General features: G+C 52.8%; 8 protein-coding genes and 1 long non-coding RNA gene across 16 annotated transcripts; 3 read left to right on the forward strand and 6 right to left on the reverse strand.

Annotated features, from left to right (window-relative positions):
* Window positions 1-1,759: 1,759 nt before the first annotated feature.
* On the reverse strand, window positions 1,760-20,139 carry MED25 (mediator complex subunit 25). Of its 3 annotated transcripts, none has more exons than XM_060000813.1 (18): window positions 19,964-20,139; window positions 19,823-19,868; window positions 19,473-19,597; window positions 12,715-12,813; window positions 12,176-12,296; window positions 11,758-11,920; window positions 11,498-11,628; window positions 11,171-11,258; window positions 10,882-11,075; window positions 10,318-10,446; window positions 9,818-9,903; window positions 9,683-9,740; window positions 9,472-9,579; window positions 7,064-7,252; window positions 6,663-6,734; window positions 6,317-6,535; window positions 5,880-6,063; window positions 1,760-3,556 (listed from the first exon to the last, which is right to left on the reverse strand). In XM_060000813.1, exons 1-18 carry the CDS (start codon window positions 20,095-20,097, stop codon window positions 3,312-3,314), a joined length of 2,391 nt encoding a protein of 796 aa, XP_059856796.1. In that variant the 5' UTR covers window positions 20,098-20,139; the 3' UTR covers window positions 1,760-3,311. The 3 variants fall into 3 exon arrangements, with proteins under 3 accessions (XP_059856796.1, XP_059856798.1, XP_059856797.1); XM_060000814.1 differs by lacking the exon at window positions 1,760-3,556 and adding an exon at window positions 5,228-5,427; XM_060000815.1 differs by lacking the exon at window positions 19,473-19,597 and having other exon boundaries at window positions 19,964-20,091.
* A 5,957-nt stretch (window positions 20,140-26,096) lies between these two features.
* FUZ (fuzzy planar cell polarity protein) lies at window positions 26,097-31,217 on the forward strand. The gene is made up of 11 exons (XM_060000029.1): window positions 26,097-26,396; window positions 26,656-26,777; window positions 27,056-27,140; window positions 27,362-27,430; window positions 27,653-27,757; window positions 28,582-28,779; window positions 28,926-29,021; window positions 29,346-29,452; window positions 29,544-29,608; window positions 29,690-29,764; window positions 30,879-31,217. Exons 1-11 carry the CDS (start codon window positions 26,286-26,288, stop codon window positions 31,103-31,105), a joined length of 1,260 nt encoding a protein of 419 aa, XP_059856012.1. The 5' UTR covers window positions 26,097-26,285; the 3' UTR covers window positions 31,106-31,217.
* AP2A1 (adaptor related protein complex 2 subunit alpha 1) lies at window positions 31,116-67,278 on the reverse strand. Of its 3 annotated transcripts, XM_060000026.2 has the most exons (24): window positions 67,067-67,273; window positions 54,464-54,532; window positions 54,191-54,333; window positions 53,594-53,787; window positions 43,057-43,186; window positions 42,431-42,532; window positions 40,929-41,037; window positions 37,792-37,942; window positions 37,317-37,485; window positions 37,027-37,164; window positions 36,706-36,888; window positions 36,149-36,246; window positions 35,747-35,978; window positions 35,465-35,632; window positions 35,219-35,382; window positions 34,836-34,901; window positions 34,436-34,492; window positions 34,248-34,330; window positions 34,045-34,145; window positions 32,731-32,852; window positions 32,526-32,642; window positions 32,363-32,432; window positions 31,999-32,133; window positions 31,116-31,606 (listed from the first exon to the last, which is right to left on the reverse strand). In XM_060000026.2, exons 1-24 carry the CDS (start codon window positions 67,131-67,133, stop codon window positions 31,529-31,531), a joined length of 2,946 nt encoding a protein of 981 aa, XP_059856009.1. In that variant the 5' UTR covers window positions 67,134-67,273; the 3' UTR covers window positions 31,116-31,528. The 3 variants fall into 3 exon arrangements, with proteins under 3 accessions (XP_059856009.1, XP_059856010.1, XP_059856008.1); XM_060000027.2 differs by lacking the exon at window positions 34,836-34,901 and having other exon boundaries at window positions 31,117-31,606; XM_060000025.1 differs by lacking the exons at window positions 31,116-31,606; window positions 31,999-32,133; window positions 32,363-32,432; ... (1 more) ...; window positions 32,731-32,852; window positions 34,836-34,901 and having other exon boundaries at window positions 33,810-34,145; window positions 67,067-67,278.
* A 5,907-nt stretch (window positions 67,279-73,185) lies between these two features.
* On the reverse strand, window positions 73,186-85,087 carry LOC132416605 (uncharacterized). The gene is made up of 3 exons (XR_009517659.1): window positions 84,949-85,087; window positions 84,482-84,627; window positions 73,186-74,209 (listed from the first exon to the last, which is right to left on the reverse strand). It is a non-coding gene; the product is annotated as an uncharacterized lncRNA (long non-coding RNA).
* TSKS (testis specific serine kinase substrate) lies at window positions 74,513-88,723 on the forward strand. The gene is made up of 11 exons (XM_060000028.1): window positions 74,513-74,786; window positions 75,032-75,245; window positions 82,841-82,936; window positions 83,142-83,225; window positions 83,558-83,641; window positions 84,215-84,495; window positions 84,963-85,157; window positions 86,014-86,187; window positions 86,864-86,999; window positions 88,116-88,240; window positions 88,372-88,723. Exons 1-11 carry the CDS (start codon window positions 74,617-74,619, stop codon window positions 88,526-88,528), a joined length of 1,716 nt encoding a protein of 571 aa, XP_059856011.1. The 5' UTR covers window positions 74,513-74,616; the 3' UTR covers window positions 88,529-88,723.
* A 10,318-nt stretch (window positions 88,724-99,041) lies between these two features.
* On the forward strand, window positions 99,042-99,759 carry LOC132417016 (ferritin light chain-like). The gene is made up of 3 exons (XM_069540157.1): window positions 99,042-99,143; window positions 99,309-99,467; window positions 99,502-99,759. Exons 1-3 carry the CDS (start codon window positions 99,042-99,044, stop codon window positions 99,757-99,759), a joined length of 519 nt encoding a protein of 172 aa, XP_069396258.1.
* A 2,806-nt stretch (window positions 99,760-102,565) lies between these two features.
* Window positions 102,566-122,420, reverse strand: CPT1C (carnitine palmitoyltransferase 1C). The gene is made up of 20 exons (XM_060000011.1): window positions 122,355-122,420; window positions 121,767-121,829; window positions 121,519-121,673; window positions 116,356-116,495; window positions 114,943-115,114; window positions 114,710-114,811; window positions 114,490-114,627; window positions 110,032-110,109; window positions 109,690-109,797; window positions 109,501-109,585; window positions 108,872-109,067; window positions 108,575-108,757; window positions 107,769-107,874; window positions 105,972-106,088; window positions 105,056-105,220; window positions 104,679-104,813; window positions 103,888-104,040; window positions 103,310-103,423; window positions 103,097-103,189; window positions 102,566-102,872 (listed from the first exon to the last, which is right to left on the reverse strand). The coding sequence occupies exons 3-20, from the start codon at window positions 121,657-121,659 to the stop codon at window positions 102,693-102,695; spliced, it is 2,406 nt and encodes an 801-aa protein (XP_059855994.1). The 5' UTR covers window positions 121,660-121,673; window positions 121,767-121,829; window positions 122,355-122,420; the 3' UTR covers window positions 102,566-102,692.
* Window positions 122,421-122,786: 366 nt separating this feature from the next.
* On the reverse strand, window positions 122,787-125,584 carry ADM5 (adrenomedullin 5 (putative)). The gene is made up of 2 exons (XM_060000016.1): window positions 123,786-125,584; window positions 122,787-123,581 (listed from the first exon to the last, which is right to left on the reverse strand). Exons 1-2 carry the CDS (start codon window positions 123,854-123,856, stop codon window positions 123,326-123,328), a joined length of 327 nt encoding a protein of 108 aa, XP_059855999.1. The 5' UTR covers window positions 123,857-125,584; the 3' UTR covers window positions 122,787-123,325.
* Window positions 125,585-125,773: 189 nt separating this feature from the next.
* On the reverse strand, window positions 125,774-136,466 carry PRMT1 (protein arginine methyltransferase 1). Of its 4 annotated transcripts, XM_060000012.1 has the most exons (11): window positions 136,293-136,466; window positions 134,003-134,056; window positions 133,340-133,441; window positions 132,419-132,574; window positions 132,212-132,275; window positions 130,036-130,178; window positions 129,029-129,116; window positions 128,828-128,943; window positions 127,789-127,939; window positions 127,360-127,481; window positions 125,774-126,011 (listed from the first exon to the last, which is right to left on the reverse strand). In XM_060000012.1, exons 1-11 carry the CDS (start codon window positions 136,326-136,328, stop codon window positions 125,928-125,930), a joined length of 1,116 nt encoding a protein of 371 aa, XP_059855995.1. In that variant the 5' UTR covers window positions 136,329-136,466; the 3' UTR covers window positions 125,774-125,927. The 4 variants fall into 4 exon arrangements, with proteins under 4 accessions (XP_059855995.1, XP_059855996.1, XP_059855998.1 ...); XM_060000013.1 differs by lacking the exon at window positions 134,003-134,056; XM_060000015.1 differs by lacking the exons at window positions 134,003-134,056; window positions 136,293-136,466 and adding an exon at window positions 135,716-135,766.
* Between the last annotated feature and the right edge of the window lie 488 nt (window positions 136,467-136,954).

Consider the following 136,954-nt stretch of genomic DNA (forward strand, 5'->3'; position numbering starts at 1 on the left):
TAGATTTTTAAGGTTAATTTTTTAAAAACCCAAGATGGTGGGAAAATATATATTAGTGAGTATTGTGTACCTTGAAACAAATATACCTTTTTTAGAAGGTGTCGTTTCTCTCACAAATTTTCTTTATAGAGGTAGTAGGGGGGCATGCTCTCACCCAAGACAGGTTTCTAACCGTTAATGTGTCGGTGTTTTTTTGTTTTTTGTTTTTTTTTCAGTTATGTTCTGCCACTTTTGCCAGATCTGTTCCTGTGGAAGAATTCTCAGTTCCCAGTCTTGCTTCCAGCTCTAAATGCATGGTCCAAAAGCAAATTGGTCAAAAATGAAATGTTTCCAACCAGTCACTCATCCAATTACAGCCTTCATGGACGCCCTGGTGGTACTGACAAACGGGCATGCATTTTTAGAAGCAGTTTTGCCCTCTAAGAGCGCGTTCTGGCCAGTGATAACAACCATGGCTAATAGCAGCTCTCCTGAGAGGAGGGCTGTGCTGAGCCCGCCAGGTACTCAATCCTACGAGGAAGTCACTACTTGCCATGTGGGGAGACTGAGGCTCACAGAGGCGTGGGGACCTGCCCAAAGCCACACAGCTCATTGGTTCAGGACCTGGAGTCTCAACACTGAGGTGCTAAGGTTTGCACCATTTCTGCTACACTGCAGCAGCTTTGTAACCGTACCTCGTGCTCAGAGAAAAAGGTTCCAGAAAGATTTGCTCTATTCGTTTTGGCCGGTTCTCGGGGGTACTTTAAAGGCTGTTGTCTACACCCCGGCTGTGAAGTGTGGAGGTGAGTCCTCCGTGTCTAGACCTCCACTCTCCGGGCCCACCCGTAACCAAGGGCTTTCTTCTGCCTCACCCTGTGTATGATATGCACCCGTGATGACACTGTGACAGTCCCTTTGGTTCCTCTAATTGGGTGCTGAGGTCAAGAGGGCCTCATAGGCCCACAACGGCCAAACCAGTGACTGGAAACATTTCTTTGTCTGATCAATTTGTCCCAGATGGACTCGAGCCTGTGTTTCCCTGCAGGGCAACGTCCACCCTGGTGGGAACGGCACGGGCTGCTCCCCGCTAGTCTTCTTTCCTTTTAGCGGCTTTGGACACAGTCGATCCCTCTCTCCTCAGAAACTCGGCTTCCAGAACACACGTGCCTGCCTGCTCCTCCTGTCTCCCGGCCCCCACCCAACTCGCACACGTGGGTCCTTCTCTGGCCTCTGTCCTTTGTCCTCGCGTCTTCTTCTTCCAGAGGTCACAAAATGGCGGCCCGGCGGCCTCGTGAGACCCACCAGCGGATTTTGTTTGGTCCTCACAGTGTTTTTTGGTTTTAATTTGAATGCAGTTAGGCGGGGCAAGCACTCCCCAAGTTCGCCACAGTCCCCATCAATCCTTGTCGTCTTACACCCGTCCGCGTCACACATTTCCATCACCTGCCTGGTCCCTGGAGCCATCTGAGTTTTCAGAAACCCCTGCTACGCACGCTGCCTGGGAAACCTCACCCGCTTTTCCCTCCTTCGACCGCCACTGGGATCTCCTGCTCCATCTCTCATCTGCGTCAGAATCGCCGAGGGAGCTTGTTCCAAATGCCGACGCCCAGCCTCCCTCCCGCCCCCGGATGGATTTGCTTCGACAGTTCTAGATGGTTCTAGATGGTTCTAGGGCAGGGATCGTAAACTCAAATGCCGGCAGGAGCCAGGTGGGCCACATAAATGAGTGCACTTGCCAGGTATAAGAAAAGTCGACGGCCAGAAATATAATCAAATGGAATCTTTACTGAACTCTGGTGAATGCATGGAACATAATACAAACATGTGTCATACTGGAGTTTATATTTCAAATCCAAAATTGAAAAAATACAAATTGAAAAATAGAAATATTTAATTACTAAAATTTTTTTTCTCTGTCGTAACTCTTCTGCTCCCTGACTTGAAGCCGGGAGGCCGACATCATCCCTGCCGCCCCCAGATGTCAACGTCAGGCCTTGGATGTCATGGTGGGATGGGTGGTTGAGAATTCAACCTGGACTCCTGAAGCTGGGAGCGATATTGAACTTGATTCAGTTTTGTAACGGAAAACGGCTGTTCACAAGCGTGGCCGCTTCCAAACGCAGAGATGCAGGACAACTACTGGAGAGTGGTGTAGGACTGTCATCTTCCGGTGGAACCCACTTAGGAACCAGCAGCTTATTGCCCTGTAGTTCGTTCAATAACTACTATTTGCGGTCTGCATTCACACGATCGACATTAACCAACAAAGGCAAAGTGGACAGTGTTAGTTTTCATCAAGTCTGGATGTGGAGAGCCCTTGGGGGAATTTGGTCTTTAACACCACGAGTTGGGTGAATGTGGTCTGGGCCATGTCTTTCGTTTCTGGAAACCAACTGCAGCAACGAAAGGGAGTCAGAATATTCCCTGCCAACGACTTCCCCATTTTTGCCAGGACTGGGTGAACACAATCATACATTCAAGTAGCTGTTTGTGTATGTCCTTGCGGAGAAAAGAGAGTGTTCAGAAGGGTTGGAACCTCGATCAAAAGTCTCTGACTGACCTTCTCAGGGGAACCAAGGTGTGGCTTCTGCCTCATCTGAAATGAACCAAGTGGATGGACTGCAACGGTTCAGACTGCTTCCACACGTCCTGTGACAACCAGGTCACAGAGCTTCTATAAAACACATTGGGTCAAGTTCATCACCAGCCTGCCCGTGGTTAAGGTACACGAGCCTGTCACGGACGTCGTGTCCTGTGTTCCGTTGACTTTCTTAGTAAGGTCAGTGCCTGGTATGATGCAACGATCTGAGTCCTCGGATCAAGGCGTCCCCTGTCGGTCCCGTGTGACACTGATCGTTTGATCACTACCACGGTCTGTAGCTGTGCTCAGGCATTTTGACCAGTCTCCATGAAACTGTGCATTTCTCTCAACACACAGGAAACAGGTCACTTCCCGGTGTCGGGCCTGCCTTGGCACGGTGTCACAGATTTCTTCGGTCATATCGAGATTCTCCACACCACAAATAAATAAAGCTAACTGGGTGGTAACAGTTCATGAGCAGCGATAGAAAAGGCCACTATTGATTTGACTCATTCAAGCAACGGACTTGTCAGTCTTCGGATTTCTCTTCACCTCCCCATGGGATGCAGACGCCTGCTAGACTTAAAGGATGGTCCAGACAGACATGAGTTTCTGTTCGGGAGGCGTCATTTCTGCTCCCTTATAAACTCGCTGTCGGTAGGCTGGAATGCCCAGGTGACTCTTTTCACATGATTCCGGAACCGTGCGTGGCAGCCGTGCCACTGCTCCCGTCCGCTTCCCAAAACCAGCCCTACTGACACTTGAGGCCCTTTTTCAGTTCATTGAGTATTGCGTCTCGCGTCTGCTCTGTGTACTGGTCGAAGCTCTTACTGTGCTTGGATTCATAGTGACGCCTCAGGTTGTATTCTTTCAACACAGACACGATTTTTTTGCATATTAAGCACGTAGGCATGCTCTTCACCTCCACAAAGAAATAGGCTCGCTCCCATTTCTCTCGAAACACGTGGCCCTCTCGTTCTCTCTTTCGTTTTGCCACTTTTGGTAGAGACATGGGTACAAGAAAGATTTCACTGTCTCCGAACGCTACCACAGGAACAACAACAGTGCAAGCCCCGTGCCAAAGGCAACAGCCTCCTGCCTCGTGGTAGGGGAGTCAAGAGGGAGTGGTGGGGACTGTGGCGAACCAGAGAGCACACGCCCCATGGAAAGGGGCAGCTCCAGCCCGTTGTTTGCTAGGCAGAAGGGCGGGCCCAGGGGTGCCAGATCTTCTGACTTGTCAAGAGAAGCCAAGACTGCAGATTTTGTGTGTGTGTGTGTTTGTGTGTGTGTGCGTGTGTGTGAATTATCCTGATTTTTACAACTAACTTGTTAGGAAAAAAAATGCCACATATGCTAACACAGGGAAGGCCAAACAAAACTCATCTGTAGAGTGGCCCACGGGCCACCAGTTTGCAACCTCTCTCCTGGGACAGGGCCCGGGAATCTGATGTTAACCGGCATCTCAAACAATGCGGATGCTGGTGGTCCAGCCGTGGACCACGCTCTGAGCAACACTGCTCTAGGGTCTGACAATGGACAACTAATTTTCTGCCCCCAGGCCAGAGCACCCCTGTGCTCCAGCCACGTGTCTGTATCCAGCCGTCCCCTGGACGTCTCTCTAAGGACGACCTGAGGCCCCTTGCCTCATTACATCCCAAACCTGTACATCCTCCTTACATTCCTGCTGGGTTTCCCATCAGCAGGATGGCTCCACTGTCCACCCTGTCCAAAGCCCTGGAAGGTAGGTCTCTGCCTGGGACCTGGATGGAGCCTGCCCTCTCCACATGAGACCTCATCCATTCTGGTGTCTTCAACCACCAAACACATACTGTCGCTAAGGACACACATCCTGAGCTCCCAACACGGCCTTGGTCACTTGGATGTCCCTGGACCATCACACTCACTACTGGCTCCTTCTCCCAGCTCCCTGCCTCAGGGAGGCCCACTGTCTACCACACACCCAGGCCAGGCCCTGGGCACCGCCCTCAACCCCGCCCGTACACCCCCAGCTTTCTTCGCACAGCACACTAGTCTCTAGCCTCACCCCTCCTGCCCCCCGACTCGGCCCAGCCCCTCCTCTGGCCTCTCCTCTCCCCAGGGAAACTGCCCCAGACCCCTACCTGCCTTCCGTCCTGCCCCATCACATCCCATAGCCCAGAGGGGGCTTTCTGAGAGCCAGCCGACCCAGGCCTGGCCCCTGCTGGTGGCCTCCCGCAGCTCTTCTGCATCCCCTGGACAAGCCTCCAGCTGCTTGGTTTGGAACCTGAGCCCCGTCCCCGCCTGGTGCTTGCCCACCTCTCTAGGCCCCCCTCCCTTATGCTCGTGCTCCAGAAGGATGGACTCGCTCCTCTGACCACCCCAAGCTTCCTCCTGCCCCCACACGTTCATTTCTGTGGTCTCCGCACCTAGACCGCCAGCGCCTGCCTTCCCAGCCTCCCTGACTCCTGCTTCTCACAGATGCTGCCAAGCCCAGCTGGCTCAGAGGCCTCAGAGCCCGGGCCCACCTGGTACCCTCTCTAGCTCCACGAGTGCACGTGGTCCTGGGGGCCCTGCCTGCTGCCTCCACATCTCCCTGGAGCCAGGCTGCACCAGACCGCCTGACTCGCCGCCAAGGCCCTGGCCTCACCAGCCCGGGGCCTCAGGGACGTCTGTTGAAGCGAGAACAAGGACAGAGGTGTCTCCCCCCGTCTCCTCCTGCCCAGTCCTGGGGGATGTCAGTGACGGGAGCCGGGGCGTGTGTTAAAAGGAACTTTATTGGGTGTCGGGGGTTCAGATGAGGTCCATGAGGATGTCGTCCTCCATGACGCTGGGCTGCAGGCCCGGCTGGGGGACCGGGCCCCGGGGACCCCCGCTGAGCAGCATCTGACCTGGGGGGCAGTGGGGAAGGGACTGCATCTCCCAGTAGTCCCTGGGGCCCTGGAGGGCCCTGGACCTGCTTCCTCCCTCCTCCTCTGGGAGCCCAAGGCACTGAGTGGTCTAGGAAGACCTGGGGGGACCCACAGAGTCGCCTTCTGACGCCATGTGACCACAGATAGTCTGTTTCCCGTTAAGCCTTTGGGAGCCCATCCCCCAACATACCTCTCTGGCCCTAAGACTACATTTCCCAGCAACCCCAGGAAGACACGCAGGAGGGGAATGGTGGGGAGAGCTCCTGCCTCCTTGGTCCCCCAGGAGCCCTTAGAGCCCCAAGAGCCATGGGGGACCCGCTATTCTTCAATCCCAGAACTTTACTTCCCAGAAGTCACTGGTCTTGGGGCTCCAGTCCAGGGGCTGTTGGGATACTCAGTCCAGGACCCTGGCCTCCCCCGAACCCCCTTACCTGGCAGTGGAGCCCTGGGGGGAAGCTGTGCAGGCCAAGACTGGGCCGGCGGCGGCGGGTGCAGGAGCGGGGGCCCCAGCTGGGGCTGCCCCAGGCCCTGGTGCGGTGGGGGCAGCAGTGCAGGGGCCCCTGGTGGCTGGAGGTGGTGGAGGGAGGCCTGAGGCGGGGGCACCCCAGTCTGGGGCTGGGAGAACAAGGAAAGCAGCTCAGAGGGCCCTGGTGGGGAGCCCCCACCTCCCCCAGCCCCTCGGGTAGCTTCTGGTCTTTCTTCCAAGGAATCTTATCAGAAGCCCACGTAAGACACATGGGGAGGAGCCAGGCGGGCCGCCAGTCACACCCTCCAATCAAACCAACCTCCCACCTCCAAGATGAGAGGAATCAAACTGTCAAGGCCCAGGACCCACAGCTCCCATCTGCCCCCCGCCCCCAAAGCTCACCGGTGGTGGGTTGAGGAGGAGGCTCCGCAGTTGGGGGTTGGCCCCGGGGTTCTGGGGCCGAAGGATGGGTCCGGGAGGGGGCGGGCCGGGGGCCGCTCCGGGAGGGCCTTGTGGGGCGCCCGGGGGCGCCTGGGCAGCACCCTGGGGCTGCGGCTGCCCCGTGGCCGTAGAGGCCCCCACGGTACCCTGCGGCTGGGGCTGTGGCGGGCGGAGCTGGAGCTGACGGGAAGAGATGGGGGTGAGGGCAGAGCCCCCAGACACCTTGACCTCTGTGGTGGGGTCAGAATCACAGCCTCCTCTGGGGCCGCCCCCGCCCGGGCCCTGACCCCACTGGCCCTGTCCTCACCAGGTTCTGCGAGGGCCTTGCCTGGTCCTCCAGAATGGGGCCCAGCCCCGGGGGTGCCTGCTGTGCCCCCATCTGTGTGAGGAGAGAGGGAGCAGATCAGTGGCTGGCGGGGTGTCCCCATGTCGGGGAGGGTCTGCGCCCTGAGAGGGAACCTGTCAGGAGCTGGGGACCTTTTCTGCAGCGGGTGGGCAGGTCTGGGAGGTAAACCTTACGTTCCCAGGTCCCCAAGAGGGGGCTGTGTCTTGGAGATCCGACACGAACACTAAAAAAGGAGAGCAATGGTGCATGGCAACATGGGGACGGGGCTGAACTTGGCAGGAGTAAGTGCCCAGCGCTGGAGTCCCAGGAGGGCCCTGCGGGGTCTGGCCGTGAGCTCTGGGGCCGGGAGCCGCGGCGCTCACCCCGCGCTGCTGCTCCAGCTTCTGCTGCTGGACCTGCTTGTGGTTGGTGATGACCTGCCGGATGCCGTTGACAAAGCCGCTCTGGTCGTAGGGGATGAGGCCCATGAAGATCTTCTTCTTGGACGAGTACAGGAGCATGAGCACGCGCACCTCGCAGGGGGCCGTGTGCGGGAAGTGCACGCAGCCCGCCTGTGGGAGAGGATCGCAACTGGTCACACCCTGGAGAAGGAGGCCTCCCACCCCTCCGGGTTTCAGATGGTTCTAGAGGCCCCACAGGCCGGGAGTGGCAAGCTTCCTGCTCTGAAAGGTGGAGGAGACTCAAGGCTTGGCTTGAGGCTGCTCCAGAGACCTGGGTGCCCAAAGGAACAGGGCGAGGCTGGGCACCTGTTCACTTGGGCACTTGCTGACCACCGGGCAGGAGAGCAGAGAGGAAGTCCCCCCAACTTGGCCACACCGCGGGAGGCTGGGAGGGCTCACGGCTGAGAGGGAGGGGCTTCAACAGAGAGCTGACACTGGAATCATGTGATCAAAGGTGGTGGCGGATACGTGACTGACTGGGAATCCAAGAGGCCCTTGGGGGTGCCACACCCTCCCAGCCTCAGTACCCGCAGTCAGAACCGCGGGTAGCAGCGCTAACACCACAGGGGATGTGACTCCGGGATGTGCCAACACACGTCAGGCAGCCTGCCCATGGCTGGACGCACGGAAGTACCCAGGAAACATTAGCGAATGTCAGGTAAGCCCGTAATACGCAGGGTATTCAGGAGGTGGGCTCTTGGGGGAGGAGGGGCTGATAAGACTGAGGTCCCCCCTGTAGAACCTTGGCCAAGTAAGCTTTGCTTTCTCACGTGAGGCAGACCCTGCTAGCTGTCTACCATCTGCCCTTCTCCCCTGGGTAGAGAACCCCGATTCCGTTTGGGTAGCAACATGTCTGGGTCCCAGTGCACTCATGGGTGCCTGTTCCCCGATGCTCTCCTATGCAGCCAGGGGTGGCCCAGTGGCCTGGGTCTGGCCCAGGACGTGAAGGGAAGCCTGCCCACGAGTGTGGGAAAGTGCTTTCCTAAAGAAAGGGAAATACACGGCTGATGCCACGCCTCCTTCTTGCCTTCCTACATCAAGTCAAACGAGTTCTCGAGCTTCGAAAGCCATCTTACAACCACTAGAGAGAAGCCAGGAGAACCCCAGAGATCCTGGCCCTGACGTCATGGGGCTACATAAGTAACCCCGAGAGCTGCTCACCTCTGGATGTCCTGTTACGTGTCACAAATGAATGTCTGCTTGTACAGTGCTCGCTTTGGGGACATCCCTCTCAGAACCCAGCTGCCATGCTTTGAAGAAGCCCAAGCCAAATGGGGAGGCCACATGTGGGCACCCGGATGGCCAGGCCCAGCTGAACCCCACTGACCGCACCATGTGAGTGGGCCATCTTGCACCTCCAGCCCAGGTGAGCTTTCAGATGACCACAGTCTTAGCCACCACCTGACAGTAACCCCCACAAGAGTCCCCAAGCAAGACTAGCCCAGCTGAGCCCAGCTGACACACACGGGACTAGGAGAAAGCGTGAACTGTTGTAAGCCTCCACCCCAATCATCTATCTGCTCTAAAAACTCTGCTGGTTGGGTGTATTGCTATCTGCAGTTGCAGGTATTCCCAACTCTCAGGATCACCTTCTTTGTAGAATTTTCCTGAGGATTCCATGAGGTAATCCGCCTAAAGTCCCCTCTCCTAGAAAAGTGCCAGGTCCACAGGATGTACTCGTTAACCGGTTCTGCTCTATTTAGAGAGCCTCCCTCAGTGTTATGAGTTGAACTGTATCCTCTGAAAACACATGCTGAAGTGCCAAACCCCAGCACCCGTCAACGTGACCTTATTTGGAAATACGGTGTTTGCAGATGTAACAAGTTAGGATGAGATCATTAAAGAAGACCCCAGTCCAAATGACTGGTGTCCTCATAAGACGACAGAGACACACACACAGGGAAGAAACACACAGAGGGAAGGCAGCCATGTGACAACGGAAACAGAGACTGGAGTTTTGCTGCCTAAAGCCAACCCCGCCAGGGGCTACCAGCTGTAGGAGGCAAGGAAGGGTCTTCCCCTAGAGGCTTCAGAGAGCACGGCCCTGCTGACACCCTGATTTCATTCAGACTCCTCTTTTCCAGAAGTGCGAGAGAATACATTTCTGTCTTTCTTGGCCCCAGGAAGCCAACCCAGCAAACCCCCGTCAGAGCCAAGGGTTTTAACACGGAACGGACCTCAACCTGGTGCTTGTTGTAATTATAAAAAAAAAAAAGCTAAGGCTGAGAAACCCGAGGTCACAAAGGCAGCCCCACCATCAAAAGTGGCTCCCTGGGGCCCACGAGGATGGGGAGTGGCCACCTGCCCCCCCACCCGCCCACCCCACTCACAAAGCCGTTGCCCATGATGCGGTAGAGGCCTTTGAGGGAGTCCAGGTCCTTGTTGGTGAAGTGGAACTGGACCATCCTTGAGTTCCGGAACAGAGGGCCCAGGGTGGTCTGTGGGAGACACTGACGTGAGCCAGCGGGCGGAGCAGGCGCGTGAGGACAGAGGCGGGGGGGGGGGGGGGGGGTGGTGGGCGGCTGTCCCCTCCCCACTCACCAGCAGCTGCTGCGGGATGAGCTGCATGATCAGCTTCTGGGGCCACTGCTCTGCTTTCCTGGGGCAACAACGGGAGGGGCGTCAGGAAACGCACACCCCAGCTTCCCGCCCGCCCCACCCCCAGCAGGCACCTACAGGTTCTCGCCGTGATTCACATAGACCTGACAGGGCAGTGACCGAGTCAGCTTGGTGTTGGCGTCCACGGAGGCAGGTTTGGGCTTCTGAGGGGAAGAAGGGCATGTCACAGTGAGAAAGGCCCTGAGCCTCCATCCCCTTGGCCTCTCCTGCCCTACCCTGGGAGCCCCGAAACTCGGGACCCCCACCCCAGTTTAAGTCCCACGAGCCCTGGGCCCCTCCGCCAGACCATCAATCCCACAATCCTCTAGCTTTCAAATTCCACAAACACTGGGGCTCCTCCTCTTGCCCCCGAATCCCACAGCCCTCTGTCCCCTAGATGCCACCATCCCCCGGATCTTCCCTGGACCGAGTATCCAAGACCTCTCTTAATCCTGAATTCCGGGCTATAAATCCCACGTGTCCTTGGAACCATCCTCAGGACCACAAGTCCCACAACCCCATGGGGGCCCCGGCCTAACCCTGCACCCCACCAGGCCTGGCCCCATGGATCCACTCACCTCCTGCCACTCGAGGACCCCGCTCCAGGCCAGGAGTTTGTTGGAGACTGACTGCTGCCCGCCGAGGGCCGGGGCCCCGAGCTGGGCCGGAGAAGGGCCACTCACCCCTCCTGGGGCCACGGTGCCCGCCTGACAGAGGGGAGGAAGGAGGGCCATGGGGCAGGGTCAGACCATCTTCTGGGGGGAAGTGTCCTGAGAGAGGGACAAACCAACAAGCAGAACGGGACGGAGGTCCCTTCCTCTGCACCCCCAGGCCCAGAACACCACTGGGCCATGCCTGGGACCATAAATGCTCTGACCCTGTAGGATTCAAAGACTCTCAAGGCCCTGATGTCTTGCACTCCCAGGAGCCCTCGGGCTCCTGAGAACAGTCTTCACCCACACGGAACCACAAACCCCATGATTCTGCCCCCGGACCCTGCAGTCTCAGTGTTGCCTATAGCACAAGCTCCACGAGCCCCCGAGGACGCCGAACACCACCACCCACGTGCCCTTGGGCCCTCCTCAGAAAGGCCAACTGCTCCTCCCCTGCACTGTGCTGGCAGCCAGAAGGCAGGTACCTACCATGGACGGTGCCCCTGGCTGTGCAGGGGGGGCCAGGCCCGGGCCAGGGGCCACAGTGGAGACCAGGCTGGGCTGGGAAGCAGGAGGTGGCTTGGGGGCGCCGGGGGGCCCTGGGGGCAGCGGGGGGGCCTGGGCCTGGCTGTAGGGGGGACCGGCTCCCGCAGCGGCTTGCTGAAGGGGGCTGATGGGCGGGACTGCGGGAGACACCAAGGGAAGCGGTGGGGGCAGGTGTGTGGCGAGCGGCCCGGCTGCCCCCACCCGCCCTGCCACATCCCCGCCCAGGACTCACAGCGAGGGCCCAGCCCAGCCTTCTGGTTCTTGGCGGCCTCCACTGCATTCTGGGCAGCGACCTGGGCTGCACTCAGGTTCCCAGGGACCTGGCGGTAGAGGGGAGGGGCTGGTGAGGACCACCCTCCCCAGCCCCAATATCGCAGGAGCTCGTGACTCCCATCACCCCACAGGGACATGATTCCCCACCCTAAAAGTTCTACTCTCCAGGTGTCTCAAGGGAGACACCCATCACCCCCAAGGCCCAACATCCAGCTAGGTCTCTCCCAAGGGGCCAGGGCTCCCTCAAGGCCCCAGGAGCGTGTCCCTTCCCCGGTGATGTTCGCACCTGGTACTGCTGGGGGACAGGGGGCAGAGGCTGCTGGGGGGCTGCTGAGAGCGTGGCCCCCGAGGGTGGTGCTGGAGGCAGGGGCACAGGCTGCTTCGGCTGCAGGGGGCCGGGGGCCGAGCCACCTCCGACTGAGAGCCAAGGATGGATATCGAGCCCCACGAGAAGGGGATTGAGAGACGGGAAGAAAATCCAAGTCAGAAGAAGCCCGGGAGGACGCCCCTCCCACCCCCGTCCCCCCAGCAGCACCCGGGCCTCACCTGGCAGCACAAGCCCCCGCACGAGCACCATGTGCCGCGGGTCCTGGCTCACATCTGCTGGCGGCTGCAGCGGCTCCAGCATGGCCGGGGGAGCTGCCTTCTCGAACAGAAGCCGCAAGGCAGGCAGCTTCCGGGGAGACACGATGGAGAAGTAGATTCCTCGCTACAGGAGAGGGGACAAGCAGTCAGGACAAAGGCACCAGGCCAAGCCCTGGCTGTCACACCTGCTGGGCCCTAAAACCAAATCCCATCGGGCTTTGGGACAGGAGACCCCAAGACCTGTATTAGCTGCCCCAGAGAATTCTGGGTTATAGTTCTTCCCACAGGAGCCAGCTGAGCTGGCCACGGGGTCTGTGGCGATCCTGTGGCCCAAGGCAGCAGGCCCCAGCCCTCCTCCCTCAGACCCAGGAGCCCTCACCTCCCCAATCTTCTGCACGAGGGTCTCCGTCGTGCACCCAGAGTACGTGGTGCTCTCGACAGCAGGCAGCAGGTACGGGGGCGAGTTACAGATAAGGAGGCAGACTCGGTGTGTCTGGCCGCTGCCGAGGACAAGGAAAGATGTGGAGCGCGTGGCAACAGGGGCCCTGAGAAAAGACCCAGAGCCGGCACCAGCAGAGGTGCAAGTCCTCCGGCCCACAGGAAGTCAGGAGTCAGGCCCCTATTTCACAGCTGAGAGCACTGAGGCCCGGAAGAGCCTCCTGACTCACTCTAAGATGCCCGGCAAGCAGGGCAGGCAGGAAGCAGACCCAGAGCTGGCTCCCCTTTGATGAGGACACCGAGACTGGGCACAGGCCAGGTGATCTCATCAGAACACCGTCTGGACACCGCCTGCTTCCCAGCCCCGTGTCCAGCATGCAGAGCCCACCCACCTCCCCACAGTGAGGCCGGGGGTGGAGCCCCACGACAGGCAAAGCAGGCTACGTGCCCGGCGGACAGAGACCGGCGTGGGCCACTCACATCTGCTCCCGCATCTTCCTGAAGTCATCGAACAGCTGCAGGGCTGTGCTGAGGCCTTCCGCGATGAGGCTGCAGCTCTCGCCACCCCCGCCCATGAACCTGCAGGGGGCCAGGCGGTCAGCCCCTGGGGGGCCCTGCGGCTCCAGCCCCCAGCCCCTGGGCCACCCTGGAAGGGCCCGAACCTGCGCCATCCCTCCTCATAGACTGTGCACCTTGGGACGGGGACACTGCCGAGTTTCCTGCTCTATCCCCAGTGCTGGCACGAGGACAGGGGACATTTGTCATCTCCTGCAAGGCAGTCCCTCTGGCAAGAGGCCCCATCAGAGGATGGAACAGAGAAAGGGCCCAGGACTCTAAGCCCAGGATCCTGTGCTGTGTCCCAGTCCCTGTGCACCTTGCCCTCTCTGGGCCATCTGCCCTGGCCTCACCCCAGCTTCCCAGCCTGGTGCAGGGGCCTCCTCTGTCTTCCCACAGTGTTATGGGTTGAACTGGGTCCCCCAAAACGGGTATGCTTAAGTCCTAGCCCTCCACCACACCTTAGGATGTGATCTGATTTGGAAACAGAGTCTTTACAGAGGTAAACAGGCTACAATGAGGTCCTTAGGGTGGCCTTAATCCAATATGACCGGTGTCCTTATAAGAAGGGGGACTCGGGACACAGAGACAGACACACTCAGAGGAAAGGCAATGTGGATGTGACGAGACACAGGGAGAATGCCACGTGGAGATCAGAATGTCACTGCCACAGAGCAAGGAATGTCTGGGGCGACCAGAAGCTGGAAGAGGCAAGGAAGGCACCCTCCCCTAAAGTTCCAGAGGGAGCACGGCCCTGCCCACCCCCTTCTCAGACTCCTGGACCCAGAACTGCGAGACAATAACTTTCTGTTGCTGTAAGCCACCTTGTTTCTAGTACTGTTACAGCAGCCCCAGAAAACGACTACACACAGATCTGGGCTTCTCCCCCAGCTGATCTACAGAGGGGTCCCCAGTGTCTGTCCCCGTGTGGCCTGTGGCAGGCCTCTCCTAGACTGCAGTTGTTGTCACCATGATTCTTCGGGTCACGTGGTCACAAGGCTGAACCTTTGCCGCAGGGGACATCTGTGCAGACTGGGCCCCGCTCTGGGAGCCCTAAGGGCCCTGTTGCTCTGAACCGTGGCCCCTGTGTCTGTGTCGGCACCTGTCTCCCCGACAAGGCAGGGACGGGGGTCTCTGACCTCCCTTGTCGCCAGCCTCACCGACCCCACCCCACCAAGCCTGGCACAAGGGAGGCCTTGGGAACTGTGTGTTACATAAACAAATGGCTTCAAATCCAACCCTGGCCATCAAGGCCAGAATAGAGCCAAGCCCTCAGCTGGGCATCTGGGGCCCTGTCTACCTTCCACTCCATCCTCTCTGGGTGCAAGTCCTCCAGAGCTTCTTGGGTGTCCCTGGACTCCGTGATCAGCCACGCGCCCAGGCCTCTGCCTGTGCTGTCCACCCCAAGACCATGTACCACTGCCCCTTCTGGCACAGGTAGAAACCCTGCTTGCCTAACCAGACACCCAGCCCAGTGTCATCCTCCTCCAGGAAGCCTTCCTCACCTGCCACCTGATCTCAGGGCCCACCCTCAATCACATCACGTGTCCCCCAATACTGCGAATGTCAAGCTTCCTTCCACAGCCCACCTCCCCTCCAGACGGTGCAGCCCTCAGTGAGGGAGAGCCAGTGGTCTGAGCCAGGTCTAAAAGTACACACAGAGTCCCGGGAAATGCCTGCTGAGCAAGTGAGCCACCGAAGCATGCCCCCTCTGTGCCCACCTGAACGCTTTCCCGGTGTAGACTCCTGCCCTCTGCGCCCACGCTCAGGGTGCTCAGGCCACACCACTGTTCCTCCCCACGACCCACTCCCCAGCCCTCCTCTTCCTCACCACCGAGACTCCAGTTTGCACAGGAATTTGAATGGCGCAGAGTTGGGGGAGACCCCGATAAGTGAACCAACTCTGGATCCACCCTACTGCCAGCTTCCTGTGCTGGAAGAAATCAAGCCATCTTCATGGCTGGGGCTAAGGAGACAGGGGTGAGGGGGCAGGGGGAGAGACAGGAAGCAACTGCTTCAGGAATTCGGGGTCTCCTTTTAGGGTGATGAAAATGTTCCAGAACTAAATAGAGAAGGTGGCTGCACAACATTTTGAATGTACTAAACGTCACTGAATTGTTCACTTTAAAATAACTGCGTGTTGGACTTCCCTGGTGGCGCAGTGGTTAAGCATCCGCCTGCCAATGCAGGGGACATGGGTTCGAGCCCTGGTCCAGGAAGATCCCACAGGCCGCGAAGCAACTAAGCCTGTGCACCACAAATACTGAGCCTGCGCTCTAGAGCCCGCGAGCCCCAACTACTGAAGCCCGCGCGCCTAGAGCCCGTGCTCCACAACAAGAGAAGCCACTGCAGTGAGAATCCCGCACACCGCAACGGAGAGTAGCCCCCGCTCGCTGCAACTAAAGAAAGTTGGCGCGCAGCAATGAAGACCCAACGCAGCAAAAAATAAATCAATATTTAAAAATAAATAAAATAAAATGACTGTGTGTTATGTGAATTTCACCTCAATTTCTAAAAAAAATAATTTATGAGGGAAAGTGCGATTGACCACTTTGAGATCCCAAAGCTGGCTTTTTTTCTTATTGAGCAGTAAGCATAAGCCATCTTTTACCAACTCAGGGACAGACACATAACAAATATTTTGTCCAAGAAATGAGAAAACCTTAAAAATGGGCAGTGGGAGAGGGAATTCCCTGGCGGTCCAGTGGTTAGGACCCCACGCTCTCACTGCCGAGGGCCCAGGTTCCATCCCTGGTCGGGGAACTAAGGTCCCACAAGCTGGGTGGCACGGCCAAAAAAAAAAAAAAAATGGGGAATGGGAGAAAGCATGACCAGTTGCAAAACATGTTTTAAATATCATAAAGTTTCAAATAAACCCCTCAAGTAATAAACATAAAGTAAAAATAAAATGATTCCTCATTCTCATGCCTCTGCCCCCAACTGTTCTGCCCGATGTCACACCACTGAGTCCTCACCACCCACTTTCATGGGCCAACAGGCCCCGGGAGCCCCCCAGAGGGACTGAAGGAACATGAACAGCAGCCAGCTCTGACCAGGGACTTCCTACTGCCAGACCCCTGCCCAGCCCATCACCCCAGGGGAACACTGGCTCCAAGAAGCGAGAACTTTGCCTGCCTCATACCCCCGACTCCTCGGTGCCTGGAACAATTTGCCCCACAAACATCTGTTGAATGAATGAAGGCACAGATAAATGAATGAATGCACAAACGCACTGTCACAACGCTATGGGGAAGACACTTGGGCTATTTTCCTTCTACCCTATCCTTTCTTTTTTTAATCTTTTTTTATTATTATTATTTATTGGCTGCAATCGGTCTTCGTTGCTGCGTGCAGGCTTTCTCTAGTTGCGGCAAGTGGGGGCTACTCTTTGTTGCGGTGCGCGGGCTTCTCGTTGCAGTGGCTTCTCTTGTGGAGCACAGGCTCTAGGCACACAGGCTTCAGTAGTTGTGGCGCACGGGCTTAGCTGCTCCGCGCCATGTGGGATCTTCCTGGACCAGGGCTTGAACCCATGTCCCCTGCAAGCCACCAAGGAAGTCCCTACCCTAGCTTTTCTGATGCTGGGTCACTAGCTGTAGGGGGGAGGGGGAACCGCCCCTCTTGTCAGAAAGGAAAATGTAACATCAGAAATGAACCTCTCCAAAGCAAGGACATTTCAAAAATCACACTGCCGGGCTTCCCTGGTGGCGCAGCGGTTGAGAGTCTGCCTGCCGATGCAGGGGACACGGGTTCGTGTCCCTGTCCAGGAAGATCCCCCATGCCGCGGAGCGGCTGGGCCCGTGAGCCATGGCCACTGAGCCTGCGCGTCTGGAGCCTGTGCTCTGCAACGGGAGAGGCCACAACAGTGAGAGGCCCGCGTACCGCAAAAAAGAAAAAAGAAAAAAAAAAAATCACACTGCCTGCTTTGTTCCATAAGTGATGGATGTTCCAGGAAAAGATAAGATTTCTCCAAGCGTGAACAAAACTTGCTGACTTTCTTCGTGATCTCTGTTACAGAAGGGCCCTGAATGCCACAGAAACTGAATTTAGATAGTTACATAGGACTTGATAAAACAGTGACGACTGTGAATATTAAATAATGGCTTAAAATGTTTATCAGCTGATTGGGAGGATTCCGGTGAGCATACAGCACACAAAGCTTTTTTATTTGGTTATAGGTACAGTGTATTCTAGGTCGGTTAAAGGGGAGGGTGAATATGGGATGAAACTATTCAGAAAGCGTTTCCCTCTTATCTTCCCAGTGCCCTTGACATTTTTAAATAAGGGGGTTTAACTGCTTTTCCTGACACCCACCAGAAGGTTTGGTTTCCTGGTAATTATCTTCCCCACAGCTTTCACTCGTTCATTTATTCAGCAAAGGTCTCCTAAGGCCTCTTGGGTCCCAGGCCCCAGCTGGAAGCAAACAGCAGGAGAAACACCCAAGTCCTGGACATTCACAGTCCAGAGGTGTGAAGCTGTGACAGGGAAACACCTGGGAGCAATGGGGTCAGAGGAGAGAGCAACTGGCTGCTTGCCAGAATCAGGGAAAGGACATTTGAGTCAGGTCTTGATGTTCATATAGGAGTTTACCGGGGGGGGAACCAGATTATGAAGTGCATTCTGGGCATTCATTCATTTACTCACTGGTTCAACAAAGTTTTCCTTAGGCCTCCTTTGTGCCAGGCCCTGTGCTGGGTGCTAGAGACTTGAGGAACATCAGACTTGGACTTGGGCCTCAAGGAGCCCCCCATTCAACATTATTCAAGTCTTACCACAATCTAGTCCAAAGGTTCTTAAATGGGGTGGATTCTGCCCCCAAGGAGATACCTGACAACGTCTGGAGACACCTTTGTTTGTTAGACTGGGGGAGGGAAGTAGCCACTGGCATCTGGGGGGTAGGGGCCGGAGATGCTACTGAACACCTTACAATGCATAGTACGGCCCCCCAATAACGAAGAGTCATTTGGCCCAAAGGGTCAACAGTGCTGACGCTGAGAAACTCTGCTCTACCTTGACCATGAATTCTAAAGACCATGAGGGGGAAACTTAAGAGTCAACTTTGCAGTGAACATGCAGCACCCAGTCCAGCGCATACAGCCTGGAACAAAGCAGGTGTTCAACAAACATTTGCTGCAGGGACATACAAAGGTAACAGTGACCTGGTGTTATTTAATGAACTCTGACCAGACCCTGAGCTGAACACAGTATGAAAATCAGGTCCTGTGATCCTCCCAAGAGTGCTGAGACATGGACTACCATCACCCATCTGCAATCCAAGAAACCAAAACACAAAACAACAGCAAAAGCTTAGGTAGCACTTAATACGTGTCAGGCACTGATTTTTGTTTTTTTGTTTGTTTTTTTTTTGCGGTACGCAAGCATGTGGGATCTTCCCGGACCGGGGCACGAACCCGTGTCCCTGCATCGGCAGGCGGACTCTCAATCACTGCGCCACCAGGAAAGCCCTCAGGCACTGTTTTAAAGAGGCATCAACTCGTTTAATTCACAAAGTATCCCTACAAAGTCACGGTAACCATGTCTCCAATGATCCTCGTCTCCTAGTATTCACGCCCCCTCAAACACTGGACAGGACTGACTTGTGTACTAAACAGAATGGGATAGAAGTGATGGTGTATGACTTCCAAGGTTTGATCATAAAAAGCTCTGTGGTTTCCTCTTTGCTCTTTCTGTTGGATTGCTCAGGCAGAGGAAAGCCAGCTGTTGGAGGACACTCAAGCAGCCCCACGGCTAACATCTGGCACGGAATCGAGGCCTCTAGCCAATAGCCATAGGGTGAGCCACCCTGTAAATGGATCCTCCGGTCGCAATCAAACTGTTGGATGACTGCAGCCCAAAGTCATGGCAACTGCAATCCCACAAGAGACCCTGAGCTAGAGCAACCCATCGAAGCCACCCCTGAACTCCTTACTTACAGAAACCACATGAGATAATAAATGTCTGTTGTCTTAGGCCGGTTAAGTCGTTTGTTTTTTTTTTTTTTGGCCGCGCCTCCAGGCATGTGGGATCTTAGTTCCCAACCGGATATCAACCTGTGCCCCTGCAGGGGCAGTGTGGAGTCCCAACCACTGGGCCGCCAGGGAAGTCCCAAGCTGCTAAGTTTTGATCTGTTACCCAATAGTGAATAAGTAACACGATACCTATAAGTACTACTAACCTTCCCGTTTTAGAGACAAATTATATTAGACACAGGGGACAGGGAGTTCTGTTGTGGTGGAGCCACGCTGTGGCCCCAGTCTGTCTGCACCTGCAAGAGCCTGCAACGTGAACTATCACAATTCACTCCAAAGCACAGAGGCCTAGCTTATCTTGGCCTAGCCCCACCCCTCTTGCACTCAGGCTTCAATGCCTCCACCTGAAAATGGAGAACCAGAGTAGAAATGAGAAGCAACAGGCAGAAAAGGGAGGAATCACACGTGGGTGCTGGAGTTCCACAGGCCTCCTTGACTGGGAAGCTCTTTCTACTGCCGAGCCAGACAGCAACATCAGCTAAGCACACAGAACCGACCACAGAAGTGACTTAGGGATAAAACCACAATCCCCATCACAGTCCTTTTCAGCCAACTAATGGGAGGGGATGGATCCTGCAGCTCAAATCCAAGCCACCATTCCTCCGCGGTCCGTCACAGGGTCCCCCAACCCTTCCCAAAGCCCAGAAAAGAGCTCACTTAATGCCATCGAGCCAGGTGACAAACTCATAGGCGCTGCTGGTGGGAGCGTGACATTGTACGTAGGACTCTGGGGCGCAGTCCACCGTGTTGAACACCACGAGGCTGTACTGGGTCCCCCCATACTGGAAGGGGAGGACAGAGAAATTTTTTATCTGGAACCCCAGCTCCCTTTTCCCTCAGGGGAGTTGGGGTTCCCAGCTCCCCGTCCCTTAGACCCAGGAGTCCAGACCCCAGCTCCTCCCACCTCAGACCCAGGAGTCCAGGTCCCCGCCCCCTCCTCTCTCAGACCCAGGAGTCCGGATTCCCAGCTTCCCGCTTCCCTCAAACTCAGGAGTCCCAAGACTCACGTCTCCCCCGAAGTCCGTCTCGGCAGGAGGACCACCATTAAAATACCTGTGAAGGTCGGAGATGAAAGGTCGGGGTGAGGCAAGAGACTGTGGAAAACTAAAGTCGGAGGGCGGGGTTGGACTCGCGGAAACGGCACTCACTCGATGGCCGGGAGCAGGTAGTGCTTGCGGAGCCCCTCGAAGTAGGGCCCCAGGTTGGCCGTGCCCTCAATTACAAACACCACGTCAGCTACGAGGCCCCCGGCGCGGGCCGGGCCCTCCGACCCGGGTACCATGCCCCGCGCCGCAACCGTCACCGCCGCCGTAGCCACTGCGGGATGAGCGGAAATGCGCTTGCGCTGCGCGCGCAGCCGCGCCGGACGGCCTTGCGTCGCTGTTGACGCTCTAGCGGCCATGTTTGTGCGGGGCACCCAGGGCTGGTGGGTTTATCTCCATCCTCCTTCGCACCCAGTGTGTGCAAGACTCAAAAAGGACCTAGCGAACCCCTTCGGGGGCCTGATGTGGAAGACTGAATTATTGGTAGAACTGTCGAGAGCGAAATATATTGAAAGCTGTGCGTCAGCCGCCATTTTTGAGCGGGGCGACGATTCCGACACTAGTTTCAATGGGAGGGTCTGGAGACCTGGTTGCTATGCAACGCGTACGCTGCCCTTGTTTTCTAAAAGAGAGATTAGGTTTCTAGTTAAGTTCTTTCTGGCTTGGGGGGATGGGGGGGTCGTGTGAAGGGTCCAATCACAGCATCCGAAACGGCGTTACTAGGCAACGCTTTAAGGTTGCAATCAACTCTGAAGGGAGTGCAGCTGTTTTTCCCACCCTGAAAAGAAGCCGATCTCCAACCCAAGTGGAGGTTGCTAAGCAACACCTGCTAGTTGTTTTCTGGGAGAAGAGCCAGAAACTGGCCTAGAACATAAATACGTTCCAGGTGGATTAAAAATGTAAATGTAACAAATGAAAGCATAACCCTGTATAATCCTGAAGACTGGAAAAAGATTTTCTTATCATTACAGCAAAGCCGGAGAACGTAAAATATTGAACTGTTTGCATAAGACTCCATGAACCAAGTTGAAAACGATACTGTAAACTGGGAAAGTCATTGTAACTACATAAATACATGTTACTAATCAATAAAAACTAAGGAAAATAGAAATACTTGATTTTTTTAATGGGGAAGAAAACTAAGCAGGCTTTTCTCACACGCAAAAAATATTAAAAATAGCAAATATCTGAAAGCCGCTCATCTTCACCAATTAAAAAGTGCTAACAGAGAGTCCAATGACATAGCATTTTACCTTTGTAATGTTAATTAAAGTTGGAAATAATAAGTCCATTGGGGTGGGAGGGTTTGGGTGAAATGAGCCGGCTCAGAGGTGATCTAGTGGGGGTGGAAACCAAAACGACTTGCTCCAATGCAGTTTGTCAATATATTTCAAGGTAAAAGAGTGCATTGCTTTGCACTCAGCAGTGTCACCATTTTGTCACATGTACTTTATCGATCCCTTTTTTCTTTTTTCTTTGATGAACCCTTTTAAAGCAAATCCCAACATATCATTTTACTTCTACATTCTTGACAGGCATCTCTAAAAAGATGGAAATTTTTGCACATAACCACTATGCCATTAACACCCCTAACAAAATTGTGTTATTTCTTGGTATCATTGAACATTTAAATCCATAATCAAATTTTCCCAATTCTCTCAAAATGCCTTTTTACAATTGTTTTATTTGTATCAAGATCCAAACAATGACCAAACACGTATTTAGATGGCTTAAATTTCTTTTAATCTAAAGCAGCTCCTTTCTTTTTTATGCTAGTGTAATTAAATTTTAAAAAATTATAAGGAAGATAAAAGTAAGTTGGAGAAAGGCAAAATGATAAATAGGTAAGGAGATTAAAATGGTACCTAAAATTCTCTCCTAACCATAAGGAAACTTTTCTTTAGATAAGCTGAATGCGTGATTGGCTCCATTAACTGATTTTTAACCATTTCCATTAATGTATTACAAACGATAAGTTAAACAATGAGATATTTTAGCCTGGACTTCAGCTTCTGGCATTATGATACATTAGGTGATATGACATTGTTTTTGTGACATTGGTGGTTTCATAAGAGGTATGGGTAGTCTTCAAGTATCTTCCCTTCCCCACAGAGGAAACAAATTTTAAAAAAGATGCAGTTGGAATCGAACTTCCTGCCCCAGATAGGACTGCACTGGCATTACCAAGAGCCTGAAGCCAGCTGTCATTTGTAAAACTTCAGTGTAGTTCCCCAGCTAAGCAAGAGCCGTCCAGGGCAGCTGGTCTAGTTCCAGGGTACTAACACTCCTGACAACCTGCAGAAGTAGAAGTGAATCCTCCCTAGAGGACTCTAATCAATATCACAAAGACCACCAGCACAGAAGTAAAGACTGAAATTAGAGTCCACAGAAACAACAGTTAACAGATGAAGGTCCCCCACCTCCAGGTACTGGAATTGTCAGGTTCATAATGAACCACAATATGCAAAATAATAGGATAAATAAAGGACATTAAGTTGTCTCCTGCTGTGTAACAAATTACCCCAAAATTTAGTGGATTGAAACAACAACATTGTTACTTCGCAGTTTCTGTAGATCAGGAATCCAGGCATGGCTTAGCTGGGTCCCCTGCTTCAGAGACTATAATCAAAGTGTCAGCCAGGGCTGTAATCACCTCGAGGCACAACTAGAAAGGATCTTCTCCCATACTCATTCTTGTCATCGTTACCAGGGTTCAGTTCTTCACAGGCTATTGGCCAGAGGTTCCATGTGTCACCCACCAGGGTCCTTGGACTCTTTTTTTTTTAATAATTTTTAAAACTTTATTTTATTTTTAGCTGCATTGGGTCTTCATTGCTGTGCGCTGGCTTTCTCTAGTTGCGGCGAGCAGGGGCTACTCTTCGTTTCGGTGCGCGGGCTTCTCATTGCGGTGGCTTCTCTTGTTGTGGAGCACAGGATCTCGGCGTGTGGTCTTCAGTAATTGTAGCACATGGGCTTAGTAGTTGTGGCTCATGGGTTCTAGAGTGCAGGCTCAGTAGTTGTGGCACACGGGCTTAGTTGCTCCGCGGCATGTGGGATCTTCCCGGACCAGGGTTCGAACCCATGTCCCCTGCACTGGCAGGCAGAGTCTTAACCACTGCGCCACCAGGGAAGCCTCCTTTGACTCTTTAATCAATAAAAATTGATAAAAGGCCAGACAAGAAATTCAGGCAAGCCTTTTTTGGGACTCTTGCTGCAGCAGGAGGGAGCAAAAACAAGAAAGAGGTGCCCTTGTTTGCTCCGTGAGGGGGAGCAAGCCGGTTCCTTAAATGGGGTGAGGGCAGAAACAGTTTTTCGGTAGGAAGTACTTCAGGCAGTAGGAAAATTTTAAATTAACCTGGAAAGATTATCTGAGAGACAAGAAGGAAGAGGGAGAGCAACATGAGTCATAAACATTTACGTAATTACAAATAAATATTGCCTGCATAAAATAAGAGATATATTCAACGAGGGCATAAAAAAAGTAAAACTAAAATGCTGACAACACTAGTTGGTTAGTCTGGGAGGGAGCTTAACGGAGTTAAGGTGTTATATTCTCTTTGTATTATTTGAGAGAGGGTTTAAGATCTTTAACTTTTTGCTGAATTAGATGTGTAAGGTAAAGTTTCAAGAATAACCAATAAAAATAAAAGAGAATTCTTGTATAACTTTGAAACCAGAAGAAAGAGAAAATAATGAACTGAGGAAACAAACAAACAAAAAATCCAGTAAAAGATAAGAATGGAGGAAAAAAGCGTTGAAAAGGCAGAACAAGAAATATAAAAATAAAACAATAGAAATAAATCTAAATATATCAGTAGAAAATAAATATAAGTGGACTAAAGAAAAAATTCATAGAACTACAGGGAGAAATTGATATTTTAGTTCATTTGTTATTTTATGCAGTTTTTCACCTAGTTTAATGTAATTTAATGTGCAGGGTAAATGTCTTAATATTTCTTATCAACTATTAGAAATCAAATCCAGAGTGCAGACAAAACATGTTTAAAAGAAACAAATGTGGGCTTCCCTGGTGGCACAGTGGTTAAGAATCTGCCTGCCAATGCAGCGGACACAGGTTCCATTCCTGGTTCGGGAAGATGCCACATGCCGCGGAGTAGCTAAGCCCATGCACCACAACTACTGAGCCTTAGCTCTAGAGCCTGCCAGCCACAATTACTGAGCCCACGTGCCACAACTACTGAAGCCTGCGTGCCTAGAGCCCGTGCTCCGCAACAGAGAAGCCACAACAATGAGAAGCCTGCACACTGCAACGAGGAGTAGACCCCGCTCACCGCAACTAGAGAAAGCCCACGCACAGCAACGAAGATCCAACACAGCCAAAAATAAATAAATAAATTTTTAAAAATAAATTAAAAAAACAAATGTTTTTTAATATTGCTATATATTTTGTAAATATATTTGGATAAATGACGGCAACTGTTCTCACAAAAGAGAAAAGATCTAGAAAACCATAATTCAAAAAGTCATGTGCCGCAATGTTCATTGCAGCACTATTTACAATAGACAGAACATGTAAGCAACCTAAGTGTCCATCGACAGATGAATGGATAAAGAAGATGTGGCACATATATACAATGGAATATTACTCAGCCATAAAAAGAAACGAAATTGAGTTATTTTTAGTGAGGTGGATGGACTGTCATACAGAGTGAAGTCAGAAAGAGAAAAACAAATACGGTATGCTAACACATACATATGGAATCTAAATGGTTCTGTTGAACCATTAGGGCAGGACAGGAATAAAGACACAGGCGTAGAGAATGGATTTGAGGTCGCGGGGAGGGGGAAGGGTAAGCTGGGACAAAGTGACAGAGTAACATTGACATATATACACTACCAAATGTAAAATAGCTAGTGGGAAGCAGCTGCATAGTACAGGGAGATCAGCTCGGTGCTTTGCGACCACCTAGAGGGGTGGGATAAGGAGGGTGGGAGGGAGGCGCAAGAGAGAGGGGATATGGGGATGTAGCTATGCATGTAGCTGATTCACTTCGTTATACAGCAGAAACTAACACAACATTGTAAAGCAATTATACTCCAATAAAGATGTTAAAAAAAAAAGAGAGAAAATCTAGCTGACTAAATTGATAACTTAATGAAGATTTACTTCATCACTTTAAACACACAGAGGTGAGAACCTAACGCATATCAGCATAGGCTAGGCTAAATCTATTTTGTTACATCTATAATATAGGTTAGAATAGGACATTCAAAAGAGACGAAGTGGGGTTTCCCTGGTGGCGCAGTGGTTGAGAGTCCGCCTGCCGATGCAGGGGACACGGGTTCGTACTCCGGTCCGGGAAGATCCCACATGCCGCGGAGCGGCTGGGCCTGTGAGCCATGGCCGCTGAGCCTACGCGTCCGGAGCCTGTGCTCCGCAACGGGAGAGGCCACAACAGTGAGAGGCCCGAGTACCGCAAAAAAAAAAAAAAAAAAAAGACGAATTGCATTTATACGGTTTCATGAGAAAAAGAAAGTTTGAAAACAACATTAACACAGTAACCATATTTGTGAAAACGTCAGTATTCTGTGTTAAACTGTAAAGATTTTATTTTAGGGAAAGGATTTTGGGAGGAGTATTTTCACATTCTGCACAATACACTATCATGTATAAATTCATTACAAATAATATTATTTTCCGATTCTGGAAAATAAAGGATTTCATCTTTCTTTTTCTAACAGCAAAAACAACCATGCCATTTGTGGGTTACTAGGCAACGCTCGCCGGACCAAACCATCCTCGAGGGTGAGGGGGGAGATTTTGCTCTAAGGAAGTGCTCGGGATTCGTCATGCGGCCATCTTTGAGAGGGGCACAGCTGTTTCTAGCCTTGGAAGAGAACAAGGACTGAGTGGTGGTTGCTAGGCAACGCCTAGGCACTGTCGCCATCGTTGAGTATGGCATAGCGCTGCCACTACAAAACGGAAAGCTAAGCCAAAGCGGTTGCTAGGCAACGCCTCGGCACCGTCGCCATCTTTGAGTGTGGCACGGCTCTTTTGTCAATTTAGAACGTGAAACGTATTAGTTTACGTGATGGTTACTAGGCAACGCCTTGGCGCAGTCCCTACCTTCGAGTCGGGCTCTTCATTCTCTTAAATAGAGTCGAACCGCTCCAAGGAGCGACTAGGAAGCTTAGCAAATAAAATTAGCCGCCATCTTTGTTAGGGGTATTGTGACTTCCGGCTGGGGCGGAAGAGAGCGTAACGGGGCGTGGGGGAGGTGCTGGAATAGGAGTTGATGGGGGTTTGAGTTGGATGAAGAAGGCGGGAATCCAGTCCTCTTCCAGTTAGCTCCCCATCTCGCCCTCTGTCGGCTTCGGACCGCAGCCTGACTTCGTGTGACTACCGGCATGCTCCAAGGCGGGCATTGACTGTCCCCACGGAGGGACTGGGAAGCGGGGGTTCCAAATGGGAGAGGAGGGGACCGAAGGCACCGTACATCTGCTGTGCCTCGCGGCATCCAGCGGGGTCCCTCTGTTTTGCAGGAGCAGCCGCGGCGGCGCCCCCGCCCGCCAACAGGTGGGCCCCCGGGCGCCTGGATCTCCAAAATGGAAGGGGTTTAGATGCTTGGACTCTGGGTCTTCAAGGGAGTAGGGGCTGGGGAAGTTTCAGAATTGAGTTTGGAGGGTCGAGGGTGCAATTGACCAGTGATCCTGGTTCCCCGAAGAGGAGGGGCCAGGAGATCTAGAGAGAGGAGGGGGTTGGGGACCTGAGTCATTGGTTCCAATAGAAGACGGGATTTGGGGGCTCCTGTCTAAAATCCCCAATCTTTCCCCAGCTCCCATTCTCTGTCATCGGCTCCCTCAATGGAGTCCATATGTTTGGGCAGAATCTCGAGGTGCAGCTGAGCTCTGCGAAGACGGAGGACACAACCGTGGTGTGGAAGAGCTTCCATGACAGGTCTCCAAGGGTAGCTTGGGGGCAGGGCCAGGGTGATAGCTCCTGTTGAAGACAACCCTGAGGCCATCCAGCTCTCTAACGCCAGCTGTTTACCTGGCTGTGGGATCTTTGACAAGTCAGTTACCCTTTCTGATCCCTGAGTTTCTCTGAATGAAAAGCAGGTTATGCTCGGGCATGGATGTAGCTGGCATCCAGGATCAAGGGCAGACCCTACTCTCCTCGCTGCCTTGTTTCCTTGGCCTGGACTCATTCTTCCTTCTCACCTTCCTTTCTCACAGCATCACCCTCATTGTTCTGTCATCTGAGGAGGGCACCTCGGAGCTGAGGCTGGAGAGACTACTCCAGATGGTGTTTGGGGCCATGGTGAGACTCCCCAGCCCTCTTTTCCAGTCCCAGGAATCTGAACTCTCAGCATCCCTCTCCCTCAGGACCCAGGAATCCTAGAACTCAGTCCCTCCTGCCTCGGACTAAGGAGTCCAGATCCCCAGTTTCCTCCTCCTGCAGACACAGGAGTCTGAGTCCCAGCCCCTCCTGTCTTATAACCAGTAATCCAGGTCGCCTGCTCTCCTATATGTTTCTTCTAGGTTCTTCTTGTGGGACTTGAAGAGCTGACCAATATCCGCAATGTAGAGAGACTGAAGAAGGAGCTGAGGGTGAGGCTGCAGGACGTGAGGATGGGAAGTTAGGATACCTGGTTACTGATATTTGGGAACTACAGTTCCCAGAAGCCCCCGGGGCAGCCTGACCCAGTGGGTTCAGGGGGCAGCTTGGTTGTCTGACACCCCTCAGCAAGGCCCAGTAGGGCCAGTTTTCTGAGGAGGAGGCAGCAGATCTGGGTACCACCTGGGTCCTAGGCTTCATTTTCCCTCTGCTAGGCCAGTTACCGCCTCATCGACAGCTTCCTTGGGGACTCAGAGCTCATCGGGGACCTGACCCAGTGTGTGGACTGTGTGGTTCCTCCAGAGGGGTCCCTGCTGCAGGTATTGGGAATGCCTTGTAAAGTCGTAAAACTGTCCCTCTGGCCCTGGCTCAGTCCCCATCCTCTTACCCTTGGACCATTGCCTCAACCTCTTCCTAATCCTTTTGGCTTCTAGTCCAATCCCCGCCTTGACCCCGGAAGGATCTTTCTACACCGAGAGCTGCCCCTGCCCCTCCCCTGGTCACAGCCCGCCCGTGGCTTTCCATCACCCCCAGGACAAGGTCTCAGCCCCTCAGCCTGGTGTTGAGGACCTGAGGAATCTGACGCCCGCCAGCCTGCTCGCCCTAATCTCTACTAACTCCGCAGTCCACCCTCTCCCAGCTGCCTCATGAGTCTCACAAATCCCCACAGCTTCCCAGCTTCCCTGCCCTGGCACATCCTGTTCCTTCTACCTAGGAGATCTCTATCTCCCCTTCCTTAAATATTGCTCTGGATTCATCTGGCATGACTTGCCTCCCAGCATTGTGACTCTCGGCAGGTGACTTGACCTCTCTGAGCTTCAGTTGGTTGTAGATTGCGCCTACCTGGCCTATAATACAACGCGATAAACCGTAGCTGCTGCTGTTACAAGTATTAGCTTCTGTAGGACGTGTCAGGCTATTTAGCAATCACCCTACCTGTTTAATTTCGCACTGTGACTTGGGATGGCACCTGCATGTGAAGGTGAAGGAACTCAGGCCCAGGGAGGGTGGGACACATGAGCATGGCCACCAGGCAAGCTTTGAATTGTATGGCCGTCTCTTCCCACTCCTTACGCACCTGGGAAGTCACTGTCGGCCCTGCTCAGGTCTCCTGACCTGCAGCCGGCCTGCCTCCCTTACCCAGGAAGCCCTTTCTGGGTTCGCCGAGGCTGCGGGCACGGCCTTCGTCAGCCTGGTCGTGTCGGGCCGGGTGGTGGCAGCGACAGAGAGCTGGTGGCGGCTGGGGATGCCGGAAGCCGTGCTGCTCCCCTGGCTGGTGGGATCCCTGCCGCCGCAGGCCGCTCGCGACTACCCGGTGTACCTGCCTCACGGGAGTCCCACGGTGAGTGAGTGGATGGGGCGGGCAGGGGGAAGGTGGGGGCGGGGAGGAGCGCGCAAGGGGTGGTACCTGGAGGCTGTCTCGAGGAGGCGGGGCTTGCGATGAGAAGGGGAGGAGCTCCGGCCAGCCCACTCTGCGGGCTGCCTCAGGTGCCGCACCGGCTTCTGACCCTGACGCTCCTGCCGGGCTTGGAGCTGTGTCTGCTCTGCGGGCCGCGCCCTCCCCTCAGCCAGCTGGATGCACAGGTGAATCTGGGCTACGTCCCGCTCTTCCCCTATTTCACCCGCTACCCCCGGCCCTTCTCTGAGCACCCTGACCCGCGAGTGCGCTCTTTACGCTTGACTCGCCCTTGGTCCCGCCCCCTTCGGGCTGTGCTCCAATCACCGTCCCCGCAGCTCGGCCCCTCTTTCCCTCTTACAGCGTCCTTCCAGGCCTCGCCCCTTCCCCGGTCCCCTCTGCCCTCTGCCCCTTGTGTTCTCCTCCCCTGCCCTGGCCAAACCGCCTTCTCTTGGTATTCCCCCGACCTCACCCACCGGCCCCGCCTCTCTCGCTGGCCACGCCCCCTGCAGCTTCTGGAGCGCTGGTGGCAGCCACTGCTGGACCCGCTGCGGGCCTGCCTGCCGCTGGGATCCCGAGCGCTGCCCGCGGGCTTCCCCCTGCACACGGACATCCTTGGGTAGGGCTCAGACCGGGGAGTGGGTTGAAGGTGGGGAGTGGGTTGGGGGTCCTCATCCCCTTTTCTGGCCGTGACACCTCTTTTCCCACAGGCTGCTGCTCCTCCACCTGGAACTGAAACGTTGCCTCTTCACGGTGGAGCCCTCGGGGGATCAAGGTGACTGAGAGGAGGGCGGGGCCAGGAGGGGCGTGGGCTGGGGAGGGGCTCTCTGTTACCCTGTCCCTCTTCCCCCTTCAGAACCGTCTTCTGAGCAGCGTCGGCGCCTCTTCCGCTCCTTCTACACCCTGGTCACCGCCACGCACTTTCCACCAGGTCAGCGGCGGGCACAGCGCCCCCTTTGCACAGGCTGGGACACTCGAGTCCCAGCTCTCACAAGCTGATGGTGGGGAAACTGGTAGGAGAAGCCAGCTGCGAAGTGGGCTTGGCTGTCTGTGAGGACTGGGCAGTGCACACTGACAGGAAGGCAAGAGAGGGGCAGGGAGGTCCCAATCGGTAGGTTTCAGGACCTCCTGGCTAATCCTAATAGCTAACACTGAGGCCTCATGTCCTGCCAAGTGCTTTTCTGTGTACTGACTCACTTCATCCTCATAGGTGAGGGCTATCTCCTATTACGTCATCATTCCCATATTATGGATGAGGAAACAGGCTCAGCTAATAAGCAGCAGAGCCACGATTCAGCCAGGCAAGCCTGGCTCCCACATCCACACACTCCTGCTCTAGTGCTGCAAGTACACGCTTTGCCGATAGTCTTGGGTGGAGTAGGGGTGGTAGATTCCACGGAGCCCAGGTCCGGAAGGAAAAGTTGTCACATATGACCTGTGAGGCTCAGAGAGACAAAGGGGGCTGAGGAGCCAGGCACAGGATGGCGACTGGTGGCCCTGCAGTTGGGGCCGCGGCGGTTGCTGCTGCTGCTGCTGCTGCTGTCTGCTCAGAGCCCCACGCATGGGCTGCAGACCTAGAGTGACACTACCACCCCAGCGAAGACCCTGATGAGTGTAACAACATGGTAAAAAGCTCCACCTGGAAGGGGCAGACGACTGTCCCTTCCGAGCTATGCGACTCCACCGCCCAACCTGCTTCCCACCTGTAAGTGGGGCAGGGTCCTCAGAAGGGTTACGGAGGTCTTCCCTGGAGCCCAGCGCCCGGCACCTGGTAAACATCTCCTGCGTGTTTATGATCTGTATTGCTAAGCAGATTACCTAGGGCTGCACACGCAGTGTACCCACGAAAGTGGGGGACTGAGGCTGGGTGGGAAGAGGGGGAGAAAGTCCGTGATCTTCTCAGGTCCTGACAGCTGGCTGGAGCTGTAAGGCTCTCCTCTGTCAGGAGTCAAACTTAGGCCCAGGATAGGGGTGGCCCCCGCAGGTTGGCATCCTAGTTGTCCAGGCCCCACTGGTCACCTCGGCCCTCCCTGTTCTTCCTTCAGAGGCGGGGCAGCCAGAGGAGAAGGCGGAGGAGGTGGTCCATCGGGCGCAGGTACCGAGAGCCTGCTACCTGGTGTCGGGGGCTGAGGAGCCAGGCACAGGATGGCGACTGGTGGCCCTGCAGCTGGGGCCACGGCGGTTGCTGCTGCTGCTGTCTGCTCAGAGCCCCACGCATGGGCTGCGGGGCCTAGCTACCCACACTCTGCATGCCCTCACCCCACTCCTCTGACCGCTGGGCGTGAGCGCCAGACACAGACAAGGACGTGGGGCTGTTAGCGTCTCTCTGTTTATTCGCTCACAATAATACACAGCCCCTGGACAGGGAGGGGGCAGGAGGGGCTACGACAGGGTGGGGTGGGAGGGGAGGACATTCCCACTTCCCTGGCCCCTCTCCCCTCTGTGCTTCGGGGGGGAAAGGGAGGAAGGGGGCTCCCCCTTACCCCCCAGAATGTAAACAGCAGCAGATGAACAAAAATAAAAATACAAAAGGCTGGAGGAAGGTCCTAGGCACCCCCCGACCCCGGGGTCTTCCCTGTCACCAGCGGAGGTCCCCTCGCTGCCCCATCCACCACGGCTGCCTCAGTCCTGGTGGCTGCCCCAGTCCTGGTGGCTGCCCAGTGCCGGCCACATCCCCGGGGGCACAGTCCAGGGCTCAGAACTGCTGGGCCAGCAGCTCACAGAGGTGACGGGAGACGGGCTCCTTACTGGTGCGCAGGGTCAGCCGGTACATCTGGGGGGACGGGGGGACTCAGGGAGGAGGCAGAGAGGATGGAGAGCCCAGGGTGGGGGGTTGGGGGGGAGGGGGATACAGGGCAGATAAATGATGAGAGGAGAGAAAAAGGATCAAGGGATCAGAAAGGTGATAGAAGGGCCAGGGAAGACAGAGGTAAAGGATGAAAGATAAAAAAGAGGCCACAAAGGGTGGAAGGGATATGGAGAGATGAAAGTCAGGGAGGGAAAGGGAGAGGAAGACCAGAGGATGGAGAGACAGGAGGGAGGCAGGAGAGGGAGGAGACAGGGCCACAGAGCAGAGGCATGTGATTCAAAGAACACAGTGAGGCAGGAGGGGGCCGGGTGCAGAGAATGCACATGAAGCGGGGAGCCTCGCAGAGCACCACTCACCTGAGCCTGGGCATTGGGCTCCAGCCGGAGCAGACAGCCCACCTGCAGGGCTTTCGTCTGGATGATTCCAGCCCCCACGAAGTTCTCTGGGTTGGGGTCCACATTGTCCAGGAGAGCAGAGCCAAACCCCAGGAGCTGAGGAGGAAGCGGGGGAGCCGTCAGAGGGTGCCCGATCTCTGTTAGCTCCCAGACAGTGGCACACCAGTTCCCCCAAACCCTTTGGAGTGGAAACTGGCCCCACTTTACACATGGGAAAACAGAGGCTCAGAAGTGGAGCAGCCACTGCTCCCCAAATCCCAGAGTTGGAGAGAGAGGCAGGGCTGGGAAACTAGCCTCGGTGCTTCTCCTGTCTAGCCTGTCTCACCTTGGCCTTAGTGACCTCCGCGTCCATGGGGTGGTTGGCTTTGAAGATTTTCTGCGCCTCCTGTTGGGGCCTAGGGGCCGGGAAAGGTTCAAGTCAGGGATCTGGAAGCCCCAGCCCCGCCCACCCTGAGGGCGGCTTTGGCTCCGTCCCCCGCGCGGCTCACAGGCTCAGCTGCTTCCAACGCTGGAAGAAGTCCTGGGCCGCCATCTCCGTCGGCTGGAAGAACTTGTTGATGGTCACCGGGAGCTTCAGGGTGAGGGATTGGGGGGCGCCCCCGTACCTGGCGGGAGAGGCGGGAGGGCTCGGTCAGACCACACCCTCGCCCCGGAACCCCCGCCCACCCCGCAGCGCCCCGCCTCCTGACTCACCGGAAGCGCACGGACAGGAGCGGGGGCGTCAGGAAGTCCCGCAGACACTCGATGTTGAGCACCTGCTGTACCTGTGCCCCACCGTCCACCTGCGAGGCCACCCGCTTGGTCTGCACGGCCAGCTGTGCCCGCCCGTGGTCAAGGAAGCCAGAAACAGGAGCGGCCCGGGGGGCAGGGTGGTGGTGTTGGGGAAGGGACTTGACCATCCACCTGATGGTTCAGAACTTTCCTGGAAGCCCCAGCCTGCCGTCCCTTCAGGGGCTCGGCGCTGCCGTCCAGGGCTCATCGTACAAGGCCTAGCTGCAAAGTCCTTCCTAAGCCAAACCTCTGACCTAGGTGCCTCCTCTGGCCTTCCATAGTGGGCTCAGCCACCTCCATTATGGTACAGGTCACACCATGGCTCTGAAGGCTGACCTGGGTTTGAATCCCAGCTCTTAGCACCTCGGTTACTATGGGCAAGTCACTTAACCTCTCTTAGCCTCATCTGCGAAATGGACGTAGTGTCCTCAGCAGTCAATGAAATCATCCAGCACAAGTACTTGTCAGTGTGTGTGGCACACGGTAGGTTCACCAAAATGGTGGCCTTTGTGTCAACAACCCACTGGCAAGGACGGGGTCTTATGTCTCTCTCCCCCGGGCCCTGCCCAGCACAGAGCTGAGCCTACAGAAGGCCTCTGGAAATGCTGAATGAACCAAAGAACTGAAAAGGTCCTCAGTTTTAGGGTCTAACCACTCTAATTTCCAAGTTGTGCAAACTGAGGCCCAGAGAAGCGGGACAGGGGACTGACGACACGGCTCAAGCAGTTCCTTTATGCCAGCCACCCTTCCAGGGTCTTCGAACCATACTGATATTCAAAACAAGCCTGTGAAAAGGAGGAGGAGGATCTACACTTCACAGAAGGGATAGCAAGGCTCAGAGAGGCCAAGTGACTGGCCCAGGACACACAGGAGAAGGCCGTGGTTGGCAACAAGACCCCCAGGCCTGGCTTTCGAGGGCAGGAGGCACTGGAATCGGGTGTCGAGCCCGATGGAAGACGAGGTCAGGACACGGGAGGGGCTTCACAGGGACCAACTGAGGCCCAGAGCAGCTGTGATTCCGGAAGTAACACCTCCTGCATCCCGATCACATCATGTCACTATCATCTCCTGTCCTGTTAAAGAGGCCCACCCCATCTTACAGATGACACTAAATCTCAGAGAAGTACCACGGGCTCAGGCTTTCAAGTAAGAGGGCCCAACAGGGGTCTGGACCTGGGTCCATCTCCTTCCCAGCTGCCAGGAAGGTGGACCTGGAGGGGCGGGGCTGGGCCAGGCCGACAGGATATGAGTCTGGAGGTCTCCAGGGTGGACCACGGTGGGAGAGAAGTTCTGGAACTGCACTGAAGTCTTGTTGCCATAGAAGAGATACATGCGCCCTGTGAGGGGTGAGGAGAGGTAGGGCTCCATCTGAGTTCCTTCCATGCCCTCCCGAAGCCAAGGTCTCCCTGAAACTTCACCCCATCGCCCCCTGGACTCACCCAAGTTCTGCCGGAACTCTGACTTGACTCCAATCTGCAGCAGCTGGTTCTCAAACAGGACCCCGTTGTTCCTGCACACGAACCTGGGTGGGGGCGGTGGGAGCTCAAGATGACGGGTGCTCGCCTGGCTCCTGCTCTGTGCTTCCCACTTGTCCCCACTGCCCTCCCCAACCTCACCCACGACTCACTTATTCAGCAGCTCATCGGCTTCCGGGATGGGCGGGCCAATGTCCTCAGGACCTGGGCTGCAGGTGGGAAAGGAGAGAGATGGGAAGGGGCTTGGGGGGCTAGAGGTAAAGGCCCAGAGCTAGTGGTGAGAGCTTGCAAGCCCTGAAGGAACAGAAGCCCAGAACCCATATACCCAGATTCCCCAAAGAGCCCCAGAATCAGACTGGCAATTGCCTCTAGTGGGAATAGGACCCTGGCAGGTACCGTCAGCACCCCCCTACCCTGTATCAGACGGCCTTGATTTCACTCCCTTCCAATTCCTTGCAGCTCATCAGGAGAGCTTGACGAGAGCTCCCAGGCCCCTAACCCTCCCTGGGGACACGGGAGTCTGCCCCCCAACCCCCTGAGGCCACCCCTTACTCAGCAGCTGTAGCTGGATCAGCCAGCAAAGCCATGGGGCTCTCAGGGGCAGGCGGCTCCAGCTCGCTGGGCCATCCAATCCCAGAGCAGACAAGAGAAGACAGGCGTGGCAGCAGCCAATCCCAGAGAGGCAGCAAGAGGGCAAAGAGAGAGGGAGTGGGGAGAAGGGAAGGAGAGAAGGAAGAGCAGGCTGAGACGTGATGACGGGAAAGGACAACACAGGGTGGCCAGGGTCAGCCGAGAGTCCAGAGTGGCCCAGAGGGAGGCAGGAGGCTGGGGGAGGTGGCAGCCAGGGCGACAGAGGCTCAGGGACAGGGAGGGAGGGGGGAGTTGGGAGGGGGCAGATGGAAAGGGGGCAGCCCTGGGCCCAAGGCGGGCGGTACCTGAGGAAGGCCTCCTCGGGGGTGGGCCCCAAGCTAGGCTGGGCGGCCGGGCCGTCGGAGAATACGTCCACCAGGAGGTTGCCCGCACCCGAGGGAGCTGCGGGTGCCGCTGGGGGAGGGGCTGCCCGCAGCCCCAGGAGGTCGGCGGAGGGTGAGGGCGTGGACTGCAGGGAATGCAGGCACAGGTGAAAAGAGAGGACGGCATGGCTGGGCCCAGCCCCGGCAGCCCAGCCCCACGGGACTCACCACGGTGCTGGGGGTGGGCTCCACTCCCCCATTGATGTCGTGGCTGCTGGGCTCCCTCCGGCCATCATCCAGGGCACTGCCGGCCCCTGGCCCCTTCTTGCGTTTCAGCTTGGCCAGGATGGACGACTCTCGCTCGGGGAAGGGTGGCATCTCCTCCAGCACCGTGGCCTGCGGATCGGGGCAGGGGGGTTGGGGGGAAGGAGCATGTCAGGGACGGGCGTCCCGGGGAGGAGGAGGGGACAGAGGTGCAGAGGAGGGGCGCGTGGGGACTGGGGCTCTGACCAGGACGTCCGTGCTGGCCACCGAGCTAAGGGTGAGGTACTCGACGGCGCGCTGCTGCAGCTCCACGTCGGCGTTGCGCAGCTGGGAGCCGGCCCGCAGGACACCCTGGATGGTGGCCTTGGTCTCCGGGAAGAGGTTGATGAACTTGATGTAGGTGGACAGCAGCAGGGCCCGGGTGGCCACACTGCACAGGTGGAACTTGGAGTGCAGCAGGGAGAACTGCACTGGGGGGCTGCAGGGGGCGGGGCCGGGGGTGCGCGTCAGCAGGTGGCCAGCTCCACCACCCTCTCCCAGAAGCCCCCATGAGAGGTGCCGCCTCCCTCAGGGGGACCTTTCCGGGGATCGCAGGCGGACCCCAGGGCCCCAGACCCCTCAGGAGTTTGTGTGCGTTCACCCCCTCACCTGGAGCGAGGGTCCCCAGCAATCAGGTTCCCAAACTCCCCAAGGATGTAGCCGCCAACTTTCACCATGTTCTCATGGCAGGCGGGGGCCTGGAGCGCCTGGGGGGCGGGGACAGCGGTGAGTGGCACCATCCTGACTCAGGAGCGCTCAGCATGTGCCAGGCGCGGCGCTGAGCCCTCGACTCCTATTAACTGCAGAAGCCTCCTGACTCTGCTGTGGGTGGGTTTATAGATGGGGAAAGTGAGGCACAGAGCAGTTAAGTGACTGGCCGGAGCTCACACAGGGAGTAAAACGGGGCAGAATGGGCCCTCTTTTCTGGGGCAGAGGGAGTGAGAAACTGCCGGGACCTGGGGACTGGTGGCACCCCACGCCCTGCTGACCCTCATATATATGAGCCCGTGGAGGCCCGGGCCCTGTGTCCCTGGAAGGCCCCAGGAGGCCAAGGCCCCTCTGAGGAGGAGGAAGCAGGATGGAGGCCCAGGCCACCTGGCCCACCGCCCCAGCTGTCCTTGCTCTGCCTTGTGGCCCCTTTGTGGGGGTGAGACGGGGGTGCTGACCTCAAAGACGGTCTTGGCAGCGTAGCCCTGGACGTCGTCACGGTTGGTGACGATCTGTAGCACGCGGTACCACACCTCCTCGCTCACGTAGTCGCCCGCGATGCGGATGAGGTTGAGGATGGTGTCCACGTACCAGCTGTAGTCCACGGCGTACTTCTCAGCCAGGATGGCCACCTTTAGGACCTGCCAGCCAGGAGGGAGGTCGGGTGTGCGAGTGTGCCCACGGCGGGGAGGTGGGGTGTGCACTCACCCCATCTGGGCTCAGCACATCCCGATCTGGAGACCCAGGAGTCTGGGCGTCCTGCCCCTGCCAGGACTCACGATCTCTTCGCGGATGGCGTAGTCGGCCGTCTCCAGGTACCGCAGCATCTCTGACACAATCTGCTTGGCATTGCTCCGGTCGCACATGGCATAGAGGAGGTCGGCCGCCCGCTGTCGCACGCTGACGTCCCGCTCCGTCTGAGGGAGGAGAGCAGGTAGGGTGTGTTCTAGGCTCCCTCCTGGCATGGGCCGGCCACCCCAGGGCCTCTGACCCCCAGAGCCTCTCTGAGGGAGCAGAGGAGACACAGGCCAGGTCAGTGTGGCCGGGGGCAGGCTCCCAAAGGTCGCACCTTGAGGGCGTTGATGACGGTGTCAATGTGGGTCTTGACGGCCTCGTGGGAGAACTCGGAGCTGGCCAGTGTGCACATGCTCTCCAGGGCCAGGTAGCGCAGGTTGGTCTCCCGGTGCTGCAGGAACTGGCCTAGCTGGTTGCAGGCCCGGACCAGGAGGTTGGGCTCACTGCCGGCAAAAGAGGAAGAGACCGGGGTGGGGGCAGGGAAGACACCCAAGATGACATGAGGAGATGGAGGACCGGGCCTCAGCTGATTCAGCTCTTAACTCCTGCCCTGGGTCCCCTGGGGACCCAGACACCTGGGCATCCAGCCCAAATACAGATATTCGGGAATTCTGCCCCTCAAGAGGGGCCCGGTGCCAATCTGGCAGGGCAGCGTTTCACACCCCCATCACCCTCCTAGCTAGCAGGCACATTCCCGGCCCTCAGCCCTCCCTTCCCAGGCCAGGCTCCCGCCCCCAGCAGGCAGGCACCTGTCATAGTGGATGATGAGGCTGATGGTCTCAAAGAGGATGGCATTCTTGGCGTTGGAGTGCTGGACCTTCTTGGACTTGGGCGGCTCCTGGGCCTTGTTGAGCACGGTCTCCAGACACTCCACCAGCCGCCCCTTCACGGCCGCGTCCTCTGGGGAACCAGAGGGCACGCCCTGGGCTGAGCTCTCTGCCGGCCCAGCCCGCATGCCAGGGGCAGGGGCCACGCCATGGCTCCCATCCTCCAGAGGAAGAGTGCGGGCCCTGCAGCTTCAGGCTGGGGCCTCTACTCCCCCAAGTCTTTCCTGGGTCCCCAGGTGACCAGGGGAGGCTGACAGAGGACAGAGCTCTCGTCCTGCTCCGTTCTAACTCTGCTGGGCCAGAGGCTCCACCCTTGGGAGCCCCTGTTTCCCCTCCCGCAGCACTCACGCACTTTAGGAGTCTCACAGAACAAAGAAAGCTGCAGGAACCTTCCCCAGAGACACGCCCAAACCCAGCTCTTCCCAAGGAGGGGTCTGAGTGCCTGAGACAGTTGCCATCTAGGAGCTCACACAAACCCTGGGAACTGCCATTCCCTCACCTGTGAGGCAACACCAAGTGGACAGAACAACTGTCAAGTGTTCTAGCAAAGAATGTTGTACCCAAATCTATCGGGAAATTCACAAGATAGAGAACCAGCTAAAGGACACAGGCAGCGATCGGCCCAATCCAAAACATGGGACACACCGCAACCCAAAACCTCCCCGTTTCTTCAAAAACTGGGAGTGGGGGTGGGGCTATCCCAGATGGAAAAAAAGAATGACAAAGACGTAATCAGTTAATTTGTGGTCCTAGGCTGTATTTTTTAAGCCATAAAAATAATGCTATGGACAATTAGGGCAGTTTGCTGCCTGGGTAGCTGATGACCCCAAGGTTATTCTAAATCTGCTTCGGCGTGATAAGAGCATTGTGGGTTTGTAGCGTTCTTGATTCTAAGAAACGTTTGCGGAAATATTTTGGGGTGAGGGGGAGTGTTATGATGTCTGCCACTTTTTTTTTTTAATAAATTTATTTATTTTATTTATATATTTTTGGCTGTGTTGGGTCTTTGTTGGTGCACGCGGGCTTTCTCTAGTTGTGGTGAGCGGGGGCTACTCTTCATTGCAGTGACAGGCTTCTCATTGTGGTGGCTTCTCTTGTTGTGGAGCACGGGCTCTAGGCACACGGGCTTCAGTAGTTGTGGCATGTGGGCTCAGTAGTGTGGCTCGCTGGCTCTAGAGCACAGGCTCAGTAGTTGTGGCGCACCGGCCTAGTTGCTCCGCGGCCTGTGGGATCTTCCCAGACCAGGGCTCGAACCCGTGTCCCCTGCTTTGGCAGGAGGATTCTCAACCAATGAGCCACCAGGGAAGTCCCTGCCACTTACTTTCAAGTAATTCAGCAACTGGATGTCCGAGACAGTGAGGGAACAAGGGAGCAAATCCAGCAAAGTGGTAAAGCTCCGCCGAGTCTGGGTCAGGGGCATCTGGGTGTGGTCATTTTACTGTTCTCCCAAGTTATCCTTATGTCCAAAATTTTTCTTAACCAAAGGTTGCAGTGAAGGCCAGTGTCATGGAATGAAGGAGGAATTCTTCGAGATTAAAAGAGACTTATGGGACTTCCCTGGTGGCACAGTGGATAGGACTCTGCGCTCCCAATGCAGGGGGCCCGGGTTCGACCCCTGGTCAGGGATCCCACATGCATGCCACAACTAAGAGTTTGCATGCCACACCTAAGGAGCCCACTAGCTGCAACTAAGAAGCCCGCCTGCTGCAACTAGGGAGCCCACGTGCTGCCACTAAGGAGCCTGCCTGCTACAACTAAGACCTGGTGCAACTGAATAAAAAATAAATTACTTGGAAACAAATTGGAGCAGCCCCTCCCTGCCCAGCACTGGGTGGGGGTGGGGTGGGGGAATGGCTGCAATTCTCACAGGGCAGGGGATCAGAGTTGGTGAGATGCTTGCCCAGGGCACACCCCAGAATTATGAGGCGGGGCTTCTAGATGCAAGAGGGCTTAGGTTCTAGCTATGCCCTTCCTTACAGGATGAGAAAAGAGGCCCAGAGTGGGGACGAGGCTTCCCCAGGGCCCCATGACAAAATTCATCCCTGGCTTTCACCGGCTGGGAGGGGCCTTGGGTGTCACCTACATCATACACTCCATTACAGTGTGTGCGTGTGTGCACGCACGCGCACGCTCGCACCCAGCTGGCTGTGAAGATTTGGGGCTACACACCAGCTCCCTGGGCCCCAGCAGGTGCTTAGCACCCTGGTTGAATCGAAGGGCACTGGTTTATCAAGCGCCTACTGTGTGCTGAGCACCTCAGCACAGGGTCCCTCAAAACTGCTCTGTGAGGTCGGACAGCCGAGGATACAGAAGCCCAGGGGGAGCCACGGCCCACGTGGTAGAGGGAAAGGGTTTAGAGCAGAGATTCAGGAGTCAGGCTCTGCTCTTCCTTCGCTGCCCTGGAAAGGCAATGTCTTCTCTCCAAGCCTCAGTTGCCCGGTGTGTCTATTTCAGGGACTCATATCCCCAGCTCTGCTGGGGGCACCTGGACACCCCGGTGCAGTACCAGCTCACTGCAGTACCCTCCGTCCACACCAGCGGTCATGACCATGAGCAACGAGGGCATGAAAAACCCCTAGCAGAGCTATGCTAACTCCCACTGCATGGCCTGGAATTGCCCCTTGACCTGCTGGATGACCTTGGACAAGGCCCTCCCCTCTCCAAGCCCTGGTTTCCTCATCTGTAACAGATGCCATGACAGCCCCGACATTCCAGGGCTGGAGCATTCAGGGCTGGAGCGTGAGTCTGGTTTTGCAGGGACCCAGGCCCACAGCAGGGGAGTCAACAAACAAGCGATTTGTCCCATTGTCTGTGTTGAGCCGGGAGGATGCCCTGCTCTCTGCTGCCCACCCTCCCCCAACCCGTCTCCAACAGCCTCATACAACATTCTCATCCGGGGCCCTGGGCTCAGCGCTGCCCCCACTGCAGCCTCGGAACAGGGGCTAGAGGCACCAGCCCAGCCTCAGAGGACTCCTGACACAGACCCCCAGCACCCGGCCCCGCTGCCCAGCCATGGGGTTGGAGGCCCCAGACCCCAGCCCGGGTGCGCTCGGCAGTACCTGGCGGGGGGTAGCACTGCAGCAGCCGCAGGAGCTTCACCGAGAGCCAGGGCGCCGGGACGAAGTAGTAGGTGTAGTCCTGGAGGTCGGTGGAGGCCGAGGAGACGATCTGGGGGCAGAGGAGGGGGGCGAGGCATGGGTGGGGGCACGGGGAGGGGTGGCTGTGACCTGACAGTTTTATGGTGCAGAAACCTGAGGCTCAGGGAGGGTGGTGAGGAAGCCTCGGGCACACAGCGAGTGACTGGCTGGATCTGGGACTGGTCGGTTTTTCCAAGTAAAGCTGGCGTTGGGTGGGCAGGAAATCTCGGCCAACCCGATCCCCTTCTGTGAAGGGGACTCCAACTCTGTGCCTCACAATGCCCTGGGTTGCCTTCACTAGAACCTGGACCCCACGGCTCCCTGGAGAGTGCTTCCTTGTGGCCCTCCCCCAACACCCGAAGATACACAGGGGCAGGAACTGGGTCTGACCCATTCCTGGGTCCCCGGGCCTACTACAGGGTCAGACACAAGAAGGGATTAGGGAAGAGGTGGGGGAATTAGCAACTTTTTTTCCTCACGACAAACTCCTACGCCACCTTGAAAACCCCTCTCCAGGAAGCAAGCCCCATCCTGCTCTGAGCCACCTCCATGACAGCAGGTGCCCCGCCCCCGCTGTTACTGTCTGTGTCTCCCCCACCAAGCCTGGCCCACGAGAGAATTAGGATGTGTGGTGAATGAATGAAAATACGAAGGAGTAAGCTGGTGTGTTGTTCTCTTTGGTTGAGAACACAGGCCTCTCTCGACCTCCTCAGGAAACATTTATATTTATTCCAAGTCTCAACTCAGGCAAGGATCACCTCCACCAGGAAGCCTTCCCAGACTTCTAGGCTGGGTGAAGTGCCTCCTTTGGGGGGCCTGCAACGTCCTTGCTACCTCCACGACTGCACACACCGCCCCTTTTATGATAATCTGTGCCTGAGTTGGCCCTGCCGTACATCCCTCCCCTCAACAGGACAGGGAGCTCCCTGAGGGCAGGCTCGGGTCTGACTCATCCGTGTCCCCAAGTGTCAGCCTGCACAGAGATGGGCCCACAGGAGGCCTCAGGGCATGTTCCCAGGACAGGGGCGAAGGTGGTGAGAGGAGCAGAAGAGGGAAGGAAAAGCAGGCGAAGCAGGAAGAAGAAAGAGAGGGGGACGAGAGGGAGACAGACAGGAGAGCAACCTCACTTCCTGGGTGCTCATCGTGTGCCCGGCCCTGTGCTCTTTATACAGATTAATTCACAGCAGCTATGCTGTGAGGCAGGCACTGGAATAATCCCCTTTGAACACATGAGGCAAACGAGGCCCAGATGGGTGAAGCCACTTGCCTAGGGCCACACAGCCAGGAAGTGACGGAGCTGGGATGAACCCAGCTCTGACCCTGAGTCCTTAACCACTGAGCTAGATGGTCTCTCTGGGAAAGTGAGGACCAGAGAGGTGCCCAGGGGACAGGGACGCTGCAGCTGGCGCTGATACCACACCCACCCGGCTCAGGCGAGACACAGCCAGGGAGATGCACGTCTTGAAGTCATCCGGGTTCTTCTTGCAGAGACAAGTGATGAGGCTGACAGCGGCTGTGACCACGCCCTGTAGGGGCAGACGAGTGACAGGTCAGGGCCCTCGGGGGAGGGTCAGACTGGAGACAAGTGTCCAGGCTGTGGTTCTGAGAGGAGAGGCGCAGGAGTACTTGGGGCTGGGGTGGCCTGAGGGGTGCGCTTGGGTTTGTACAGGTGTCCTGGTGGCTGTTTCACGGCTTGGGGACCATGAGGGACTGGAGCACCGTGGGTGGCGACAGAGGCCAGTGTCTCTGTGCTGGTTGGGCAGGCGATGGGGGAATCTCTGGGTGTCGGAAACAGAGGCTGGGATTTTTCTGAGGGGCTGGGTGAGTGACGGGTGTTGGGGACACTGGACAGGAACCCCGGGCATCCAGGTGGGTGTCAGTGACAGAAGTGGGGGGCCCTGGGCATTCAGGTAAGAATCAGGGCAGAGGAGGGGTCCCCAGGCACCCAGGTGGGAATCAGGGCAGAGGTGGGGGGCCCCAGGCATCAGGTGGCTGCCAAAGGCGGTGGGTCTTGGGTCCAGGGTCCCTGGGCACTAGGCAGGGGTCTCACCATGTGCTGGTCGTTGAGCAGGTGCACCACGCGGGCCGTCCACTCGCCCATGGGCACCAGGTCGGGTGAGGCCTTGTAGAGCCGCAGCAGGCACAGGGCTGCACTCTGCTTCACACTGTCCATGCTGTCCCTGCCGGGACACAATGTGGGGTGGGAGTGGGGGGTCAGCGTCACCACGGCCCTGCACACCTCCCCCCTCCTCTCTCGCTCCTCCCAGGAAGGGTGTCCAACAAGAGGCGGAAAAAGCCCGGCAGACCCAGGAACCCATCTGGTGCTGCCCTCACTGCCCATCGGGCCTCAGTTTCTTCATCTGCAAAATGGGTTGCATCCCAGTAACCTCATGGGGTCATGGGCAGGGCCGAGCAAAATGCCAAGCGTGGCTCTGCACCTTCATTCAGTTACCGTCCACTTATTGAGCACCTACTGGGAACCAGGCACTGCTGTCGGCTCTGTGGACAGAGTGGTGGACAAACTGGTCCAAAGTGTGTCCTCACAGGGACTTCCCTGGTTGTCCAGTGGTTAAGAATCCGCCTTCCAATGCAGGGTACACGGGTTCGATCCCTGCTCGGGGAACTAAGATCCCACAGGCTACAGGGCAACTAAGCCCGCATGCTGCAACTACTGAGCCCACGTGCTCTGGAACCCACGTGCCACAACTAGAGAGAAGTCCTTGCGCCGCAACGAAGAGTCCGCGCACTGCGACGAAAGATCCCGCGTACTGCAACTAAGACTTGATGCAGCCAAAATAAATAAATAATCCACAGAGTATCAGATAAAGTTGTTCTTTCTTAAAAAAAAAACCAAAAACAGTGTGTCCTCACAGAGCGTACGTTCTCACCAGGGCAGCCAGCATCCTACAACAGATACTGTCCAGGTTCAGTGCTACAGAGCAAACTAGGGCAGGCACTCCGGGGATGGTATTTTGGGGTTTTGTTTTTTTAATTTTTTATTTTAATTAATTAATTTTTTGGCTGCGTTGGGTCTTCGTTGCTGCATGCGGGCTTTCTCTAGTTGTGGCGCGGGGGCTACTCTTCGTTGCGGTGCACGGGCTTCTCATTGCAGTGGCTTCTTTTCTTGCAGAGCACTGGCTCTAGGTGTGCGGGCTTCGGTAGTTGCAGCACATGGGCTCAGTAGTTGTGGCTCGAGGGCTCCAGAGCGCAGGCTCAGTAGTTGTGGCGCACGGGCTTAGTTGCTCCGTGGCATGTGGGATCTTCCCGGACCAGGGCTCGAACCCGTGTCCCTTGCATTGGCAGGCGGGTTCTTAACCACTGCACCACCAGGGAAGTCCCTGGGGACGCTATTTTGGATGAAGGCCTCACTAACAAGGCACCAGGTAAACAGAAAACTGAGAGAAACGACTAAAACTCTGCACAGAATGTTCCCAGCAGACAGAAGAGCCTGTGGAGGCCTCGAGGCAGGCAGGCCTGTGTGTGGAAGGAGCTTGGAGGAGTCTTGTGTGGCTGGAGACAGGACAGAGCAGGGGCTGAGGGCCACACCGTGCGGGGCCTTGCAGGCCATGGTGAGGACTATGCTTTTACCCAGCGGGAGATGGAGCCGCTGCAGGTGACAAGCAGGGAAGCTATGATACTAAGGCGACAGCAGTAAAAGCTACCACCCAGGGCCCTTCCGATCTGCTCGGCCCTGGTACAGGCACTGGCTCATTCATTTTATCTCCACAACAAACCGAGAAAATAGGTACTACTATGGACCACTGTCCCCAGATCTGACTTGCTTTTTTTTTTTTTTTTGCGGTACGCGGGCCTCTCCCAACCACTGCGCCACCAGGGAAGCCCTGACGTATGTTTTTAAAAGGTCCCTCTGCTGCTGTGTGAAGAAGAGACTGTGGGAGGCTGGGGCGGGGTCGGGGGGGGAGGTGACAGCAATAGTCCAGGCAGGAGATGACAGGAGACGACAGTGCCTCAGACCCCGCTGCAGCCATGCAGGTGAGAAGTGGCTCTGTTCTGATACATTTTTACTATGAGGTGGTGGAGACAGAAGAGGGGACAAGGTGACCCTCAAGTTTCTGACGTGAGGGACCTGGCGAGTGGTGAGACCATTTGTTGTGTGGGGACCTGGGGCAAGATGGCTGGTGGGGCACTGAATGAGACCCAAGTTTGATACTGAACAGATACGAAATTGACATGCTAACGAGACACCCAGTGTGGCCCTGGACCCACAGGGCTGTGTGGCCTCTGGCAAGCGCCCTTCCCTCTCTGAGCCTCCATAATGTCCTTCATAAAATGGGAACCCTACTCCCCTCTTCAGAGGAGAGGAAGCCTGTCAAACACTGTGGTGGGCTGAAGAATGCCCCCCCCGACAGGTCCACATCCTAATGTCCAGACCCTGTGAATGTGTTCCCTTACATTCAAAGGGGACTTTGCAGATATGGGCTTCCCTGGTGGCGCAGTGGTTGAGAGTCCGCCTGCCGATGCAGGGGACACGGGTTCGTGCCCCGGTCTGGGAAGATCCCACATGCTGCGGAGCGGCTGGGCCCGTGAGCCATGGCCGCTGAGCCTGCACGTCCGGAGCCTGTGCTCCGCAACGGGAGAGGCCACAACGGTGAGAGGCCCGCGTACTGCAAAAAAACAAAAACAAAGGGGACTTTGCAGATATGATGAAATCAGGGATCTTGAGATGATCCTGGATTACCCAGGTGAGCCCTAAATGTAATCACAAGATCCTTAGAAGAGAGGAGGAGGAGGATCAGAGTTAGAGAGATGCAAGGCCAGATACAGAGATCAGAGAGAAGATGCTACCCTGCTGATTAAAGATGGAAGGGGCCATGAGCCACGGGATGCAGGCAGCCTCTAGAAGCTGGAAAAGACCTAGCAACACCTTGATTTTAGCCCAGTGAGCCTCACTGTGGACTTCTGACCTCCAGAACTGTGAGAGAATCAATGTGTGTTTTAAGCCCCTAACTTGTGGTCGTGGGTTACAGTGGCCACAGGAAACTGAACAGGCACTGGGTTAGCACAGAGCCTGGCAGCCAGCAGTGTCCCATCCCAGAGGGCTGAGTTCATGGCCCGGTCAGCACCCAGGTCCCAGCATCACGAAGAGTGTGAAGCCTAACAGTTCTAGAAAGCACTCCCCGGTCTCTGGGGTCAGACACGCCTGCTTGTGGGGCGTGATCTGGGTATAAGGCATTGACCCTCTCTGACTGGCAATTTCCTCCTGGGGAAAATGAGGACCCCCACAGATTGGCGGATGAAGAAGTGAACCTGGGTATCGCGGCCTCAAGCACAGAATGGGTCCTAGGAGCTGTCTCGACCACCCAGACTGGGCCTTACAGTGACATTTCCCCAGAAAGGACTCAACAGAAGCACAGGGGAGGGTCCCAGGAAGGGTGGGTGAAACTGCAGGAGTCAAAGGCCAGGTGAAAAGATGTTTTCCTGGATGTGTAGGAGAAACATGAATTGCATGGACATGGTGGCTCCGTGTTCTCCCATCAGCTAGGCAGACTCGTGTGTGTCGGCCAGGCTGGGGAGACGGGAGCCTTCGGGTGCCGTGGCCACGGGTGGACACAGACACAGGCCGTCAGAAAAGGAGCTGGGCTACCCCTGGTCAGGTAGCTGCTGTAAGGCATGCGGACCTAGACCAGCAATTCTGTTCCCAGACACCTGCCCTGGGGAAAGGCACACACACGTGCTCAAGGTCATGGCATAGGAAAGATCATATTAAAACCAGAAACCAGCAGAAGGTCTGCCCACAGCGGAGCTCCATGAATGGTGGTCTTTCCACCATCACCATCATAGCTCACACCCCATGAGGCCTGCCTCTGGCCCAGGCTCTAAGAGCTTCTACATATTAACACGTTTAATCCTCAGCACAGCCCTCTGAGGAGGTGGACTCTATTATCATCTCCGCGACAGGTAAGGAAACGTCCAGGAGAATCCTAAATAAAAGAATAAGAGCGGGGACTTCCCTGGTGGTCCAGTGGTTGAGAATCCGTCTTCCAATACAGGGGACGCGGGTTCAATCCCTGGCCAGGGAACTAGGATCCTACATGCCGTGGGGCAACTGGGCCCGTGCAGCGACTACTGAGCCCGCGCACCACAACTAGAGAGAAACCCGCGTGCTCCAACGAAAGACCCCGCATGCCGCAACGAAGATCCCGCGTGCTGCAACTAAGACCCAATGCAGCCAAATAAATTAAATAAATAAATATTTAAATATTTAAAAAAAAAGAATAAGAGCGATTGATCAACTTGGTTAAGTTACACAGAGATTGTGATACTATGTAGGTAAAGTTGAAAGCTACATAATATAGGGGGGTGTGCCTGGGTGCAAAAGGACAAAACGTACATGGGAATAAGCACCATCAGACTCAGGGCACCGGGAGGAACGCCAGATGGAGAGATGATATGAGGGAACCGAAGGGAAATTCAACCGCAGCTGTTTTCTTTCTTTCTTTCTTTCTTTTTTTTTTTTTGAAATAAGGCGTAATACCTTATGACCCAGCAATTTCATGCCCAGGCAGCTCCGCAACAGAACCGAAAACAGAGTTCACACAAATGCATGCATTATTCATCACAGCCGAAAGGTGGAAACTTGGTGATGAACGGAGAAATAAATTGTGGTCCATCCATACAGTGGAATGTTATTATTGGCTCATAAAAAAGGAATGAAGCCCTGACACATACGACAGCAGGGGTGAACCTCAAAAACATTATGCCAAGAGAAAAGAAGCCGGACACAAAGGCCGCATACTGTGTGATTCCATTTATCTGAAATGTCCAGAACAGGCAAATCTTTAGAGACACAGAGCATATTAGAGAGGGCCTGGGGCTGGGAAGAGAGGGTCTGGGGAATGACTGCTGATGGGCACAGGGCTTCTTTTTTGGGTGATGGAAATGTTCTGCAATTAGATAGTGGGGATGCTTGAACACACTGTGAATGGACTGAAGACCACCGAACTGTATACTTTAAAGTGCTTAAAATGGTGACCTTTATGTTATGTGAATTTTACCTCAAATTAAAAAAAAAAAAAAACTACCTAAGAAAACAGTAACCCAGAGTTCCCTGGTGGTCTAGTGGTTAGGATTCTGGGCTTTCACTGCCATGGCCCAGGTTCAGTCCCCGGCCAGGGAATATCCACAAGCCACGCGGTGCAGCCCAAACCAGAACAAAACAAAAAATCAAAAACATAAAAACAGTTCCTCTGTGTCCCAGTCACTGTCAAGGTCAAGTTTCCAGTGCTGAGAGCCCAGCCTACAGTCAGACAAGCCCAGCGTGGCCTGTGACTTTGGCAGGGCCCTGCCCTTGTGTGAAACGGGGACATCACCTGTGCTCATATATGTTTGTCACACTGGCTTCTTTCTCAGCCCTCAGAGGTGCCAAGTTCTCCCCAATCAGGGTGACTGGCCACCTGACTCACCCAAGCCAATGCCAGCTGCCTGTCCTGATCTTAAAGAAACTGTCAGCGGCATTCACCATGGCGGACCACTCCCTCCTCCGCGAAAGTTTCTTCTCCAAGCTCCAAGCCACAGCCCATTCTGCATTTTCCTCCCTCTCCCTGGCCAGACTTCCACACGCTGGATCACCCCAGCCTTTGGTCTCTTCTCTTCTCTGGTCACATCCTGCCTGAGGGACCTCATCCGGCCGTGGCTTTCATTACCATCCACCCTGCGCTGTCCCATCTGGTGGCCCCCAGCGACACGAAGCTACCGAGCACTTGAATGGAGTGAGTCCAGACTGAGATGCCATGTGTGTAAATTACACAGTGGTTTCAAAGACTTAACGCAAAAAATATTGGATAATGTGTATGTTGATCCAATGTCAAAATGATTCTGGATGGATCAGGTGAGATTAAAATATTAAAATTAGATGGGGAATTCCCCTGGCGGTCCAGCGGTTAGGACCCTGAGCTTCCACTGCAGGGGGCACAGGTTTGATGCCTGGTGGGGAAACTAAGATCCCGCGTGCCGCACGGTGCAACCAAAAATTAAAAAAAAAAAAAATGAAATTAGTTTTACTTTTTTCTTTTTAATTAATTAATTTATTTATTTTTGGCTGCACTGGGTCTTCCTCGCTGCACGCGGGCTTTTCTCTGGTTGCATTGAGCAGGGGCTACTCTTTGTTGCGGTTGGCGGGCTTCTCATTGCAGTGGCTTCTCTCGTTGCGGAGCACGGGCTCTAGGCGTGCAGGCTTCAGTATTTGTGGCGCACAGGCTCAGCAGTTGTGGCTCACAGGCTCTAGAGCACGGGCTCAGTAGTTGTGGTGCACGGGGTTAGTTGCTCTGCAGCATGTGGGATCTTCCCGGACCAGGGCTCGAACCCGTGTCCCCTGCATTGGCAGGCAGATTCTTAACCACTGCACCACCAGGGAAGTCCCTACTTATTTGTTTTGACTTTGTCTACTAGGCATCTCAGATTCAACATGGCCAAACCCCGCTCTGGATCCTCCCCCTCCTTCACTTGGTTCTTCCCCACTCCCTCCTTCATCATTCATCCACCTGTTCAACTTCACTCCTCTCTCTCTTACACCATATACAATCAGTACTGTCGTCTTTCCTTCCAAAACATACAGCTCTAGTAACTATTTTCTGCAACAACCCTGGTCCCAGCCACCGTCAGCTCTGCCCAGGACGGCAACAGACATCTCAATGGTCTCCCTGCTACCGCGTTTGGCGCCCCCGACAGTCTCTAGGCTACTTGAATCGAAGGATCATGTTCTTTCATTGGTTCTGGTATATTCTTAGCCATAATCTGTTCAAACACTGTGTCATGTTATGAGTCTCTCCCTTCTCTCTTTCTAGAACTCTAAAGAGTGCTGTTAGATTTTATCTCCCTTGACTCTTAACCTCTCTTTTAAATTTTTCCATCTTTGTTTCTCTGGGCTGCATTCTGATTAATTTCTCCAGTTCTTCTGCCTATTTACAATCCTTGCTTTGGTTCTGTCTATTCTGCTGCTAAACTAGACCACTTAATTTTTTTTTTAAATCTAAATGTTGTCCATTTCTTTCTAAAAAATGCTTACACTTCGTTCCATTTTTAAATTGTTCTCTTTTTTCTTGAAACATATTAAGCATACTCATCTTACATTCTGTATGAAAACTCCAATCCAACTGTTATTTTCCATTTTCTTTCTGCTGGTTCTCCCTCACGGTGCCTTGCGTCTTGTGCTTAGTGATTTTCGACTGTGAGCTACTCATGTAACTTGGAGCTTCATCTGTGGAAATCATTGAGGCCTATGGTGAAAGTGGGTTTCTCCCAAAAAGATGTGTTTGCTTCTGTCAGGCACTGGGGTACTAGCAGTTTGTGTCACTTAAGCTCAAGTTTGGTTTAAGTTTCTATGGATGACCCAGGAAGGGGAAAATCGGACTGAACACCAGTGTGTGGGCTGTTCCATGCCAAAGTTCAAAAAGGATACTTTTGCTTATAGACCTTAAGGGGATTTATTTCTAGGTCACCCTCACTTTGAAGTGTGGTCTCTGGAGCCCTTGCTTGAACCAGCTTGTCTTCTGCTCCCAGAGGCTATAGGGCCCCAAAACCAATACCTAAGTTCATCCAGGTCAGCAAATGCTCCAAGCAAAATCCAGCTTAGGCACTCTGCTCATCTTCCTGGGTGTCAGGCTCCTCTTGGCTTGTGGCCTGTGTGTCTCCTTATTTTCTTGCTAGCTCATGAATACATTGAAGAATATTTCATTTCCTCTTTTAACCCACATTGATAACTGCGTTTTGGGGAGACCCTCAGGCAGGAATCTAGCCCACAAGCTGCCAGAAATACAAGTCCTACCTTCTCCCACACCAGGTTCCGTGACCTTTTAAAAATACAGAGGCTTCATAAATAAATAAATAAATAAATAAATAAATAATAAAGTAGCCAAAAAAAAATAGGGGCGGGCTTCCCTGGTGGTGCAGTGGTTGAGAATCTGCCTGCCAATGCAGGGGACACGGGTTCGAGCCCTGGTCTGGGAGGATCCCACAGGCCGCAGAGCAACTAGGCCCGTGAGCCACAACTACTGAGTCTGCACGTCGAGCTTGTGCTCCGCAACAAGAGAGGCCACGACAGTGAGAGGCCCGCGCACTGCGATGAAGAGTGGCCCCCACTCGCCGCAACTAGAGAAAGCCCATGCACAGAAACAAAGACCCAACACAGCCATAAATAAATAAATAAATAAATAAAATTTTAAAACATTAAAAAACAAAAACTAAAACAGGGGCTTCCCTGGTGGCGCAGTGGTTAAGAATCCGCCTGCCAATGCAGGGGGCACAGTTCGAGCCGTGGTCCGGGAAGATCTCACATGCCGCGGAGTAACTAAGCCCGTGCGCCACAACTACTGAGCCTGCACTCTAGAGCCCATGAGCCACAACTACTGAAGCCCGCGTGCCTAGAGCCCATGCTCTGCAACAAGAGAAGCCACCACAATGAGAAGCCCAAGCCCTGCAATGAAGAGTAGCCCCCGCTCACCGCAACTAGAGAAAGCCCATGTGCAACAACAAAAATCCAATGCAGCCAAAAATTAAAAATAAATAAATAAAAATTAAAAAGATAAAATAAAATAAAAAAACAAAGCCAAGCATGTCATTTATCTGCTCAAAACACACCTACTGCCTCCCAGTTTCAATTAGAATAAATCCATACTCCCCTTATTCTCTCGCTTGTTCACCACAGTCAAGCCAGAGACACTATCTCTTGGTTCCTTGAATGTACAAAGCTCATGCCTACCTCAGGACCTTTGTACTTGCTGCTCCTTTTGCTTGGAGCACTACTCCAACCTTTTTTTTTTTTTTTAACATCTTTATTGGAGTATAATTGCTCTACATTGTTGTGTTAGCTGCTGCTGTGTAACAAAGTGAATCAGCTATACGTATACATATATCCCCATATCCCCTCCCTCTTGCGTCTCCCTCCCACCCTCCCCATCCCACCTTTCTAGATGGTCACAAAGCACCGAGCTGATCTCCCTATGCTATGCAGCTATTTCCCACTAGCTATCTATTTTACATTTGGTAGTCTATATATGTCAATGCCACTCTCTCACTTCGTCCCAGCTTACCCTTCCCCCTCCCCGTGTCCTCAAGTCCATTCTCTGAGCTTGCATCTTTATTCCTGTCCCATCCCTAGGTTCTTCAGAACCATTTTTTTTTGATTCCATATATATGTGTTTTCATACGGTATTTGTTTTTCTCTTTCTGACTTACTTCACTCTGTATGACAGACTCTAGGTCCATCCACCTCACTAAAAATAACTCAATTTCGTTTCTTTTTATGGCTGAGTAATATTCCATTGTATATATGTGCCACATCTTCTTTATCCATTCATCTGTCGATGGACACTTAGGTTGCTTCCATATCCTGGCTATTGTAAATAGTGCTGCAATGAACATTATGGTACATGACTCTTTTTGAATTATGGTTTTTTCAGGGTATATGCCCAGGAGTGGGATTGCTGGGTCATATGGTAGTTTTATTTTTAGTTTTTTAAGGAACTGCCATACTGTTGTCCACAGTGGCTGTATCAATTTACATTCCCACCAACAGCGCAAGAGGGTTGGTTCCCTTTTCTCCACACCCTCTTCGGCACTTATTGTTTGTAGATTTTTTGGTGACGGCCATTCTGACTGGTGTGAGGAGATACCTTCCAACATTTCTGAATGACTGTCTTCTCCTCATCATTCCAGTCTCAAATTACATATCACCTTTTGCAGAGACCCTCCCTGATGAGTCTGACTTAAGCAGCCTTCCCCACCATCTCTGCTGCCCCCCACTACCCTGTTTTGTTTTCTTCGGAGGAACTGTCACTATCCGAACTCAACTCACTTCTTTGCCTATGTGTTTGCTCTTTGGATTCCCCCCGAGATGTAAGCTCCCTGAGGATGGGCATGACCGTCTCCGCTGCTCCCTCCTGCCTTCCCATGCCCGGAACAGTGCCCGGCACATTGCAGGTGCTCAAGAAGTGTTTGCTGAAAAACCTCCTGCTTCAGAAAGGTCACACAGGCTGATCCACCACCCTTCACGCCTTTCCCTGTTCCACAGCCAACTCCTCCTACTCACCCAGGTCTCAGCCTGATCCCACTTCCTCTGAGAAGCCCTCCCTGAGCCCCCAGGCTAGGTCAGGCATGCCTACTACATGCCCTATGGGCTTCCGCACCCCACAGCATGGTTCTGAGAGGAAATATATGTTTCATCCTGGGAGGAGGATGACCATGTCCGTTTCTGGTCATGGCTACATCCCCAGCAATCAGCATGGTGCCCCGCACATATATGCTCAACAGATGTTTGTTGAATGAATGAATGGAGAAGAGGCAGAAGCTCTGGAGGGCTGTCACCGACATAACTTAAGGTTATCACCTCTTCTTTACTAGATGTTAAAGGTCGATCAGATAGACATCCCACTGGCTTTGCTGGGAAGCTGCCTTACACTGTCGAGTCACTTTGGTGAGATGACAAGAGACAACCATGGGGCTGCCACCGGAATCACGGTGGTGCCAAGCCTGGCTGGGAGACCTTGGGCAGGTGACAGAGCCTCTCTGACCCTCAAACTGGGTTGGGTCTTGTCTACCCCATCCCCCCACCTGGGTCCCCAACGCCTCACCCAGCCACCAAGATGCGAGGGATGTCAGCGGCAAAGGCCTCGCCCATCTCACGGCTGCCCACGTTGGCGATGCAGTGCAGGGCCAGGCACATGAAGGTGGGGTTGCGGCTGGCCAGGTCGTTCTTGATGGCGTTGTTGATGAGCCGGATCAGCTCCGAGTTGGAGTTCACCAGCACCGAGATGAACAGGTAACCCTGGGTTGCGGAGGGAGGTGGTGGGCTTGGAGCATTGTGGTTAACTGGCCCTAGACCCCAACCCTCAACCCTGGAGTCTGCACTTCCGGCCCCTCCTCCCTCAGCCCCAGGAGTCCAGGTCCTAGGCCTCTCCCCTCTCAGACCCAGGAATCCCTGCCCCCAACCCCTCCTCCCTCAGACCCAGGAGTCCAGGCCCCCGGCCCCTCCTCCTTCAGACAGAGGATCCAGGCCCCCGGCCCCTCCCACCTCAGACCCAGGATCCAGGCCCCCAGCCCTTCCTCCCTCAGACCCAGGATCCAGGCCCCCGGCCCCTCCCACCTCAGACCCAGGATCCAGGCCCCCGGCCCCTCCCACCTCAGACCCAGGAGTCCAGGCCCCCAGCCCTCTCCCCGCCCAGACTCACTATCTGCTTCTCCGTGTACTTGTTGGAGCTCAGCAGGTTCACGGCCTCCATGTGCCCAAAGTCGATGTCGTGGCCGAGCAGGAAAATGAAGAGCAGTTTACACACATACTTTTTCTTGCTGTAGCCGTCCAAGGCTTTGTCCCCTGGGGCCAGAGGAAGGAAGAAAGGGGAGGTAAAAATGAGGAAGGATCAAACCTACAGGTCCCAGGTATCCCAGCCCCAGCGCACAGCCCACTCCTCCCACAGACCCAGGAGCCTGGGCCCCCAGCATACCCTTGAACTTGGAGCGGATGTTGGCCAGTTCCTTGTTGATTCTCTTAATCTCCGCCTCCTTGCTCTTACCTGGAAGGGAGAAGGGATGACAGGTCAGGAGAGTCCCAGAGAGTTGAGCCGCCTGCCCTCACTTTGCTGGGCAAGGTCCTTCCGGCTGGAAGGGCAGACTCTCCCCACCCTGGGGCTCCAGGCCCAGGGGGCTGAGGCAAGGCCTGGGCCCTGTCTCTAGCTGGGAGCTTCCAGGAGGTGGGAACCTTGGCTCTTTGGTCCCTACCACCCAGAGGAGGAGCCCAGCACACACTTTGGGGCACTCCCTGCCTCCCTCCCTCCTCCAGCTCCTGTCCCACCCATGGCTCCGGTTACCACTGCACCAGCCCTCAGCTGAAATATGCCCCTGGCAGGAAATATGTAATGAATGAATGAATGCAGAGATAGGCTGCCTTCGAGCTGGCCCCCTGGACCCTCACTCTGACCACACCCCAGAGCTCAGTGTCTCCTGAAAACTGTTGGGCCTGCACCTTCCCAATTCCAGCCAGTTGCCAGGCATTGGGTCCTGAGCTCCCGGCTCCCCACCTCCGCCTGCCCAGCCAGATCACTGTGGCAGCCTCCTTTCTGGCATCCTTGCTTCCCACTGGGGGGATTCTACCCCGTGGCTACCAAGCCCTCTGGCCCTGCCCTGGCCACCCCACCAGTGTCACCCCTCACCATCTTGCTGTGTGTCCCCACCTCGCAGGCCTCTGTCAGTTCCAGGGACAATTCACACTCCTTCCCACCTCCAGGGCCTTTGCACGTGCTGTGCCCTCCACCTGCCCATCTATCCAGTTTTCTTCTCATCACTTGGGTCTCAGCTCTTGTCACCTCCTCCAAGAGGCCTTTCTTGGTCAATTCTCTATTTATTTATTATTGTTATTTTTTGGCCGTGCCGCACGGCTTGTGGGATCTTAGTTCCCCAACCAGATATCGAACCGGGGGCCCTGGCAGTGCAAGTGCAGAGTCCTAACCACTGGACTGCCAGGAAATTCCCTCTTGGCCAGTTCTTTAAAGTCAGTGCCTTCTTCTTCTGTTTCCATCATTTAAAAAAAATGTCCTGGGACTTCCCTGGTGGTCCAGCGGTTAAGACTCCGGGCTCCCGGGCTTCCCTGGTGGCACAGTGGGTAAGAATCCGCCTGACAATGCAGGGGACATGGGTTCGATCCCTGGTCCGGGAAGATCCCACATGCCGCGGAGCAACTAAGCCTGTGTGCCACAACTACTCAGCCTGCGCCCTAGAGCCTGCGAGCCACAACTACTGAGCCTGAGTGCCTACAGCCCGTTCTCCACAACAAGAGAGGCCACTGCCATGAGAAGCCCCCTCTCACCGCAACTAGAGAAAGCCCACGCACAGAAATGAAGACCCCAATGCAGCCAAAAATAAAATAAATAAAATAAATTTCTAAAACATAAATTTAAAAAAGAAAAAAAAGACTCCGTGCTCCCCATGCAGGGCGCCCGGGTTTCATCCCTGGTAAGGGAACTAGACCCTGCATGCCACAACTAAAGACCCAGTGCAGCCAAATAAATAAATATTAAAAAAAAAAAGTCTTCCCTGGCTCATTTCACACCATGTAACTATTTTATTTACCTTTACTGTCAAACCTCGGCTCCCCCTTCAGATTATAAGCATCACAGGGGAGCTTCTAGAATAGTGCCCAGCATATAGCAGGTGCTTAATAAATGTCTGGTCATCTGAATGGTGGAACCCATGGCTGTGTCATCAGGCAACTGGGAGGTTCAAATGAATGAGTGAATGAAGGAGAAAGCGAGGGTATGTGCTCTCTTTCTCTTTAGAAATCCTGCCTCACCACCTATTCCCAACTTCCGGGGAAGCTCCCATAAGCCTCACTTCAGCTATCACCTCCTCTAGGAAGCCCCTTCTGATTAGCACCTCCTGATCAGTTCCAAATAGACGCTAGAGCTGCCGTGTCCAATACGGCAGCCATCAGCCAGGTGGCTCTCAAGCACCTAAAACGTTGCTGCTCCCAACTGAGATGGGCAGTAAGTGGCAAAGACACACGGGATTTAGAAGATTGAGTGTGGAAAAAAAAAAAAAGAAATGTAGGGACTTCCCTGGTGGCACAGTGGTTAAGACTTTGTGCTCCCAATGCAGGGGGCCTGGGTTCAATCCCTGGTCAGGGAACTAGATCCCACATGCATGCCACAACTATGGAGCCTGCCTGCCGCAAGTAAGACCCAGCACAACCTAATTAATTAATTAAAAAAAAGAAATGTAAACTATCTCATTACAAAGTTAAAAATATAATTAATTAGTTGTTTAAAATTTTTTTAATCAAAACAATTTTTAAATACTGAATACATGTTGAAATGAGAATATTTAGTTGCCCGCATGCCACAACTAAAAAGATCCCACGTGCCACAACTAAGACTTGGGGCAGCCAAAATAAAATAAATAAATAAATATTTAAAAAAGAATATTGGGGGTGTATCAGATTATACAAACATATTATTAAAATTAATTTGGCCCATTCCGTTCTACTTTCTACTAACAAAAAAGTGGTTCCTGAAGAAGTTAAAAACCACACATGCGGCTTGCCCTCTGGGTAACGCTGCTCTTGGGCCTTTCCTGGGCTCCCACACTGCCCGGGTCACCTCCCTCAACGCTGCTGTGCGTGTCTGGGTCTGCTGCTGTCCCCAGACCACACCAGAGCCCCGAGGGTAGGGCCAGCATCTGCCACTTTTCTGGGTAGTGACCCCACGTTCCACAGGCTTACTGAGTGCCTGAGCTCAGGAAAGGCATGAAGATGTGAAAGAAAAAGGGGCTGAAGAGGTACAGAGTGACCCACTCCCAGGCCTCAGGGAGGGTGGGAGGTCTCTGGGAGCCAGGCGATGAAGGGCCAGTACCTCAGTGATGAGGCTGAATTGCCCTGTGTGGCCCAGAGGCTATCTGATGCTTCATTTATTAATTACACGTTTCCTAAGCCCTGTGGGCCAGGCCTGAGCGGGGCGACGCTGGGCACCCAGGGCCCACGCAGATCTGGCACTTTTGATCCTCCCCCAGGGACTCCTGGCTTGGTGGGGCGCAGGCAGCGGGGCCCTGTCCCCACACCTGAGCGAGATGGGCACGATTGGAGGTCACCCAGACACCCCCGGGGGCCTTGCTGGTGGCTGCCAAGAATAGGGGACATTTGAGGAGGGCCGTGAAAGATGAGGAGGGTTCAGGCGCAGTTCACCAGCGAGAACTAAGCCAGAACCACGTCACACTGTTGAGGTGTGCCCACCGGAGGGTGGCCAGGGGGTCAGGACAGCACCTCCCTCTGGGGGCACGGCAGGGGCGGTGACCAGCACGGCAGCTCCGCAAAACTGGTGCGCAGGTTCCGTTCTCCTCCTAACCTGAGGATAACCACACAATTGCTCTAATCAGTTGCCTTAAAGCTATTCTGTAGGGACGAGAAAAAACAACCAAACAGCTTTTATAAATGGACCATATAGCACACGGTGGCTGCCTAACTTTTACCACAGATAGACGGGTATCTGAACGGCAATTAAATTACTGAGCCTAGAGCTCTCTCTGGCCTTCGTTTACCTCTATTAAAAGCTTCAAGAAGCAGGCAAAACTAACCTATGGTGTTGGATGACTGAGCAGTGGGGAGGGGGGTGCCAGGGAGCTAGGGATGTTGTTTCTGACCCTGGGGGCCAGTTACACAGCTGTGTTCAGCTGGGGAAAATTCATCAGATTTTGATGATGAATTCATCAAAATTCATCACTTCTGATCTGTGAGCTTTTTTTATAGATACACTATATATGTATATGTGAATATACAAGTTAATATATTTGTATACAAATATATATTAATATATTTGTATACAAATATATATTAATATATTTGTATACAAATATATATTAATATATTTGTATAGTGAAGTATATCAATGATGTAGAAGAGAATAGAAAACAGATATGGACAATTTAAAGAATATGCAGGAATTCCCTGGCGGTTCAGTGGTTAGGACGCGGCACTTTGGCTCTGGTTCGATCCCTGGTGACAGAACTACGATCCTGCAAGCCGCGGGGTGTGGCCAAAAAAAACAAAAATTCAAAGATAACATAAGCACATGACAGAGAATATGGAAAAGAAAAGTAATGGCCATAGTTCATAAATTTTGGCTAATTTGAAGTGTTCTTCAATACACCTCTTTATAGCTAAATGATAACACTATGTAATTTGTTTTTAGAATAAAGTCCCGGAAATAAAGTTCTTAGAGCAACGAGTATGCCCATTTTCAAATTTTTCTGATATATGAAGGCAAATGGCTTTCCCATAATGAACCAGTTTATATCCCACCATCGTGGTATGAGAATCTGTTTCCTAATTAAAGAATTTATGATAGCTGAGTGAATTATCCCGTAATTTATTTAATTATTATGGTATAGTTGGACATTTCGCTCATTTAATAAAAAAATATTATTAGTGCCTGCTATGTGTAAAAATTAAAAATAAATTTTTAGGGCTTCCCTGGTGGTGCAGTGGTTAAGAATCCGCCTGCCAGTGCAGGGGACACAGGGTTCGAGTCCTGGTCTGGGAAGAGCCCACATGCTGTGAAGCAATGAATCCGGCGTACCACAACTACTGAGCCTGCGCTCTAGAGCCCGCGAGCCACAACTACTTAAGCCCGCGCACCTAAAGCCCCTGCTCCGCAACAAGAGAAGCCACCGGAAGAAGCCCGCGCACCGCAAAGGAGAGTAGCCCCCTGCTCGCCGCAACTAGAGAAAGCCCGCGCGCAGCACCAAAGACCCAACGCAGCCATAAATAAATAAATAAAATTTAAAGTAAGGAATATTCAAAGAATATATGTTTGTGTGTGTATATGTTTTTTCCTTAGTCTTTAAATTGTCCACATCTATTTGATATTGTCTTCTGCACCACCAATATACTTTGCTACAAAAAAGAATTCACAGAAAGAACAAAGCATCAGGTCTCCAAAAGAGAATGTTCTATGGCCCTAGAGGAAATGCATCCCAGCAGAGCACATAACCTCTGCAAATATCTAGAGCCTGGGTGCCCAGAGACAGCACCTGGGCGCTGCTGAGGGTAACGCATGGGAGAAAGGGGCTGAAGGCAGCTGTGACAGAACTGGGCTCATGGAAGAAACTTTCCATCACTCGGCCAGCCTGCGACAGGGGGAATGAGCTCCCCGTCACAAGAGGCATGCAAGCATTTCAGCGTGTTTTAAAGAGATTCCTTTATCTTCAAACATTCCCTGGGCCAAGCTCAGGGATGAGTCACACCTGCTCTGCCCTGGGGATGCTCCTTGATTGGAGAGGCTGACAGGGACAATGGGGAAAACTTTCACAGAGACAAACACAGTGGGGGCTGGGATGCTGGAATCAGATGCGGGGAGGAAGGCTTCCTGGTACCCAGTTCCTGAGACTTTTTTTTTTTTTTTTGGCCAGCTCCTGGGTTTTTTTTTGTTTTTGTTTTTTTCCTTTTTGGCCACGCTGCGGCATGTGGGATCTTAGTTCCCTAACAGCGATAGAACCCATGACCCCTGCAGTGGAAGCATGCATGGAGCCCTAACCACTGGACCGCCAGGGAATTCCCCGCTCCTGGGATTTCAGGCTCAAAAGACGAGGCTGAAATGAACCAAGCAGAAATAAGGGGAGGTGTGCTCTGGGCACGAGGACCAGCTTGTGCAAAGGCCTGGGGGCCAGCACAGCAGGCAGGGACAGACCGTGCAACCTCTTGGCTTTTCTGAGGGTGCTGGGGAGCCATGGGAGGGCAGGGGGTCCCATTCTGCCTGCAGCTGTTGCTGTGAGGGCCGTGCAGGTGGAAAAGAGGCCACCCCCTTGCTACAGGCCAGGGCAGGTTACTGCTGACGGCTCCAGAAGGACCTTGGGGCTTCTGGGTAGGGGAAATAAGCCTCCCTAAGCATTTAACCTGGGGCATCGGGGTGGGGCTGTCACTGCCACAAAAGGCCTCCTAACAAACCTGGACTACCATGAAGGGATTGACATGCGCTTATGGCGGTAACCCAGGCACTGGCTGGCACCTCACTGCAAGACCCTTCATTGCCTTCCAGACAACTGTTTACAATACAAAGCAACAAAAGTTTCTCTCTACTAGGATGTGCTCCGATGTCTCCCACACAAGTCCCAACAGCCCTGAGTCCTCAAAGAGGGCTCTGGGAGATGATGCTTGTTGACTCTGGACCCCTATAAAGTTCAGAACATGTTGGCCCACGCGGCCCACCATCGGAGCCACTGGCTACATGTGGCCACTGGACATTTGAAAACTGGCTGGTGCTATGGAGTGACTAAATTCCTAATTTTATTTAATTGCAGTAAGTTAAAAATTAAAAACCAATCCTCCACTCAGTCACTGGAAAAGTATGTCTGGAACGACTTGGACCCTTTGTGAATCTTCTTTTTTAACCGTAAGTTTTATGAACTCTTAAGACAGAGAAAATATTTCCAAAGAAACTGTAGCCTCCGAGTTGAGAAAGGAACATAAACTGACTTGTTAATCATTGAAAAAATATCGATTACACATTCAGATAATATTTGGGGCATACTGGGGTAAAGGAAATAAATCATATTAAAGTTAATTTCCCTGGTTTTACTTTTTTAATGTGACTACGGAAAATTTAAATGTACATATGTGGATGGACCTAGAGATTATCATATTAAGTGAAGTAACAAATATCATATGAGAAAGACAAATATCATATGATTATCACTTATCTGTGGAATATAAAAAAAGGATACAAATAAACTGACTTACAAAACAGAAATAGACTCACGGACACAGAAAATAAACTTATGTTTACCAAAGGGGAAACTGCAGGGGTGGGGGGGAGGGGGGGAGATAAATTTGGAGTTTGAGATTAACATACACACACTACTATACATAAGAGATAAACAAGGATCTACTGTATAGCACAGGGAAATATACTCAATATCTTGTAGTAACCTCAAATGGAAAAGAACCTGAAAAAGGATATATATACATACGTATACGTATTTAATATATATACGTATAACTGAATCACTTTGCTGTATACTTGAAACTAACATAACACGGTAAATTAACTATACCTCAATTTTTAAAAAATGTACGTATGTGGATCGCCGCATGACAACCCTGGGTTAGACGTTATCAAAATTGTCAACATCTCTGAGAGAAAATATTCTCCTTGAGCAACCAAGTCACACCCTGTCATTCCCTTACTTGAACGTAGCTGCAAAGACCTCCCTGAGCTGCCGCCTAACATATTAAGGGGGCACATGTTGCTCTGTAAGCCCTCGGCTTCTGGATGGGAATGCCAGCTCCCCAAGGGCAGGGGTGGGTGGCTGCGTCCCGTGTAGCATCCTGACACAGGGTCCAGAGCAGTCCTGACGCGGGGGAGGTGCTGAATGCGATTGTGGACCGAGGTCACTAGATGACACACAGGTAGAGAGGGATGGAGCTCAGGCCTGGATCTGTCTGTTGCCAGCATCTGGATGCCACTCACAACCTAAAGCCAGTTCCTTTAAGTGCCCTGAGCAGGGGTGTGGGGGGAGGGGCGCTGTCCCCAACGGCACACTGATGTTGGAGCACCATCAAAGTGGGACTCATTCCTTCTGCTCTCTCCACAGCGGCCAGAGGGATTCTGTGAAAAGCTGAGTCAAACCCTGTCCCTTCTCTGCACTGAATCTCTCCCTGGCTTCCATCTGGCTCAGTGTAAAAACAAGTCGTCACTGGATCCACTAGTTCCCTCTCTGACCACAACTCCCACCCTCTCCCCGCATTCCTCCTACACCTCAAGCACAGTCCTGCCTCAGGGCCTTTGCATAGGCTGTCTGCGCTGCCAAAAATGTCTTCTCCCAGATTCTGCAGGCCAATTCACCCACCAAATTCTTCTTTGCTCCAATGTCACCTGCTCAGTGAGAGACGCTCCGAGCAGCCTACATGAGAGCGCCATCCCTACACCCCGACACCCCTTCCCTGCTTTATTTCCTCCCAACACTCACTGCTACCTGTCTGAACACCTGAACACTACATATTTACCTGTATATTGGTCCATTTCCCTGCTAGAATGTGAGCACCATGGAAGGGGACTTTTGCTCACCGTTTTAGTCTCATCACCTAGAAAGTGTCTAGCACTCAATCAGTGCTCAGTAAAGATTGATTTGTCCATTCATTCATTCAATCAGCAAACACCTCCCAAGGACTCTTGCGGGCCAGGCCCTGCAGAAGGTGGAAGTGGGGACCCGGGAAGGGATCAGACCAGGGCTTGCACTCCAGGGGCTGAGGGAGACGCCACAAACAGAATGGGTCACAGTTTGCAGTGGGATGTGCCCTCATGGAGAGCTCGGGGCACTGTGGCAGCCCAGCAACCCCCTTCCCATTCATTCACTCACATTGTCCTTGGGCTTGGGGGGAGCTGGGCCCTAGAGAGGAGGCAACCCCAGCTCCTGCCTTAGGGAGCTCCCAGTCAGATAAGCGTCTGGGAGGCTGACTCCCCTCCAGACAGGACAGGACTACGCCCTCAGGCTGGGCCCAGCCTCACCTCTCCCTTTCTTATCTGCAGAATTTGCCCTTCCTGGCTCTCCTTCTCAAAGCCTGCCTTTCATCTCCTTCTAGTTCCTTCCCCCTGAATTCCACTATGCCCTTCAGATCCTCCAGCAGGATGGCTCCACACTCCTCGCTGTCCTCCACCTGCTCAGCTCTGAGCACGGCCTCATCCATGTCCCTCATTCCTTCTTTTGCCCTCACTCCAGCTTGAAACCCTCTCCGGTGCTCTCGGGACAAACACCAACCTGGCCTCTGCCCACCTCCCCAGTGTCAGATCCCATCCCTCTCTGTACCAGCCACATAGGCCTTAGCACAGAGTCTCGACGGGGCCTCAGGACCTTTGCACTTGCTGTTCCTCTGCCTTCACAGCTCTTTTCCCCTTCCCTTGGCCTGGCTAACCCCTCCCCATTGTCTGGGCAACGCAAGCAGACAGAGGCCCCGTTCTCTCATCATTGTGGCCCTCTACCTCACTGGACTTAGGACAGCTACAATTTTTTTCCGCTTTAAAAAAAACTTGATGCAAACAAGAAAGGAGCCAGGATAGGGCTTTTAAACAAGCAGATCTAATTTTGAAAGTAAATTTCAGGTAATTTTCTGAGGGGCAACAAAACATACCTCCCTGAATGCCTTGTAATATATTTAGATTTGATTTTAGGTTTCTTCCTCAATTTAGGTAAAGAAAATAAAATTAATATATCATCTAACAGTGGCATATATGAAACAGATAAACAACCAGGATTTGCACAGGAAACTATATTCAACATCCTGTAATAAACCATGATGGAAAAGAATATGAGAAAAAAAAATATATATATATGTATAACAGAATCACTTTGCTGTACACCTGAAACTAACACAATATTGTAAATCAACTATACGTCAATTTAAAAAAAAAACTGAGATACAATTCACACACCACAGAGCTCACCATTTGATAGTGCGATTCTGTGGTCTTTAGCAGATCCAGTGTTGTTCAGCTATCACCACCATCTAATTCCAGAACATTCTCATTACCCCCCAAAGAAACCCTGTTCTCATTAGCAGTCATTCCACATTCCACCACCCCCTAGCCCTAGGCAACCACTCAACTACTTTCTGTTTCTCTGGATTATCCTATTCTGGACACCTCATAGAAATGGAATCCTACAATATGTAGCCTTTTGTGTCTGTCTTCTTTCACCTAAAATGATGTTTTCGAGCTTCATCCGTGCTGTAGCCTCTACGGTACTTCATTCCTTTTTAATGGCTGAATACTATTCCATCGTGTGGGTGTCCACATTGTGTTTCGCCATCCATCCGCTGGCAGACATTTGGGTTTGCTTCCGCTCTTTGGTTATCTATCATGAACGATGCTGTATGAACATCCATATACAAGTGCTTGGGAGATGGACAGCTGCGATTTTTATGCAGCACCTGTCTCCCTCAGGGGCTGGGAGTTTCATGGGGGTACAGACAAGTCTGTCCTATTTACCACTGTTTCTCCAGTGCCCATGATAAGGCTTGAAACATACCAGCCATTCAACCTACACTTGATGAGAAAACCAAGGACAAGGGGAAGCCCTGATTCTCCAGCCCTGGTTCATTTGGCTAAACTACTTCCACTGCCCCCAAGTCGGAGTCTCCCCTCCGTCCTCTGGCTTCCCTCTGGGGTCCTGCAGTGACACCCACTTGTTTTCTCTTTCCTGTCCTGCCCCCATCATCCAATCCCTTTGCAGATCCTTCAAAATCTATCTCCAACCAAACACTTCTCATCGTTTCCTTCTCACCCCAGTCGAACCAACACCGTCTCTCACTGGGATGCCTGCAACGGCCCTCTAATTCCTTCCCTGTTTCTGTTTGGACCTCCTTGGGTCTGTTCTCTTCCCAGCAGCCAGAGGAACTATTTTAATACATCAATCAGCTCCTGTCCCTCCTATGCTCAAAACCTTCCCGCTGCTCTAGCTTCGCTCAGAGAAAGGCCAAAGTGCTCCTAGTGGCCCACAAAGCCCTGTCCCCTCTCTGTCCTTATCTCCCACCGCTCTCCCTCCCTCCCTCCCTCTCTTGGCCCCAGCCACACAAGCCCCCTCGCATTTATCTGAACCCACACCAAGCATGCTACAACCTCAGGACCTTTGAATGCACCATTCTCCTGCCTGGACCCCTCATTCCTCCAAAGTCTGCAGGGCTCGATCCCCCTCAATCCTGGTCCCTCCCCTCCCCCGCTTGCCTGCCTTATTTTTCTTCACAGCACTAGTCATCGTCTGACCCTGCGGGTTCTCTGTGTTTACTTGTTAATCTCCCTCCCGGCATGGGTGCTCCCAGGGGCAGGAATTTTTGTTCACTGTTATAGCCCCAGTCCCCGGAACAGTGTCTGGCACACTGGAGTGATCAAAAAGCTTTTTGTCAAATGAATAAACGAATGAACGAACCTTCAGAGACAAGATGTTCTGATCAATGGGAGTCGGCCGACAAGAAAAGGGGGCCTCCAAGAGGTTGAATGACTTGCCAAGGGTCGCAAGGTAGGTGTCAGAGGCAATGCACACTTGCTGCTAACAGCTGGCCCCCGCAACCCACAAATCCTCGAAGCTCCACCCCGTTCATAACAGACTTAACCTCTCTCCGCCACTTGAGACCCAACAATTTCCACCCCTCTTGCTCGCTGAGCACCTACTACATGCCAGATCCTCCCATCCCTACTAAATTCTAAAATCATCACTGGGCACCCAGCAGAGGCCGCTCCTCAGACCCAGCCAAATAACAAGAACAGTAGCCAAGCTACCTAGTGCCTGGAGTGTGTGAAAGGCCTCACCCACATTCGGTATCATAACAACCCCATCAGGAAGGTGTGATCAGTCCCTCCTGACAGATGAGGAAACTGAGAGGCGAAGTCTCTCATTCAAGGTCACACGGCTGGGGAGTGAGAGCGCTCACACTCAAACCCAAGTCTGGCTGACCCCAAAGCCCATGCGGACACAGCCTGTGAAGCTTTTGGCAGCTCAAAACACCAACACCCGCTCGCAGGAGCCGGGAGCTGACTTGGCGCCAGGCCTCCCACAGTCACGACCATTCTTCCTGCTGGTGATGGCTGCCCCCATGTTGATGTGGTCAGATGGGAGAGCGCTCCAGATTCAGGGCTCTCCTGCTCCCTGACCTATGACCCCTCTCTGGGGCCAGGCTTCCCCCACCCCCCAGCTTTCCAGATCTCTTCCCCACAAATTCCTAAGGCCCCCTGGCCCCTTCTTTGAGATCTGGGCTCTCCCCATTCTGGCACATACCCCAAGACCCCGCGTTATAATGTCCTCTCCTTTGCAGGCCCCCCAGCTCGCTATTCCAGGTTCTCCCAAGACTCTCCACCTGCAGCGCCTCTCCTCTGTGCTCCTCCCAGTACCCCCTCTAGCCCCTTCTCCACTGCCCTCCATGTCTCCTAAGCAATCCTCCATCCTGGAGCCCCTCTATCCCTCACCAGGGGCCCACTACAGGCCCCCACCTTTCCGTCTCTCCTCCCCAAACCCCTGGGACTTTCTGTCATTCTCAAGTCCTCTCTATGAACTAGCTGGGAGCCTCGGTGACCTACCTAGTCCCTTCCCCTCTATGACACCCCCTCACCCAGGCCCTCAAGCCCAGTCCCTTTAGGCTTCCTGTGTTTCACGTCCTCCCAGTCCTCTCTGACCTCCTCCCACTTTATCTCTCCACAGGATACCCCCACCCACCCACCCATGCACCCTTTTCCCTTTCTAGCTACATCAGGGATTTCTCTAACCCCATCTCTAATACGATCCCCCAGCCTTTCTTCCATTCCCAGGGACAACTCTATGCCCCATCCCAGGGACTTTACTAGCCTCCTCTATATTAAGACCCTCCCGGACGCCTCTAGCCACTCCGTGTCGTCACCTCAAGAGGCACACTATGACACCCTAAGCCCCCCCATCCCCCCCACCCTAAAGTACCCCCGGGGCCTCTCTATCCTCTCACTCTAAGACCGCAATGGATTTCTATCCCCTGGGCCCCTCTGTAACCCCCGAATCCCTCAATCCCACGCTCCCCCTCGCCCGGTGTCCCCCAGCCGCTCTCTCACAGTTCCGGATGTCGGAGATGAACACGGCGAGCCCCCGCATCCCATCGCCCTTGGACACGGCCGGCATGATGGCGGTGGTGTCGGCTCCAGGCCTGGCCGGGCAGGGCGCAGCACAGCGGGGGCTGGCAGGCGGGGACCAGGAGGGAAGGACCCCAGGCAGCGCAGAGGAGCCGAGCCGGCCAAGGGGGGAGGGCGGGCTGGCAGGCGGGCTGGCAGGCAGGCGGGCTGGCAGGCCGCGGCTCCGCCCCCGGCCCCACCCCTCCCCTCCGCCATCCTGAGCTCTCAGCCGTCTATTGGCTTGTATTACTGCCGCTCAGACTCGGGCTCATCCCCACTCCCTCTTTCATTGGTCTCTGGACAAAGGCACGCCGCTACGATTGGCCCAGAGCCCCGCTATTTCCGATCCGTAGGGGGGGGTGGGGGCGTTGCCCGAGAGACGGGCGGAGTTCGGTTACGTACAGTGGGACCGCCCCCTCCGCTCGGCCGGCTCCGATACTGATTGGATCCGGTCGCTCTCTTAGAAAGGAGGGATTGACGTGAAGGAAGGCGGGGGAGCGGGCTCGAGCAGGCGGGACTTACGTTGATTGAGGCCCATGGGCGGGTAGACCGCCCCCGCAGGCGTCGAGGATTCGCCGGGCCAGTCCGACTCCCACCCCCGATTGGGCTGTTGTGGGGGCGGGAGGAGGGCGACGATCCGTAGAGAAGGAAGGAGCAGGAGGTTGCCCTCGGCTGGGCTAGGATAGGTGGAGTGGCGCCTGCAATTCCCTGCTGCAGAGAAGGGGTTGGGAGGGGCAGGAGAGCGTGAGGTATTTGCTGCGCAAGCGTCTTTCTGTTCTCCTTTCTCCCTTTCCTTCACCCCCGACTCCTTAATCTCCTTCCAGGAAGACATCCCTTCCCCCTTCCCCTACCTTCTCTAGAGGCCAAGATGTTGCGACCTAAACTTGTCCGGAGACCAAGTATCCTAGAGCGGAGGACCCAGTAATTCAAGTCTACTCCCATTAAGCAGAGGTTAAAACTGAGGTCCGAAGAGAACCTGAATGACATGCCCAAGGTCACACAGCTCAGAAGTGGTAGAGCCTGGATGTAAACTATATTTTGGCCTTTAACCACTTTTCAATATACAATGGCTTTTTTCTTTTCAACCATAACACCATTAAACAGATATCGAATAAAAAATTGGGCTTGGAGCTCCTCCTGAACAAGAAGGGGACCTGGTACTGAATGAAGAACGTTGGTTAAAGGGAAGGAATCAGTGAATGCGCTTTGTTTCGCCCAACCACTACCCCTTGGCGCCCCAGAGACCTTTGGGTGACTGGTTTTGGGGAAGGCAAAGCCTCCAGAACTCCAACGCCCAGGGCTAAAGAGAAATTTGGGGCAAAAGGAACGGGAAGAGTCCATTCTGTCACCTCGAGGAACTAAGCCCCACCCGCCAGCCTTTTCCAATCTCAGAAACCTAGTATTCTTGGAATGAGCCTTGGGGGAGTGTCACGGGTGCTGGGAACATCCACTCTGAATTCTGGGGGTATGGATAACGCCATTAAAAAAAATATATATATATATCAGTAGTGAGGTTGGTACTAGTCTGCTTTTCGAGGGATGCGAAGAGAGACATCCAGAGTCTGAAGAACAGGAAAATTCTGTCCTTAAGGAAGAGGGAAAAGCGACCCACTTCCCAGCTTTAACTATCCACCTCCCTCTCACCCACCACCTTCAACCAACCCTTCACCCAGAGCCCACCAGGAGCCAGATAGAGTAAACTCTGGGGTTTTGTTGTGGGGTGAAAGATGTCCTGTTTCTAAGTTCTGTCATGGTAGGTGGGGGAACTCAGTCCTCTCCCAACCCCCTCTAGAGCTCATAAATTAGCCAAAAGTTAATTTTTAAGATTGGCTGTAAAGCAGAGGCGTTCTGGGCACACATGAGGAGTGAGATTGGGAAGAGCCACCCTAACCTGAAAATCCCTGGGACTGTCCCATCCTGCGTGGGGGGTGGATGTGGCGCCACCCACAGGAGCTCATGGACTCATCCCTGCCCATTTAGAGCAGCACTTCCCAGAAGATATACAGTGGGAACCACAAGTACAGTTTTCAGTATACTCCTGCCACGTTAAAAAAAAAAAAAGTAAAAAGAAAAGGTGAAATGAATTTTAATAATATATTTCGTTTAACCCCATATACCCAAATATTATCATTTCAACATAGTTGACATTCTTATCTTCCTAAGTCTTTGAAATCTGGTGTTTATACATATAGCACAGCTCAGCTGAGACATGCCACGCCACGTCGCAAGCGCTCAGCAGCCACAAGGCCATTATTGGAAAGCAAAAAATTACAGGACGGGATTTGAGTAAGACCATTCTGGGGTTCAGGGGCTGAGGAGGTGACCCATTACTAAGTTTTAAGACCATGTCATGAACAAGTTCATGTATGGGGTTCTAGATGAGGCTTAGACAAGTCCTTTTTGGTTTCAAGATGGAGCATTGGGACTTACCTCGTGGCTCAGTGGTTAAGAATCCGCCTGCCAATGCAGGGGACACGGGTTCGAGCCCTGGTCCGGGAAGATCCCACATGCCGCGGAGCAACTAAGCCCATGCGCCACAACTACTGAGCCTGCGCTCTAGAACCCACGTGCCACAACTCCTGAGCCCACGTGCCACAGCTACTGAAGCCCACGTGCCTAGAGCCCATGCTCCACTACACGAGAAGCCACCGCAATGAGAAGCCCGCGCACCGCAACGAAGAGTAGCCCCCACTAGAGAAAGCCCGCACACAGCAACGAAGACCCAACACAGACAAAAAACTAAAAATCAAATCAAATCTTTAAAAAAAAAAAAAAAGATGGAGCATTAAGAGGGAACCCCAGGAGCTCCTCGAATTGCTCAGGGGTTGAACCACAATAGCTTTTAAGATTTTGACCTGAACAAATTAACTCCTGATTTTCTCCAGAAAAACTACACTCATCCCCAGTCTTCCCATTTTGGCAGCTGGGCCCACCATCAATCACCCAGGCACTCTTGCCAGGACGGACCCCCTCCCGTCCTTCACCCCAAACCAAAGCCAGGACACACCCCAAAGCCGGCCACCTCCTCCCATCCCCACTGCCTCACCTGGTGCAGGCCACCATCACCATCATCTTTTGCCTGGAACCTTGTAGAGACATCCCTGGCCATTCTCCCTGCTTCCATCCTGGCCACTCAGGGTGCTTTTTGCAACATCAGTCAGCTGTGTCCTTCCGCAGCTTAAATGCACCAGACACACCGGCCTCCTCTTGGCCATTAAGACCCTCCAGACTCATTCCTGCCCCCTGCCCACCTCAGCTTTCCCCATGGCTGGCTCATCCTTCAGGTCTCAATGCAATGTCCCCTCCTAGGAGAGAACTTCTGGATTTAGGGATTTAAAGTGACCTCTCGGGACTTCCCTGGCGGTCCAGTGATTAAGATTCTGTGCTTCCACCACAAGGGGCATGGGTTCAATCCCTGGTCAGGGAACTAAAATCCCACATGCCGAGCATCGTGGCCAATAAATAAAGAAATAAAAAAATAAAGTGACCTCTCCGTGTCGTACTTGAACACGTTATCCAGTATTAAAAAAAAAAATGTGTTACAGCAATCCTACTCCTGGGCATATATCCGGGAAAGACGAAACTCTAATTCAAAGATACATGCACTCCAACGTTCATAGCAGCACTATTTACAATAGCCAAGACATGGAAGCAACCTAAATGTCCATCAACAGATGAATGGCTAAGGAAGATGAGGTACATATATACAATGGAATACTGCTCAGCCATGAAAAAGAATGAAATAATGCCATTTGCAGCAACACGGATGGACCGAGAGATAATTACACTAAGTGAAGTAAGTCAGAGAAAGACAAATATCAGGTGATATCACTTATATGGGGAATCTAAAAAAATGATACAAAAAACTTACGAAATAGAAATAGACTCACAGACATAGAAAACAAACTTATGGTTACCAAAGGGGAAGGGGGGAGGGATAAATTGGGAATTTGAAATTAACAGGTACACACTACTTTATATAAAATAGATAAACAACAAGGACCTACTATATAGCACAGGGAACTATATTCACTATCTTGTAATAACCTAGAATGGAAAAGAATCTGAAAAAGAATATATATACATATATATATATATATATATATATATAAAACTGAATTACTTTGCTGTATACCTGAAACACTGTAAATCAACTATACTTCAATTTAAAACATTTTAAGGGACTTCCCTGGTGGTCCAGTGGTTTAGACTCTGCACTCCCAATGCAGGGGGCTTGGATTCAAACCCTGGTTGTGGAACTAAGATCCCACATGCCACGTGGCACAGCCAAAAAATAAAAACAAAAAAAAATTTTTTTTAATGTGTTATAGAAATTTTCAAATATATCCCTGCAAAGCAGAAGGGTATAATGCACCCCCATATACCCAGCTCCAACAGTTATCAACATATGACCTTTATTCTTTCATTTATAATCCCCTGCATTTGACTTCCCTACCCCCCACTGGATTATTTTAAAGCAAGCACCCTCCATGATATCATTTCATCCCCATCACCCAGTTTCTTCTCCAACATTTCACAATGAAAATTTCTAAATATTCAGAAAGTTGAAACAACTGTACAGCAAACACCCATATACCCCATCGCCCCAATGCTGGCATTAACATTTTACTCCACTCGCTTTATCACAAGTCCATCTGGCCTTCCCTTCCTCCATCCATCAATCCATCATGTGTTTTATTTATTTATTTATTTATTTATTTTTTGCGGTACGCGGGCCTCTCACTGTTGTGGCCTCTCCCGTTGCGGAGCACAGGCTCCGGACGCGCAGGCTCAGCGGCCATGGCTCACGGGCCTAGCCGCTCCGCGGCATGTGGGATCTTCCCGGACCGGGGCACGAACCCGTGTCCCCTGCATCGGCAGACGGACTCTCAACCACTGCGCCACCAGGGAAGCCCCTTTTTTTTTAATTTTTAAAAAATTTATTTATTTTATTTGCTTGCGCCGGGTCTCAGTTGCAGCAGGCGGGCTCCTTAGTTGCAGCTTGCCGGCTCCTTAGTTGCGGCACGTGAACTCTTAGTTGCAGCATGCATGCAGGATCTAGTTCCCTGACCAGGGATCTAACCCAAGCCCCCTGCACTGGGAGGGCAGGAGTCTTTTTTTTTTCCCCAAGTTATCCTAATTTATTTATTTCTTTATGTTAATTTTATTTATTTATTTATTTATGGCTGCGTTGGGTCTTCGTTGCTGCGCGCGGGCTTTCTCTAGTTGCGGCAAGTGGGGGCTACTCTTCGTTGCCGTGCACGGGCTTCTCGTTGCGGTGGCTTCTCTTGTTGTGGAGCACGGGTTCTAGGCGAGCAGACTCAGTAGTTGTGGCACACGGGCTTAGTTGTCCACGGTATGTGGGATCTTCCCAACCAGGGCTTGAACCCATGTCCCCTGCGTTGGCAGGCAGATTCTTAACCACTGTGCCACCAGGGAAGTCCAAATCCATCATGTATTTTTTTTTTTTTTGCGATACGCAGGCCTCTCACTGTTGTGGCCTCTCCTGTTGCGGAGCACAGGCTCCGGACGCGCAGGCCCAGCGGCCATGGCTCACGGGCCCAGCCGCTCCGCGGCATGTGGGATCCTCCCGGACCGGGGCACGAACCCACGTCCCCTGCATCGGCAGGCGGACTCTCAACCACTGCGCCACCAGGGAAGCCCCCATCATGTATTTTTTTTCCCCATCATGTATTTTTAATCCATTCAAAGTAAGTTGCAAATAGCACTATTCACAGTAGCCAAGATATGGAAACAACCAGGTGGTATATACACACAATGGAATATTATCTGGCCGTGAGAAAAGAGGATATTCTGCTGTTTTCAGCCACGCGGACAGACCCTGAGCACATTATGCTAAGCTAGATAAACCAGACAGAAAAGACAAGTACTGTATGATTTCACTTATATGCGGAATCTTAAAAGTCTAACCTGTAAAAAAAGATTAAAATGGTGGTTACCAGCAGATAGGGTGTGGGAGATACGATTGATGTTGTTTAAGGGTACAAACTTGCAACAAATAATAAATAAGCCATAGAGATCTAATACACAGTATAGTGAATATAGATAACAATATTGTGCTATAATGATGTGATAATATAGCTACAATGGCAATCATATTATAATATATAAATGTATCAAAGTAAGACACACTTTAAATTTATAAACACTATATGTCTGGGAATTCCCTGGCAGTCCAGTGATTAGGACTTGGCCCAGGTTTGATCCCTGGTCAGGGAACTAAGATCCCACAAGCCGTGCAGTGTGGCAAAAAACAAAACAACACAACAACAACAAAGTCAAATTTATTCAATAAAAAAACAATTAAAAAACAGAATAAAACAAAGTTGCAGATATCAGTACTCATCAACCCTGTTACGGGTTGCATTACGTCCTGCAAAAGACGCTCAAGTCCTAACCCGCAGTAGCTGTGAATTTGCCTTATTTGGAAATAGGGTCTTTGCAGATGATCAAGTTAAGACATGGTCATTTGGGTGGGCCCTAATCCAATATGTCCAGTTTCTTAAAAGGGGGGAAATTTGGACACAGAGATAAACAGTTCCACAGAGAAGATAGTGTGAAGACCCAGGGAGAAGATGGCCATCTACAAACCAAGGAACACCTAAGGATACCAGATACTAGGAGAGAGGCACAGATTCTCCCTCACAGCCTCAGAAGGAACCAACCCTGCTGACACGTTGACCTTGGACTTCTGGCCTGCAGAACTTTCAGACAATAACTATCTATGGTTTAAGACGCTCAGTCTGCAGGACTTTGTTACAGCAGTCCCGGGGTCTAACACAACTCCAAATATTCAACATGTACATAATGAACTACAGTTCAGTGCTTGCTTAGACTCTAACAGGCAGAATTCACACACAATAAGAGGCTCAGATCCCAGGTGCGCAAATCGACAAGCTTTGACAAATGTCCACATGGCCATCACCCAGTTTTGATTCCCTTTATATCACGTTCGGACATTTGGTATTTTTGGTTTGTTTCTATTGCCTGCCTGTCCCCTTCCAACCCCCCATAGAATGTAAGATCCTCCCGTGCTGGTATTCAATCCTCATCGTCCCCCAGATCCTGGGAAAGTGACAAATCCAATGTATTACATGATGAAGCAAGTCTGAATGGGGGGGCTGGGTGACCCCACAGTGAGTTTCAGGGAAAGGTAATTTGGACCCCTCCCAAGAACCAGTGGGTCCGTCCACTCTAAGTTCTGGACTAGAAGGAATTTCACTGTGCTTCTGAAGGGGAGGGACAGATCGGGGTAGAACTAGAATCCTGAACAAGAGTTCACTGAGCCCCCCGGGGGAACGTGCCAAGTCATGTTTCCCCACCCTTGTGCCCCCCCCCCCGTTACTGGGGCCCTTTGGTTGGGTCCTTTATGAGGCAGGCTTGTGGGGACAGGGGACCTTGAGGGCCAGTGGTCAGTGTAGGTGGAGAGCCTCAGAGGAAGGAGCCCCTGGGAGCCGGGCCCTCCACAGGCCATGGCGAGCGTGGTGGTGAAGACGATCTGGCAGTCCAAAGAGATCCATGAGGCTGGGGACCCCCCCGCGGGGGTCGAGAGTCGCTCCCAGCTGGTCCCCGAGGCTCCTGGGGGTGTGACCAGCCCAGTCAAAGGGATCTCAAAGAAAAAGAAGGCTGTGTCCTTCCACGGGTGGGTTTGTCACAGCCTGTCGGGGGCGGTCCCAGCACCCAGCCCTTGCCTCTGACAGAGCACAAGTCCCACTGTGGGTGCTGGTGGAAAGGGAGGAAAACAGGCAGCAGGGATGGAGGAGAAAGAAGAAAGCAGGCGGCGAAGTTGAAATCAGAGAGAGTAGGGAATGCGCAGACAGGGAGGTGGGAGGGGCCATACCCTGCTGGGGTGGCATCTTGACCCTCCTGCCTGTTTCTCCTCCCTAGGGTGGAGCCTCGGATGTCCTATGAGCCAATGCACTGCTGCCTGAACCTCAAACGGTCCTCAGCCTGCACCAATGTGTCCCTGCTCAACCTGGCCACCATGGAGCTCACCGACTCCTCGGGGACAGACTCAACCGTGGAAGACAGCAGCCTGATGGCATTGCCCGTGCCCATCCCACCCTGGGCTCCAGATGACCCAGACATCACGGAAATACTGGTGAGAGGGCCCTCGGCCGGGCTGGGGAATACGAGGGTTCTCCCCTGGTGGTAGGCAAATACTGAGGATGGGTTTGGGGGGGTGTCTTCTTGATTTGGAATGAGAAGGTTCGTGTCACCCTTTGAGGCCCTACAGTCAGCCATAAATCTGCTCCATCCAGGGTGAATGCTGCCGGCTGCCTGCGAGTTGGTCTTTTGTTCGTTCAGTCACTTCCAAATGTCCTGGGTGAAGCTGGAGTCACAGATAGGAATCGGGCCAGGTCCCTGCCCCAGGGAAGCCCCCCGTCTGGTGGGAGTGACAGATACAGACTGGGGTGACAAATTCCACAATGGAGGTAACACTGGGGATTCCAGAAAAGGGCCCCTCAAACCAGGCTAGGGGTATCAGGGAAAACTTCTGGAGGAGGCAGTGTTGGAACTGGGCTTTGACGGATAAGCAGGAGTTCTCTGAGTGGACCACCTCAGACTGTGGGGCAAAACTGGGAGGTGAGCAAGACCTAGGAGAATTTAGAGAATTCCTGACTAGAGCATAGAATGCTACAGCTTGGTCCTTTAACTCTCCCACCAACCTTCACCCCCTGCCAGGCTTCTCCTGGGTCAGACCCTGAACTTGGCTTGACATGGACACTGAGAATTACACTAACAATAATCACGGCCAGAATGATACTAATAAGATTCACTAGCGGGAATTCCCTGGCGGTCCAGTGGTTAGGATTCCAACCTGCAGTGGGCATGGCTTCAATCCCAGCTCAGGGAACTAAGACCCCGCATGCCACACAGCATGGTCAAAAAAAAAAAAAAAAAAAGATTCACTAGCACATACTGAGCACTTTCTGTGTTCCAGGAGCCTCAGTGCCCTCATCTGTAAAATGGAGATGCACGTGTTTGTTCTTTCAAGAAATATTTCTTAAACACCTACAATGTGCCAGGCACTGCTCTAGGAAGAGGAAATATAGCAGCACCCAAAACAGAGTTCTGGAGAGAATTGCACCCATCTCATGAGGTTGTCATGACAATGAAATGAAATTCGTTCATGTAAAATGTTTAGCACAATAGTCAGTTGTATGCACGGAATAGTTAGTCATTATTTTTATCCTCATTTCACAGATGAAGATATTGAGCCCCTTGAAGGTTAATTAGCATACCCAAAGTCATACGGCTTCTAAGTAGTGGAGCCGGGCTTAGGAGTCAGCACCTGCATTGCTGGGGGCAGTAGAGGTCACCGTGGGAGCCCTGAAGAAGGCCTTGGCCCAGCCGACCATGGTCAAGGAAGGCTTTCTAGAAAAGGCAGCACACAAGCTGGATCTTGAAGATAAAGGAAGGCAGAATACAGGGAAGGGTGTTCCACCTAGCTGGAACAGCATACGCAAAAGGGCAGGAGTTGAAAAGAGCCTGGGGAACATGTCCTTGTGGCTAGATTGTGGTGTGTGGGAGAGGTAAGGCTGGCAGGGGGTGGGCACAGGACACAGAGGCTGAGAAATGTGGGCATTCTCCATTCTCTTGAGGACAATGGGGAGCCACTGAGGGTTCCTGGGCAGGGGACAGGAGCAACACACGGCATTTGGGCTCCATACCCATTTACTGAGCATCTGCTATGTTCCAGGCACTGTGCTACATCCCTATGGTGGGGGGGGGGGCTCTCATTTTCCTCTCTTAGAGGTTCTGCAAGGAAGATGAAAACAAAAATAAGTGAGGTAGAGAGAGGTGGAGTGACCCCCTGCAAGGTTAGAGAGCTTGTAAGAAGCAGCGTCAGGACCAGAAGCTTAGCGAGTGTGATGTTTTCTTTCCCTAGAAGATGCCTCTGGCCCCGGGTGGGAGACGTTTGGAGGGGAGAGATTGGAGGCAGGCAGGCCGGGCGAGGGTCCAGGGTAAGAGGACCAGGTGGAGAGAAGCCAGCAGGCAGAGAGAGAGAGTCCAGGTGGGATGGATGGCCTGGGAGGCGTCCCCTCCCGCCAGAACACTTTCCTCCCCTTCTCTTCCAGCATCGCTCAGGCAGCACTTGCAGAGGTCCGCCTCCCACCGGAGCTATTTCTGAGTCACATCCTCCAGAGGATTGTGATGGCTGAGAAAGAGCCCTGGGCGGCCAAGATAAAGGTCTGATGCAGCTGCAGCTCACTGTGGGGCTGCAGGGGAGCATCAGCCTCTATGGGGCTTCTCCATAAAATGGAAAAAGTACTGTCAGTCAACACCTTAGGGTATGGGCAGGAACCGTGAGGAGGTGGGCAGGAAGAACACAGGCTGGCACACAGCATCTGAGCTACATCGGGAGAGAAATCTGGAGATGGGCAGAGAGGGGGGTGGGGCGGAAACCCAGAGAGAAAGGAGGACAGAGACCCAGAGAGAGGAGGATGGGGACCTGGGGAGGGGGACAGAGACAGAAAACCAGAGCTAGAGGGGGCCAGAGACCCAGAGAAGGAAGGAACGGACACCAGAGAGAGAGGTGGGACAGAGAACTAGAGAGGAAAGGAAGAGAACCTGGGAGCGACGGAGACCCTGGGTGAGAGAGTGATAATTCCCAGACTGGATGGAGGGTCAGCAGAAGAATGGTGAAGCAAACAGCTTTGGCTCCTGGCTTTTTTTTTTTTTTTTTGGCCGTGCTGTGCAGTTTGTGGGATTTTAGTTCCCCGACCAGGAATTGAACCCAGGCCCCTGGCAGTGAGAGCATGGAGTCCTAACCACGGGACCACCAGGGAATTCCCTGGCTCCTGTCTTAAGCTCTGACATCTTTATGAGGCCAAAGGATGCAACTGAGGAGGTAGTATTGCTTTGGAGGAAGGTCAGTGCCTCCATGCGGAAATGGCCAGAGCAGGTCTTTTGAGTCCTGCTTGGAACTTGTCCTGCTGTCTACAGATTTCCCTGAGGCTGCTGTAGGGTCTTGGTGCTAAGCCCTTTCCTGGTAGGTCCTGTCGTGTTGTCTTTATGTTTAACGATGCTGACACTAATCACTGCACTTGGCTTATGGATCCTATCATCTTCTTGACCTTTCCTCACCACCATCTGAGCAAGGTATCCTCATTCCCATTTGACAAGAAGGGAAACCGAGGCAGGCTCGGAGTGGGGAATTGGATTGCCCAGTTGCATGGCATCTGGATGGCCAAGGAGAGGTTTATCCCCAGGTTTGGCTCCCCACCACCACCATGCCATTCGCTTTTTTAGCCAAGGCTAGCAGTGAAGCTAAAACTCACCTCCAGGGACCCTAGCTGCATTTTCTCTTTTCCCAAGTATTGACCAAGGGCCTTTCTGGGTTAGCCTGTGTTCCTCCCAACAGCAGCCCTGTGAAGGTAGTTGTTAGTCCCTCCCCATTTTACAGGTAGGGAAACAGAGGCTTAGAGAGGTGAAGTCCCCTCCCTGAGGTCACACAGCTAGTAAGTGGAAGAACTGAGTTGACTCCAGAACCTGCTCCCCTAGTTTCCCAGAGCAGCTACCTATGGGAAATCCAAGACCGTTGGGTCTTCAGTTTAAAAATATCACAGCTATTGCTGTGAAACAAATGATTCCCGACCTTAAAACAACAGACCTGGAGTGGCTTAATTGGGTGGTTCTGGCTTAGGGTCTCTCATGAGGTTGTAGTCAAGATTTTGGCAGGGGCTGCAGTCATCTGAAGGCTTGATTGGAGCTGGAGGTTGGGCTTCCAAGATGGCGCACTCACATGGCTCTTGGTTGGAGGCCTCAGTTCCTTGCCACACGGGCCTCTCCATAGGTAGTTGCTTAGAACATGGCAACTATCATTCTCCAGAGTAAGAGTGAGCAAGAAGGAAGACATGGTTCCTCTTACGAACTCATTTCTTAAGTCACATACCGTCACTTCTGCCTTATTCTATTTACTAGGTATGAGTCACTAAGTCCAGCTGACACTCAAGTGACAGGAATAAGGCTGCACATTTTAAAAGAGCCTCAAAAACTTTGTGGGCATATTTTAAACCACCATGGTTTTGTGTGGGTTTTATTGGTTTTAAATTTTTTTTCTTTTTTGTAGGTGCCCTTCACCAGGATGAGCAAGTTCCCTTGTGCTTCTAGTTTGTTGAGGGTTTTTATCATGAAAGGGCATTGGATTTTGTCAAATGCTATTTCTCTATTCATTGACATGATTGTATTTTTTCCCCCTATATTTCACTAATACGGAATGTTACATGGGTTAATTTTCACGTTGAACCAAATTTACATTCCTGGGATAAATCCTACTTGGCATGGTGTATAATCCTTTTTATACGCTGCTGGACTTGGTTTGCTAGTATTCTGTTGAAAATTTTGTGGCTGCTTTCAGAAGGAATATGGATCTGTAGTTTTATTATCTGGTGATGTCTTTGGTTTTGGTATCAGGGTAACATTGGCCTCATAGAATGAGTTAGTTCCCTCCTCTTCTGTTTTGTTTGTTTTCTGTTTTTTTGTTTTTTTGTTTTTTGGTGAAGGGTTTGAGATGAATTGGCAGCAACTCTTTTTCAAATGATTGGTAGAATTCACCAGTGAAGCCATCTGGGCTTTTTTTGTTGGAAGTTTTAAAATTACTAACTCAACCTCTTTACTTATTACAGGTCTATCTAGATGTCCGAGCTCTTCTTGAGTTAGTGTTTTGCTAGGAATTTGTCCATTTCATCTAGATTATCAAGTTTGATGACATACAATTGTTCATAGTGTTCCCTTTTCATCTTTTGATGAAACATACAATTTTTGATGACATACAATTGTTCATAGTGTTCCCTTTTCATCTTTTCTCTTTCCGTAAGATTGGTAGTAATGTCCTCTTTCCTTCCTGATTTTAGTAATTTGAGCCTTCTTCCTCTTTTTCATGGTCAGTCTAGCTTAAAACTTGTCAATTTTGTTGACCTTTTCAAAAAACCAACTTCTGGTTTTGTTGATTTTTCTCTACTGTTTTTCTATTCTCTATTTCATTTTTTTCCACTCTAATCTTTATTATTTCCTTCATTCTGCTAGCTTTGGGTTAAGTTGTCCCTTCTTTTTCTAGTTTCTTAAGGTGGAAGATTAGGTTACTGATCTTAAGTTCTTTTATTTTTTTTATTTTTGCGGTACATGGGCCTCTCACTGCTGTGGCCTCTCCCGTTGCGGAGCACAGGCTCCGGACGCATAGGCTCAGCAGCCATGGCTCACGGGCCCAGCCGCTCCGCGGCATGTGGGATCCTCCTGGACCAGGGCACGAACCCGTGTCCCCTGCATCGGCAGGCGGACTCTCAACCACCGCACCACCAGGGAAGCCCTTAAGTTCTTTTTTGATGTAGGTGTTTACAGCTCTAAATTTCCCTCAAAGTATTGCCTCTGCTGCATCCCACAAGTTTTGGTATGTTGTGTTTTCATTTTCCCTCATTCCTAAGTATAATTTCTCTTGTGATTTCTTCTTCTACCCATTGGCTGTTTATGAGTGTGTTGTTTAATTTCCATATATTTGTGAGTTTCTCAAATTTCTTTCTGCTATTGATTCCTGATTTCATTCTACTGAGGTCATTGAGGTCAGAAAACATACTTTTTTTTCAAATCCTTTTAAATTTATTGAGACTTGTTTTGTCACTTAATATATGGTCTGTCCTCGACCATATGAACAACGTTTAATTTCACTTGAGAAGAATGTGTATTCTTTTGTTGGGTGGAATGTTCTGTAGGTGCCTGTTAGGTCTGGTTGGTTTATAGTGTTGTCCAAGTCTTCTATCTCCTTGTTGATCTAGTTGTTCAATCCATTCTTGAAAGTGAGGTATTGTAGTCTCCAACCATTACTGTTAAATTGTCAATTTCTCCCTTCAATTCTGTCAGTGTCTTTTTTTTCTTTTTGGCCACACTGTGGGGCTTGCAGATCTTAGTTCCCTGAGCAGGGATTGAAACTGGGCCCTCAGCAGTGAAAGCACAGAGTCCTAACCACTGGACTGCCAGGGAATCCCCAATTCTAACAGTTTTTGATTCATGTGTTTTGAAGCTCTATTAGGTGCATATATATTTATGATTGTTATAATCCCCTCAATGACTTGACTCATAGATTTGGCCAGTTTGGAGGGGTGGAATTTGGGGGTTCCCGACTCCACCATTTTGCTGATGTCACCTTAATACAATATTGCTTATCACACTTGTTCTCCAGAGCAGTTATGCAAGAAATGTGAAGTTGTTCCCATTTTACAATGGAGAAAGCTTGCTCTCTCTTTTCTCTTTGTGTATTAGTTCAACAGCTGTGAAAGAAACCAAAATAGCTGGTGGAAGCAGGATGGTTTATTGCTCACATAAATGTCTCAAGTATAGCAGGTCTCTTCAAATGAAGTAGGTTAGAGGCTCCAGTGTTCTGGGGGCTCAGCTATTAAGCCACAAGTTTGGTTGCTGTAACAAAAAGGTACAAAGTAGCATAGTTTCAACAAGATGGAAAATGTTCTCTTGGTTACATGTATAAAAGTATTCATAAGTGGTTGGAATTAAGTATGGCGGCTTCACAGTGTTGAGGATTCAGTTTGTTTTTTTTTGCAGTACGCGGGCCTCTCACTGCTGTGGCCTCTCCCGTTGCGGAGCACAGGCTCCGGACGCGCAGGCTCAGCGGCCATGGCTCACGAGCCCAGTTGCTCCGCGGCATGTGGGATCCTCCCGGACCGGGGCACGAACCCGCGTCCCCTACATCAGCAGGTGGACTCTCAACCACTGAGCCACCAGGGAAGCCCCAGTCTTCTTTTATATTGTGTCCTCCATCTCATGGTCCAAGATGGCTGCTCTGGCTTTAGCTATCAACATGGTAGGGAGAGAGAAAGGGAGGTGTGCTACTTTTCTTTATTAAAGGCATGACTTGGAAATTGCCTGCATTATCTCCACTCATATTCCACATGGCCACACCTGGCTGTAAAGGCAGCTGGGAATTGTCGTCTTTGGCTGAGCAGTGAGGTACCAGGCTAACTCTTCTATAAATGTGGGAATGGGAGAGTGGAGATCCATGATAGATATTCATCCCTCCTGAGCCAGTTTGTTTGACAGGAGTCACAAAGCATTTTATGGTGACATAAGGTAGCAATGAACAGAGGCCATATGGCGTCATGGTTTGAAACAAAGGCTCTGAGCATAAATTCTGACAAGGTCACCTCCTGTCTCGTGTACCCGGGAGTACAAGGGACATCCCCTCTCTGGGCCTCATTTGCCTCGCTTGCAAAATGGGGCAAATAACCTCAAAAGGTGTGGTTGTGAGGAATAAAAAGGAAAATGTGGGTAAGAGCTTGGCCTGGTGCATCGTGAGTGCTTATATCTGGAAAGTGGGTTATCTTTGGAATTCTCCACTGCCTGGAGGGAAAGACAGGCATGTGTTTTAACAGTTTATCTTATTTATGTATGTGGACCCCAAAGGCGTTTATCTCAGGTTAAGACCAACCTCCTTCTCCCCCATGTCTGAGCTTCCCACTCCCGACTCCCTCCTGGATCCTACTTATTTTTCTTGCCATCCGCTAAGCAGAAAACGAGGCTGCCCCCCGGTTTTATACCAAGAATCAAAGAGGCGCAGCCCTGGCCCCAAATTCCACAGCTATTCCAGGGCAGAATCCAGGTGTAAAGCTAGTTCTAGACCTTCTCTTGTGGTTGGGGTTTGCTCCCACGCACCCACTGACCCACCTGTCTCCCATTCTTCCCCAGAGCTGGGTTAACAGTGGATTGGTCCACGCCAAAGATTCCATCACCAGCTTGAAGGAAAAGACCACCCGGGTTAACCAGCACGTGCACACGCTGCAGGTCGTGAGGACCACCCGCCCCCTCCCGCAACATCTCCTCTTCCTCCGGGGCACGTTGCCCTCTTAGAGCTATCCTCCAACTCAATGCACCCATAGCCCCGTTGGGGAGAATGAGGCTCAGAAGGGAAAGGAAGCTTCCCACCTCTCCTCCCCACGGGGTGTCTCCTTGAGGCCCTGGCTAACCTCTCCTCCCTTCCATGCTCCAGAGTGAGTGTTCTGTGCTGAGTGAGAATCTAGAGAGGAGGCGGCAAGAGGCGGAAGAACTAGAAGGGTACTGTAGTCAACTCAAGGTGAGCCGCTGTGGGGCAGGAACGGGGCAGGAGTAGGAAGTGGAAGTAGGAAGAGGGTGAGAGGAAGAGGGGAGGAATGGAGTGGTGGACAGGTGAGAGGTGGGGTGAAGTGGAAAAGGAGTATGGCAGAGGTCCGAGGAAGAACCATTTCTTTAGCCAAGGGAACCAAGCCGGGAAAGGGCAGACCAATAAGCAGAAGGCAGACCTTGCGGAAGGAGGGGGCGTGCCTTAAACGCGGGGGGTGGAGGCTATATGGAAAATAGCGAGGGTAAGGGTTGGGAGGCGGAACTGGAATGCGAAGGCAGGGGCCCTGCCCTGGTGTCCTGACCCAGGAGAACTGCCGGAAGGTGACCCGGTCGGTGGAAGATGCTGAAATAAAAACCAACGTCCTGAAGCAGAACTCTGCCCTGCTGGAGGTAAGGGGGAGGTGTCTAAGGGTTTGAGGAAGGTACTCAAGTAACCGAGGTACTTGAGGTAGACTTCAGGTGGGACTTCTCGCCCTGCCACCACCACCACCACACTGCCCCTTCATGTTCATGGTCATACTTTTCCATGCACAGTCATATTCAAGTCCCGGAGAGAGGGATTCGTATCGGACTTGGAGTGGGAATGCCTGTCCTGCCCACATACCCACTCATTTCCCACCAAAATGTTGGAAAAGCTTCAGCTGTTCTTCCTAAACAGGAGGGACTGGAATTGGATGCCTTCGAGGATTAGAGTAAGGGTGGAGGGATAGATGGAGACAAAGAGGCAGGCATTCAGTCCAAGGTGAGTTGGACTCCAGCTGGGCTTCGAATGGGGCATCCCTCCCTAGTAACAGCAAGCGGGAGTCCATCAAGACTTCAGGTGGGACTTCCCGATATCCCGTGTCCACATCCATTCACTTTCCAGCCTCAGGAATTCACTGGGCGGATTTGGTGGTGGAGGCGGTGGTAGTGGTGGGAGGCAAGGGGCCGGACGCAGTAACCCTGCCCTCTTTCCCCGCCCAGGAGAAGCTGCGCTACCTCCAGATGCAGAATGAGACGCCCAGGAGGCAGGAGGCTGAGCTGCAGGGGCTGGAGCAGAAGCTGGAGGCTGGCCTCTCCCGCCACGGCCTGGGCCTCGCCACCCAGCCCCCAGGCTGCTCCAGCCCGCCAGGGAGCCCCGACGGATCCCCACGACGGCGAGGCCTGGCCCCAGGCAGCTGGGGAATGGGGCCCCGGGCAGGGGAGGGCCCCATCGTGAGCGAGCAGGAGTTGCAGAAGGTCTCTGCCTACCTTGAGGAGCTGAGGTGAGTGGGATCCTGGGATGGGCCCAGGGGGTGGAGCCTCGAAGAGGAGCGTTCTGGGGGCGGTGACCCGGAAAGGCAGGACTTCGAAGAACCGAGTTTTGAACATAGGGCCGGTGGCAGGGGGGTCCGCGTCTGGTGAAAATGAGGTGGGCGGGTTTTGGGACGTGGCAGGTCTTTGGAGGCTCCAACTCCGGGGGACAGGGTTGGCGCGAGCGGTATCTTGAGGAGGCAGTGTCTGGAGGAGCTGATGTGGGGCTGGGAGGCAGGCCGAGAGAAGGCCAGGATACCTGATAAGGGGATAGAGGCAGGGTTCTGGAGGACATGAGAGGATCCCAAATAAATGAACAGGACAGGAGAATTCGGGGACAGAGTGGGTCCGGAGCCACGGGCGTGGTCTTGGCGGGGCGCGGCGGACGGGGACGTATTCAAACCTAGCCCTGACGCGTTCCTTACCTCTACCCTTACAGGAGGGAGGTGTCCTCACTGACCGCCCGGTGGCATCAGGAGGAGGGGGCCGTGCAGGAGGCCCTACGGCTGCTCGGGGGCCTAGGCGGCAGGATCGACAGCTTCCTGGGCCAGTGGGAGCGAGCGCAGCGCGAGCAGGCTCAGGCCGCGCGGGGCCTGCAAGACCTGCGGGGCCGCACGGAAGAGCTGTGCACCATGTAAGGACCCAGACTAGCGCACGGGGCGGGGAGGTGGGAGGGCGGAGCCTTGAGGGAAAGGGGTGGGCCAATCAGCTGGAGCCAATCGGGTGGAGCGCATATACTGACAGGTGGAAACCCCAGTTAGAGAGTAGGGAGGGGCGTGTTATACCTAAGAAGCACTGAGGGGCGGAGCCACTTAGAGAAGAGGTGAGTTCCACACCTTACAAGGACAAGGGGCGGAGCCAAGCAGGAACAGGGGAAACCAATTAGAGAACAGGGAGGTACATTCCCGACAATAAAATGCAAAAGGAGGTACCAATCAGAGCAGAGGGGGCAAGGCAGAGCGGGGTATTGAAAACTGGGTGGAGACAGAGGTGCTGGGCTAATTTTGGGTGGAGCCTTGCTGGGACTACAGGTTTCCCTGCCATCCAAAAGTAGAGCAGTTCCTGTGAAACCTTCGGTAAGCCAAAATAGCATAAAGCGAAGAAGCAATTACCTTAGAATACATCTTGCTAACAGATGCACAAAATAAATTGAGATAAAGCACAGGTGGCCATAGACAACACAGTTCAAAGCTATGGTGGCTTGGTGCTGAGATACTGAGTGTAGTTCTCGGAGAAGGGGCTTGGTGGCGCCACTCTCGCTGCTTGGAGCGTGTCCTGCTTCTGTAACAGCTTGCTACAAAACAAATGCTTTGCGCTTTTTTGCATAAAAGGGCAAATCCTCTTCGGACTTCTTTTGGTTAGTGAAAACAGGTACTAATGTAGGCCTTTTGTAAAAATGAAGTGGGGTAAAGCGAACTTTCAAAAATCGGAGGATGCCTGTATACTGTTGGAGAGGCGACCTCACTGTACTGTTTACTCTCACACCGCAGGGTGGAGCGGTCAGCAGTGTCGGTGGCTTCACTGAGGAGCGAACTGGAGGCGCTGAGCCCAGTGAAACCGATTCTGGAGGAGCTTGGGCGGCACTTTCAGAGCTCTCGTAGAGGGTCTGACCTCTCTATGAACCTGGATCGGGCCCCCCAAGGCTCCTGTGCCCGCTGTGCCAGGTAAGGGGGCAGCGCCTGGCTCCAGGTGCATTCTGCATCGTATTGAGGACCAAGCATTGAAGGAGATGAGACTTTAGCAAGAGTAGAGAGGGAAATTCATTGTGGGAGACAGGGCATCCCCATGTATTGCAGGATGGGCCAGTCTCGCGGCATTATGGGAGTCACATTTCTTCCCTCCCCACAAGGTGAAGTCAGTGTCTTGTGGAACGCAAGAAAGACTTGATGTTTTTCGAGCATCTTGGATTTCCAGTGCATTGTGGGAAGGCTGGGCAGTGGTACTGGGTGGGAGGCAGGTTTTCTCAGTGCATCGTAGGGAAATGAGACCTTGGGGTGTTGGAAGTCGACAGATACCATGCTTGATCTGTGTTAGGAAGGGTGCAGAGCATTTCCAATACAACATGGGATCGGTTTTAACTAGTGCATTGTGGGAAATGTGAGTTTTTGATGAACCGAGGACCGTGTGGTGGAAATCCCCAGGCACTGTGAGATCTCCCCACGCTGTGGAAACCAGAGCATACCAGATGAACTGTAGTTTGGGCCCAGTGCATGGTGGGAAGGTTGCCTGGGTGCATAGTGGAAACGGGACCTGGGTGGAGGCTGGGGAGATGGGCATGGTGTATCCTGGGAATGGAGTTGGTCCGAGGCCTCTTTCACCTGGTGACTACCCCTCCCCCAGCCAGGGACAGCAGTTGTCCACGGAGTTCTTGCAGCAGCTGCTGGAGCGAGCGCTGACCCCGCTAGTGGACGAGGTGAAGCAGAAGGGCCTGGTTCCTGCCTGCCCCAGCTGCCAGAGGCTACACAAGAAGATTCTGGTACCAAGGACCATGGGCCACTATGCCCCACTTTTTGGTCAGGGCAGGGCGGGGGAGCCCCAGGCACAAGGACACTTCTGGTGTGTGGCAGGATGGGAAGGATGAGCTGTGGGCAGGAGGTGTTGGGGGAACACTTGGCTCTAATACTTTGGGATGGGGTGAGAGGGGAGCTGTTTGGTGTCTAGTGAGTCATAGGTCAATCATTATGGAAGCTTGGGTGATGGATATGGGCCCAAAGCATGATGGGACATGGATCTGGTGCACTGTGGGACAGAGGAGACAAACACCAGTCTATAGCTTCATGGAATATAAGCCTGGTTTTCTATGAGACTTAAGAGAGGCAATGCATTATATGGGATCACTGAGATCAGAGAGGGGACCCAGCGAATAGCAGGTCACAGTAAGCTAATGCATTGTGGGAAATGGAACCACAGCTCTTCGTGAGGCATTGCACACAGACTCAGGCCCAATAACTGATGGAACTTGAGGCTGGTGTACATTCTGAAACATAGAGATCTAGTATATTATGGGATATTGGCCTAATGTATGATGGGATATGAGTTGTAGTGGGTGAAACAGACAAAATGAGGCAGTAACGGACAGTCATGTGGCAGATCTAGAGGACTAAGACATGATAGGACATGGGGGCTGGTACATTGTGGGATATAGGGAACCAGAGCACTGAGGACTATTACTGTGACTGAGAGGCTGGCCTAATTGATAAGATGTGGGGGTCACATCCCATAATGTGAATTATGGGATGTAGATGATCCCCATGTGATGGGATACTGGGGCCCAGACATCAAATGCATGATGGCTCATGGGCATTAGGGGACAATGTGATAGATGCTGATTTACTGCTTACAGGGACAAAGAAGGCCAGTGCAGTAGGGGACAGATAGTGGGACAGACACAAGTCTAGTGCACAATGGGACTTGGGAGGCCCAGTGCACTGTGGGATGCTGGGGTCAGCCTCAGGCTCAAGGCATGATGGGATACTCTGGGGGAGGAATGCGGACCCTAGGGGACCCTGCCCTTTGCCCTCCACGATCCAGATCCCCCTCCACTCCCACCCCAGTCCAGCAAGCCTAGCAGCACCTACACTCCTCTCCCCAGGAGCTGGAGCGCCAGGCCTTGGCCAAACATGTCAGGGCAGAAGCCCTGAGCTCCACCCTTCGGCTGGCCCAAGACGAAGCCTTGCGGGCCAAGAACCTGCTGCTGACGGACAAGATGAAGCCAGAGTGAGGAAGGAGGCTGAGGGCATGGGAGGAGGGTGAGGTCTTGGGGAAAGGGCTTGAGTCACCCCCGGCTTCCACACCAGCCCCGAGGCATCGGGCCTCCCGAGTACTAACTGCCCACTCTCTCGTTACAGGGAGAAGGTGGCCGCTCTGGACTATCTACACTTGAAGATGTGCTCTCTCCACGATCAACTCAGCAACCTGCCACTCGAGGGGTCCATGGGGACAATGGGGGGAGGAAATGATGGGGGAACTCCCCCAAAACGTGGGGGCCCAACCCCTGAGCAATAAATGGCCCCTCATGCTGGCATGAATTCCATCTCCTTTTCGGCACCAGAAGAGGGCCAGTAAAATTGCACACGCACCATGCACCAGCCTCTGTGCTCACTATGACTTGGTCCTCAGCCAACAGGGTGTCGATGGCGGTACAGTTCTTTAGTTTCTTGGGTTTTTGTTGTCTTTTATTATTTATTTATTTATTTGCTTTTTTTATTTGGCTGCACCGGGTCTTAGTTGCTGCTTACAGGATCTTTTAGTTGCGGCATGTGGGATCTTCGTGGCGGCATGCGGGATCTGGTTCCCTGACCAGGGATCGAACCCAGGCCCCCTGCATTGGGGGCTCAGAGTCTTAACCACTGGACCACCAGGGAAGTCCAGTACAGTTCTTTGAAAAGGAGGCAGGGGGTAGAAATAAGGTTCTGTGGTGCAGTTTGAGCCTGTCAAGCCAACATTTTTTAGGATGACTTTTACTAGATAATGATATTGTCTACCACTGTGTAAGAAAACTACCCTCCCCTCCAAAAAACTTAGCTGCTTATAACATATTATCTTACATTTCTGAGGGTCAGGAATCTGGGAGTGGCATAGCTGGATGGTACAGGCTCAGGGTCCTCAAGAGTTTTCGGTGAGGATATCAGTTGGGGCTGTTGTCACCTGAAGGCTTGCCTGGGGCTGGATGTTATACTTCCAAGATGGCGTATTCACATGGCTTTTGGTTGGAGGCCTCAGTTTCTCTTGGCAGCTAACTTCCCCCAGGGCAAGCAGTCTAAGAACAAGCAGGAAGCTAAGATGCCTTTAATGACCTAGTCTTCGAAGTTGCATACCATCATTTTCTCTTTTTATATTCACTAGAACTGAGTCACTAAGTCCAGATCATACTCACAGGGTGTGTCAAAGAATTTGCAGACTTTTTTTTTTTTTTTTTTGCGGTACGCAGGCCTCTCACTGCTGTGGCCTCTCCCGTTGCGGAGCGCAGGCTCCGGATGCACAGGCTCAGCAGCCATGGCTCACGGGCCAAGCCGCTCCCGCGGCATGTGGGATCCTCCTGGATCGGGGTACGAACCCATGTCCCCTGCATCGGCAGGCGGACTCTCAACCACTGCGCCACGAGGGAAGCCCTGCAGACATATTTTGAAGAGAATGTCAATTTGTGTATATATTTTAAACCACCACACTAATACTATTTTTAAATGTACAGTTGAAATATAAACAGAAAAGTTCACAAGTTAAAAGTGAACAGCTTAGGGCTTCCCTGGTGGCGCAATGGTTGAGAATCCGCCTGACAATGCAGAGGACACAGGTTCGTGCCCCGGTCCAGGAAGATCCCACATGCCGCGGAGCGGCTAGGCCTGTGAGCTATGGCCGCTGAGCCTGCGCGTCCGGAGCCTGTGCTCCGCAACGGGAGAGGCCACAACAGTGAGAGGCCCGCGTACCGCAAAAAAAAAAAAAAAAAAAAAAAGAATCTGCCTGCCAATGGAGGGGACACGGGTTCAAGCCCTGGTCTGGGAAGATTCCACATGCCGCAGAGCAACTAAGCCCGTGCGCCACAACTACTGAGCCTGTGCTCTAGAGCCCCCAAGCCACAACTACTGAGCCTGTGTGCCACAACTACCGAAGCCCGCGGGCCTAGAGCCTGTGCTCCGCAACAAGAGAAGCCACCGCAATGAGAAGCCTGTGCGCAGCAACAAAGACCCAATGCAGCCAAAAATAAATAATTTTTTTTAAAAAGCCAGTCGTTTAAAAAAAAGTGAACAGGGCTTCCCTGGTGGCGCAGTGGTTGAGAGTTCGCCTGCCGATGCAGGGGACACGGGTTCGTGCCCTGGTCCGGGAAGACCCCACATGCCGCGGAGCGGCTGGGCCCGTGAGCCATGGCCGCTGAGCCTGCGCGTCCGGAGCCTGTGCTCCGCAACGTGAGAGGCCACAACAGTGAGAGGCCCGCGTACCACCAAAAAAAAAAAAAAAAAAGTGAACAGCTCAATGAATTCATGAAGTGGACATGTTTGTGTAACCACCACCGAGATTTAGAAACTACACCTGACCAGCATTCCCTGAACCTCAATCATTACCCTTTCCTTCTACCCCAAAGGTAACCCCTATTCTTCTAATACCATTGCAGTAAGGTAAGAAAAGAGAGACTATAGGATAGGAAAGAAGAAAACTATCATTATTCTGAGATGGCATAACAGTACATATAATCAAAGAGAATCCAACAGAATCTATAAATTACTAAAAATCAGTGAGTTTAGCAAGGAAGCTGAATAAAAGGTGACATAAAAAAAAACTCTGTATGCCAGTGATGAAAGTTTAGAAAATGAAAAACTTTCAAAGGTGCTATTTCTAAGTAGCATAGAACTAAAAAATGTCTAGGAATCCAACAAAAGATAAGTTATGATCTCTACATCAAACTTTAAAATATTATTGCGAGAAGTTAAAGACCTTAACAAATGGGGAATTATACCATATTCATGGTTTATAAGATGTCATTATAAAGATGTTACTTCTCTCTGATTGATTTATAGATTTGAAGATAGCAGGTATGAGATTTATTAATGTGGTTCTGTTTGTACCAACAAGACAGTGGGAACTGGGGGATCTAAAATCTCTCAGAGGATGAATAATTATTCTCATTTTATATAGTGCTATGGACTCTGTGTCCCTCAAAATTCATATGTTCAAGCCCTAATCCCCAATGGGGTGGTATTTAGAGATGGGGCCGTTGGGAGGTAATCAGATGAGGTCATGAGGGTGGAGCCTCAGGATGGGATTAGTGCCTTTTTAAGAAGACAGTCTCTCTCCCTACCACGTGAGAATACAGCAAGAAGGCAGCCATCTGCAAACAAGGAAGCAAGCTTTTCACCAGGCACTAAATCTGCCAGCACTTTGCCCTGGGATTTCCCAGCCTCCCGAACTGTGAGAAATAAATTGTTTAAACTACCCAGTCTCTGGAATTTTGTTATAGCAGCCTGAACTGAGGAAGCTACAGAGGAGGAACTAGGTCCAGAGAAGATAAATTATTTACACAAGGATACATAGTTAATGGGTAAAAGAACCAGAATTACAACATTTTATATTCCTCCTAGAGACAATGTATTCTAGGGATAACTGTAATCCCATTTTCCCCCTACACGGATATCATTTCACTGAAGTTCAAGCAGATGAACACCTAATCCCAGAATCCCATTTTGGGGATCTGTTTCCTGAGGTCACTCTTTGCACCAAGAACCACAGCAGTCAAGACTCAACTGAGGGACTTCCCTGGCAGTCCAGTGGTTAAGACTCCATGCTTCCACTGCAGGGGGCACAGGTTAGATCCCTGGTCATGGAACTAAGGTTCTGCAAGCCACACGGCGCAGCCAAAAAATAGAAAATTTTAAAAATTAAAATTAAAAAAAGGTAAACATGGTAAAAGACTCAACTGAATATCACTATCCTTGTGGCCATTTTTAGCGCCCTAAAGGTTAATTGCAATAGTACTTGATCCCCCAAGTCACTTATTTCAGTTGGAACCTCATCACAGTCAACGTGGATGCTAATATATGATTTACCATGATGCCACTGCAGAGTACGGATTACTAGCATCCCATTTTTTGGCAAAGAGCTCAACACTACGTTCAAATCCTAAAAAACAACTAAACCACCTCCAAACCCCATCTTTTGACAATCTGCTCTCGCCAATATTGATGTCAGCCAAGATATATTCAGGAGGGCTTCCCTGGTGGCGCAGTGGTTAAGAATCCGCCTGCCAATGCAGAAGACACGGGTTCGATTCCTGGTCCGGGAAGATCCCACATGCCGCGGAGCAACTAAGCCCGTGTGCCATAACTACTGAGCCTGTGCGCCTAGAGCCCTTGCTCTGCAACAAGAGAAGCCACAGCAATGAGAAGCCCGTGCACCACAACAAAGACCCAATGCAGCCATAAATAAATAAATAAAATAAAATAAAATAAGATATATTCAGGAGACAGAAATCACACCAGTTATTTTCACAGAGATGATTTCATATAAAGAAATGTTACTTAGGTATGAAGTGTTGGTAACCAGGTAACTGAAAAGGCAGAAAGAGAGCCCTATGCTATCACGGTCGTAGTAACTACGGGAAGCAGCTAACACCCCTGGTGCAGGAAAAACAAAGGATATAGCTTAGAATTATGAAAACTAAACACTTGGATGAGAGGCTCAGTGAAGATGAAACTCAGACCATGAGGAGGAGGGGATTGTTCAGCTGGTGCAGGTGTATCTGACCTCAGAGGACCACCAGGGACTAGGACCTTCCTTGGAAGCACCCTGAAATGGTGCTGGCATCTGTGAGGGTGTGCAAGATTTGGAAAAACTGCAAACTAGATTTAGCAGCTGCTACAGGAAGGAACTGCCTCATCTGGGGTAAAGAAGCTGTGCTGGGTGATGCTGATGAGAACAAGAAACTGACAGGAAATAAGCAGAGAGCAAACCGGAAGAGCCCAGTCCCACTGCTTCCTCCAGGCTTCTACAGTCCCTTTGGTGCCCCCTATTGGCAGAGTCGAACACAGCCAGTTGGCAAAGAAGAAGTGCGGTTTGCAGTGTCCCAGAGTCCCAGATTCACAAGGGAGTGAATTTGAAACCAAGAGATAATAGCTTAATAACTGTGCCCACATAACTGTAGTGTGTGCCAAGGACTAGTGGCTATGAGTAATCCAATTCCGTACCCCTAAGGCCCAAATGTATCTTTTAAAGCATGCTTGAATACCTGAGAGTAATTATTTTCCTGGATAGCTAGTCTGAATGTTGTGTTGATGTTAATTCTATACAAGTTCCATTGTGGTTTTAATGCAAATTCAATCAAAATCCCAATGAGATTATTTTTTAAAGAATTTATCCAATTATTCTAAAGGTCTTCTGAAGAAATAAGATGAGAGAAGCAAAGTTTTTTTTTTCTACAGAAGTGTAATAAGATGGGTCTAAAGCCAATATATTAAAATATAAGGTATCACTAATCATGTGGTTCTGAAGGAAGATTAAAAAGATGATAAAATGGACTTCCCTGGTGGCGCAGTGGTTAAGGCTCCGTCTGCCAAGGCAGGGGACATGGGTTCAAGCCCTGGTCAGGAAGATCCCTCATGCTGCAGAGCAACTAAGTCCGTGCGCCGCAACTACTGAGGCTGCGCTCTAGAGCCCGTGAGCCACAACTGCTGAAGCCTGTGCATCTAAAGCCTGTGTTCCGCAACAAGAGAAGCCACCGCAATGAGAAGCCTGTGCACCACAGCAAAGAGTAGCCTCCGCTCGCCGCAACTAGAGAAAGCCCATGCGCAGCAATGAAGACCCAGTGCGGCCAAAAATAAAAAATATAAGTAAAGAAATTTATTTAAAAAATAGATTAAAAAAAGATAAATATTAAAATTTCATATAAAATAATATCTGACAAATATGTTGTTATAAAGCAACCAAGAATAGTGAAATTATTCAAAATATTATTGGGGGGGGTGAAAGTTTTTTCCTCCCCTGACATCAAATAGTTTTTCCACACTAACTAATTCTCTGATTCTCCAACACCAGCTAGGTGTCTAGCAACTCAATTCAATTCTGACACTAACCCTCCAGAGTTAGCCCGGACCCCGCAGGTTAAGACCTCAGATGCTGGCTGCAAATGGGGTGCCCAGTCTTCCCCCAGTGCTGCCCAGCCAACTACAAATTCAGGAGTTCCCATGATCCATGCCTCTCAGGTTCAATAATTTGCTAGAAGAACTCACAAAATTCAGGAAAGCACTTCAGTTACTATTACTGGCTTATTCTAAAGAATACAACCCAGGAAGGGCCAAAGGGGAAAGAGGCATAGACAGGGCGAAGCATGGGGGAAGAGATGCAGAGCTTCCATGCCCTCTCTGGGCATGCCACCCTCCCAGCACCTCTATATGCTCACCAACTCAGAAGGTCAACAATTCAGGGGTTTGATGAAGGTTCCATTACCTAGACATGATTGAGTCAATCACTCACCATTGGTGATTGAACTCAATCTCCAGTCCCTCTCCCACCCCCAAGAGGCCAGAAGGTGGGGCTGACAGTCCCAACACTCGAATCACTGCTTGGTCTTTTTGGAGACCAGGCCCTCTCCTGAAGCTACCTAGAGGCCCCTCAGCCCAGAGCCATCTCACCAGCATACCAAAAACACTTTTTATCACCGAGACATTCCAAGGAATATTGTCTTTTAGGAATTTTTAGGACCTCTGTGGCAATGAAGGGGCAAAATACACCACTTTGGCGTAAGGATTATTTTGAACTGGAGGCAAATGAGAATCAACAGATGCAGAAAGAAGCCTTCTCAGAGCTACTCTTATCTGACTAAAAGCAGAAATTTCTGAGAAATGAAGACTTGCATAAATCCCCTCTCCCAGGGCAGTTTTTAAAAGTTAATTGATTAATTTCTTGGCTGCGTTGGGTCTTCGTTGCTGTGCACGGGCTTTCTCTAGTTGCGGCAAGCAGGGGCTACTCTTCATTGCGGTTTGCGGGCTTCTCCTTGTGGTGGCTTCTCTGTTGGGGAGCACGGGCTCTAGGCACGCAGGCTTCAGTAGTTGTGGCTTGTGGGCTCTAGAGCACAGGCCCAGTAGTTGTGGCGCTCGGGCTTAGTCACTCCACGGCATGTGGGATCTTCCCGGACCAGGGCTCGAACCCGTGTCCCCTGCATTGGCAGATGGATTTTTAACCACTGCACCACCAGGGAAGTCCCCCCAGGGCAGTTTTATGACCGTGAAGAAGATGGAAAGTTGACAACAAGATGGGTCTTGTCTTCCATTAGTTTTGCCCATATATATATCCTAGTCACTTTCCCACAACTTATCACCCCTAGCCTAAAACTTTTTTTTTTGTCACATTGCATCTCCACAATTTATTGTTCTTTGTTAAAAAGGTATATAAGCTCTCAGGCCTATCCACTTCTTTGGGTCTTCACTTTTCTATGAAGGCCTCCACATGCATACTTAATAATAAAACTTTTTCCCTGTTACTCTGTCTTTATCAGTCTAATTTGCCCCATACACTGAACATAAGAGGGTAGAGGAAAAAAAGGTGTGTTTTTTTCCCTCTCCTACACCAGGCATTAATGACAAAGACCAAATACTTTTTATTAAACCACAGAGTTATTGCTTAAAATATATAAAATTTAGATCCTTTTCTGATATATTACTGTAAAATAAATTCCAAATAGATCTTAGGAAAAATAGAAAAGAACTTTATTTGCATAAACCCTCTGGGGTAAATCTGTGAAACTCATCAAACTTCTCCCCTGAAAAGTGTTACTCCATTATAAATTGAATTGTGTCCCCCCCAAAATATATTTTGGTGCCCTAGCCCCTACCCCCGTATCTCAGAATGTGACTGACTGGGAAGACAGTCTTTACCAAGGTAATCAAGTTAAAATCAGGTAGGGACTTCCCTGGTGGTGCAGTGGTTAAGAATCTGCCTGCCAATGCAGGGGACACGGGTTCGATCCCTGGTCTGGGAAGATCCCACATGCCGTGGAGCAGCTAAGCCGGTGCACCACAACTACTGAGCCTGTGCTCTAGAGTCGCGAGCCACAACTGCTGAGCCTGCGTGCCACAACTCCTGAAGCCCGCGCGCCTAGAGCCTGTGCTCCACAGCAAGAGAAGCCATTGCAAGGAGAAGCCCGCAAACTGCAACGAAGGGTAGCCCCTGCTTGCCGCAACTAGAGAAAGCTCGCGTGCAGCAATGAAGGCCCAACACAGCCAAAAATAAATAAATAAAATTTTTTAAAAAAGTGAGGTAATGAGAATGGGCCTTAATCCAATATGACTGGTGTCCTTATAATAAAAAGGCAAGTTTGGACACAGACACACAGGGAGAACGCCACGTGGACATAAAGGCAGAGATTGGGGTGATGTTTCTACAAATCAAGGAACATCAGAAGTTGCTAGACAGCCACCAGAAGCTAGGAGAGAAGCCTGGAAAAGAGTCACCCTCGCAGACCCTGGAAGGAACCAACCTTGCCTCTACCATGACCTTGGACTTCTGGCCTCCAGAACTGTGAGACGATCAAGGCCTACTCTTTAAGCCACCCAGTGTGTAGTATTTTGCTACAAAAGTCCCAGGAAACTAATATACTTCCCTGCCCCTGGCAGTAAGCCCTCGGTGGCAATGTTTACAAGTTAGTCAAAATTCAAGGGAAGGTAACAGAAGCTACCTTAGTTCTTTTAAGCAGAATGGGTTGAATACAAGGAAATAAAGACAGAAACTGTCAGGAAGGGTTGGAGGAGAGGACCCTGGGCTACATCTCTGGGACAGTCTCTCTGAACAGCACTGCCAAAGCACCCTTACAGGGTAGCTATTATCTCCTGCAATCATGAAAGCAGAAACTAGGGAGCTCCCGCACCCCAGCCCACAGCAGTGGCTGCAGGAGCACACAGACTTAACTGCTGGGGGAGTCAGTTTCATTAGAGGCTCAATGAGCCATAAAGCCTAGTGTTCATACCCTCTGTAGGTCCCTCCCTTTCAGTCTGGCTTAGTGACGTGCTTTAACCAGAAGAATACAGTGGAAATGATGCTAGGATGGTTCCAGACCTAAGCTTAAGAAATCCTGGCTTCTCCATTTTTGTGCCCTGGGGACCCTTGGGTTGCCATAGAACAAGTCAGGCTGCCCTGTTGGAGAGAAACTCGTGAAACAGACCCCATGGAGAGGGAGAGTCCTGCCATCCCATTTCCCAGCTGACACTTCAGCCTGATGCAGTGACCAATGCCCAACGACCACAGCAAGGCCAGTGAGTCCAACTCGACCCAGGCATGAGCAAATGCAATGGCTGGCTTTTAAGACTGTGGCAAAAGACATGGAAACAACCTAAATGTCCATCGACAGATGAATGGATAAAGAAGATGTGGCATAGATATACACAATGGAATACTACTCAGCCATAAAAAAGAATGAAATAATGCCATTTGCAGCAACATGGATGGACCTAGAGTACATCCTTACTTCATACTAAGTGAAGTAAGCCAGAAAGAGAAAGACCAATACCGTATGATATCACTTATATGTGGAATCTAAAATACAACACAAATCAACACGACTGTGAAACAGAAACAGACTCACAGATACAGAGAACAGACTTGTGGTTGCCAAGGGGGGCGGGTAGCGGAGGGAAGATTTGGGAGCTTGGGATTAGCGGATGAAAACTATTATATATAGGATGGATAAAAAACAAGGTCCTGCTGTATAGCACAGGGACCTATATTCAATATCCTGTGACAAACCAAAATGGAAAAGAATATGAAAAAGAATGCAGGGGCTTCCCTGGTGGCGCAGTGGTTGAGAGTCCGCCTGCCGATGCAGGGGACACGGGTTCGTGCCCCGTTCCAAGAAGATCCCACATACCGCGGAGCGGCTGGGCCCGTGAGCCATGGCCGCCGAGCCTGCGCGTCCGGAGCCTGTGCTCCACAACGGGAGAGGCCACAACAGTGAGAGACCCGCGTACAGCAAAAAAAAAAAAAAAAAAAAAAAAAGAATGTATATGTGGGGACTTCCCTGGTGGTGTAGTGGTTAAGAATCCACCTTCCAATGCAGGGGACACGGGTTTGATCCCTGGTCTGGGAAGGTCTCACATGTCGTGGAGCAACTAAGCCCGTGCACCACAACTACTGAGCCTGCTTTCTAGAGGCCGCGTGCCTCAACTACTGAAGCCCAAGCGCTCTAGGGCCTGTGCTCCTCAACAAGAGAAGCCACGGCAATGGGAAGCCTGTGCACCGCAATGAAGAGTAGCCCCCGCTCGCTGCAACTAGAGAAAGCCCGCACAGCAACAAAGACCCAGTGCAGCCAAAAATAAATACAATTTTAAAAAATATTAGTAAATTGACATGCTGATATTCAGCCAGTAGACCATAATACGGAAAAAAAAAAGAATGTATATATGTATAACTGAGTCACTTTGATATAGAGCAGAAATTAACATATTATAAATCAATGATACTTCAAATAAATAAATTGTGACAAAATACGCATAATATAAAGTTTACAATTTTAACCTTTTTTTTTTTTTTTTTAATTTCGCTGCGTTGGGTCTTCGTTGCTGTGCGCGGACTTTCTGTAGTTGTGGCGAGCGGGGCTTACTCTTCGTTGCGGTGCGCGGGCTTCTCCTTGCGATGGCTTCTCTTTGTTGCAGAGCACAGGCTCTAGGCGCGCGGGCTTCCGTAGTTGTGGCGCACGGGCTTAGTTGCTCGACAGCATGTGGGATATTCCCGGACCAGGCATCGAACCCCTGTACCTCGCACTGGCAGATGGATTCTTAACCACTGCGCCACCAGGGAAGTCCCTGACTCCCGTTTTCTTTCAAGAGTTTAATAGAGTGCGCTCTGCGGCCCCGCTCCCCCCGTCCCGATCTGTCTCTTGCTTCAACAGTGTTTAAATTCAACAGACCCAGGGACGCCCCTTTGCTCCAGCCTCCCACCAGCCTCCAACCTTTTTTCCAGTCGCAACCTTCGAATCAGCCACTCAGCTATCCTCGCTCAATGGGACCAGCCAACACCATTTTTTGGGCTTAACTCCTCAACCATGAGCTCCCAGATTCGTCAGAATTATTCCACCGAGGTGGAGGCCGCCGTCAACCGCCTGGTCAACATGCATCTGCGGGCCTCCTACACCTACCTCTCTCTGGTGAGGGTCCCCAGGACGCCCCCAGCCCAAGTTCCCCTCAGCTGCGCACCTCCGGCCCTCTGCGCACGCGCTGGCCTTCTTTGTCCTGTCGGATAGTCAGAGGCGGAGTCCGCGTGCCTGGCCCCGCCTCCTGCTAACCGTTATTCCCGCCATCTCTTCCTGCAGGGCTTCTCTTTCCACCGGGAGGATTTGACTCTGGAGGGCGTGGGCCACTTTTTCTGCAAATTGGCCGAGGAGAAGCTCGAGGGCGCCGAGCGTCTCTTGAAAATGCAAAACCAGCATGGCGGCTGCGCCCTCTTCCAGGACGTGCAGAAGCTGTCCCAAGCTGAGTAGGGTCAAACACAGGACCTGGTGGTAGGGTAAAACCCAGGACGCTGTGGAAGCCGCTGTGTTCACGGAGAAGAACCTGAACCAGGCCCTTGTGGATCTGCATGTCCTGGGTTCTACCCATGCAGACCCCCACCTCTGCGACTTCCTGGAGAGCCACTTCCTAGATGAGCAGGTGAAATTCATCCAGAAGATGGGCGATCACCTGATCGACCTCCGCAAGCTGGCTGGTCCCCAGGCTGGGCTGGGTGAGCATTTCTTTGAAAGGCTCACCCTCAAGCACGACTAGGAACCTGCAGATCCCAGCAGCCTTTGAGGAGCCCCTCTGGTGTCAGGGCTTCTGCCTGAAGCCCCTCTCTGAAGCCAGTAGGCAGCTTGTTAACCACACTGGAGCCCTCTCCCCAGCCATGGACCAAATGGAAACAATAAAGAGCTTTATAAAGAAAAAAAAAAAAAAAGAGTTTTATAGTTTTATCTCTTACATTTAGGTCTTTAATTTTGAGTCCATTTTTGTATACGGTATCAGATAAGGCTCCAACTTTGTTCTTTTGCACATGGATATCCAGTTTTCCTAATACCATTTGTTGAAAAGGCTGTCCTTTCCCCCACTGAACGGTCCTGGCAACCTTTCATACCAGGGTTTATTTCTGGGCTATCTACTCTATTCCATTGTTCCGTATGTCTGCCTTTATGCCAGTACCACACTGTTTTGATTACTGTAGATTTATAATAACTTCTGAAATCTGGAAGTGTGAGATCTCAAACTTTGTTCCTCTTTTTCAAGATTGTTTTCACTATTCAGTGTCCCTTGAGATTCCATATGAATTTTAGGTTGGATTTTTCTATTTTGATTAAAAATGTCACTGGATTTTGATAGGAATTGCATCAAATCTGTAGATCGCTTTGGATAGTATGGACATCTTCACGTTATTGTCCTCCAAGCCAAGTTTACGAGATGTTAACAAATGTTAATTACATGTGTGGCACACAGTACTGGCTTAAACGTTCCTCAAGACACCGCATTAGTTCATCCTATCAATAATATCACGTTAATCAGACTGGATAAACAAGAAGCAGGAAGTGCATTAGAGGTATTGATAAGACACATGCTGTCCAGGGGATGGGAAATAAACTTTACAAAGTTTCAGGGACCTATCACATCAGTGAAGGTTTTAGGAGCCCAGGCATCTGAGGAGTGGGCAGTACCTACTGGAAAGGGAAGGACAAATACTGCATCTTACCACTAAGAAAGAAGTCCACGCTCTTCATCCTACGGGCTCAGGCATCTTCAGGTTCTGGAGGAAGCATATTCTACACTGGGAAATACTGCTCTGATCCATTTTTTGGGGGACACGGAAGACTTCTAGCTTTGAGTGACTCCCAGGCCAGGAAAAGACCTGCAGTAGGTACAAGCTGCAATGCAAGCAGCCCTGCCGATTGGGTCATGGGACCCAGAAATATCTGTAGATTGGCAAAGATGTCACACACAGTTTCTGCCAAGGATTCTCCCGACAGAGAAAGCACAGTGTCGACCCCAGGGTGGCGAAGCAAGGCCATGCACCACGTTCCAGAGGAACTCCTGGTGTGCCACTGAGCCGACAGAGATGTAGGATCAGAACACAGGCTATCACACGACATGCAGCCAGCATGGCCCATCGTGAGTTTATTCTGTTGGAACGCCCAAGTATTTCAGGGTGGGCGGTCCATCGGGAGGTGGATCCTAGATCAGGCATTAGCAGGACCGGAAGACACAAATAAGCTGCATAAGCAGGTGGGTCAGACCCTCGTGACATTCACCCCCCCCCCGCCCGCTTATGACTGCCCCCGCTTATGACTATATTGGACAGGCTGGAGTGGGGAGGTGTTCTTTATAATCAGCAAAGGAGGGAAAAAGCTGAGCAGTATTTTCACTCATTTAATTCTTTTTTTTTAAGCTCAATAACCTTGAATTTAACTTTTTTTTTGCCCGCCCCCCCCCCCCCCCGCACCGCCCAGCACAGCATGTGGCATCTTAGTTCCCCAACCAGGGATTGAACCCGTGCTCCCTGAAGTGGAAGTGCGGCGTCTTAACCACTGGACCGCCAGGAAGCCCCCTCATTTAACTCTTTGTCATGGAATTTTTAGGCATCTACAAAAGTAGGACAATCTCTAATGAACATTGTAAATCAACTATACGTCAGTTTTTTAAAATGACAAAAGAAAAGTAAGATAATATGATGAACCATCCCCATCCCAATGACCTTTCCCCTAGTTTCACTACTTATCAACTCGTGGCCAGTCTGGTTTCATCTATGCCCCTGTGGTATGCAGAACAATGGTTCCCCCAAAGATGCCCACCTCCTAGTCCCTGGACCCTGTGCATGTGTTACGCTACATGGCAAAGGGGAATTAGGTGGCAGATGGAATTAAGGTTGCTAATCAGTTGGTTTTAAGATTAGGAGCTAATCCTGGATTATCTGGGTGGGCTCAGTCTAACTACGAGGGTCCTAAGGACCACAAGGGTCCTTAGAAGATGATGGCAGGAGTCAGTCACAGGAGGTATGACTAGAGGAGAAAGCCACAGAGGGATGCAGCAATGCTAGCTGTGAAGATGGAAGATGGGGTCATAACCTAGGAATGTGGGCAGCCTCTAGAAGTAATAAGAATCCTGGGGGATTCATTTAGGAGATGTCAACATTCATTTAGGAGATGACTTCCCTGGTGGTCTAGTGGTTAAGACTCTGCACTTCCAATGCAAGGGGTGCAGGTTCGATCCCTGGTCGGGGAAGTAAGCAGCCACATGCCCTGCAGCCTGGCCAAGAAAATATTAAAAAAAAAAAAGTTTAGGGTGGGCAGTTGGTGTTCCAACTGAGCTCATGAGAGCTCATGGGGCTGTTTGACTGGGATGGGCTTTGAATGGTTGGGTTTGGTGCGACTAGAGCTGGAAATGCAGTAAATTGGGCAGGTGTTGGGGCTTATATCTGATGTGGTGATTGTAACCGGGAATTCATGGTGGGGCCTGGAGATGGATGGGAACTTTTCTCCTCCTCTACCCTGACCCTCACCTCTCCCATCCCTGCCCAGCTCGAGAGCACGGCAGACACCACATCCCCAGCGCACACATCTTTATTAGACCAGATGTGGGATTCCCAAACCCAAACAGGCTGCTTCTGTCCTGCACCAGCGCAGCCATAGAGACCTTCCCCCTAGTTCCTGGGGAGACCAGCTCCCCTCTGGAAGGTGTCAAAAGTTAGTGGCTGTCGTGGGTGCCCTGGAGCCCCTGGTATGGCAGGGAAGAGAGTCACGGCTGTGCCCCGAGTCGTCCTCCCCTAACCCTCTGCGCTTAAGACGCTGCCCCTCCTGGAAAAGGGCGGCCACGTCCAACAATGCATCCTCGATGTGCTGCCCCAGCCGGTGGGAGTCCTGGAAGGAGAGATGTGTCACGTCCAGGAGAAGCTGGGAGAGGAGCTCCCAGGGGCTGAGAAACAAGAGGTCTGGGGTCCCCGTTCCTGGGTCTGAGGGGTGAGGGGTTTGGGTATTAGGACTCCTGGATCATGGGATGGTCGGGAGATGGGAGTCTGCGCTCCTACGAGAGCAGGGAAGTGGGAGTCCTGAGGGAGGAAGGGGCGGGGGTGGGTTAGTCTCACCGTTCTTGTGCTTGATTTTTTGCTGGAGATGTGGAAGGTGATCACATCATCCCCCATGAAGATGTAGGAAACACCATAACCATGGTCATCAGCCTTGACAGGGACAGAGTGAGGGCAACAACATAGCCCCCGGTCCCCCTCCCCACCCCCCACTAGGTAGGAGTGCGGATGCCCAGCCCCCTCCTCCCTCCCTCAGGGCCCAGGTCCACTCACAGGCCCGAATCCACCACCAGAGGAAACATAGTCGGGGTAACTGTGGACGTCGAACAGGTGGATTTGCTGAACAGGAATCTGGCTGGTGGCCAGCTGCCACTGCTCCGAGTGAACCTGAGGGACAGAAGTCGGTCACGTGTGCAATAAAGACAAACTGACCGGCAAGTCCGCGCCGCCTCGGCTGAACTGCCTATTTCCCTTAAATCTGTGCCGTTCTGCCCCTCCGCTTCCTGACGTCACCCCTCTGCTCTTCTCCCTTTTGACCACACCCCTCTTTCCTTCTCCCACAACCCGCCCTCTCTCCTTGTCCCCCCTCCCCCAACTACGCCCCTCTCCCTTTCAACCCCTGACCCCGCCCCTCTCCTCTCTGACCACGCCCCTCGCGTTTCTTTCCATAACCACGCCCCTCTTTCCTGGCCCCTTTTCCCTCTCCGCTCTCTCCCTTTCTTTCCCGGGTCTCCCTAACTCTCTCCTCTGTTGATACCTCCATTTTCCAACATCACCCTCCTTTCCCGGAAGTGCCTCCCTTCTCCAGTGGTTTGCCACTTCCCTCTTTAACCCTTTCCCTGCACCCCAACCTGGTCCAGGAAGGGAGACTGCAGGTGGAGGAATTGGGAGACGATGTAGAGAGCAAAGAGGTGGCGGTCGACCCCCTGTCCACTCATCGCTGCCTTCAGCAGAGCTTGGTGCTTGTCTACCGCCAAGCGGAACAGGGCGAGGCACTGTGGGTCCTGGGGTCCCCGGGGAGGTCACAGGTCATGGAAAGACAGGAAGTGGGCTTACTGCTGAGGCCTGTCACACCCACCGGCCTCAGCCTAGCTTGCAACATCCCTGCAAGGCAGAGATATCAACTCTATTTTGCAGAAGGGAAACAGGCACAGAGAGGGGAAGTCATTTGCCCAGGGTCACACAGCAAGGCAGAATCAGGTGGATTCCCAGGGCTGTCTGACTCTAGGGCCCAAACTCCTTCCATTGAACCACAATACTTCGTAAGTTTGGGGGAGAGGGAACAGAGGTGCCTGGGGGGTTCTGAGCAGAGAGGTTATATAGGGAACATGAAGAATGGTACAAATGAAAGGCACAAGGTCACACAGAGGTTAAATAAAGAGACCTACATTGTGGAACCAGGGCTCCCTCTTGGGTGCTCCCCCAGTGCCCTCTGTGTGACCTCCATTAAAGCATGTATCACACTGTGCTGAACTACCTCTGTCTCCCCCCATCAGTGAGCTCCTTGAGGTCAGAGACCAGGCTTGGTTCCTCCCCTGTCCCATCACGGAGCTTGGACCTGAGAAGGTGCTCCTTAAAAGTTTGTAAATGTATGAATGAGTATGTGGAAATGACTGAAGCCTCAAACGAGGCCCACACCCACTGTCTTCTCTTTGTCCTCCATGGCTCTCACAAAGTTGCAGGCCTCCCTCGTGCAAGAACGCACCGTCTCTGTCCGCCCTTCCAGGAACAAGCGAGTCATGGTCGACTCATAAGTCAGGCAGAATTGACCCCTGTCCTGGGGACAAGGAGGAGAGGAGCCTGTCAGCTAGGCCCAGGAAGTCTTCACGGACTTGACCCCCCTCTGTCTGGACCTCCAGCTCCTCCTACCCATGGACATGTGATTGGGAGAGAGAAATCAAGATGGCGGACTCACCATGGCAATAACCAGAAGTCATTAAAGGGGTCAATGCGGCGGGTCTTGGGGGCCCAGGTGAACTGAGGTCCTGAGAGGGGGTGGGGGTCGGGAACCCAACTGACCCGAAAGTAGGCCAGCTGCAAGGCCATCTGGATGAAGCTGTCTGAAGAGAGATGCCAGCGTTTGATGAAGCTCTTGCCGAAGTGGGAGAAGGGGAAGACGTGGCAGTCGATGTTTCCAGACAAGGTCTTGGCTCCCCTCAGGGCTAGAGAGATGGATAGATGGATCTGCCAGAGAAGGAGGAGGGAGGAATGGCCAGGGGTTACAGATAGGGGTAGGTCAGAGCTGGGAATGGGGCTGGAAGTGAGGGGAATGGAGTGAGGTTGGGGTGGAATATGGAAAAGGGGACAAAGAAGGGAATGGAGCTGAAGGGCTAAAGATGGGGCTGGCAGTGAAGGTCAGGATAGGATTGGGGCTGGGGATAGGGATAGGATGGGGAATGGGGTTGAAAATGAGGACTGAATTGGAGCTGGGGTTGGGGTTGGGACTGGGTATAGGATGGGATATGAGTTAGGGTTGGGTATGGGATGGGGTTAGGGTTGAGGATGGGGTTAGTGTTGGGTATGGGATGGGGCTAGGGTTGAGGATGGGGTTAGGGTTGGAGATGGAATTGAATTAAGAATAGCGATGGAGTTGGGGATGGAGATGAGTTTGGTGTGGAGATGAAGTTGGGTTTGAGTGGGGATAGAACTAAGTTGACATCGGGGATGGAGATGGGATTGGGGTTGAGCGTGGGGCTGGGTGGTGGGAAGAGGGTTAGTATGGGGTGGGTTTGCATTTGGGGTTGTGGTTGGGATGGGGTTAGACTGAAGATAGGGTTGGGGTTTGAAGTTGGGGCTTTTGGGGGGATGGGGTGTGGGTTTGGTGTTGGGTTAGGGATGGGGTTGATTTTTCAGTTGAGATTGCAGTGGGGATGAGGTTAGAGTCAAAGCCAGGAATTTGGGGACTTGGAAGAGAGGCCTAGAAACCAGGCCTAACCTTGTCTGGAAGGTCCCAGTGCAGCCGCTGGGGCTGGGGCAGTGAGAGGTCAGGGTGCCCCTTGCAGTGACCATCTGCCGCGTAGCCCAGCTGAAAGCATTCTGTGGCCAGAGTGAACTGTGTACAAACGGAAGCTGTCAGAGTCCCTTCCTCCCTCTGGACCAAGGGACATCTAACCAGGGACCTCTTTTCTTAAGTCCCTTCTTAAGGGGGTCAGGGACAATCCTTGAGAAACAGAAACGTCTGATGGTCACAGGTGGGTTCTTGGGGTCATACTCATTGAGAGCAAGGCTAATACTAATACTCGGTGCTTACTGCCCTTGTACTTTTCTGACAGGCGGATAAAGAGCCACCAGTGGCTGCCCCAGCCCTCCCAAGACAACCCCCGCCATGATCCTAGGACAGGAGAGAGAAAGCTGGGCACAGCATGGGCTTCTAGGGCTCAGCATTCCTTCTGATTGAGTGGTACCCAGGCCCTGCTGGTGGTTAAATGTTTTAAATCAGTCCTGATGGGGCACCTACTATGGGCCAGCCTCCCACTTAATTTCTCCCTAGAAAGAAGGGATTAAGATCCCCATTTTGACATTAGAAATAAAGGAGGAGAAGAACCTCTCACTTTATGCCTTAGACTTTCCATTTCTCTTTATCTTACTCTACGTGACATCTCTTTGTTCAAAGTCAATATGCAGAGATGACAGATGACAGGCAGTGTCTTGAGGGTCTGAGGTTAAATTGAATTGAGAGTGTCATTTACCAATATAATCAAAGGCAAATTCCCATTTTATAAACAATAAACAGGCACAGAAGACTCAGTGCTTACCTGGGGCTGCTCTCAAGATCTGGAAGCAACCTCCCTTCCCCTCATACATGCCTAATCCGCACCCTGGATCCCAGCTAACCCCTCATGCAACACCACGGAAGACTGGGAAACTGGTGGGGTGCAGACACCACCCCTTATGATTTAGGTACTAAGTGAAACAGAGAAAAGAGAGATGCTAAGGTTCTCAGGACTGGAGTGGAGCTTAAAGATAAAAGAAAATCCAACCTTTTCACCTGATGAAGCAGAAACTGAGGCTCAGAGGAGGGGAGTAACTTGCTGAAGGTCACACAGCAAACCAGAGCTGGGAGATAGGTCTGACCCAGTGCGAGTATGATACGGTTGGTCACACTCTGGTCTCAGAGCATTCTGGATTCTTATTCTCGCTCTGTGACTCTGGGCAAATCACTTCCCTTCTCTGAGCCCCACATGCCCATTCATCAAAGAAAGGTCATAGGGACTTCCCTTGTGGTCCAGTGGTTAGGACTCGGCGCTTTCACTGCTGGGGCCCAGGTTCGATCCCTGATTGCGGAACTCAAGCCATGTGGCACGGCCCAAAAAAAAAAGAGAGAGAGAGGGCTTCCCTGGTGGCGCAGTGGGTGAGAGGCCGCCTGCCGATGCAGGGGACACGGGTTCGTGCCCCGGTCCGGGAAGATCCCACATGCCATGGAGCAGCTGGGCCCATGACCTGTGGCCGCTGAGCCTGCGCGTCCGGAGCCTGTGCTCCGCAACGGGAGAGGCCACAACAGTGAGAGGCCCGCGTATCGCAAAAAAAAAAAAAAGAGAGAGAGAGAGAGAGAGAGAAAGAAAGGTCATAATCCCAGACACCCTTTTTTGCTGCGGGGCGACGCTGGTCTGGTCTCTGCCTCTCTCTGAGCCTCCGTTTTTCCTCTGACCTTAAGGCACTGGAGAAGAAGGTCTTTGGAGATGGGCGGGGGGTGGGGGGCAGCCCGCAGGGTGTGGCCGGCCAGCTGCCATACCTCCCACATGTGTCCTGAGATGGGGCAGTCAGCCCACGAGTGCTCCACGCTGAGGCCCAACTTCCCGTTGGAGAAGACGATTAAGGAGAAGGATTTGTCAAACCAGCTGCGGGGGGAGAGTTCAGAGTATTCACCAAAGAGGCCAGGAGGGACGTCGGGGGGCTCTCTGTGAGAACTCAGGGGGTTTCCGTGGGGAGATCTAGGAATCAGGCCTGGGGTCCTGGTATGGGGAGCTCTAAGAAGGTGGAGGTACTGATGGTCTCTGAGATGTGTCTCAGGTTTGGAGAGTTCAGGGCTTTTGAAAGAATGTGATAAAAAAAGTTCAGGGTTTACGGATGCTGAGAGCTTAGGCGGACTCTCCCAGGAGCCTCAGAACTCAGAGTGGTGCCTGGTGGGCATCAAGGAAGTTGTCTGAAGATCTCTACGTAGGCAGGGTCCCAGGTGTGAGGTCCTGGGTTTGGGGTGCCTGCATTAAGGTCTGAGGATTCCATAGTTTGCAGTTCTGAGTCTGAGGTCCCCAGGCTTGGGGTCTAGCTGCAGGTCTCTGGGTCTAGGGGTCCCAGGTTTGGCATTTGTTAATCCTCATATCTGGGGTCACTGGGTCTGAGATTCTGAGTCTGGAGTCCCAGGTCTAGAGTTTCTCAAGGTCTGAGGGTCCAGGTCAGGGGTTTGGTGGTCCTTAGATCTGTGGTTCTGGATCTGGGGTCCCAGGTCTAGCGGTTATCTGCTTCAGAGGTCCCCAGGTCTCAATGCATTGGGTCTGGGGTCACAAGTGGGGTGGGGTCCAAATCCCCAGGCTGACTCACCGGTCGTGGCCCCTACCGGCCAGCAGGGCGTGGGCGTAGGCGTCTAAGGAAGCTGCGGGGTCCTCCCTGGTGAGCCCCGCGGGCTCAGAGTCGAGTGATACAAAGAAAGCAGCCCCTTCGACGGCCTCCAGGGCCTCCTGGGCCTGGGTCTTCAGGGACCTCCGCACCTGGGCCCACATGTCCCTGTCGGGGGAGTGCCTGAGTTCCGGCTGACTCTCTACCCTGCCCAGCCTCCACCCAGCCTGCAACCTCAAGATGCTGGCTGGGCCTCCGGGCCCCCAGATCTGTGACCCTCACCTTGGAGCAGCGGTCAAGGCCGCCAGATGCTCCTCGTGGGGGCAGGCAGGAGAGGGGTCGTCCAGGATTCGCTGGAACTGCTGCTCCAGGGCCCGTGGGGAAAGCAGGCCGCTTTGGGTGTGGGTCCCCACGCGGAAGAATCGGCCCCGGTGGAAGACGGCCACGTGTCTGCTGTCACGGAGGTGGCGGATGTGGTCTAGGGGTGATACATTATAAGAATAACGTGCTCTGTGATGACCTAGATGGGTGGGATGGGGGCGGGGGTCCAAGAGGAAGGGGGTATATGTATACATATAGCTGATTCACTTTATTGTACAGTAGAAACTAACACAACATTGTAAAGCAGTTATACCCCCCCAAAAAAGAATAACGACCTTTATTAGGCACTTTACCAAGTGGCTTACACTGTCTGACACACTCCTTTAATCCTCACCACCCTAGGTACCCTTATTACCCCATTTTAGAGAAGAGGAAACTGAAGCTCAGAGAGGGTAATAATTTGCCCAAGGTCACACAGCTTGGGAGTTACAGAGTTGGTATTTGAACCCAGGCAGGCTAGCTCCAGAGAGCGTGCTCTTAGCCACTACACTGTTCTGCCTCTATCAGTGAGGAGGGGAGAGGGGGCTCACCTTTGTGGACCCCGGGAATTCGCGTGGTGTTGAATATCTTCTCATACTGGGCAGAGCACAAGGGCCGCATTCCCATCAGCAAAGTCTGCAGGAGGTCATGGGCCCATGAACTGCTTCCCAGGACCCATGTGGCCTCATGGTCTCAGGACCACAGCCTCTGTCCCCAGCCCGCGGGGACAGCCCTCTTACCGGCAGGATCTCCTGTCGGTTCAGGCGGTGGCGGTACAGGAGGAGGGCGTGGACCGCGTTCCCGGCACGGGCGGCCTGCACGGGAGTGGGCGTGACATACAGGAAGTCCTGCGGGCCGGTCCAGGGGATAGCAAAACGCCTGGGGTCAGGTTTGCCTCTGATGGGGGCACTGACCCCAAACACAGGTCTTGATCCCAACAGAGGCAGGATGGTGAAATCCAGATTGTGATTGAGGTCACTGACCCTAAACCCCACATTCTACCCAGACACCCCAACCCTAGACCCCAGAAACTATGAACCCCATCCCCGGCCCGGTGCCTAACCTCCTTCTCCCCTTCTCACCATCATATAATAGTTGCTATTCACCATCAGTGAGTTCCGGGAGCGCAGGTACACAAATTCTTCCCACCAGTCACTGACCTAGGAGTGGGGCAGAGAGACACAAAGCTGCGGTGGCTGGGGTCAAGGTACGGGGGGTGAGTGGGGGAGGGGAGCCCCCCAAAGACTTTACTATGTCAAATAGGGAGAGTGGAGCTCAATGAAGGAGGCATCAAGATCAATAACTAGCAATAGCCTAGAAGTCCATCGATGGGGGATCAGTTAGCTAAACCATGTAACCCTTGTGTTATGGAACACTTCACAGCTGTTAAAAATAAGTTACATCTGGACTTCCCTGGTGGTGCAGTGGTTAAGAATCCGCCTGCCAATGCAGGGGACATGGGTTCGAGCCCTGGTCCGGGAAGATCCCACATGCCGTGGAGCAACTGAACCCGTGCGCCACAATTACTGAGCCTCCACTCTAGAGCCTGTGAGCCACAACTACTGAGCCCGCGTGCCACAACTACTGAAGCACACGTGCCTAGAGCCCATGCTCTGCAACAAGAGAAGCCACCGCAATGAGAAGCCCGCGCACCGCAACAAAGAGTAGCCCCCGCTCACAGCAACTAGAGAAAGCCCGTGTGCAGCAACGAAGACCCAACGCAGCCAAAAATAAATGAATTAATTAATTTTTAAAAACGTTACATCTACATTACTGACAGAGAATGAGCACCAAGACAGGCTGCAGAGTGAAAAAGGCTAGGCACACAACAAGATATATGAAACTATCCCATCTTATTTAAAAAAATACTACTAAGGCCCAACCTGTTCACCAAGTGGATGAATAGACAACCAAAATGTGGTCTATCCATATGATGGAATGTTAATATAGAAAGGAATGAAGTTCTAAGTCTTTGGGGCCACAATGAAAACATTATGCTAAGTGAAATGACTCAGGCACAAAAGGACAAATAGTGTATGATTCCATTTCTATGAAAAATCTAAAATAAGCCAATTCAGAGAGACAAAGTAGAACAGAGGTTACCTGGGGCTTTGGGGAAGTGAGAATAGGGAGATTTTGCTTAGTGGACACAGAGTTTCTGTTTGGGATGATGAAAAAGTTCTAGAGAGAGATAGTAGTGATGGTTACACAACACTGTGACTGTACTTAGTACCACTGAATTGTACACTGAAAAATGGTTACAGTGACAAATTTTATATTATGTATATTTTATTTTATTTTTTTTGTGGTACATGGGCCACTCACAGTTGTGGCCTCTCCAGTTGCGGAGCACAGGCTCCGGACGCGCAGGCTCAGCGGCCATGGCTCACGGGCCTAGTTGCTCTGTGGCATGTGGGATCTTCCCAGACCGGGGCACGAACCCCTGACCCCTGCATTGGCAGGTGGACTCTCAACCACTGCGCCACCAGGGAAGCCCAATATATTATGTATATTTTAATCACAATTAAAATTATATATGATATTTGTTTTATATATATTAAATATTAATGTGTTATGATATATAACATATTACTAAATACTTTAAAATTATATGTTATAAATAAAAATTATATACTTAAATATATGTATATATCTCCCTGGGTATAAATATATGTATATATACACTCAGAAAAGACTCTGAGCAAAGTGTTTCTCACAGGCGATGGTGGGAGAAACAAGAATTAAAGGGAGGTAGTCAGAGAGGACTTGAATGTTTTCTAGATGTTTTTCTTTCTTCTATGTCATAGAATCGCGTAGAATCTATGAAGACATACATGTTTGCTTGCGTCTTAACGTTCATGGCATCCTACACTTCCTTACACTTAGACTAGGCAGGATGTAGTTGTCATTCCCCGGAAATGTGCAACATCTTCTGGAAAAATCCATAAGTTTCCAGCGAACGGTAGAAAAGTTCGATATATTGACCTAGCCAGGGGTTATCTGGTTATATGCATACATAAAACTTCATTAAGCTGTACATGTAAGATTTGTGTATTTTACAATACTATATGTATAATATTGTGGAATTCCCTGGCTGTCCAGTGGTTAGGACTCTGCACTTCCACTGCAGGGGGCATGGGTTCAATCCCTGGTCGGGAACTAAGATCCTGCATGCCCCTGTGGCCTGGCCAAAAATAAATAAATAAATAAATAAATAATTTGTAACATTATATGCATATCATGTACCATTTTTTTCAAAGAAAAACCTCACCAGCATCAAAGCTTGCTAAAGTCTATGACTCAGAAGAAAATCCTAGAGATCATTGTGGAGCAAGATTTTAACTTCCAGGAACCCAACTGTTGGGATGGGAGGTCGGGGAGGGGTGGGGCGGTAGGGGCGTTGGGGAAGTGGCGATGAATCAGAAAATCTCCAAAGCAAAAAAAAAAAAAAGAAAGAAAAAAGAAAATCTCCAAAGCAAAGCAAAAATTTATCTGGTTTTAATAAAGGCCACTTTAGTGCACTGCACCAATGGCTTTAGGTACATCATAGGATCTTTCAGGAAATGCTACATTGTCAAGGTTCTTACTGTGTTCCTGACAACACAGAGGATGAAGCTGTGCAGAAAGTAGGAAGATACGGACAAGTCTGAGTCAAAAAGCAATTGAGAAGAGATGGATTCTGAGCGTGAAAGTCTTAGGGATGCTTAAGCCAATTTATTACAATTTACATTTCCATTTTTCTGAGCTTGCTTGGGAGTGATAGTTGATACAAATCTATGTCTAAGTAAGCCTTCTGAGCTGTTTTAACGTATACAGTTGATTCTTATTACTCGCGGTCGTTATGTCCTGTAAAGTGGCAGTGAACGCTGATTAGCGAACACTGAGCCATTGTTCCAAGGGGAAATCAGGGTCAGGTTCCTTCCAGCCCTGTTCCATCTCAGCTGGGAACGTGCACGGCGGGCAAGCCAAAATTTTTGCCATCCTGCGCATGTCCGTGAATGACTATGAAAGTGCCATGAATACTGATTTGGGGTTACAAATACATTTTAGCAAGTCAGCAAATCTGCAAATACAGAATGCATGAATAATGAGGATCGACCTATATAATAAGTGATAAGAAAGCACTGTGTTAGACTTTATTTTCCCTTAGTTGTCCATAAGATAATGGTGTATGTTATAACTGGCAGTGCCTTAGAGGTACAATGAAATATATATAATATGGTGTGTATATACATTATTTATATATAATAAACAACACATATTTATATAATTTATATATTATATAATTGCTACATTATTTATATGTGTATATATATATATTTTTTAAGAGCAGAATCTGGTCCAAGAGCATGAAGGGAAAAAAAAAAAACCCTTAAAACTAAGGCTTGTTGGGCTTCCTTGGTGGCACAGTTGTTAAGAATCCTCCTGCCAATGGAGGGGACACGGGTTCGAGCCCTGGTCTGGAAAGATCCCACATACCACCGAGCAACTGGGCCCGTGCGCCACAACTACTGAGCCTGCGTTCTACAGCCTGCGAGCCACAACTACTGAGCCTGCATGACACAACTACTGAAGCCTGCGCGCCTAGAGCCCGTGCTCCACAACAGGAGAAACCACCGCAGTGAGAAGCCCGCGCACCTCAACGAAGAGTAGCCCCTGCTGGCCGCAACTAGAGAAAGCCGTGCACAGCAACAAAGAACCAAAGCAGCCAAAAATAAATAAATTTATGAAAAAAAACCCACTAAGGCTTGCATAAAAAGAATGAAATATTGCCATTTGCACAACATGGATGGACTTAGAGATTATCATACTAAGTGAAGTAAGTCAAAGAAAGACAAATATTATATGGTATCACTTATATGGGAAATCTAAAAAAGTGATACATCTGTCTCTTCTTCCTACCTCCACCTCATCACATGCTGCCTGACAGATATTTGTGGCTTCCTACGGAATGGGAGGCCTGGAAGCCGCTTACAGGGTGACTCGCTTACTGGTGCTATGCCTCGGTTTCCCAAGGATCTCAACTCAGAGTGCGTTCTAGGGCTCTAGCTCCTGAAATCATAGTAGAAGCCCGTTTGGCGTCTTTGCCCAGACAGGGGAGAGGAAACAAGAACTGGGGGCGGGGCTTACAGACTCGGCAGGCCAGAGGAGGGGCTGAAATGTTGGAAGGGGCCCGGAATTCTGGTTTAAATATTGGAGGGTTGGGGGCGGAGCTCTGGATGTGGGCGGACCCTGGAGGCGGAGCTTAGATTATTGAAGAGCCGGGCTCAGAATGCGGGAGCACGGGGGGACGGGGCTCAAAAATGTTGGCACAGGATGGACGGGTTCCAGAATATGGGAGAGGAGGGAGGAGCTCAGAATATTGGATCCATCTGGGGCTGGGTTTAAAATATTGGAGCGTGGGGGCGGGGCTCAGAATGTTCTCATGTCTGGAGTGAAGCTCCAATCTTCGCTGGGCCTGGGGGTTGTGGGCGGGGCGAAAAACTGGCAGGGTTAGGAGGGCCGGCTCAGAACCTTTGCCTACAGGATGCTGTACTCACATAATTGGACGCCCACCAGGACTTGAGCTGAAGGTACCACTGCAGCAGTGACGCCTGCAGCCTCAGGAATTCCCGTGCTAGGGCCGCGGTCCAGTCGAAGTCCTCGTCGGAGAGGACGGGTCGGACAGACTCCAGATACTGAGCGGCAAGGAGGGGAAGACGGCAGGTCACACCCCACTGCTCAGCAGCCTCCCGCCCCATCCCCGGGTACCTGGCCCACCTTGCGCACGGTGTCCTGCACGGAGGGCACAGGCTGACGCGGCAGGGAGCGTTGGTAACTGAAGAGCATTGGGTGGCGGCCGGAGAAGATGCGAACCAGGGCCTGGCGGAAAATTAGTGGTTCATTAAACTCCTCACTGCAGCCCGGCAGCCAGGTGTTAGGGGTAGCGGGGTGGCAACCCACAGAGAGAATGGGGCAGAGAGAGTTTGAGCAGGGCTCTGCCCCTCGCATACCAGCCAGGTCTTTGTGCGTGAGGACGTGGCTCCGTGGGGTTGGAGGAGCCAGCCGTGGTAGGACAGAAGTAGCCTCAGGGCCACATGAAGCGTGAAGATCAGAGCTCCCCACAGACACGAAGCAAACAGCGCGGCCGCCAGGACCCCCCGAAGCCTGTGATGCTGTCCACCCCTGGGGTGGGGTGGGGTAGAGAAAAAGAGTATAGGCCTGGGTCTCCTGGCCTCAGAACACCCCTTGCCTCCAGCCCCACCCAGCGCCTGCCGTTCCTAACACGCTGACTCTGATCTTTTAGCTGTTGGAGGAATATCCTGTAGCATTAGAGTTGGTCAGAAAAAGTCCAGTTTCCTCATTTGTGAAGTGCTAGGTGTGATTTTTTTCTCGGTACACCCACCGTCTCCTCCCAGGACTGCGGAGACGCCAAGCTTCTAAAATCACTTCCCATGGAAATTGGCAGGTGCTTAATAAATAAGAGCTGGTATTTCTAGTGAAATATACCAGATCAAATTACACTGTAAGGCAGTGGTTCTCAATGTGTGGCCCGTGGACCAGCAGCATCAGGACCACCTGGGAGCTTGTTAGAAATGCAAATTTCTGGGCCCCATGATCTCCATCTCTTGGCGTTCAGGCTAGCAATCAGTGTTGTAACAAGCCTTCCAGGTGACTTCAATACAAACTCAAGTTCAGGAAATGCTGGTCTAAAGATACAGTAAATCAACATGTTTGCAAAGTTGCAATCAGACAGGCTGTGAGCAAATCCCACCTGGAGGACTCGGGGCAAGCCACTTCCCCTCTGTGGGTAAATCTAGCCTTCCTAGAAATTTCTATGTCTGATCCTGGATCTGCCCTTTGAGGCCGTCTGCACAAAGTTTGAACCTTCTTCCCCAGGAGGACTAATCCAAGAGTTAGAACCTGCCACCTCACCCACATCTGGTTTCCAAACCTTCCCCAACAACTATAGTAATTCAACCACTCCTATTTAATAACCTCCTAGTAATGTACTGAATATTCCACATGCATGATTTTGTTTAATTACTCCAACCACCCTAAGAAGCAATTATTATTATTCCCACATTACAGGTGAAGACCCTGACACCAAGAATGGTGAGGTCTCTTGCCCAAGACTACACAACTGTAGATTAGCAGAGTTCATACTTCCATTAGTATATATAACCATAACTGGATATTGTCTACTTTGCCACCATCCCCTTTAGCAAGAAGCAGCCAGGATGGAAAATGTACAGAGACAAGAGAGGAAATCACCTCCTTTTACTTGAGTCTGTACCTTTATTTATCTGACCCCAAGTAAGTCTCAAGGGTTACTTTTCTTTAAGGGGCATACATGCTGATAGAGAAACTTACTGGGTGGAGGGAAAGGGATTAGGAGGTTACTGGGCTGAAGTGGGAGACCTCACCAGTCTGGCAGCAACTCTTTGATTTTCTCCATCAGTCCTAAGGAAGGATCCAGCTGGAGGAACCAGGCAAGCTGGATTGCACTGAAGAGGAACAGCCAGCTGAGGGGGCTAGCAGGGAACACACCTGTGAGAAAATCGTTCTGCGGAGAGGAAAGGGCACCTATTCAATCAATTATCCCATCTGCTCAGCACCATTCTTAGATGTTGATTCAGCACTGAGCTGGGTGTACCAGACGCCGTGGGGAACAGACACATCTGGGTCTTGCCCCCAGGGAGGTCAGACCAGAATGGAGTACTAATGGCGATAGGATAGGGCAGGTTGCTCAGCCTGAAGGAGTCAGGGAGGGCTTCCTGGAGGGGAGGTTACTCCCAGGCAGGACCCCGAAGGTGAAACTGTCAAAAAAGCAAACTGGTATCCCCTATACAGCAGGGTCCAGAGCTCAGGAGCTGGCCATGGGATGACTGAGGAATGAATCAAAGTGTTGGGTAACTAATCAGACTCCCAGGGGAGCATGCTAGAGTTGACTAACATTTCCTTTTAAATTTTTATTTATTTATTTATTTATTTTGGGCTGCGTTGGGTCTTTGTTGCTGCCTGCGGGCTTTCTCTAGTTGCGGCGAGCGGGGGCTACTCTTCGTTGTGGTGCGCGGGCTTCTCATTGTGGTGGCTTCTCTTGCTGAGGAGCACGGGCTCTAGGCGCGCGGGCTTCAGTAGCTGTGGCACGTGGGCTCTAGAGCGCAGACTCAGTAGTTGTAGCTCACGGGCTTAGTTGCTCCACGGCATGTGGGATCTTCCTGGGCCAGGGCTCGAACCCGTGTCCCCTGCATTGGCAGGCGGATCCTTAACCACTGCGCCACCAGGGAAGCCCCAAGAGTTGACTAACATTTAATGAGCACTTACTACATGCCAGGTGCCATTTGCAAGGCTTAACTCTTTAATTAACTCCCAACAACCCCGTGAAGTAGGTACTAAGATGTTCTCCTTTTACAAAAGAAAACACGTAGGTTCAAAGTCACACAGAGAGCATGGTTAAGCCGGGATAAGAGCTGCTGTTGGTTTTGGCATCACCACCAGGGCTCAAGAAACCACTCCCTCTCCTCTTCCCACATTTTAATAACCAAGAAGGCCTCAGAGATCATGGTTTAGACCTTGGGCTCTGGAGTCCCCACCCTCTGCGTTCAGATCTCTGCTCTGTCACTACCTAGTAGAGTGACCGCAAGCAAGTGACTTTACCTCTCTGTCTCAGTTTCCTCATCTGTAGGATGGGAACAATCCCAGTACTTGGCTCATAGGGCTGTCACAAGGGCTGGATGAGGAAATATTCCACAAATGCTTACTGCAGTCCAACAACAGTGACAAGACAGCAAGATTCCTGCTCTCATGGGGGATAGAGACAATACCTACATAAGTAAAGGCTTTAGTGAAGTGGGTCGGATGACGAGAGGTGCTATGGAGAAAAACAAAGCAGAGGGCTCGGGGTGGGGGGAGCAGAATGGTAAATTGCATAGCTCATAGCCAGGCACACTGTAGGTGCTCAGTAATTATTATGATGATCCCCTCTGTTGCTAAGCTACTTCTCACTGGAGATGTAGTTACTTGGCAGTCTCCCTTTGGCTTGGCAGGAAAAGGTTACTGGCAAATGTGGTTATTTTTGTTGTTTAATTTTCTTTTTAAAAGAAATTTTCAGTTCTTCTATCTAGGGCTCTGTATTGCAATAGAACAGGGGCATCCTAATAACAGGAAATGTCTCCATAGCACTTCCCAAGTACAAGGAGCGTCATTAAATTATCTCGTTCCCCTGCCACTCAGTAAGATAGAAATTATTATTATCTTCATCATACGGGTGAGGAAACTGAGGAGATAGGAAGTTTGAAGAATTCCTCGAAGGCCACATGGCCAGGAAGTGGTGGAGGTAGGATTTGAACCCAGGTTCCCTGGCTCCAGGGTCCACTGTCAATCACTTAAACCATCCGGGATGCCTTGTGACCCTAATGCACCAGGATGAACCACAAGGTACCGAACTCTGAAGTCTGCCGTATCTCAGAATTTCATATTCATTTGGAAATGATTTCAGATGACACTCAAATCTCCTGCCAATGAACCACCCACTAAGTGCCGGATGCCGTGCCATATGCTTGGCCCAAGTGACCCACTGCACATAATTCACAACAGCTCTTTTGGCATAGATATTGAGATCCATTCTAGAAAAGCACCCCAGGATGGTGGGGCCTCAGCATGGACTCCAGAGCCAGACTGCTAATTCTAGCTCTGCCTCTACTTCTGCATCTTAGCAGCTGTGTGACCTGGGAAAAGTGAAAGCACCTCTCTGGGCTTCCGTAAAATGGGACTAATGATAGGCTTACCTTAGAAGGCCCTAATGGGACTTCCCTGGCAGTCCAGAGGTTAAGACTACATGCTTCCACTGCAGGGAGCGCGGGTTCGATCCCTGGTTGGGGAACTAAGACCCCACGAGCCGCGCGGCACAGCCAAAAACAAAAAGCCCTGATGAGGACCAGATGAGCAACAGAGTCAGAGGGCTTGGTTGGTACTGAGCCTGAGACACATTACTACCTAGTTTGATTTTAGAAATGAGAAAGCAGAAGCTCAGAGAAGTTACTAACATGCTGGAGGCTACACAGCACCTATGTGGCATGTAAGACAAGAATCGCGATGCTGGAGTGGTCACTTCTGTGAGCCAGGCCTTCTGCTAAGACAACTAATGCTTACAACAATCCCTTGAGGCAGGGACTGTCAAGGTTCCCATTTTTTAAGTGAAGAAAGTAAGGTTTAGGGCTTCCCTGGTGGGGCAGTGGTTAAGAATCCGCCTGCCAATGCAGGGGGCACGGGTTCGAGCCCTGGTCCAGGAAGATCCCACATGCCGCAGAGCAACTAAGACCGTGCGCCACAACCACTGAGCCTGCGTGCCACAACTACTGAAGCCCGCATGCCTAGAGCCCGTGCTCCGCAACAAGAAAAGCCACCAAAATAAGCCCATGCACTGCAATGAAGAGTAGCCCCTGCTCACCGCAACTAGAGAAAGCCCGCACGCAACAACAAAGACCCAAAGCAACCAAAAATAAATAAATAAAATAAATAAATTTTTAAAAAAGAAAAGAAAGGTTTAGCAATGAGTCTATGGAATTACAGCTCTGGCATTGCTGATGGCACAGCCCCCATCTTGGGACCAAGTTCCAGGAGCTACGGCTTCAGGGTGGTTCCTGGGGTCCCAGACTGGAGAGGAAGGATGTGAGAGCTCCACGTGACCATCAGGGAGAGAGGCAGCTATGTGACAGAAAGGCAAGAGTTGTCATTATTACAATTATCAATTAATACTAATATGAGGATCTGGTGGGGGCCATTTGCAACAGGTGACATGAGTCAGAAAAGAGCTTCAGAGGTGACTCAGATACAGGGGTGACAGTCAAAATATTCGACACAGCAACACCAGTCCAAATCCGTCTATAAGCATAGAAATCAGAACAGTGGTTGCCTCGCAGTGAGGGTGAGGTAGGGAGTGCTGGCTGGAAAGGAGCTCGAAGGAACATCCTAGAATGATGGCAGTGCTGTCTTGATGGGGAGTTGGTTACACAGGTATTATACAGGTTACAAAGATATTACAAAATTCAAGGACTGTACACTTAAAAACAATCTGTGCATTTTTCTGTATATAATTAGATCTTAGTTTAAATGTCTATTTATGTGTATATATATAAATGTGTGTATTTAACCACAGGTTAACATTTTAGCTGCTGGGTTGGCCTGAGGTGCAGGGGGTCCCAGGGGCGGGGTCTCTCTGGGAGTTTGGGTTAGTGGCTATTTATTCACTGGAGCAGATACATCTCTATTTTAATAACCATTTTAACAGCCAATATGGCCACAGAAGTGTGATCCACCCTGCTCAAATGTCTCGGCTTCCAGAGATCCTCCTGGGCTGCCCCCTGGTTTTATTATAACACCTCCATGCTCCCTCTTCCCTGCCTGCTTTATCTTCCTCCATAGCACGTCACCACCTAAAATACTCTATGGTTTGCTTGTTTATCTTCTTTATTGCCTTCTCCTCCAGCTTGATCAAGAGCTCCAGGAGGGCAGATCTGTCCGTCTTGCTCCCTGCCGTGTCCCCAGTGCTCCAAACAGTGCCAGGCCCTTAACAGATGCTCCACAGATTTTCGGTAAATGACGAACAATATTATAATCTAAAGCTAACACTTACTCAGCACTTGCCACGGGCCAAGCACCTGGCTCAGTGCTTACATGAACTCAAAACTGTCCTGTGAGGGAGGTGCTACCATCACTCCTGTTTCACACGTGGGGAACCTGAGTCTCAGAGCAACGCGCTTGCCCAAGGCCACACAGCTAGTCAGTGGCAGAGCCAGGATTCAAACTCAGTCCTGGCAGACCCCATAGGTGTTCAAGACCTGTGTTCACAGAAAGAGGGTGTGACCAGCAGGGAGAGTCCATACGTAGATGGTGCCAGAGTTCTAGAACCAGGGAGTCTCGGGCTGACCTGGGTGGGCCCTGGGTAGATGTGGGCATTCTAGGGCAAGGAGTTTGTCTTTTCCAGAGCTGGGGCAGCAGGGTTTGTGGTGATGGGTAACTAGACGATACAGACAGTGGAGGTTCACATCTCAGAACGGTAGGGAGGGTGTGCCACATATTGGAGAGGGTACTGGAGATTCACAGCAGGGGCAAGGAGGGGCCTCTCAGACCCAGTGGGTAAGGACTATGGCAAAGGGAGGCCTTCAGGATTGGGGTGTGGGCTACCCAAGATGTTGATCAAGCCATGGGGTTCTGGAATCGGAAGCACCTCGTTTAGAGGTAGAGATGAAAGGGAACGGTAAGTTCTAGGGACTTGATGAAAGGGACTGAGTTCTAGAAAGTGGAGTGAAAGTTGTGTTTGTGGGTGTGGGGAGAGGGGAAGGGCTTCCAGGAAGTGGGTACAAGAGGTAAAGGGCAGTTCCCAGTAGGTGAGGTTGAGGATCCCGGAAGTGAGCCATAGAGAACCCGGAAATGGCTTTAAGGGGTCCTGAAGAGACACCAAAATTCCCAGAAGGGGTGACAGGATCCCAGAAGTGGGACCACCAGGATGCCGGAAGGGAGCCTCAGGCATCCCGGAAGCAGGTAACTGGATTCCCGGAAGGAAACCAAGCCGCAGCCCTCCTCACCCAGAAACGGGACAGATGCCTTTTCCAAGAGCGCAGTCCGGAGAGGTAGATCTCCTGCAACATCGGGGCACTGAGCTCCACTTCTCCCGCGTCCGAAGTCAGCGAGGGTCGGAAGCCCACGGCCTGGTGCGCTTCAGCCATGTCACGCTACAGCCCTGGGAGGAGGACAGAGGGTCATTCTCCAGACCCCCAGCCCCTTCTCCGCAGACCCAGGGACATAGGACGCCAGCTCACCCTTCCCTAACCACCTGAGGGGTCTTGAGGGTCCTGGCCGAAGACTCCGGTATCGGGAGGACTTCAGTTGGGGACCTCTGTGAACACACAGAAAGGCAGGAGGGATAATTTGCGGGATAATAGCCCTTTTGCGGCTATTCTGAGAACATGGTGCGGGGACAGTGCCCCCCCCCCCGCAAGGGCCTTTCAAGATTCGGGGTTCGGGGCGGGAAACTGGTCCAGGGTGAGTTGCGGGATCTCGGGAAAAACATTAGTCCTAAACCCATTTGAAACGAACACCTGCCGGACGTTGGCATTGTCCACTCCATTTCCGCTTCCCATTCCAAGGCTGGGGCTGGGGGGTGGGAGTGAGGAGGGATTTGGGTGGGGGTTCTCTATAAATTCATACGCTCTGGGGTAGCCCAGCGTCCCCTCCCCCCGCCCCCGGGCTGAAGTGGATGCGGGGGGAAGCACCCTACTGCGCATGCCTCGCGGGCAGGGATGCTGAGGCTGAGAGCAGAGGCGAGCGTCGAGGACAAGTGATGGAGAGGCCCGCACTCCCAACCCAAGACACAATCCTTCAGCCCCCGCAGGAGCTCGGGCCCCTCCAGTCCGGCACTTACCACGCTGAGTCAGGGGTCCGCCGATCGGATCCTGGAGACCAAGCCCGAGTACACCCCCCCGACCCCCGATTTAGAGCGCCGGACTCAAGCCTCCCACTTGCATATACCCAATCCCAGTGACTGTGAGTCCAAGACTTGGTCGATGGGCCTCCGGAGCACCTGTCCGCCTCCAACTATCCAACATCCAGGAACCCGAATTTCTGTCTAACGGGTGCCTCGCCGGGTATTCAAGTCCCAGGTTTTAACCCCGCCCCCTTCCAATCTTCTATCCCCGCCCCCTTCCAATCCCCACGCTCAGTTCCCGCCCCCTTCGAATCCCAGCGTCCAATCCCCTCCTTCCGTTCGATTCCCAGCCCACAGACTCCTACCCGCCTGATTCTCCACCATTGGGCCTCCCCCGTTCTACGCAGCACTTCTCCTCCGAACCCGTTTCTTCGGCTCTCCAGTCCACTCTTTGTCTCTCTTCTTTCTCTTTGAGGAAGGAAGCTCAGCTTGGAACTCACAGCCCACGCGCGTGGGAGCCAGAGTGAATCTCAGCCCTACCACCCAGGAGAGGGGGGAGGACTGCTTTGGGGTCAGGTCGGCCCACCAAAACCACCCACGGAAGATGCAGCTGCAGGGATTAAGTTGGCGTGGAGGTGCTACAGCAGATTGGATTCAAGTTAGTCAGAGGGACTTCCGTGAAGGGAAAAGTGCATGGGTAAAGGTGAGGGGCTCAGGGACCGAGCTCAGATTGGGAGGCCAGAATGGGCACAGACAAGCAGAGACTGAAACATGGAACTCTCGTTTTATTCAGCTCTGGACGTTAATATTCTTTGTCCGTGCTGGGTCCGGTGTGCACGTGGTCCAGCCCAGTCGCTGCCTGGGGAGAGCCCAGGAGGTGGAGTTAGGGGAAAAGAAACTTGGGGTCACGGCCCCGATACACAGATGGGTAGACTGAAGCCAGCGGACTAGCAGAGATGTGCCCAACATCACCCAGAGAGCCGGGCACTGCGCTGGCCTCCTTGCCTCAGGCTGGGGTCCTGGAGACGCAGCAGGAGTCTGGCCGCGCGCCGCCGGCGGCGCCCATAGCTGTGGGGATCCTGAGGCTCGCGGCCCGCCTTCCCTGAGAGCTCCTTGGTGGAGGCAGAGCGGAGCCAGTATATGATCTCTGCCAGGCGGTGCGTCTGGCACGTGCCCAGTGAACAGAGGTGCCTGTGCTGCTGGGAGACCTGGCGCTGGGGCCGCCTGGGGATGGAGCGTGAGAGAAAAGCGGGTTCAAACAATCCACTCGAGAAATGGAGCCCTGTGGGCGACCCAGAACTCCGAGATTGGCGGGCGCGTTTCCTGATCAACTTCCGATTCCACCGAAGCGGAAAACCGCCTAGAGAGGTCGCACGCCCCTCGCGGTCTCTCTCCGGCTGTGTCCCCGCTGACACCGGCGTTTCTCACCTGCCCGCGGAGTCCGGGTCCCCCAGGGTGGAGGAGGCGAGGAGCAACTGCAGGAGGATGTGGGCGGTCATCGTGGGGGTGGGGCGGGCGGGGTCCGAGAAACCGGTGGGTGAAGCGGCTCCTCTGGGCTGCTGCCCCACCCCCTTCCCGGGCCTGGAAAATGCCCCCTGAGCGCCTGCTTCAGTGCGAGGAATCCGGGCGTCCCCACTTCTCAGGCCGAGAAAACGGAGGCCAAGAGCCACACCACGCCAGAAGGGCAGGATTAGGATCCGGACACCCACCTCCCGCACCGCGGCCACGGAGCCCTCACGGGTCCCGCCGAGGTGCTATCTACGCCCCTGGGAAGCCTCGGGAGACGCGACCCCTTTAAGGCGGAGAGAGGAGGGGCGGGGCAGCTGACACCTGCAAGTGACGTCGCAGCTTCTGGCTTCCAGGAAAGGGGTGGGAGCGGGGAAGCGCTAGGCTATTTAGATGCGAACTCACCCACATCTCTGTCAGGGACCAGACTAGCGTTAAGTCTCAGGGGACAGGCGACTTCCAGAGAGGGGGCTGGGCAATGTGGGACATTGGCAATTGGGACAGGTGGCAAAGACAGCCAACTGAAGTTGTAGAGTCTGAGCCCTAACACCCTCCTGGTAGAAGAGGAATAGGTGTAGACGGGTGTGGGGTGCAGGCAGGCCTAGAGCTCCAGCTGTACTGAAGCAGGTGTAGGAGGGCCATGGAAAGAAAAGCCTGGGATTCCGTCTCCGGTGATCCAGGTCGTGTGGACAGAGACCTGGGGGACCAGCTACTCGAGAAAGGAAGGGCAGGCACATGTAGACACCATGTCGGCAGCAGGGGCTGAAAAGACAGCCCCTGGGGAGTTGTGAAGCAGGGTAGTGGAGCCTCAATGTGCATCTCTGTGAAGTGTGGCAGAGGGTGGGAACCCCCCCGAGCTCCGAGCCAGGATGGGGGAGGTAGCAGGCACCCACCCCCACAAAGAACTCTATCCCCGGACTTCCCTGGTGGTGCAGTGGTTAAGAGTCCGCCTGCCAATGCAGGGGACACAGGCTCGAGCCCTGGTCCCCTGGTCTGGAAAGATCCCACATGCAGCGGAGCAACTAAGCCCATGCGCCAGAACTACTAAGCCTGCGCTCTAGAGCCCGTGAGCCACAACTACTGAGCCCGTGTGCCACAATTACTGAAGCCCGCGTGCCTAGAGCCCATGCTCCACAACAAGGGAAGCCACCACAAAGAGAAGCCCGCGCACCACAACGAAGAGTAACCCCCACTCAGCACAACTAGAGAAAGCCTGCGCTCAGCAACAAAGACCCAATGCACACAAAAATAAATAAATAAAAGAACTCTATCCCCCTCCATCACCCCCCCGACTCAGTTTCCCCAGATGGAGAGGGCAGGGCAGTAGTCACTGCCAGTCAGCCCTGGTTTGGCCTTGGAGGGTCCTGGACAGGAAAGAACAGCCAGAGAGGAACAATGCGTGTGATGGGGGAAGGCGGGAAAGAGAGCTTTCTGGGGAACTTAAGGGCCCAGCTGTGCCGGGAACCCACACCCCAGCCCTCGCCCAGCCCAGCAGGGCAGCTGGGAGCAGAAGTCTGGCCCAGTGGGGACAAGAGGGACCAGGGCCTCAGGAGGCCCGAGAGGGAGGTGGGGGGAACAGACCCCGAGAGCCAGTGGAGAAGGCCCTGCGAGTGACCTGAGGGCAGAGGTGGGCCAAAGACTTGAGAGCAGGGCTGTGGAACCCCAGAGACGGCCGGGGGTGGGGTGGAGGTGTAGTAAGACCAAGAGACACAGAAGTGGTGACAGAGACCGGCAGCCACCAGCAGGCGCTGTCCCCACGCTCCGGGTGCCTGGCATCTCAGCACCTAAGGACGGAACCCCAACCCCACTTCGCCCCCAGGAAGCTGAGCCATCCCAGCTGAGGATTTATTGGCGTAAATGCAACCATATAAAAACATAAGTTATGAAAAACACAGTCACGATGTGCCCGCAACCCCCCCGCCCCGCCCCGGCCCAGGCCCCAGAAACCCCCTTCTGTGGGAGGGAGGAAGAGGAAGGGGGAGCCCTGAGACTGCCTAAGAACGCTGCAGCCCCTGGGCCCTTGCAGGGCCGGCCTGGCCGGGGTGGGAGAACCCGGATGCTGCCTCAGCGCATCCGGTAGTCGGTGGAACAGGACAGCTCACACAGCTGGCCTTTGAAGTCCAGATCAATGGTGAAGTCCAGGTCGCGCTGTGGGGAGAGTGCGGGCGTGAGGGGGAACCTGGGACAGGGCAGGCCAAGACAGAGGGCAGCGGGGGTGCGGTAGGGAGGGGTGGCCACCCCAGCCCACCTGAGGTGCCGTGGGCCCCCCGGCTGTCTACACAGCCTCCCCAGAGACCCCACACTGCCGGTCCCACTCCCAGCATCTGTCTTGAACCCCACCTGACTCCCCGTGAGAAGCTCCATGTGACATCCTCAAACCACCTAGAACCCAGCCACGCCCCCCGCCTTGGGTGGGGTGGCAGAGCTCAGCTGCTGACTCTTGCATCATGATTTCCCCCATCAAAACCAGCCCCATCAGCAGGTTATTTTCTCCTTCTTTTACAAGAAGCAAACTTCCTCCTCTCAAAAAGCTCTGTGGTCCCACCCCACCGTCCCCACTTCCTCTCCTCCAAGGCTTCCTGGACGCCAACCCTCTTGTGCCCGTCACCCCCAGCACGCTGGAAAAACTGGGGCAAAGTCACCAATGACCTCAATGACTTCTGCCCTCAGTCCTCACTGCACTTCACCCCTGGCTCCCAGCTTCCTCCTCCCTCTCTGGGTCTCTCAGTTTCTAGTTTGGGTTTTCTCCACCTCTGCACTACTGACATCTAGGGCTGGACCACTCCTCGCTGTGGGGGGATTCTTATCTTGTGCGCTGCAGATAGAGCAGCTCCCCCGCCTCTACCCACTAGGTGCCAGCAGTACCCCTTCTTCAGTTGACACCCAAAATGCCTCCAGACAATGACATGGGTGGGTGAGGCAAAATCATCCCTGGCTGAGAATAGCTGCTTAAACCGGTTCTCATATCCCTGACTTAGAAAGCGGGCACACCCACACTGGCCCCACAGAAGCTCCTGACTTTGCCCTAGACCTGCTTCCCCACCGTGTCTCAGGCTGATGGCAGCTCCGTCCTGCCAGGTACTCAGGAGAAAAAAGCAGGGCAAGAGACGGCCCTCCTTTCCTTCCCTCACCCCCATACTTGGGCGAGGATATCCTGTCAGCTCTCCCGCTGGCCCCGCCCCCACCTGCTCAAATACCTGCCGGCCCCTTTCCCAGCTGGACACAGAATTCACTTCCCGCTGGCATTTACCACGTGACTGTCCTGTGTCTAGAACATGAGTGCCAGGAGGGCAGGGGTTCAGCCTGATCACCGCTGGGGCCCCAGGGCCCCCTGGTTTCTAGTAGGTACTCAATAAAACTGTGGTCCATAGACAGACCTGGGGGGCCCCCAGACAGATGAGGTCAGAGCACAGTGTAGCCAGGTTGGCTGGCAGGCTTCGGGCTGAGGGGTGCTGGGGCCCCAAAACGCCTGAGTCTACCCCCCCCAGAGCCTCACGTTGTTCTTGGCATTGGGCCGCATGCCAATGGTGCCAAAGATCTCCTCGCCCGTCTTCACCGTCAGGTAGTCCTCCATGTAGAACACCGTCTGCTTCCAGTGCGTGTATGGGGACTCAGGGCCTGGCGGGGGAGGCGGGTCAGCCGGGCTCACCCGCCTCCTAACCTTCCCAGCCCACACCTTCCCCTCTGCCCAGACACCCCAGCGGCCAGTGACTACCAACTAAGCGGTGACTGTGGCCCCTTCACCCTTGTGAAGCCTGGGAGGGGCTGTTTCACGGGTGGGGAAGCGGAGGCACCGCACGCTCAGGTTGGCTGGCAGAGCCGGCGTCAGAACCCGGGTCCTCGGTGTCCCCGTGGCTCCCTCTGGCCACGCCTGTCACATGCCCCACGGCCCCTGGGCCCCCGCTGCCCCAGGGCCCCGCCTCACTGGTGGAGAAACCGGTCCTCTTGTGGCAGCGGGTGAACTCGATGTTGAAGTAGGCCACCAGCGCATGCACGTAGTCGTTCCGCTTCACTTGCAGGCAGAAGGGGGAGGTGAAGGTCAGGTCTTCCACCTTGACAGTGTAGATGTCCACCTCCTGCGGGATAAGCCTCGTGAGCCCCACTCCCCGACCTCCGGCCCAGCGGGGAAAGCTGGGGGTGCCCCGCTGGATGCCCTGTTCCCTGCTCTCCCAACTCCAGCCCGAATCCAACAGTTCGACCTCCTACAACAACTACTGGTCCTTAGAGAACCGCCCGTTTTCCCCTCTCCACTGCCTGTACCCTGCCCCTGGCCACCATCCCCGCCTCCGATGCGGCAGCATCTTAACAAGGTTCCGTGGCTCCCGCCCTCTCCCCCCACATCCCTTACTCCACGTTATCAGCCAGTGTGACAGTTTAAAAACAGATCATGTCACATCCCTGCTTAAAATCCTTTGACTGCTCCCCGGTGCACTCAAAGCAAAACCGTGACTCCTGACTCAGGCCATGGAGGCTCGCCCAGTCAGGGCGCCTGCCCTGCCATCTCCCTCTACAAACTCCCTCCTCCACCCAGGTTTGCCCGCCATGAGCATCCCAGCAAGATTTGATACTGTGGGTCGGGAGGGAGACCTCAAAAAATGATGGCTGCTGGTAGTCTTTATCAGGGACCCATGTGTGTATAAACTCACTCGTGGTGCTAGGCTTTCTGCATTTGGTGGCCCTGCCTGGGGTCTTAGCTGCCTGCCTTGGGCGGACGTGCCCTCCGGGAGGTGTGCCTTGGGGTCAGGGCCAGCCTACGTCACTGCCTTGTTCTGGAACCCAAGGGCCATGCCTGGCTCACAAAGCTCTTTAACTGAAGTGGCTTCTCCAGGCGTCTAGCGCCACCTCCAGCAGATCCATCGGGCTCCCAAGACCTCGGGCAAGCAAGCACTCTGTGCACTGAGGTCCCACGCACCGGCCCTTCTTGGGCTGACCCTGCGGGACACCCAGCCACCCCACTCCCTCACCTTTATCAGGCAAGCGTTGGTGACCAGCTGCTTGGGGTCCACCACATCCACCAGGGGCTCCTTGATGGCCACATCTTTGATGCAAGACATGTCAAAGCCGTACACGTTCTCCCACCCTGGGGAGGAGGGGAGGGGTGAGCCCGTGGGGGCACCCGGCCCCAAGCTGCCCCACCCCTTGGGCTCCTCAGGCCCCGAGCTCACAGTGGATCTTATAGTCTTTGTACTGCCGGTCCTCGATGGCCGTCACATACAGCGTGGCTCGGTCCGGGAAGATGAGGCCGTCGGGTGCCTGCACAGTGCGAAGGAGCAGGGCAAGGGCATAAGGATGCGGGGCCTCGGCAACGCTGCCCCATTTTGTCTCCTTGCCCGTTTTGTCTCTTTATCCACCACCTCCGCCCCCGCCCTGGTCTGGGCTACCAACATTTCCCACGTGGACTCCTGAAGCGGCCCCCCTCACCGGTCCCCAGCCTCAGCCCTCGGCTTGTTCCCCGGATGGCTGCCTGATGGCTCCGAGGAGCATCTAAGTCAGACCCTGTCCTTCAGAGGTCCTGAGGAATCCTCAGAAGCACGCCCCCGCCCCCACTCCCCGGAGGAGTAAAGCAAAGTCTCTCAGGGGTCACGCAAGATCTGCACAGGCCCCTCCACCCCTCGCCTCACCCCCTGGCCCCCCCGGCCCCCGCCCTGGCTTCCCACCCCTCGCCCCCCAGTGCTCCTCCAGATCCTCATTCCACTACAACTTCGCCGCTGCTCAACACACAGCAGGTGCACTCCTGCCCGAGAACCTATGCACTGGCTGAAATCCTCTGCCCAGTGTGCCTTTCCACTCAGATCCCACACAGCTCCTTCCCATCCTCTGTTCAGGTCTCAGTCACCTCCCGTGGGAGGCCTGCTCTGACTTGAGCACCTGGGACCACAGCCCCCCAGTCCCTCCCTATCCCTATGCCCTGCTATTGTTCTCTTCCCGGCACTAACTCTCCTGACACTGTACCATCTCCCTGTCCCTGTCTAGCTTCCAGTACTGGCTCCCCTGTCTTGGCTGTGGGCCTCCTAACATCTGTGTAGATGTATTCAATCTCCTGTATTCACTGCTACTGTGGGAAATACCTAGCATGGCTTTCCTTTTCTGCCTAGACCCTGACATACGCTCAACAAAACAGCCGAAGGACCCTGGCCTGCATCAGCTGCTCCCACCCCACTGGGGGCCTCACCAGCCACTTGTCTCGGGCGTAGAGCACGGTGTTGAGCATCGACTCGTAGAAGAGGCAGTAGCCCATCCACTCGCTGATGATGATGTCCACCTTCTCCACCGGAAGCTCCACCTCCTCCACCTTCCCCTTGATGATGGTCACCACTGTGGGGCAGACAAGGGCACATGCCACCAGCCCAGAGGAGGCCCATCTGCTCACCTCCCTTGGGGGGGATGGGGGATGGTCCAGGGCCTGGGGACCCCACTGGGACAGCCCTTGTCTTCTCAAGGAAGGGCTGGGGGTTGTATTGGGGCATCTACAAAGAACTCCGCGAGCTGAAGCCACACCCTGTTAACTTAGTTTTAAAATTCATTCATCATGGGGTATTTTTGAGGTAGGAGCAAAAACTTTACGTGGATTAGGTATTAGGTGACATTAAGCTTTTGCCACTAACAGTCAGGCCTAGGGCCCAGTGCGGAGAGCCCTTCGTCCTGGGACACGAGGCGCAGTCAGAAAGGTGGCCGACCCCTCGCCCGTCACGCACTGCACGTTCGTGGGGAAGCTGCTAAACCATTCGTAGACGACCTGCTTCTGGGTCAGGGTTTCATACTCAGCAGAGCAGCTCCCTCGCTGCAATCTATTAAAAGTCAGGCCTTGATGCGAGGGTTTTGTTTTGTTTTGTTTTTCAAAAAAAGAAAAATTAAAAAAAAAAAAAAGATTTTCCCGCTAACAGTCATGGTCTTTTTTTTTTTTTTTTTTTGGCTGTACTCTGCAGCTTGTGAGATCTTAGTTCCCCGACCAGGGATCGAACCCCGGCCCCGGCAGTGAAAGCGCCAAGTCCTAACCACTGGAGCGCCAGGTCATGTTTTGTGTGTGTGTGTGTGTGTGTGTTTGTTTTAATTTATTTATGTTATTTATTTTTGGCTATGTTGGGTCTTCATTGCTGCGCATGGGCTTTCTCTAGTTGAGGTGAGGGGGCTACTCTTCGTTGCGGTGTGTGGGCTTCTCGTTGTGGTGGCTTCCCCTGTTGCGGAGAACAGGCTCCAGGCTCAAGGGCTCTAGAGTGCAGGCTCAGTAGTTGTGGCACACGGGCTTAGTTGCTCCGCGGCATGTGGGATCTTCCTGGACCAGGGTTCGAACCCATGTCCCCTGCATTGGCAGGCGGATTCTCAACCACTGTACCACCAGGGAAGCCCAGGTCATGCTTTTAAAATGGCCTTATCTATTAGAGACACACGCAGCAGTACTTATACAGTCGGAATTTGCTTCAAAAGGAGATATTTAAAGCTGAGTAATGGGTACTTAGGGATGCATTATATTAGTCTCTTTTAATAAAATCCCTTCAGCTTCTAGAATGCCAAGAGCCCTCACATCTGAAAAACCCACCATCTTCCCATGTTCTCTGCCCCTCAAACCTTGCAGGTGGGAAGGACAATTTGGCAATGTCTGCCCAACTTCCATTTTTGACCCACACGATCCTACTTTTATGAACTGACCTCACAGATACACTAGTTTGTATATGAGATGACAACGACGTTACACGTAGGGGGATGGAAACCTAGGAAGCTTAAATGCTCATCACCAGGGGCTTGGTTAAGAAAGCTGGTGTACGTGTAGACAGATGATGTCAGCCATCAAAAAGCAAGATCCTCTCAACATCGTGAGAAGTGTTAAACCACATGATAAGCAGGTGAAAAAAACAAAAGGCAGAAGACTTGTATTAATATGTATGAAATGCTTGCTATCTGTGTCAAAAACCAGCACATGAACGTAGAAACACACACACACGTATATTTGCTCATAGGTACAGACTTCTCCGGAAGGGACCACTGGCTGCACTCAGAGAAGGGCGGCTGAGAGGCAGGTAGGAGACTTCTTACTACAGGCCCTCAGATGCCAACCACGTGACTCTAACACTCACTGAAAAAACGAAAGACTGCTTCTTGCCCCGCTCCCCCTCCCCCCTTTTCTAAAGACTGAGGCACTGAGCTTGCGACTTCTGCACTCAGATTCTAAGATGACTTGTCAGGTGGTGGGTTCTGAGAAGGCTGGATTCTTGGGCTGTCGGCAGCCCAGAGTCCACAGAGGAGGAACGCCTGAATTTGAGTTCAGTGGCCCCCATCCCCTTGCCGAGGGCCCCGGGGAAGCTGGGATCACCCGCTCCCTCCCCACCAACCCGTTCTCTTCCTGGGCTCACCGTGGTCTAACTTGTTGGCTTTGACGATCTTCACCGCATAATCAGAGATACTGGAACACTCGATCTGGGGGCCCAGGAAGAAGGGAGGGTGAGAGCCCCCCCCCAGTCCCACCCTCAGTCCCCATCCCCCTCCACCCAATCCCTGAGCCCCAAGGGGCCCCCTGTCCGTCCCCAGGCCCAGGCCCGCCTGCTGCCTAGGACACTCACCCCGATGACCTTGCGGGCCCCGGCCTTGGCAGCGAACATGCAGAGGATCCCTGTGCCCGAGCCCACGTCCAGCACCACCTTGTCTTTGAAAAGGTGCCGGTTGTGAAACATGGAGTTTCGGTACGTGAGGGTGCGGACCTCATCTTTCAGCATTTCCTGAAGGGGGTGGGTACAAAGATATCATGAGGGGGCCTGCATCCCCAACTGTAAAACAGGGTGCCCTGGCCTCCAACACACTGACCATTTCGAGAGCTAGAGCTCAGACCTCTAACTTGCTTTAGTCCCATTGGAACAAGTCATTTCCCTTCCATACGCCTCAGTTTCCCTATTTGTAAAATCGGACTGGGTGGACTAACCTCCCATATCAGCCACCTTAGGTTCTACCGTTGCCACCTAAGCCCCTGTGAGCCTTGGCTTTAAAAAGTCCTCAGTAAGTTAATGCCACTGAACCGCATACTTGCAAATGGTTAATTTTGTTATGTATATTTTATAACAATTAAAAAAAGAAAAATCTTCACAATTCCATCCCAGCTGCTTTCTGGGACCTCGGCCTCCATCGCGTGCAAAAGGATCGAGAAGCCTTCAGCACACTGGGCACGAGCAGCTGGGGGACAATCCCGCCGCCGGTCACAAGAGGGCGGCAGAGACCGGCAGGCCCTGAACTCTGGCTAAAGTCTCAGGCACACATGCGCGCTCCCACCCCAGCCTCCCAAGAGGGGCCCAGCAGAGAGCCAGGCTAACCTCTGTCTCCAAGGCAACGGCTGGGAGAGGCGACCCTGGAGCGTGAGCCTCGCATGCGCAGAGGGGAGGCCCACTGCCAGGGAAGGCAGTGCGCATGCGTCGGAAATTAAGTTCCAGCCCTCCCAAACATTAACCCCCCTGAAGATGCAGCAGCCTTATGAGCTGTCTGTCCATACTCACCTCGTGGATGCCAAAGTGAGCATAGGAGTCAAAGTAGTAATCTTTGGACGTCATGTCCTCAGCGTTGGGCTTCTCGCTGCTTTCTGCTTGGGCACAGGAGACCTGGGAGGGGGCGGATGGGAACACGGGTCAAACCTGGGGGCTCCCCACAGACTCTTAAGCCTCCAGGTCCCTACTTCTCCCTGGAGTATAGAACCACCCTCCCAAACCGTACCATGGCAACCCTAAAGGCCCCGCCTGCCATCTTGCCTCTCCCAGGAACCCCCAAACCTAACACCCCATTTTCCTCTTCCAGGACCCCCCCAGAGCACCATCCAGGAGAGCACCCCTGATACCTCAGCCACGCCTACCATCTCTCCAGTCTCTCTGCCCCCGTCTCTAGCTCAGCCCACAGCTGGGGAGGGGAGGAGAGGGGAAGGCAGAACGGGGACAGACATAGGGAAGGACAAAGGGGGGGCTGGAAATGGAGTTAAGGAAGTAGCCACAGTGTTGGGGGAGGCCAGATAGGGGCCACAAACCTGGAGGGAGTTTGTACTAAGTGTTTCCGGGGCACAGGGTAAACTGATTTGAAGCAGGAGGGATCATAGTTAAGACCACTAGAAAGGGCCTGATGTGTGACAAGATATGTATATGTGGGGAAGGGTCTCACAAAAGGATATTTACTTCTTCAAGAGGCGGCTGGAGGCTCATCCCATTAGCCAAGGTGGCTACAAAATTCTAGGAGAGAGTAACAGGGAGAAAGGATTAGCTACTGGGAGTGACTAGGGGAGGGCCAGGCCAAGGGACCCGGGCTCTTGGGGGACAAGGAGGTATTTCCTACAATTTTGCTTTTTTTTGAGGAGAGTGGACAAATAAAGAGGCAAGGCTGTTTTTAAAAGGGTGCGGGGCAGGTGGGGGAGGGAGTAGAAGGGGAAGGGGGGTTCTATCCCAGCTGTGGCTGGAGAGATGGTGGCCTGCACCCACACTGCCCCTCTTTGGCCAGGCACCTGATGACACACCTCCCCCATCCAGGCCAGAGGAACTGGCACCCACTGGGCACACAGGCACTGCCAGCTGTCACTCCCCCTCATCACCTAATCCCCCCAGATTAGGTGACACTTCCTGACACAAACCCCCATCCTGGGGTACCATGAGTAGCTGGGGGAGGGTGGTTGGCAGGGTGTACCCACTGGGCACCTGCCACCTCCGCAAACCAGTCTCTCGTCTGAGAGGATTCCAGAAAGGAGGTGTGGCACACAGACGCCCCCACCAGAGCTGGCACCCCGGCCGCTAGCTCCTGCCTTGGACTCAGGGAGTCCCAAACAAAACCAGTGAGAGCCAACCTCCTCGATTATCACCCGCTGCCCAGGAGGGTAGAATACCAGGGAGGAGGCCAGACTCTGGACCCTCAAGCCCACCTACCCTCCATTCAAACAACCATCCCAGGCCCTGAAACCCCCCAGGTGTGGGGCAAAGTCCTGGGGCAACCTCTGGGGAAGATATTTCCTCCACCCACACAGGCCCTGGTCCAGGAGACAGCCGAGGGGGATAGGAGTCATTGGAGTGACCCCTAGGGGCTGCCCCCCAAGGTATGCATCTTGGGAGCCGACCTCCCATTCCAGAGACTGCTTACAAGGTAAGGGGTGAGAGTAGGGAGACTCCATCAGATTACAGCTTTTCCTGATGTAACCACCCTCTAGGCTCCAAGAAGCGTGAAATCACAGACATGACCCCCTGGACTCCAAGCCCCACCTCTATCCTCCCAAGCCAGTGACTGACGCGGATTAAGAAGGGCTGCTGGTGAGAGGATTTTCCCACCGGGGCGCATTTCTCAACACCGCCGATACCTCCGCCAAACAAGCCCCCAGAGCGCTTGAAACACAGCACCGGAACCAGCCCCATAGGGCTGCACGAGAATCAAACCTCACGGGACACCATTTCAGGCAACCAGGCTCAGGACCCTCAAACAGGGCCTCAGGAAAGGGGAGGTCAACTCCCACGCTCACAAATGCCCCAGGGAGAGAACGGGCTCCAGAAGGGGGTAAAGTTCGCTGCGTCCATTCCCTCACATCCCCTTCCCAGTACAGATTCTCCCTCCCCTAGCCCGGGAGGGCTTCGACGGGAGGTGGGCTTTGGGACACGCCCCATGAAAAAGATGTCCCTCCCACACACCCAGAAATGGCCACAAGGGGGTGCACAGGGCCTAAGCCGGAAGGATCTCCTTCAGCTAGATGCCCCCCCCCACCACCAACCAAAGGGAGGTCACAGGGGCATGCCCCATCCCCCTAGCTCCCAAAGAGGGGAGAATCCAGGGACAGGAAACAGGGGGTGGGAGGGGGGCCCGGAGGGAACCAATCCTTCGTCTTCCTACAATCTCAACGCAAGAGTGCAGGAAACCTGGACGGATGCCTGAACAGATGCCCTGGTCCGGGAAGGGATTTGTTGAGAGTCGAGATACACTGCCCCTCCCAAGAGACTCTTTACTTCGCGGAGGTCCCCAAGTAAGTCCCATCCCGAGGTGCCTGTCACGATCCCCGGGGAGGGGGTCAGGGGGCCTCAGAAGGAGGGTCAGAGCCTCCTCTCCGCCCCCCCGGGGCGCCCCTCCCCCGGCCGGGGGCGGGGCCTTTGTCCCGCACGTGGAACCCGCCGGGCCAGCGGGCACTGCACACCACCTCCCCACCCACCGCGCCGCGGCCACGTGGGGGCCAGGCCGGAAGCGCCCCCAGCCCTCCTCCACGTGGAAGGGGGCAGGAGACCCTCGGAGCGGCGTGCTGCCTCAGGCCCCCGAAAGCTAGGGAACCCGCACTTCAAACGGTATCTCCATATCCGGAGAATGCGACGCCCCCTCCGTACGGCTGGGGGCTTTCAGCCCCAATCCGGCGACTTAGAGCCCCTTCCCCAAGACGGAGGCATAAAATACCGACCTCCAAACCGCCCCCTGCCCCCTGCCCCTGACGGCGCTCCAGGCGCTCACCTCCATGATGCAGTTCGCGGCCTCGGCTGCCGCCATCTTCACCCGCGCCTATTCCTCCTCCGGCCGCCGAGACCCCCCCCTTCTCCGCACTCCCCCGGGACCGCCTTATACCGGAGGGTCCAAGGCCCGCCCACCGCGACCCCGCCTGAAGATCTCATTGGCAATGGAGGCGACCCGTCTGGAGATACCGTTTAGCAATTGGGTGAAGAAGACGCCCATCAAAGTCGAGGGGCCCGCCCAGTCTGGCGTGCCGAACCCCGCCCCCATAAGTCGACCGGGATGGGAAAGACTGCCTGTCTGTCGCAAGAAGTACGACTGATGATTGGGCAAAATCTACCGGGAGTTCCCGCCCCTACTCCCCCAGCACCGCCTCAAAGCTTCCCGGCGGACCCCGCGCTAAGCGGACATCTTGAAATAGAGCTGTCTATCACCAAAATGACCCGCCTCTTCATAGCTGCTATTGGTTTATCAAATCTGTGACGTCACGAGGCCTTTGGCCAGCCTCCGCCAAGCGGCCGGCCTCAAGGAGAACATGGCGATTGGCCCACGAGAAAAGAAGGCAGGGCTTTAGGCTCCAGCGATTGGCTCAAACGAACTGTCACTCATCATCCGTTCGGCGGCTTCTCATAGTCTGTGGGAAATCCAGGAGGAATAAGGGAGCT

The sequence above is a fragment of the Delphinus delphis genome, chromosome 20, assembly GCF_949987515.2.
Source record: "Delphinus delphis chromosome 20, mDelDel1.2, whole genome shotgun sequence".
NCBI lineage: Eukaryota > Metazoa > Chordata > Mammalia > Artiodactyla > Delphinidae > Delphinus > Delphinus delphis.

What these genes read in the sequence shown, in the direction of transcription:
- MED25 (XM_060000813.1), bottom strand. Translation starts at nt 20,097, where the DNA reads ATGGTACCCGGGTCGGAGGGCCCGGCCCGCGCCGGGGGCCTCGTAGCT. An exon ending in GCATCATGGGCAACGGCTTT is followed by an intron (nt 7,253 to 9,471) that starts GTGAGTGGGGTG and finishes CCTCTCCCACAG; the next exon opens with GCGGGCTGCGTGCACTTCCC. An exon ending in CAAGGCCCTCGCAGAACCTG is followed by an intron (nt 6,536 to 6,662) that starts GTGAGGACAGGG and finishes TCTTCCCGTCAG; the next exon opens with CTCCAGCTCCGCCCGCCACA.
- FUZ (XM_060000029.1), top strand. Translation starts at nt 26,286, where the DNA reads ATGGGAGAGGAGGGGACCGAAGGCACCGTACATCTGCTGTGCCTCGCG. An exon ending in GACTGAAGAAGGAGCTGAGG is followed by an intron (nt 27,431 to 27,652) that starts GTGAGGCTGCAG and finishes TCCCTCTGCTAG; the next exon opens with GCCAGTTACCGCCTCATCGA. An exon ending in TCAGCCAGCTGGATGCACAG is followed by an intron (nt 29,022 to 29,345) that starts GTGAATCTGGGC and finishes CGCCCCCTGCAG; the next exon opens with CTTCTGGAGCGCTGGTGGCA.
- AP2A1 (XM_060000026.2), bottom strand. Translation starts at nt 67,133, where the DNA reads ATGCCGGCCGTGTCCAAGGGCGATGGGATGCGGGGGCTCGCCGTGTTC. An exon ending in TGGCCAGCACGGACGTCCTG is followed by an intron (nt 35,633 to 35,746) that starts GTCAGAGCCCCA and finishes CCCGATCCGCAG; the next exon opens with GCCACGGTGCTGGAGGAGAT. An exon ending in GATCCAGCTACAGCTGCTGA is followed by an intron (nt 34,493 to 34,835) that starts GTAAGGGGTGGC and finishes TCCCACCTGCAG; the next exon opens with CCCAGGTCCTGAGGACATTG.
- TSKS (XM_060000028.1), top strand. Translation starts at nt 74,617, where the DNA reads ATGGCGAGCGTGGTGGTGAAGACGATCTGGCAGTCCAAAGAGATCCAT. An exon ending in CAGACATCACGGAAATACTG is followed by an intron (nt 75,246 to 82,840) that starts GTGAGAGGGCCC and finishes ATTCTTCCCCAG; the next exon opens with AGCTGGGTTAACAGTGGATT. An exon ending in GGTACTGTAGTCAACTCAAG is followed by an intron (nt 83,226 to 83,557) that starts GTGAGCCGCTGT and finishes GTCCTGACCCAG; the next exon opens with GAGAACTGCCGGAAGGTGAC.
- LOC132417016 (XM_069540157.1), top strand. Translation starts at nt 99,042, where the DNA reads ATGAGCTCCCAGATTCGTCAGAATTATTCCACCGAGGTGGAGGCCGCC. An exon ending in CCTACACCTACCTCTCTCTG is followed by an intron (nt 99,144 to 99,308) that starts GTGAGGGTCCCC and finishes CTCTTCCTGCAG; the next exon opens with GGCTTCTCTTTCCACCGGGA. An exon ending in ACGTGCAGAAGCTGTCCCAA is followed by an intron (nt 99,468 to 99,501) that starts GCTGAGTAGGGT and finishes ACCTGGTGGTAG; the next exon opens with GGTAAAACCCAGGACGCTGT.
- CPT1C (XM_060000011.1), bottom strand. Translation starts at nt 121,659, where the DNA reads ATGGCTGAAGCGCACCAGGCCGTGGGCTTCCGACCCTCGCTGACTTCG. An exon ending in CACGCACAAAGACCTGGCTG is followed by an intron (nt 114,812 to 114,942) that starts GTATGCGAGGGG and finishes ATTTTCCGCCAG; the next exon opens with GCCCTGGTTCGCATCTTCTC. An exon ending in ATAGCAACTATTATATGATG is followed by an intron (nt 109,798 to 110,031) that starts GTGAGAAGGGGA and finishes ACCGGCCCGCAG; the next exon opens with GACTTCCTGTATGTCACGCC.
- ADM5 (XM_060000016.1), bottom strand. Translation starts at nt 123,856, where the DNA reads ATGACCGCCCACATCCTCCTGCAGTTGCTCCTCGCCTCCTCCACCCTG. An exon ending in GACCCGGACTCCGCGGGCAG is followed by an intron (nt 123,582 to 123,785) that starts GTGAGAAACGCC and finishes CTCCATCCCCAG; the next exon opens with GCGGCCCCAGCGCCAGGTCT.
- PRMT1 (XM_060000012.1), bottom strand. Translation starts at nt 136,328, where the DNA reads ATGGCGGCAGCCGAGGCCGCGAACTGCATCATGGAG. An exon ending in CCGCGAACTGCATCATGGAG is followed by an intron (nt 134,057 to 136,292) that starts GTGAGCGCCTGG and finishes ACTCTCTCCTAG; the next exon opens with AATTTTGTAGCCACCTTGGC. An exon ending in GAGGACCGGTTTCTCCACCA is followed by an intron (nt 127,482 to 127,788) that starts GTGAGGCGGGGC and finishes CTCCCCCGCCAG; the next exon opens with GCCCTGAGTCCCCATACACG.